Source organism: Echiichthys vipera, assembly GCF_963691815.1.
Source record: "Echiichthys vipera genome assembly, chromosome: 14".
Classification (NCBI taxonomy): Eukaryota; Metazoa; Chordata; class Actinopteri; order Perciformes; family Trachinidae; genus Echiichthys; species Echiichthys vipera.
The window spans coordinates 19,870,986-20,015,164 of NC_139839.1; the positions used below are offsets into that span (position 1 = coordinate 19,870,986).

A 144,179-nucleotide genomic window follows, 5' to 3' on the forward strand; every position below is an offset into this window, starting at 1 on the left:
CATGCTACTAATTCAACTTCTTCCCCAGAGTTATTTGTCTCGCAGGTCTCTGCTGATGATGGTGGTGCCTACTGCCGTGGTCCTGTGGGTAGGTCTCTGCTGATGGTGGTGGTGCCTACTGCCGTGTTCCTGTGTGTAGGTCTCTGCTGATGGTGGTGGTGCCTGCTGCCGTGGTCCTGTGCAGGTCTCTGTTGATGGTGGTGGTGCCTGCTGCCTTGGTCCTGTGTGCAGGTCTCTGCTGATGGTGGTGGTGCCTGCTGCCCTGGTCCTGTGCGCAGGTCTCGGCTGATGGTGGTGGTGCCTGCTACCGTGGTCCTGTGTGCAGGTCTCTGCTTATGGTGGTGGTGCCTGCTGCCGTGGTCCTGTGTGTAGGTCTCTGCTGATAGTGGTGGTGCCTGCTGCCGTGGTCCTGCATGACGCTTCCTACTACTTCTATAACTATTAGTCATTTATACTGCCACTAGTCTTATAAATTATACAATTTGTAGCCATAAAAACACCATCAGTGGTATGTCTTGCTGTATCGTAGCTGCTATTGCCCCTACTCATCATTGATCATGTTTGTCATAATTATTATCATTTTCATATTCTATCACCTTAGATGTGCCTGTTCTTACTATTCTGCTGTATTAAATGCCATAACATATAAGTAATATTCACATTACTATATATATTGTTATAGTTCCTGTTACTCTTTGACTGCTTGCATCTCTGGAAGTGTGTCTGTCTCTCTGTCTTTTGTCTATCTTTGTCTTTCTCTCTTTGTCTCTCCTTTTCTTTCTCACCAACCGGTCAAGATAGATGGCCGTCCTCCAAAGAGCTGGGTCTGGCCGACGTTACTTCCTGTTATAGGGAAGGTTTTCGTTGCCACCGTAGTCTACGGGGGAATTGTTGGGTCTATGCCTACTCTGTAAAGTGTCTTGAGATGTTATGATTTGGCACTATAAATGAAATTGAATTGAATTTCGACCAGTTAATGGAGTAGTTTCAGATTTTAGATAATCTATTGAAAAGTTAATGGTTTCTTATAATGAGACTTTGGGGTACAGTAATATGTCATCTGTGTATAGGTATATTATATGTTTTACATTGGTGGATGTTTAACATTTAATAGTGTGGCCCTGGTGCACAGCTGCAGCAAGAGTATCGATGAAGAAAGAAAGAGAAAGTGGGCATCCTTTCCCGCTGTGCAATGTGAAACTTGGTGACATTAGCCTGTTAGTTCTAACTGTGGTCCTTTGAGCGTTGTAATGTCTTAAAACATTAAATTTGCAGAAGACAATATTTTGTAAACTTGCAAAAAGGAAAGTCCAATGAACCTGATCACCAGCTTTTTCTGCATCTAAAGCCCAGTTCAGTTATTTTAAGTCTTGTGTCATACAGACATGGCTGTTCCACAAACTAATTGATCAGGTCATTATCTCTCCCCTCCTTCCAAACTGCCATTTCGACCAGCTGAAAGTATCTAACTGATTTGACTATCTGACTTTACTACAAGCTAATTGGTTGTTGAAACAATTGACGTGTTTTACATTCTAAAATGAGTCACTTCCTGGCTTTATTCGAGCTGAGACTGTCCAGTTCACACAGCTGTAACTTTTCCCTGCAATATGTTGAAATGGTTTAATTTTATCTTATTGCCAATCTTTGGTCTCAACAGGCTTTATGAAGCGACTATTGTTTCAGCCAGGTTGTTCAATTTATTTGGTCATTCTGAAAATAGGGATGATATGGTTTGCCGAAAACCCAGGGTCCCCACTAAGTTTTAAAGCTGGGATAGTTTTTTATCTTTCTTTTGTTGAGGCTGTTTTGCAAGATTTCCCTGATATATTTTTCTATTTGAAGTGATTAAATAGTACGTAGTTGCTGAAGTAAACTAGATTTCTTTATTTGTCATATCAGTCAATTCTAATTTATAACTCCTCAGTTTCTTAAAACTTTTCTCTGTGGGAGTTTTTGCAACTATGTTCTGAATGTTTGATTTCCAATTCCAGGTTTTTATAATCTCAGTATTCTCTTTTTGTTGTTCTTGTGAGATGAATATGAGATTATTTACCCCCCATATTACTGTTTTTGGAGTTTCAAGAGTATTTTTGGTCAGCAGGTCGAGAAAGTAATTTGTGTCCATGAAGGATGCTCCCTCTCCTGAAGAACTTGTCAAAATCTGGATCTCTCAGGAGTGAAACATTAACGTGCCATCTGGAAGGCTGTTTGTAAAATTGCTTACTGCAGAGAAGGAGAAAGGGTCATGATAGCGTATAACTATTGAAGGGATTTGAAGGGTATCAAGTTATGTCCTTACTTGTGAGTTACCAGTGAAGAAAAAGACAGGAGGATGAGATATGTGGCACTGAAAAATATAAATATTCATTTACTGTTGGATTTTTTAGACACCAACTCTGTAACAGAGTCCTAAATTCTCAATATACAGTTTTATATTCTCTGTGGAATGCCATTTCCTGCAAGTTGTTGTTGATCTGGCTTTTTGGGGGGTGAGAATTGTGACAGGATTCCTCCAGTGATAATTCTGTGAAATCAAAAAGAGACATGAATGAAATTAGGTAATTTATGTCAGGACCATGGATATATGCAATAAGACTTATGTTGTTGATTGATGTGTTAATGACATTTAATCTGCCATCTTGGTCAACACTGGTTGACAAATAAATCCATGGGAATGTCCCTATAAATTAATATGGAATTAAATTTTGAATTTCTTTATATGAGGATTAAATTATTTAAATAAATACATATTTTATTCATTTTGCATGGAAATAGATTTCATGTGTGTTCCATCTTAGTGATTTAAGTGGGGCAATGATTGAGGGTTTTTGGTATGACATATCCTGATGAGTGTTTGCTATGAGTAATGTAGGTACGTTTGTGTCTACAAGCTTGTGTGTGTCCAGTTTGTATGTAAGTGTGTGTGTGTGTGAGGTTTAAAATATCTTGTGATTTTAGCATGCTGTCACCGGTTATTATATTAGAATTGAGAGCAGCAGACTAGATTAAAAAAGAATACCAACAACAAAGACAAGTATACAATCATACACGGTTAATAATGTATAAATATAGTTATCATGAATTTGAGCGATGGCTACTGGAGGAAAGTCTGTTATTTGCATGTGTTTGAAAAGGGAGGGTGTTGAGGAGTGGTTCAAATCATGTAACAGTCACTGATGGATAGGCATAATGTGTTAGAAAAGCCAGTATTGAGGTCACAGTAAAGCCGTCCTTCAATTGAAACTGTATCCACAATCAAATGTGCCTGTTTGTTGTTTTATTTGTTTTTTATCTAAGAGTACATAACTTTGTACACATAGTCTAGTATTTAGTCTAGAACTTTGCACATGTAGACTGTATCACATCTTCTTTAGACTCTCGGGATGGATTGAAGAGGATTACCAGGAGCAGTTTCCATTATGTTGTCTTATTTGGCTATTTGTGTGTGTGTGTGTGTGTGTGTGTGTGTGTGTGTGTGTGTGTGTGTGTTTGTGTTTGTGACAGGCAGTGGGCTGCAGATTAAGATAAGTTTATATATTGCGTTTTGGAATAAAACTACATATAATATCCTGGTGGCATTAAACTAAAACTTCTAAGTGACTCTAGTCCACCACTGTAAATCCTGAGTGTATGTAATGAAGGTATGTATTCTAACTACATGGATGTATATGTTGGTGTCTAGAGATTCCTCCCTTTCCAGTGGCTGTTGTTAATTGAACAGCTACTGCTTGACATCAGTCAAGATGGTGGGTGAGAGAGAGAGAGATCCAACCACGTCACAAACTCATCAGGCTGGGCCGGAGCTGCACCATGCTGAGGCCATAAACCCATATACCTGAAAGCATAGGGAGCTCTCTCAGGTCCAGGATGGTCCCCTTGGATGCTTTTCACCCTTCATTTCACATGGAGAAACATGCATCACAATTATACCCTGTTCTTGCCAAGCATGTTATGTGAAACAAACAGGTGCACTACAACGCACAGCAGTTCTTTGTCTGTTATGCTGTCAGAAGTGCTGGTGAAGGGGCTGGGTGATGGCATTTCACCTCTGTGTGGGCGCATCCTATCCTCCAGTGTGTATGCTGTGTGTCAGGGTCTGTCTTGAGATCTATTTTGAACTCTGCTTCAGGTGACTTATCTCCATTAGTCTTCTTGTTGCTTTGCAATGAATATAGTGTCTATGGTTTACTGGTTATCTATACATTTATACATGACTGGATTTAATGTTGAGCTAAATATGATATCTGATATATATATATATATATATATATAAACTTTTACTGTAATAAGTCATTTCTATGTAACCGTTTTACACGTAATGTCACTTTTTGCCAGTGTTCACTAAGATGTGTGAAAAGTAAGCCTGACCTCACAGAAATCTTTATGTATCAAAGCTATACATTGACAGGAGTTTTATCCAAAACTGAAAAATTTTTATTTCTAAATTGGGCTGAAGTAGGTAACTTTCTGTATGTTTGTTTTTTGTCACTTTATCCCAACAGCACAAAGAGACGGACGACCTGTGAAAAAGTATGTATCTCTACCTTTCTCTGTGTGCTCCTAATGTCGTCTGCTAGATTACATGGTGCCTGACAGACAGCCAATCAGAGGTTGAGGTCAATGACTGCTCATGAACTTCGATCAACGTGTGAAACTAGGTAGAGCTGAACAAATATAAATCAGGTTTCGGTTACTGTATTGCATATTACTCTCAAAAGTGTTTGCAGAAACTTATTTTAGTGTACTGTCATGCTGTAACATGAGAAAGTTAGTGACTAAGTCAAGTCAAAACCAGGCCTCGCCTACCAGCCGAACTTCTGGAGAATCATATGCGAGAGAGTAACGCTCATGCATGTATAAAAAAAGGCAAAAAAACAACATCTGTCCCCCATTCATTGTCTATACGGAGCAGCAGTTGAACTTTTAGTCTTGCAAGCTGTAGGAATGGCATTGTCAGTTGGTCAATCCACCACTTTGTTTCAGACTCAATTGCAACAACTATTGGACTTATTACCTTGATTTTTGCAAACACATTCTTAGTGTCCAGAGGATGAATCCTAGACTTTGACAATACCATAACTTTTTCTCTAGCACCACCAGCAGGTTGACATTTGTGTTTCAGTGTGAAATGTCATGACAAATATTGGATGGATTACCATGCAATTGAGTTAAGATATTCACAGCCCATGAACCTTGGTGATCCCCTGGGATTCGACCATCATCAGGACATTTATTTTTTGTCCAATACCACCAACAGATGAAAACACTGAGGTTTAAAGTGTACAAAAATGACAACCAGTATCATATATGATATATACTTCACGAAAGTAAAGACTATATTCATTACAACTCTTTAGCTCATTGTTCACATCGTTGCCATGAGATGTAGTTACTCGGAGTACTGTCCACCCCTCTGACTTTAACCTTGACTGATCTTGTGGCGTTAAGAAAATATATGCATTGTGTGACATTTTAATAATAAGAGAGGACAATGTTTTTCTTGCCAGTTTTATACCCTAAGTGAATCAAAAAATGAGTGCTGTCTTAATATTCCTTGAGCGCAGAAACTGCAAGCAGTGAGAGAGAATATGCTGCGGGGATACATTATGAAAGAGTGACTCAAGCCTTGGTCTTGGATACTGTTTGTGAAAGTGGCCGTAAATTGCTTAATCATTCATGTTACATTACTGTTCTTCACACATTATTAAATAATATGGTATCTGTGCAACAATGATTAAGCCAATTAAGTTCCCAGCTTATGAGCCAATGATCAAACACAGTAGAAATGAACAGGGCGTGAACATCAGACATAGAAAGAGTTCCCCTTTCACTGAATGCTTTGAACTGTGGATCATTGTCCATTAAAAAAAAATTCTATTCTCTCTTTAAGAAAAGGCACATAGACCTATCAAAATTAACATCACAAGACAGCAGGCTTGTAAGCCTGGCATTAAATGTGTTGCAATGGGCAGCTCAACAATGCTTTAAATAAATGTTCTGTATTAAACTAAGTGCTCGATGGGGGTCGTGTACTCTTGGCACATTGTTTTTTTTAGTTGAAGTGATGAACACAGGTCCTGGGACTCTCCTACTTCAAGCCCTGGAATGCTTCCCTCTCAACATTCTGGGGCTTCCTGACTTAGAAATGAGGCGCTGGTCCCCACATGACAGGAATACTACTTATTCTTAATGAGCCTAGGTCCTAGAGTGACACACATTTTACACAATGTAGCTCCAAGGCTGCAAAACCCCTTATAAAAATGTAACAGCCAAATCCTTGTTTAACACTCAAAAAACTGAATAATAATAGAAACCGAAGAAAACACTGACAGCATTCATTTTTCCCTGAAGTGATTTTATTACAAAGTTCATGAGGACTTACAGTATTACAAGAGAATTTGTCAACATGCGAAAAACAGAACAAAGCAGAACACAGGAGTTTAACAAACTGGTAAGATAAGACGATCCACTGTTCACAATAAACATGAAAACTGATTAAGTCCTCAGGAGGTGGGAGCCGGTGAATGACTACAGTGCAGGCATAGAACGGCCACATTCACACTGACTCAGCAAAGGTCAATCCAACCAAGGCAAGATGTGCACATCTCAAGAAAACATGTTACAATTTTTATATGCCATCGGCTTTTCTCAAAACTTTTAGAAAGCTTCACTTGTATGTACATAAAACTGTACAAAAACATGGCATCACAAGCATTTTATCCTATATAAATATACCAACAATTAGGATAACAACTAGATTCTCTCTCAAAGACATTTTCAAGGCAATTGTCTTTGTTCTAGATGAACTGTGAAAAAGATGAAATATTCTGTTAATTTCAGTTCGTTTTGGGAGAGGGCCTTTTGAATATGAACCAGCACTGACATTTCAGAAAGTAAAAGAAACGGGAAAAAAAAGAGTAAACAGTTTCTACCAATTATCTTTGGAATTCATGCTAAAATCACCGCCTGCTTGACAGCAGACATGGGGTTTCTATGTACATTACACCACCAAAAGATTTCTTTATTTTTTCACACAACCAGTTTTCTAAGAGTCTTTGATCAGTAAGAACAAAAATCCCTTGCCAATTTTAGTACAGTAATTTTGTCCATCTGTCCACAGAAAAGATCACCATACAATACACAGTACAGAGGCAAAAGATACTCAAGTGAATTCAACATTAAATCAATGTTAAGTACAAATTATTACAAATTATTCAACATACTTTAGAGTGTATTTAGGTGCTTCATGAGGTCCTCTTTAATCAAGGAGAACAGTTCTGTGTTTGAGTGAGAAGTAAACACAGTTCATTCAGCATGAGTTCAAAAGAAAGGTCAAACCTGGTGAGGTATTGTTCCAGGGGTGAGTAACAGTAGGTCATTATCGGTGGAGTGAAAGAGTCCAACTCATTAAGATAGGGGTAAAACAGGATCAGGCTCAAATCAAACTCCTGCCATTCTGTTCGGAGCAACAACCGATGACTGCGACTCATCACAAGAGTAACCGTCATTTATTTCATGTATTGGTGATCAAAGACACAAATCTAAAGATACCAGATTCCCAAAAGTGATAAGCGTACTTAGGCGTACTTAGGAATCAGGTTAAGATTTAACCCCAGATATATGTCTGGAGGCTAAGCAGTTGTGAATTGGAATCGAATCAAAGCACTGAAATAGATAACGTTGTGATTGAGGCTATGTGACATTGGTGTTATCACTCATTGCTATCCTTCTCACATACCATTAATTCTAGGTCAGTGATCTTACCCATTGCTTTGAGTTTGTGAAGCGGCTATCCACAGCTCTGAGAGGGGTGCTAGGTGGAGCCAAGGGGGTTTAATCACAGTGCATCATGGCTGTTGTTTGAATTTTATTTCAGTTGCTAAATGGCTTTGAAAACGGCATAATGTGCTTTCTCCCCCTCCAGGCAGGATAATCGCCCACCATATTTAATCATGGCCATGTCCAGTAATTTCCATATGTTTTCAGATTAATTATTCTAAACACAGTTTTCAATGGCAGCAGGATGAGGTAAGTGCTGATAAAAATACCCCTTTTAACTGATTGTAGCTCTGTGGGTGGATTTGCATTATCTGGTGGGTGCTGTGTCCTGGGGGTGTGCTGGCACATGCCCTGGCTCAGGACTCATTACTCACCCTAATTAGGAAATGTCCATTCAAGGCTCTTGCACCCTTACTCAGACACACAATCTCACTATGGAAATACTCTGCAGAGGTGAAAGGTATCTACAAATCTAATCAAATCAATGTTTAAATCAAAGACACTGGCTAGCTCTACGATGTTGTAAGGCAGGCTAATGTTGTCATCATTAACTTCCAATTACTGGCTAATACACAGTGTCCTTCAGACATATCCTTCAGATTCACTTGGAAAATCTTTGTAAAGATAAATGAAGCCCACGGGCATGCCCTATTTTTTATTCTCTGTTAAACAGCTAGAGGAGGAAAAAATACCTAATAATTTATTAAGCATGTTGTCCTCAATAGAGGGAAAATTATAATGAACAGGAGTTATAGTGACTATAGTCTGACGCCTACTGTAAACCTGTTTAAACTCAACATTATTCTGCATTTGCAGATATATTATTCACTTACTTGAAATCGATTATTTACTTCTATTATGTTGTCAATAACTTCCTTTCTTCAAAGCTATCCAGTCATTAGACTTCAGTCCAAAGTATGTAAATTCTCTCATTTCAGTGTGCACTGTGTACTGAATTAGCCTCTGAAGAAGTATGTCTAGTGAAAACTGCTACTTTAGAAAACAAAGACTCAACGCAGAGCACTCATGTAGCACATCAGCGTGATATTAACCTCCGTAAGTGCTCAATCTCTCCAGTGGTTCTCCATGTGCAAGTGCCCGTTCATGTAAATAACTCTTTATGCATTCATTAGATCTGCAGAAGTTCTTATGGATCATGGGGAAATGACTATGAGCTTCAAGGGAAAGGATTGGGAGAGCCTGTCTGATTGTCACGACAGAGAAGAGCTTTTTTTCAAACTGATACACTGGGATGATTTCATCAAAAGTGTGTCATAAGGTTTTATATGAAAAGCCAATCAGAATGTTTCTGGTGAGTACTCTGCATTCGGTCATTGTGACTCCGGGGTACTGTGGCCAAGTCAACCGTTTTCATGATGAACGATAGGTCACAGTGCTGAGAGTCAGTGGAACATAATGTCAGTTTAAATGTTGCCACACAGCTTTTTTCACCAGTGGCAGAGCTCTACAGGGAGCAGAGGTAAAGGTTATTCTACTATGATTAGGGGTTGAAGGTGTGTGTGTGATTGCGTGGAGCGGATAACTGCCTTCCACAATATGGGGCTCCACTTCTGGAGTTGGTTTCAATCAAGTTTAAACAGCAGCAGCAAATAAAAGCTTAAATATGCTAAAATTCAGAGGCAATTTTTTTTCAGCTTATGCCAGACAAAAATATATGCAGAACACACCATTCAAATTTATTTACAGAACTGTACATTAAGATAGGCCATTTCATTTGATTGTTAGTCAAAAGTGTTATGCCTTCTGATAGGGCCTGACTGTTTGTCTATTAAATTATATCTAATAATGGCACAAGAGCACTGATCACAACTTTCAAATTCAAGAGATCACTTCACAGAATGGGACTTGGCTAACTACAACAATATTTAGTTACTACTAAAGTAGCAATTACCATCTGCGTTTCCTTTTGATCTGTTAGAATTGTATCCTTCAGGATTTTGTATAAATAAATGAATGAGTGCATCAATTACCTTTGTGGAATTCTTAATAAATATGCTAATAAATTAATAATTTAAGGAGGAAATGACAAAAAACAAGTGTTCATGCCAGTGATCGAATGAGTCACAGCCTATTGTTACCTACAAAATGGGCATTGGCTTTAGCATGTGGACAGCCTGTTTCTCCTTCTGAAGTGGGTGTATCTTTTCCTCATTTGTGCACCAATCAGATGATAATATTCCTCACAGGTAAATTTCTCTTTTTGGAGTGTGGGCAGAAGGGGAGGTGGGTGGGAACTCAGAGGCTACGCTCAGGGGCATCTCCTCTAATGGGCAGTCCTGACTGGCGTCGTGACCGCTGTTGGAATAGGCACTGCGGGAGGGCGGAAGGCGTGACCGGTGCTCATCGCCAACCAGCCTGGCGCTCCCGTTAGCCAGGCGTCCCAGGCTCCCTCTCTCCTGGTAAGGCACGAAGGTGGAGAGTTTCGGGAGGTTCCTGGTCTTGCGTACGGGGGAGGGGTGCCCTGGCATCCAGCAGGCGTCAGAGTGGCCTAATTCGCTGCACTCGGTTGTACAGTTCCCGGTCATTGCCACATCAGGCAGGGAGCGGATATCTGTGGGTAGCAGAGAGAAAAAAGCACCATCAGAGAGTGCATCACGGTGATAACAACATTCCCAAAAAAAGTTGTAAAAAAGCATTTGTGAACTGAAATGGTGTCATCTGAAACACCCCATGAAACCCACCCCCCTCCTTGATGTCTCTGCAGCTGTTGCTAAGCAGTCAGCAGCAGTTGCTATGTAGCTGTTGCTATGCACTGCGTAATGAGTACTGTGTGTGTAGTCTACTAGCTGATGTGATACATTCAGAGGATTGCATGCTGTGTCTTTGTCATTTACAAGTATCCAACAGCAGTTTGTCTGATATTTCTGATACTGTTTTATTAAGATGTTGAATACAGCAATGTTTTGATTTATATTAAATGTGATTGGATGCTGTAAATGGTGCTCCAAATATGTGTCAACATAAAAAAGGGAGCAAGAATGGGCAAAATACTGAAGACACTGTACTGTAGAATGTAGATATACAGTGTTGGGTTGCAAAGGGAATGGCAGGATCCCTTCAGGCAAAACCCATTGTTGAATGAGTTATTGATTGACAGTGCCGAAATGAGTTCCCTGTCCTTGATTATCATCCGTTTCTCATTCAGCTGTTTCTAATTAAATAAATGGGTCCATGACCCAGTGACCTCATTTAAATGTACAAGCTGTGAAAGCTCCAAAATAAGTTTGCTTCAGCCATCACTCAAGAGCATGACATGGTTTCTGAAAGTAAAACTGCACTGACGAATCCATGTATTTATTTACCAGACACATGCAGCTGGCAGCTAATAGACTTGTTAAGCAGCCCACCTGTTGACAAGCTAAACACACAGCCTAGATTTAATGGAAATACCACTCAATTCATCTTTGTTATCCCTTCTGACTCAGACACAAGGACAGCCAAATCAATGGCTGTGAAGAGAAGAGCAGACAGCTAAGATCTGTGAGTCTGCGATGTCACCCTCATGTAAACTTTTGATTGCCGTGATAAATGCATTGCTGTAATGCCTCAGTGCTGTCCACACCATGAAAGAACACGTCCATCATGGATGTCTTGTTTTGGTGGTTACAGAACACTGTGTGAAAGAGAGTAAATGTATTCGGTGAGAAAACGGAGGGCTCAGTGCTGCACACTCAATGAGCAGGAAGATGTTGCTGCATGCGAATGATGCAACCACATGAGATGACGTATTAGAGGCAGGAGTGAGAGTTCACAACTAATAGAGCAAATGCCACCTTGACAGTAAGCCTATGAGACATACCATCAGTATTGTACTCATGACCAGTGGAAAGATAATTATCCAACAAAATGTTAGAACTCTGAGGCTGGAAAAACCACACCTGGCCCACCAAGGCTTCAATCAATCAAACGGCACAGTGAGAGTTGGAGTGATGGTAAAGAATGATTTAAGATTTTAAACTGCTTAATGCTTCAATGTGTCTTTAGACGAGCTGTCAGGACTTCTGTACGGTTGCAATGTCACAACTATAGTCTATATATGTAGAAAGTGCAGCTACAGTGCTGTTACAGTCATTCCCTGTTTGCAATGAGGGTGCAGAGATGATGAGAAAACATTGACCAATCAGAGCATATTGGCCTTTTCAGGAGGGGGGCGTAAAGCGACAGGTGCTAAAGTAGAGCATTTCAGACAGAGGGTGAATACAGATATATTCAGTCAGACAGCATGAGAAAAATAATGTGTTTTTGAACATTAAAGCATGTAAACATGTTCTACTAGAAACCCACAATACAAGTATGAACCATAATATGGGAGCTTTAATAAAAAGTGGTGGAAGGTATTGTTTCTTATGTCATGTTCCTTATTTATGTCTACAATATTCACTGGTCATGGCTAATCCATATGCAGTTCCATTGTTTATTAAAGAATGCATTGCTCGATCTATTGTTGCTGTTAATCTTATTGTTCCAATAATCCTAAATTGCTAGATGTTTCGGGTATTTAATACATTTACTTTTCAATCGAGCAACGTTCTGCCTTATACATGCTTAATGATGTCATTATGCTTAAGTAGCAAATTATTCTCTGTTTACAAGACCAACGTCAATGATATTTTTAAATGAATGAACTACACTTTTATGCCTGATTAAGAAAGAATAATACTGAATTTGGAGCTCTAAGAAAAGACAAGGCAACCAAGGCAAGAGGGTGTCAGTTTGCCTCATGCAGGATGACTGGAGTTTCATTTTCTCAGCTCTGCTAGGAGCGTTGTCTGTATGCATCACTGCAGTGAAATGGACTCTTGATACAAAAGATGTTCATGGGAAAAGAGTTGAAGAGCACGCTTCTAAGCACAAGCACAGTCGTGTCGGCATCTACTCCAAAAGGATTTCACACTTGATTAAAACCTCTCCACAGCTTCCAGGAGGTTTATGCCACACCAAGCGCCCTTGTGTAAAATTCAGTGTAGCTCCACAACTAAAACCAGTGTGGGGGGAAAAAAGGTACATGTATACAGGTTTTCTAAAACACTTCACTTGCCACAATTGGGCATGTTTTCTTTCTTTATGAATAGAAAATACCATTATGTGTGCATGTGAAAAGGCTTGGTACGAATATGTGCGTAGAGAACTCACAGTTAGCCAGAAACAGATGCAGTGATGTCCTATATCTGTCCCTATTTCATGTATCGTTTCTCTCTACTCATTCAGCCTCACAAAAAAAGGGATAAAAGACATGAAGGTTAACACTGATTGCCACGTCCTCACTGACTGGTAATTGACTTTAGGTTGACTGTGTTTTTAGAAGATATAATTTGGACTTAATGTAATGAAATGCCAGCTAAAAGAAAACATGTCATGTAAAATGATGCCATGCACCGGTGACAGGAATTAAAGCACATTCTGATCCGTGCTCATCATCATCAAGGGCCAGAAAATCAGTAATGACAGCTAAATATATTGTCGCGCTTGCCAAAGTCTGCCATTTTCTTCAGACAGTGCCAAGCACATATCGCACGTCATCCTAGCCAGCTATTTTAGTATGCCATTACCTTGTCTGTTAATGTTTCATCAGAATGTCATATGGTTTTATTTATAAGGTAGCTCTGTTTTTTTTTAAATTTAATTTAGCAACTGAGAGGTCTATATTTAACTGCAACACATTGTGTTAAGAGTAATTGTTGCTACATGCTGTCATTAGCCTTCTATACTGCATACAATTTGCAGTCCCGCATGTCAGCTTACACAAAATGTTCTACATGCATGAATAATGACTTGGTATCACGTGGTTATATCAGCAGGTTAAGATTAAACAATTCAATTGTGAAAGCATAAGTTTTAACACTTGCTTGCACTGACCTTTCTGTTACACTCAAATATATCGCTACAAAAACAAAGTCAATACGGATAATTAGACTTTTGTGTCTGCCTTTTGCTGTGGCTATTAGCCGTCTGTAGCTGTGGTGCCCACTTACAGTGGGGCAGAATACCTTCTGCTCCGAACATCAAAACACACACCCACACTCAGCTGAAATGGCCATTGTTTCAATGTTTGGTGGACATGAAGAAGCAGATGAGTCAACTATGGGGTGAGAGGAGCAGCCAAAAGCGCAGTGGGAAAATTGGTATTTTCTTGTCCACTCAAGCCTGTTTTCTCCTGTGCCTATACCTGAAATAAATCTGCTCACAGTCTGGAACAAACCCTTTAGAGTTTATAGTCTTGTATGTCATGGATGGAAAGCTAAGGTGGACAATGGAGGACAGATGGGCAAACCACAGCACAATTATGCCAGTGGCCGGAACAGGCTGACTAGATTTAGAGAGCTAGTGATTTGGTTTTGAAGAGCAGTGACTCAATGACATTTCTGACTCTCTGCACTGCAGAATTCTTTTCCTCTAGACTTGAAGATAGATTGCACCTGTAGCTTTCTCTTTTTATATTGGGTCAGCCCCATCTGCTTGCTTAAAGCAATATAATGAAAAAAGAAAAAGAAACGAAAAACTGTAATTTCCCCCGTCTGCCACCTTCTGTACCACATCAACAGTGAACCTTAGCAAAGCTTCTAAAAGCACCTCCACTGCAGTAGCATAACATTCACTCCACAGTGCAGTTACAGAGTGGGGGTACACACAGAGCTTAACCCCCCGGCTGACAGATTCATGTGAGGGGTGGGTTTGCATGCAGCTTGCATCAGGGTGCCAGTGGGAGGTGTTGAGTGTCTGAGGCAGGCTTCCTCATCGTCTGATCCCCTGCCCACGGGCATGGGGGAAGCTGCCTCTTCCTGAGATTTCACACTGCTCCTCTCTGTTTGATTGCAAATGCTGCCTCTACCCACCGGCTGCTTTCCAACGTGTGCACCACACCGCTATGATCGATGGCGAACAAATATGAGAGACCCACAGCTCATAGAGGGATAACGGGGAAAAACAGCCACTATCGTTTGGGACTGCGTGAGTGATATTAATGGTATATTTGTGGTCCCTGCAAACAGTTTATGTGGTAAATGACTGAAAAGTTCTAAGAAAGAAAAGGAAAAAAAAGAGATAGGCCACATCTGAGCAGACATTAGTGTCTGGTGCTGACTATCAGTGTAATGACTGGGTGTGAATGTATTCTGTGGTTGTCATACTGTGTAGAAAAACAACAAAAAACTGGGGTTTTGTATTTCTTTAGCTTTGACATGTCAAGCCTTATTATTCAAGTGTTCAGTTTCTCCCAGTAAGCAGAAGCTACCAAAAAGTATTTTTTCCTCCAGAGGGGAGCATTTTTAACAGAGGGAAACTTGCTACAAGCAAGCAAACTTGACATGCACATTTTGCTTGCTCATTGTAATGGAATACAACAGAGCAATGGTGGAGCTGGTAACCTCAGACATGCACTTTCACATCTCACAAGCGAAAATTAGCTAGAAGGCCTTGTCACCTTACCGATACAGAAAGGGGATTGTAAGATAAGGATGCAGTTAAATATTTTATTACTGTGGTGTTATTCTGTAGATGATTGATATGCATTTATTCTGTAGCATGCTTTGTGTACTATAGTTTACATAAACAGCATCACCTACTTTCGTAGACAGCATTGTTGGAAAAGTTTATTTTTTCAACTATAAGAAATGTTACTGCATCTCTTTACACTAGAGCCTGCCTGATATTGGCCTTGCACAGACAGTATCTATTGGTATCAGTGTATATCTTTTCGATTTATGCACCAATATGAAAACCTTTTATGGAACATATAATACAGAAAACGATGCTTAGGGGGATTAAGAAATGGTCATTTAGCCATTTATTCATTTATATTTATCCCTTATTCAAATGGTCATCAAAAATTAATACTAAACATACAGCACTATTGAGCTATTTCTTTAATATTCATTTATTTTACATTGAAATGGCAATTTGAATTTGACTGATACTGAACATGATGTTTTTTTTGGAACTATTTATTTCATTTTTTTGATTCAATATGAATTTCTAGAATTGGTTGACAATGTAATGCATTGTATGTATATACATTGTAATGTATAATAATGTTAAATATTTCACAACAAATGTATTTATTTAAGAAAGCAGCCTTCAGAGCACATTTGCAGAGTAATATCAAGTGCAAGATCACAATTACATACAAAAGGTTTGTTTTATCGTCAGTTCCAAAATTCATGATATCGGTAACTCTGCTCTATTTTACACAGCCATGGAGATAATTATGTCTCTATGTGTCTGAAAGTATAAATGGTTGAATGTTTTGGGTTATCAGGTTAAGTTCTTGGGGCCACAGAGGGCGATGCCTGGACGTCTCCTTTGCAGATTCGGTAAGGTCTGAACTCTTGGCTTCCTTAGCAGGCGAGTATCTTGCTGACAAAAACTGATGAGTGGACATGTCGACCAGAGGCACGTCAGGAGGAGCCGCTGTAGATGGTTCAGTGGGTGATGGTGCACCTCCTGTCAGTTCTCTCACCATCCACCATTTTGTCTTACCGTTCCTTTATTTGAAGACTGCCTTTTGTAACAGTGCATTTGACAAAGCCTTAGCACCTGCTGACAGATCACGCTATGCACCAGCTCCTCCAATTGAGAAGTTGATATCTGATGTGATATGTCAACCAATACGAGGGCTTTGTCAAAATGTGACATGCACAGGGCATTTCCAGATAAAATAGATTCAAAACATTGGCAGAGGACAGAGAGAAAACGGTTCTAAATGATGATGTAGTTGCTTTTCTAAGTAATATAATCGTTTCTCTGTTGGTGCACAGAGGTGTTTGTGAAATGCTTGTCTGGAGAACAGCTTCATGCCTCTGCCCACAACAATATGTTTGGCTTGCTGGCCAATTACTGACTGGAAATTGCATTCTGAACCTTGACAACACAATATTGATCTGCAGCAGCTGCCAATGCAAAAAAACCCTAAACAAAACAAACTATTTATCACGGACATAAGTGATTCAGGTTTATGATTATCATATAAGTCCAGTTCCCAGTTTCATGACTATTATTCAATTGACTCAGTTCAAACAATACCAGTTTTGTTTTTGATGTTATTAAATGGAACTGCAACAAATAGAGACAAAGTAGGTCTCCAGATTAACTGCATTATGACATTACACAACCTACAGCACAGTCTGTCTTGACCATAGACCTACTTTTACTCAAGTTTACATATCCTTGAGAAGAAAAGATGTCTACATCCTTTTGCTTAAATCTTTTATCAGTGCAGTCAGCTTGGATAATAAACAGCAGTACTCTATATGCTGTATTCAATCTCATATTCATGCAGAGAGGGCTTTGGGGAGAGAAGAATGTGCATGTTGAGTTTGAAAGGCATTAGTTAGACATCAGCTCTGAAATTATGAAATTTGCATTTGTTCTTAGGGCCAATACAGGTATTTTATTAATGCTGCTCATTTCAATCTTTACTGTGGGTCGGCCACAGTTTATGTAGGCTGTAATGCCAAACAGAGGGATGCTGATTAGGATTAAAATACAGACATAATCATTTTTACACTCTAACAAGATGTAAGATAGAATAATGGAGAACACTAAATGGACATTTTTTTCATAGGTTTACTGGAAAACAAATATTGTAAAAGGTTACCAAATAATATAATCCTATCATATATTTATGTGATAACCTGTTTGCATAATTACAGGCCTGCTTTGCTCCTTCTCCCTCCCATTTCCATCACTCTTGAAATAGGAAACCTCACATTTCCCATTCAGTCCTCTGTGGAATTTAATTAGAAAAGCTCAAAGGAATGGAGACTTAATCCCTGTGGTGTGGGGTTGTGACTGGATGCTCAATTGTTTAATGTTTTTTTGTTTTTTTAATTGACTTTTTTTGTGCTACAAAGTGTAATGCATTTCACACATTCTGCAAAGGTCAAGAAACATTAACCACTTGGTCAAAAAAATGTTAAGAACACATTTTTAGCCAAATACCGTAATTGGACTCTGCTCTGCTGTGTTCTGCTATGAGTGAATGGATGTGTCAACAAGCACCTGAAGTCTGTTTCTGGTACAGATGCAACACCTTTTTTGGTTTAATAATTGATGACAGTGCCGAGGTTGGAAGTGAAGATGGAGCTGAATTATTATTATTTTTTTTTTCAAGTTTAGGACTGATTTAATGAAATCTATTGTCATCATGACAATTAGACAGACCATTTTATCGACCAACCCTTCTCTGATGACTGTGTGACATTTACTTGAAGGGTCCCTTGTCTATTCTTGTCGCACATCCAAACGTTCTTTCTTCTTCTTGTCTGAATATCTCTTTCTTGTTGCCTGCCTTTGAAGCTTTCATCCTGCTTTTAGGTTTTCACATTTGCACTCTATTGCCCTTTCTACCACAGTGGCAGCTCTTCCTGGCCTCATACTAGCAGGTAGCAGATGTTCAATTTTGCAACAGCACAAAAGGAAACATTCAGTCTTGCATTTAAGCTGTTTATTTCCTTGACCGAATATTCCTAGAAACACTTACTGTAATGGGCTTTTATACTCAGGTTGTAATAAGTTTCTGTTGTGCTTTTATCTTTGTTTGCCACCCACATACTAACCTGTCTCTAAGAGCCTCCATTTAACCCATTACAGGATATATTTCTTAATTTCAGTAGAAAATGTATTTTTTGTATTTATACCAAGAGAGAGATGAAACATGTCCCAATATACAGTATACTCATTATGTTGACTGGATTTTACTAGTTCTATGTTCAAATCACACCTTCCCACTATTTTCTTTGTCAGTACGAAAATCAAAGTTGTCCTTATATGTGATCTACAGGTCTAATTATTAAACAGAGAAGTTTTCCCTTTTTAGGATTTCCCCATGGAGTTAATTCCTATGCACCACTTTCATGCTCCCTATCTTTCACTCATTGATCTTATTGACAAAACGGATGTCTTCCATGATCCATTTGTTGTTTTCCTTCCCCTTTCGATCAAGATGTTATCTCTTCGCTAATTCTGCCTTTGATTTCCACAGTCTGCAATGTGAGACATGATTAACCAGGGAGAGCTAATAAGCTGCTAATAGAAAACAGAAATGAAGTGAAGAGCAGACTTTCCAAGAGTTTTCTTTTTTTTTACTCTGGTCTGACATTCTCAACATTTCGTCCATGTCTGGTGGGCTACAAAGCCTTGCCTGTGGCCATGGTTGTTCCAGGACACCTTTTATCATTTGATCATACATCATATCCTCAAACCAGAAACCAAGTGGTCAGGCTCAGGTTGCTATCAGAGTACTACATAGTCTGGATGCATTCCAGGCAAAATGAAGCCCACATGATATAAAGAGATAACGGTATTTTTTAAATCTGTGTTTTTTATTACGACAGTTACAGGAGGCACATCATTTTAATGCCAAGTATATACAAACACCAACATAATCTCACAAAATCTGATCTTTAGAATTGTGTAAGCAGTCTATGCAGCGGCTAAATAACAACCCTGGAGAGGCAAAGCTTGATTTGACCATTTAATGTGGATAGAGAGTTGCTGCATGACTGACAATTCTCTGGGAAAGTCCAAAATACTAAGGCAGTCAGATGTAAAGCTCTGTTCCCACATTGCTCTGAACAATACAGCTATGTGTTTGGAGCGGGACAATTCAAATTTATAACATGATGAAATATGAACTTCGCCTTTTGTTTAGCAGAGAGTCCAAAGAAAAAGAACAGCAGCAGTCTCCCAGTGCTGCTCAACCTGTCTATACCCTCTGCCAGGCGATAGCTTTTCTGACAAGGCTTTGATTAAGGCGGGGGGGGGGGGGGGGGGGCAATATGGAATCAAGAACATGATTGAATATATAATCATTAAAGGAAATTGCATATTTTACAACTTTAAATATAGATTTAAAGGGGAACGCAAAACACAGAAGGCAGCAGGGGATCATCATATCGTCTTTTAAGGCCAGCGTGAGTCCACCCTCCCCTGTTGTTCCATACTGATCCATTGCATTCAGCTATTTGTGTTTGATTGACTTTTACAAGCTTCTGCATGGTGAAGAAGGGTCAATGTTTATGTCCTTTGATGTTGTTGAACCCCTCCAACAAAAATAAGAATCTAACGCAACAACAAAGCTGACCTAATATTTGCTCAGAAATGTGACTACATGTGGGAGAGAGGCAGGAACACTTGGGCATTTCTGGGAGGGGTAGTGGGAAGTATTTTAGATAAGTGAATGAAGACGACACCTGCATTTTAGTGCTGTTTTGTGTAATAAAAGGGAATTAAAACATCCATATAAATATTTTATCACATTAAATTAATATAAATGGACAGGACATCCACAACATTATGAGATAATAAAGTTAAATTCAATGAACCATTAGGTACGTTTGGTCATGAAGTGGGTGTGTCTGTGAACCACATGCGAGGCTAAATCTCCATGTTTGGCTAAAATGTGGAGACTTTTGAATTATATATATTTAATAATGTTGGTTATGTCTACTATGCCTTTGTGTCTTGTGAATGTGGCTAGTGGTGAGCTAGATTGGGGCTATCAAGTGCAAAGGAACCATAGAAATAACAACAATAAAGCAGAAAGAGAAGAAAAAAAGGACATACAGCAAATGCACAACAAGAGTAAACATCGCTGTCGCTTTTTTTTCCCTTATTAAAGTGGCTGCACTTGCCATCTGTTTTTTTAGTGCCTGTGGTGGATGCGTGTTTGATGGGTACCTCATCCTCCGGCTAGATACTGTTTCAAAGTAGACAGCTCATCAAGATGAGTGACAAGTGTTGGGACCTTGCAACATGACCATCTGAGAGGGAGTCAGGCAAAGGGAAAGTAAACAGAATCTTATAATTGTTTAAGTTAAATGGACCTTTGGTGGCGACCAAGGAATTACATGTAGATCTACATGTCTCTGTTGGTGCTCCGTAGTTTGGATTGAAGAAAAATCTGTCACAATTATACAATGAAGTCAAGTACATTCTCTCATCATGCAGAATTCTGACAGCAACTCTTCTTTTGGCTTGAGAAGAAGGGCTCTTTAGGGAGCCAGAAAGCGTGTTTAAAAGTGAGTTTTGAAAGCCAGAAAATCTATGAACAATATTCTGGTGATTTTGTGTAACACGGCAGTAAAATGTTAGCTATGTCACATTAAATGCATATCACTGTGACATGTGTTAGCAAGACAAATTAAGCAAGACAAATTCAAGTAATTTCTATTTAGCTTAAGGCATGTAGAATATTGACTGCATGATATACACAAGTACACAAAGTCGCAAATTAAAAATTGATCCTTTCACCACAAGGATATTTCCATTTGTAAAAAAAAAAGATAAAAATACTTGTTCCATTCAGTGCAGAGAGGACAGTTTCAGTTCAACTGGATGTAGTCCTCATTGAGTTTGTAAGGTCCTTTAACTGCAGTGAATTTTCAGATATCCTCAACTGACTGTAAGAAAGCCTTAAAGCAAGAGCAGCTTCATTCCTCTGTAACTCTCTGGAAATAAGGAAACGCATGTCAGACGCATATAGTACAATTCCAGTCCCACAAGTGCCATCCATCATTGAAGGGCAGAACACTAGTTAGAGGGAGGTTCAGCGACTCTCGGTCCCCATCACACTATGATGGAGAGATGACCCCCGGGGCCTTTCTCTGATGCCGGCTTGAGCTGCCCGACCAACTGAGGTTGAAGTGGATCTGGCCCCTGGCCAGCATCCCCTCCCCGATGCACAGCGCTCTACCTGCTTTACAAATCACATCTGGGGTGAGTCTAGGTAAGACCCACTGAGAGCACCAGAGCTCTACCATCACTTTCTATTTCTGCCTCCATAATTACCCTCAAAGTTTCAACACAGGGTCCCATGGACCTGCCAGTAGACACCCAGCTAGAAGGACCGTCTCTTATAGCCACAAGCTACACCAGGCTAATTAAGAAATTTTCCTCCATGTGTCTTTACAAACTTGTACTTTCAAGCCCACATTTATAAACACACACACACACACACACACACACACACACACACACACACACACACACACACACACACACACACACACACACACACACACACACACACACACACACACACACACACACACACACACACACACACACACACACACACATTACCACCTCCAAACCTGCTGCTTCAGCATGCTGTTGCCCAGACTCAATGGCGCAGCGAGAGCAGGCAGCGTGCTTTCCAATTTTTGCCTAAGTACAGAGAGCCATCCACTTTTGTTAGAGTAATACATGAGCACATCTAAAGCTTAGGGATACTGGCTTAGGCACACTGACTCACTCATTCATTTTACAAGCTTAGTGCTAAAACCGGACATTTTCAAATGCAGCATGGTGTTAAAAGCACTATTTATGGAACCTAATGTGTGTGTACTCATCTTTCTGCGCATAATTCAGAACACTCATCTGGGTTTTCATCCATGTTATATACATGTAGATAAGAGCTGAGTAGCTTGTGGAGATCTCAATTAAAATGAACTGGGCTGGAAATACACTGGAGATCAAAATTAGAGAAAAAAATATTAATACTTGATTGATACTGAAATTGTTATTTTATATTGTTCAGAATTTGATAAAATATCAGTTGTGGCTATACCACTACTGAACTACCAGTTTTTAAAATAACCAAGGTACTTCAACATAATTCTTTGTGAAATTTTGTAAAAAAAAAAACTGAGCAAAATTAGAGAACACTTTTAAGAGACCTCACAGTTATTGTGTTAATCTGGCACCTGGTGAAAATGTACTTAATTGTTGGACATACCCTATTCATCTGGCTGCTGTCCTGGTTACTTTGCAATATGGCAAGTCGCTCTAAGGAGACTGAAACCCTGAGACAGCAGGTTGTCCAAATGAAGGCAAAAGGGATGAACCTCTCAGTCAATGAAAGAGAGGTTGGGCGTTTCAAGTCTGTGATTTTAAGAACACTGAAACTTAAGGACACAGATTAATTTAAGTCCATCAAAAGGCCGGCTGTCCACATAAAAAAACATGTGCATGAGAGGAAAGGATTATGCGAAGACTCTCAATTGGTAATCAGTTTAACAGTGCAGCTGGAGTAGCTCGCCAGTTCAGTGCTGAACAGGGTAAGGATCAGTCTCAGCACAAAGTTTCTCACTGTTTATGAGCTTTTGGACTGAAAGCCCACTCTGCAGTGACCAAACCTCTCATCAGCAGAAAGAATAAAAAAGGCTAGACTTTGCTGAGGAGCATGTTGTGTGGACGGAGGAGAAGTGATCCAGAGTGCATTTCAGTGATGAGAGTACATTCAATGTATTTGTGTCTGATGGGAAACGTTATGTTTAGCGTAGGACTGGGGAAAGTCTGAAACCAAAGTGTGTAAAGAAGTCAGTTAAATTTGGAGGAGGAAGTGTCATGGTTTGGAGGATGTTTTCTGCATCAGGAGTTGAGTTGAGCCTCTTGTACAGCTTGACACAATTGGTACTGTTGTTACTACTCTAATTTTGCTCACTGTTTCTTTCACAAAATAAAGGTTTTTGTTGTACCTTGGTTATTTAAAAATCATCCTTGTACAGCAGTGGTATAGCCACAGCTGATAGTCTATCAAATTCTGAACAATCAAAAATAACAGTATTTCAGAATGAATCAAGTATTATTAATTTGTTCTCTACTTTTGATAACCAGTGTAGGTCCAGACAAAATGTTAAAAAATACTAAATCACTTGTGCTTCCTTGTGCTTTCTTAATCTTCTATTATTTCAAAAAGCATTTAGGTACATGATTTTATTATTGAAACAAGATGTTTTCAGTTTTTCAGTATTGTTTCCTCTATTTCATAGAACAAAACTAATACACAAATAAAAAGAGCAAAACAAATTACATATATATATATATATATATATATATATATATATATATATATATATATATATATATATATATATATATATATATATATATATATCACTACACAAAAAACATTCATGACACAAATTCAAAGTGTAAGAAAATGTGCTATTATTACAAAGTCTTCCAGTCAGTGGGACACAGTGATGAAACTACAGAGAAATCACTTTGTGTAAAAAGAGTAATATGATATTTAATACAAGGGGGTAGATTTATTGGAATAATGGGACTACTCTGGTTCTAGATTTCATAAGTGGCTGCAATCTCTGCCACAAAATAATATGTCAGTTCACTCAGACAACAGATAGCCAATTACATACTTTGCTCTAGCTAATGGTCTGAGCTGTGGTACCATGTCCTTTCTCTCACATGGCCCTGTTCAAAGGTTTGGCATGTCTGTAGTCATTTGACAAACACTCTAATGTGTGCGTCGGAAGTTTGGGATGAGTGTGTAAGTCTCATTGTTAGTGACCACACAAGCGAAAGCACATTTTCAGATTCAAATTGGGCGAAGGGAAATCTAGACACATTCAAAACTGTGACATGTTGACACATCATCAGTTCCATTCTGGATTCAGCTGCATTCCCCCATATAGTCATTTGTGAAAGGGCTGTAGTTTACCATTGTCCATGGTGTCAAAGCCTGATCCAGGTTTTAGAGTTTAATTCTGCTCCAGTTAGGCTCTTCCAGTGACCTATTTGCTCTGAAATAAAATTACAAACAATCAGGGAGTAACAAACAGCAGCAGCTGATGTGAGCAGAGCATAATGCATGTGCTAGATGAGCTTGGGATTATAAGCACATTACTCATGACAACTTGCCTCAGGGGACCACTTGTAAGGTCTTTTTTCCACAGAAGCTTCCCTAAAACTGCCAGTCTCATGACCTGCCCCTGCTTGGGTGGTGGTAGTTCCAGCAGTAGCTGGCATATGCCACGGAGCTGGTACAGGCTGAGGCTGGCAAGGTCTAATCCACTCATAGTACAAACAGGCAGGAACTTTGACAAGGCACAATGACATCTGTCTGAGGAAACACACACCCCTGCATCAGCACGCTATACTGACACCCGGGCAGGGACCCAAGCTGGCACTCATAGGACAAACAAGCCCCATCAGGCTGACGATCTGCCTCTCTGTCTTCACAGCATCTTCCTCCACATCTTTCTTTGTTCAAAGGGTTTCTCATACACAAACAAGCCACAAACCAGATATTTACAAGGAACCTATGATGTTAAAGCAGTACTGGCTAAAACTATGGTACTCTATATATGTGATACTGATAAGGCAAACACAAAAAGGCAGAGGGAAATTCCTGACAGGTGTAATAAAAACAACAAATATGCGATGCTACATGCATCACCTAAGAGATGTAAGGCAGGGAAATCAGACAGAATTACTAAATAACCTCATTATTATGCAAATTCCATTTATTCCATTTCATCTCAACCTTCTTAATACCCCATATGGCAGTGAGTCCGTACAGAGGAAGACACAGGGAGATCTCTCGCTGGGCAACTGGCCACATCAAAATTCCTCCATCTGTGGTCAATTGAGTATGTGTGTGTGTGTGTGTGTGTGTTCGTGTGTTTGTGTATACATGCTGGTACCAGTTTTCAATCCACCTGTGTCCTTTTGGGGCTAGCCCTCATATCACAGCCGAGAATTCTAACCAATGATCCCCGGAAGAGTGATTATTGTCTGGGTTGGACTGGACATGACGGGATGGCAGTCGAACTTGTGTCCCAGGAGGAGAGAAGAATTATGCTCAGGTTTCTTGGTCAGCAGTAGGTATTGTTTGGCTTACCGGATGTACTGTTCAGTGCTCGGATACAGCTATGGTTTGATCCTTTTTTTTTCCATCTATTTCACAATGATAAATGTACTAAATGCAGTCAGACCTCAAACTCCAGTGGTATGGTTTGGCTGCTGATCTTACTGTATGTGAACCCAGGTTTGGGGTTGGGCTCAGAAAACGCTCAATGGCTTGGGTTTATGTAAAAAAAATAATTTAAAACAAACCAGTTAGTTTCCTTTCTTATGCAATATTGATAAAATATGATAAATAGGATATTGATGGAATGACTTGACAAACAATAACTGACCAAGTCAACTCAATGATGTAAGACAATCTTGAACAATTTCATCATCAACATCATCATCAAATGTATGTAATGTAATATTGTGTAACTTTATACAATTAATAGTTTTTGCAGTAATGGAAATAATAAGGGATGCCGCCTAAAAGTTGAAGAGTCAAATCATGTGTGACTCCTCAGTTCAAGTTGAGCTGGGTTTTTTTTTTAATTGTCTTTCTACGGTACAGGCAGCTGCGGACACCGACCCAGAGGAAGAGAGACTTTGCCTGGAAAGGTTCTGAGATAAAATGTTTAATATAACACTCATCAAATAAACAGTTCAATAAATCATTGCTTGATAGTCTATCTGAAAATAAAGAGTATGGTCTGTGCATCTGCGTATTGCCTTTATTTAGATACCATAAAGCCTTTGAATGGCATTCAAATTGAACAGCCAATTCCAATTTGACTGACAAAATCCTGAGCTGGGTGCAGCCCTAGTACATAGCAAACAACCAAAATGATGCATTCTCTCTGTGAACCAATCAGTTTGATCACTGATCAAGATCTGATCCGCAGTGTCTGAGATACGGTGGGTGTACAGATGGACAGACAGAGACCAGTCCTCAGTCTCCCTCTGATTTCATTGCGGAGGACAAATCATGCATCTTGACAGCAAACAGACATACAAGATAAGCAGTTTTCATGCTGTCTGAAGCAATCAATTTAAAAAGAATTAAAGAGCTCAGTGATTATGATGAGAGTCTCTTAGAATAAAAAAAGCACTGTAATCAAAGTGATTTAGAGATTCAGGGTGTGATGCAACACCCTCCAATGCAAGCAAATACATGCATGCATGCAGATCCATACGCATATGCATGTGCAACCGATGGATAAATATTACTGATTAAATTTTACCAACAGTTGAGTGATGTGCACGCTACATGTGCAAAGATAGCAAAATACACATGGGGATACTGAAATGGAGTGCACTCCAACACAGCCTGAAGACAAGAATTAGAAAAAAAGGAGGAAGCAGGCATAGGAAAAAGAAATACCAGAAATGAATTGCTGCAGATCAGGCAGCATACATGTCATATATCGGACATTGTATTACTGTAGTTTGAATCTACTCTTAATTACAAAGCCAAGAACCATAAGGGAATATGGGTTATATTCACAAATGACATTCATATTCTTACACCATAATTTCCAAAAGTGAATTAAAAAAAAAATCATGATCTGTCGACCACTGACTCTCACGATGTAGATTCTCCACTGTCAAAGTTCAACTTGTGTAACAAAACACATCCATGTTGCTATGTCCGGGTATGCAAAGGCTGACAGTTTGGGGTTCATATATTGCATTTTATCCAACTTAAATGGAGTGACACATCATGCTCACCTCCCCATTTTTTGCCTGTCAGTCTTCTGTACTGCAATGAATAAAGCTCTGCACCAGTACAACCTGTCAGTCTGTCACTCAAAGGCTTAAAAAAAACCTTCACGTCACTATTCAGGTGGGCTGCGCAGGAATTCCTCTGTCTCGTTTGATTTTTCTGTCTAATCCTTCATTTTATGTGGGCTCTTTGTTATCTCCCTGAAGTGGGAATCACATTTTAATTAGGTCTATCCTTGGTTAGCATTTCATCTTTGCATCTCCCTGTCCTATGTGCTCACCCTATGGGCTTTGCTTCCTTGTCAGAGACTCTTAGTCCCCGCTCCCTGTCACAATCTAACATCTCCCCCATCTTGTGCCATCTTTTCATTCTTTAACTGCTCCATCTCCACTCACAATCTTGCTCTCCTGCTGCTGACAACAAAGAGCGCCCTGTATGACAAAACCTGTTTTCTGCAGATGGGAGAAACACAATAATAAGCTACAACAATGGAAAAAGGAAAAAGAAAAGCATATATTACACGTCTTAAGTGCAAAGAGCAAATGGAAATAGTCAACTATTGGCTCCTGTCCAGCCAGCCGGTATAGAGGGTGACTAAATGTATCTATTAAATGGGATGGTAAGCAATCTCTGACCTCTATAGGGCCAGAGGGAACTGTTGTATTAGCAGGACTTCTCCACTCCTGCACACCCACCACCCCCTCCTATCCTTGAATGATGGTGTCACTAATTGACATAAATTAATAAACAATAAACATTTGCAATACAGATGAATAAGCTAGCTAATGAGATCCAACACAGCTCTCTAGTAAAGAGGCAATGCATCACAACGCAAGCTGCTATACTAATAATAGAACATTGTTATCTGCTGTTTTGGCATGACGGTGACACATTTTAGCCTTTGATCCTGCGACGTTTTGCAACTGGGAGTGCTTGAGATTTAAATAGTTTCTTTTTCTTATAAAAAAACAAAACAAAAAACCCAGAAATCTCTCCCTGCACGTAGAATATGCAGGTCCACTGACAATAAATAAATCTGTGTGACAAAGTGACTGATTCATTCCCCATTTTGTATGGGGCAGTTAAAGCCGTATTTTACCCTTAAACCACACATGCTCTTGAGATAAAACCATACATTAATACAACAAACAAATGATATACAAATATAAGGAGAAGGGCGAGACGTTCTTGGTGAGCACCATGTAAAAGTGTCTAATCCAGAGAGCGGTGCAATGCAAAATGCTATAATGACTGGTAATACACCATGTGAATCACTTATCATAGTGTGTTACATGACAGGTAATGGATTATGTTTGGCAGCTTAAGGCAGCAAAATAATTGTTATGATACACAGTTCACTGAATAGCAGTTGGCTTTGGCTATGATTTTTTTTTATATAGACTTATGCTGAGACCATCACTTCAGCCTGTTCAGCCTGTGGATTGATTACTGAGCCTAGAAATTATGGCTCCTGCACACCTAAGCTGGAGTGTAACTTGGGTCAAGCTAGTTGCAAGGAAATGCTTAGAGTAAACACAGGGTTGTCTGCACATATGTCATGGTTCTGATTTATTTAGAGGGCAAATGCTTCATTAGTTGGGCTTTTTAATTAGCACACTTGTTTGAGAGGGTCATTAAGAAAGTCTGACAGAGGGCCTACTGATGGGGAGGATGGAAACCCTGCAAACTCCAGCCCTGATCCCACACACATACATGCCCACACACCCTCCCACACAAGCAAAGATCTGCTTAAAATCCAATAAAATTTCTCACAGTCGTCGACAAACACAGCAAGTCAACGTCACAGGTGCCACAACATTTCCACTCTAGAATAGCCAGAGCACAAAAATAAATCTCCAACAAACATTGCCAGCACACACACACACACACACACACACACACACATACACACACGACCACACACACACACACACACACACACACATACACACACACACAAAAAAAAAAAAGCCTATTAGAGTAATTTACATTTAAATACATATTCATAGCATACACGACAGAATGGAGGGGATTGTCACCGTACCGTTTTCAGGGTGCTCAGTCTCTCCAATGCTGCCATCTGGAGTGGTTCTCTCATAGTGGTCCTCAGGCAGGGTCAGGGGTCCGATGCGAGGACCAGATGATGACTTACTGCTGGGAGTCTCAGATTCTTCCAAGCCGCTGTCATAGTAGCTGTGCTGAGAGGCGTCCTGCAGGTCCTGCACAGGGTTGGTAGTGGAGAAGGTCACTCGCCGATGGGGATGCTAAAAAACAGAGACAACAAATGAACATCTTCAACACAAGGAAAGTATTTTTCAACTACACTTTTCCTTTTGTTTGATGGTTCAATGGAGACACCCAGCAGGTTGTATGGTAACAGTTTCAGCACAAAAATCTACCATTTAAGACTACCCTCTGAATTGTACTGGCCTTTTAAAGTTCACTCTGCAAAAGTCAGAAAATAGTATTAAATATTAAACACTCTTAAATATTAAACAGTCTTTTGCTCTGTTATTGTTCTGCAGATTATATAAGGTAGAAATATATGAACACAGTCTTCAATAATGACACTATGGAAATTAGCAGCAGCATAAATTTAACACATACACATTAAAATATCCACAAAATTGAAATACCTAAATAAGGGGCGTGTGTTTTAATATGCTGTATGATACTGTATATATAAAGCATTATTACAATATATGTGTAAGCCAAATATAATGGCTAAGAAAATATACCGCTCGATAACTTTCAAAGAATGTGTCTAAACTACAATACATTTTTTTAAATAATCCTGGTATGTTTATACTGTATGTGATGTCAAACTCTATACACCTCATAATTATTTTCTTAAATAATTATGCATGTATATTCATTGCCAATCTTATCAAGAGCTCCAGACGGAGGTGGAGTACAAGATGTACAGTACGGAGAAAATAACAATGCAAAAGTGTCTCACTAGAAATGTGAATTACTGTCAGTCATTTATATAATTATACCCAGAACATTTACTTGGATAGATGTAGACTATGTATTTAGATGTATAAAGACAGAACTATACTTGGAGACAATGTCTATACATCCACGCAGAAGTGAAAACAAACATTATTTAAGAAAGTGTCATAAGTTGTCACAGAGAGTGACAATGTGAAAAGTATTATTATTGCTGTTATTATCGTTATTAGTCAGACAAAAGTTTCATTTTCGAAATCTCCTAGTGCCAAATTAATTCAGATGACAATGATTGGTACACTAATCAGTAGCCCCAGTGAGCTACTTCCTATCTCCATATTTTAATATTTCCCTTTTCCACAGCTTTTGATGTTTAACCGAGTGGAAAGCTAGACAATTTTTTTTGCAGTATTTTAACTAAAAAGGAATCCCTAGAAATCTAAATTAGGCTTACAAACAGAAATAAAACAGAGCTTTGGAAATACAGTTTGTGATAGTCACTATTTTGCCATTAGTAAAATATATCATTAGATCTGCTTTGGCTGTTAGAATTTGATGAGATTGCACAAAATAATGAAAGAGTAAATGAATGAATGAAAATACTGATAAAATCCTGATTTGATAGCTTGAAGAGGAGCAGAGTGGCATATAATAAATCATTCAACGTCACACCCTTTATCAAATTGAATGGCTTGTAAATACAGTTAGGAGACCATTAAATTTCCTCTTCCTAAGATCAGTTTACTAATGGCTACTTAAAACCGATCCACAACAGAAAGATGACTCCTTACGGTGCACATGAAATCGCCCACCCACACACACAAGCCCCTCTCGTAAAAGTCATGAAAGCACTGATACAGCAGAACAGGACTGCCTCTGCTGCACGAGTCAGCCCGGATCAATACCATAGGTCTGTGCTTTCTACCATTCAACCACTTTTCTGGCAAACAAATTTTTAGTACATACACACCAGCAATTGAGAAATGCTTTTAGAGCTTAGGTAAGTGCTGTAACACTGTGTTCTTACTGTAGTTGTTGAGCTACAAAAAAATGTTTCCAGAAACCTGTCCTGATCTCCCCCATCATCTCAACCAGTCACATTTCCCTCCCTCCACGGATGCATCTCATGGTTTTTCATCTAAATAATGATTACTTGAGTTACGTATCATATCATACTGCATACTCCATCATACTACATCATCACATAAATAAATTATACATAGTAGACAGTAGGAAAGCCGTCTTGGACTTCTCAATTATCTGTAAGATTTAAGCTAGATTTTCAAACAAAAAAAATGAAAAATTCAGGATACAAAACAACAACTTTGTTTGTGATAGTTATTTGCATGCTTGGTGCACAAATAAGAAAAATAGGGCAATGAGAGGTTTTGTGAGATAAAAAAAATGGCCTTTGTTTTCCTTTTAATAAACATGCTCTTCGATTGGTGCATGTATGCACAGTAAGTAAGTAGGTAACTAAGCAAGTGAGAAAACACTGTTTATCATTATATTGACTAATTAGCTGGATTGGATATCAGATGAATGAGGCCGATCCAGCATTCTGATCCAGTCACTTCTTTATTTATTAGTAATTAGTAAGTATTAATAATATCATACACAGCAAGTTATTTAAGCCATCTTTTGTTGGGTTTCAGGCAGCTGCTATATTTTATACTACATTTTGAAACATCTGTTTGCAGTGCACTTTACATGGAAGTGTTATTTATTAATTTATGCTGCTAATGCACACTTTATTCTTTATTAATAAATAATATGAAGTACATTTCTATCTGTGTTAATTTTTTTACCTTTTTTAACAGGCCTGATGCCTTCACTCACATGCAAAGGCAGAGGGTTCATTCATTCAGTAGTATTCAATCGGTATTGGGTATCGGCCAATACACTCAGCCCAGGTATCGGTATCGGATTGGATCGGAAAAAAATCATTACTCATAAAGAAAATAAATAGTATTGATACAATAGAAAAGTACGGAGTGTGAAAATAGACTCTTCTTAACAGGAAGTCTCAAGAGATAGATCCTCTATCGCACCAGACAATAGTGAGTTATTCTGCTATTGTTTCAGTGATACTTCAATAAACTTGCACGTGCCTTGACCAGATATGATATATTTTAATGGTGCATTCTTAAAATGATTGGAAGTTGCTGAGGCTCCGTGACTATTTAAACGTTAGGGGGCATTTAGTTGTTTAAATATGGATTCTTGCTTAAACTTTTCCTCAAGGCATCACTCCAGAGAGTCAGCATGTTTCCTGGGTATGATAACTAGCTAAGGCTTCAGAGATGGGAAATAGATTCTCCTTTTAGTCAGAGCACAAATCCTTTGCCAGGCCTTGGGGGCTGCAAAGATGCGGCAAGACGGAAGGATGGAAGGGGAGGCGGAGCAGGAGTGGGGAGTTGGTCAGGCAGACACGGACGGCCCTTTGGCTGGAGGGGACAGGCAGAAGGATTAGATTCTGGGAGACTGGAGGCGGGAGAGGGGGATTGTTTGGGCATTGTGGTAGGAGTAAGAAGCTATGGGGCTGAGAATGAAAGAGGGGACATTTACGATGACATCTGAATTCATAACCCCATTTAGATCGGGCTAAAATGGCCTCATTTATATGCCTAATATTACAATCCCTACGCAGATGAAAGATACAGCAAGATTCTGTCTTTACGAGGGGACCAAGACACATTTTAAGGTAGCAATAAACAGCAATCATCCACTCCTTACCTCAAGCTCCTGTAGCCCTTTGGATACGCTTTTTTTTCTGTCAGACTGCCAGAAATATTATATAGAACCTATTGCTTCAGAATAATTCCAAGCTACACATGGATACATTTTCACCAATACGATTCAGCCATAAAAATATGCCGCTTTAAAAAAATTGTTTTTATTTTTTCAAATAATTACTGTATGCATGATATGAAGGTATTTCATGGTCGCATGTAAAATTAAAAGTGCTTGTTATATAAATTGTAAAATGAAAACAGAAAAAAATTAGAATGACAGCTGCTGTATGTCCACCTATTTGCCTCAAGCTCAGTGCCATAGATCTTACACTCTAAAAAGTATGTTGCTCTACTGTCTTGAACATAATGCACATGAATAAACAGCTTTATTTCCTCACTGCAACCTCATGGGTACAAAATGGTTTAAAAAAACAGAAGAGAAAAGGTGCATTGAAAGTCTTTTGATGTGCTTGTATTTGCGGTTGTTATGTAAGCTGAGGGTACTCAAAGTTAATTAACAGAACTATTGATGTAATATAAAAAACCCTATAAGAAAACACATTTGACTTCATAAGCAAACCTTCTTTCCCTCTCATCTCATCTACTGTAGTTGGTTGAATTATAAAGACCATATTTCAGTTATTGGAGAATTTTACAACTTCTGAGTTTCCTTTGATGATGAATACATATCAGATATTAGAAACAATGGGATACCACAACACTATATGGCATTACTTAGCATGAAACCACATGGTTAAATTGATAAGGAGTGAAGTATTCTGAAGCAGGTGTTCACAAGTGATGATCTGTGGGAGTTAGGTCATGAGCATGAGGAATATCAGGTTATGTTGAGACTGGCAGCCCATATCAGATATTTGGCTGAGACATAAAATAACAATATAAAAAAAATTTCATTTATCAAAATCAGATTCCATCCACATTCACATCCATATTGGTGGTTTGATATGATTTAAAAATTGCCCTTTACATCACCTGCTTTCTGGAAGCTGAAAACATCACCTACTAGCGACGTCACATCCAGAGAGGTGTTAGCCCTGTTAGCGGGCTGCGACTGCTGCAAAAAACATATATCAACCACCTCTGTCACTAATGTTGTCTGGTGTGATGGAGGACTTCTGCACTGGGCCTAGATATTGCTATGTGTGAAGAGTGAGAGGATACATCTCCATTATTCACCCAGCTTACAGTTTGCTGTTTTGTGTCTGTATCTGAAAAAATGCACCGGCAGTTTGCGAATGTACTAACGCCTATGACGTTTCCACAGCAACTGAAGCAGATGGGTTATTGTTAATGGTTATATCTAATCACTTGCAAATAATAGCCTGGACAGTCTGTCCCAAAGATTGGATTTGAAATTAAAAAAAATAATGAATTTGCCTGCAGCTTGAATGAAAGAATAAAAATGGATTCCTGGGGCATATGGCTGTGCCTAAGCAACAAGGATAGCATTTTGGTGATTGTGGACCATCAATATCGCCACTGCTGATTTGCACCACTGATCCCTGATGGGACAGCAGACCCCACTGCTGTTGTGCTCTTCCACAGCACCGGTCCACTGTGAATTCCCCGGAGCTACCTGACACCATTCTGCCGTCAGGTGCCCTGTCATCCAGCCAAGCCTCACAAATTGCTAGTGCAGAGTGCTGCTGGTACTCATGCAGATGGGAGAGCTTTTCCATCATCTCTGAAACTTTTTGAGCACACTTCCAGAAGAGTCAAAGGTGAGTTAGATTTACTGTTTGAATCTCTGTCTTATGCTTCCAAGTATGAATATGTGTTTTGACTGATGTGTATGCTAACATTTGGCGATCAAGCTTGCTGCCATTGTCTGTACTTTAACTACCTTGTAGAAATGATTCCCTAGCGCACTGTATTTCACAGCAAGTGGCGGCTTAATGGTTGGTACATATGGTAAGACTACAATCCATATAGTGTAATGGCAGCGGGGTATAACAATATTAACATAAGAAGTAGATTTAATAAACATAACTCAACTCAAAAGATATTATTATTAATTTAATAAGTAACCTAAGATTTAAAGCTTAAGGAAGCTTCTAATCTTTGAGACATCAACCTCAGAATATGAAGCCCAAGTATTTGATACCCCAATTTATAACACTTTGATTGTATCTCCATTTATGCTACTCTGACTGATTGCTAAAACATATCCGGATCAAAGGGAAATATTGCATAATTTTTTATAAATGAATCATAGAAATTATATTTTTTTAATCAATCCAGTTATCTATTATCCTCCAGTGACGAATAACAACATGTGCTGGATTGGTTTAGAGAAGTTAAAAAAAGATGATGTGCTATTTGCAGTAAATGTGCAAGCACCCCAACACTGTATTTACATAGAATGTCTTGTTATTTTCCATGTCCAATGGGAAACTATGAATTTGTCATATTGAATGCGTTGCCAAGTTTTTTAATTCCTTTTTTCTATTACAGAGTGGTATTGTTTATGCTGTGTCACTGTGACCATTGAAACATTCTGAATATTAAGTACAAGAAGTGTTCATACCTTTGAAGAAGACATGTGAATGGTTTACTAACCAACTGAACATAATCATGTATGTATATTGTACAGTAATGTGGGTGCAATTTGTTATTGGAAAAAACAACGCTTCTGTGTACACAGTCAGGGGTGCAGTGTATTTTATTGTAATAAAAGTAAACGTGTAAAATGGGAACGCTCCAGAAGTTAAAGAATGTCTATAAGTTTGCCACACAGACAGATTGAAAGAGAAATGTTTGAGGTTCATAGAACAAGCAGCATTTCATTGTGTTTACAATGGAGTGCTTTAAATCAGTTCTGAGGGCATGGTTTGCTCTACTGGAATACCCTCAAGTTTTGAACCTGCAGGAACACCTATGTTGCCCTGTTTATCAATCCTCAGTCGAGGAATATCGTATGTGCACTGGAGCTTGAAGCCAGACTTTTCCTATTGAATCACAGCTATGTGTCTCTCAGATATTATGAAATGGGTTTTCTGCCCATGTTAAAGGAAACGGCTGATGTCTCAGTGCCCCTGTGATATGAAAAATTCAATTTAAAAGGATGAGAGAAAGAATGGTGCACGGCCTATTTTCATTCCCCCACATTGAGAGATATGAGAATGATGTTCTGTTGTGTGGAGGAAATGATGCCAATCGTACTGCGGAGAAATTCCTTCATAATTCAATTCAATTTCGTCTAAATCCCAATGGCAAGCTCCAGTGCCAAGGAGAGGCAGAATGACAGAGACAAAGAGGTTGGGCTAGAGACTAAGATGAAAGAAGAGGGACTAAAGATTGAGACTGAAACAATGGAGAAATAGAGACAGGGTTGCATAGAGCAGCCAGACTTTCTGAAAGGTAAGAGGAGGAGACAGCAATACAAAGTAAAGGGGAAGTGGATGGTAGAAAATGTTTTAGTAATGATACATTTTGATCACTGTGGCATTTTAAGTATAAGCAACTAATTTTCCTTAGTAACCTCACTGCAGTGTCTGACAAAAGCAGAGGAACAACAATTTGTGTTGAGATCTAACAGGACTCCTTTTTGTAAATAAGCATACAGACTGGTAAACTAGTGTATAGTAAATCTATGGTTTATCTTCTGTTATAACTGTAGCATTACTTACAAAATGTGGATGTAAACTCTTTAATAGCCTGTGAGAGTTCCCCCGAGTGTGGGACCTAGAATTTCCTTTTAGTTACAATCTTTGTGAATACATCCTGGCACTGGCATTTTGGGCGTGTATGCTGGAATCAATGAGCTGCTGCCTCTGAAGGCAGAGAAAAAATGAGCTGCACCAACAAATATGACAATGAAGAAGTGCACCTCTCTGTGTATGCAGCAAGCATAAAACCATAAAGACTGAAGCAGTTGCAAAGGAAATGCATATGGAACTGTTTTTACTTTCCACCCCACCATTATGTCTTCCATTCTCATCCCATCTATGCTTTGCACACACACACACACACACACACGCACACACACACACACACACGCACACACACACACACACACACACACACACACACACACACACACACACACACACACACACACACACGCACAGACACACATACACACACACACACACACAGACACACATACACACACACACACACACACACACACACACACACAGACACACACACACACACACACACACACACACAGTTGTTTTTGTAGGTGCAATAGCTCCAAGGCAAGCAGCGTGGAATTGGAGTCTTCAAAGAGTCTTGGATTATCAAAGAGACACAGCTACCAGAAAACTAGGGGACACACTGGAGAGGGGGAGGGAGGAACATAAGCGAGAGGCGGGGAGGGGGAAAGAGTGCAGAGGAGTCAGCATGGGTTTGGGTGGAGGATGAAGTGATCAGACAGAGGAGGGGTGGGGGTGAGGGCTGGATAAAGACCAGAAGTCCCTTTGTTCACGTACTGTAAATGGAGAAAAAAAAAAAAGCTGGAGTGAATGCATTAAAAAACAATCACATAGACCTTAATGGTCTTGATAGGCAAGACTGAATTCACATTCTTCACTGTCTGTACTGCCGCCTATCCTGGAGTTCTTCTTTTTTCCCACATAGAGGATTTCTTTTCAATGGGAGCGCTGGCCTTGAAATACCATAATGTTGTCACAGTAAAACCAAGTATAACTGCAGCAAGACCCACCGTGTGTGAATATAGCTGCCACATCTAATGACAAATCTGACTGTTCACGCCATTCTATATGACAGGATGTGGGAGTGCTGGTGTGAATGCATCACCCTTCGACAAAAAGCTCTCCGTCAGCCTCTCTGTCCCACAATGAGCTATGGATGTCTTTTTTTTTTTCATTACAAGAACACCTCTCACTATAGAACACATTTCAAGTCAGTGTATGAAACTGATTCTGGTCGGTTCACTGCTGTCAGCTGCGGGGCATCATCCGACAATAATCCTGTCCTATTGCCACATCTACCGCACATAAACTTCCCACCATCACTGACCTGGTTTGAACTAAATTGCTCATTTAGTGTATGATGAGAGCATAAAATGTTCCAAACACACAACGTTCAAAACAAATCAAAGTCCTAAAATGAAATCCTTTTCTTACTGTGCAGTTCTTTTTGAAAAAAAAATGTGGTTATTGTGAAAGATGGGTACTTGAGTCAAGGATAAGTGTTCCCGCTGCCAGCATCCATTTGGTAATTCTAAAGGGATGCCATGACATCTTTTGTTCTGACAGAGGAGTGTGAGTTTGAGACTGAGAGCTGAGCACATATTGTTGAACTCTCACCACCTCTGTCCATACACACCAGATGTAGATGTTCTGTGCTAGTTTAATGGCATCAGTTAGTGAAGGCACTCATGTACACAGACATAAGCGCAAAACCACACAACTGCATTAAAAAAGTCCCAAAAGTGGAATCTTAAATGCTGTTTCTAAACCACACTAAGCGGAAATAATCAAGTTGATAAAAATGAAGAAAATAAATAAAACACCTGACATTCTAAGTGTATCAGTTGTGTGGAAGAATGTTGCTTTAACAATGTTTTCTTCACCTTATCATCGGATAAACATTTTCTGTGTGCTTCAGTCGAATTGCAATTGATATGTCGACCACAGTTATTTATTAAAGTTTGTATGGGAGTTACATAAAAGTTAACATACATAGTGAGCCCAAGTTGATTAATAATAATAATAATAATAACACAATGTATTTTGGATTAATTGGTATTTTTCTGATATAATGCAATAAGAACATGGAATGGGGAAACACAAATGTAATATTCTTTGGTGTCAAGAGAGCTTTGGAGAGGAGGGATGAGCTTATGGGAAGCCAGAGAAAGGATCAGTGGTAAAACTTAATTGGGAAGGGCACAGGATTAAACTTTTGATTGGTTTAGGGTATAGATGATCATGTCTTTCTACTGACACTCTCATTGTCTTAAACTGTGGGGACTGAATATGCTAATATGAACTCATAGATTTAAAATGAACCTTATAGGATGGATGCGATTTTGTAGAAGAGGGGGTTTGCTAGTGATGTGATATTAGACCCTGTAGAAAGGAATAAATGCCCCCAACAGAGATACAAGAAGTAGATAGAAGAAACAGAGAACACAGTATAGAGAAAAAGAAGAAAAGGGGGTCAGAGGAACATAAAGTGAAGATAGAAAGGAACTGCAGAAGCTATTATCAGCAAAAGTGGAATGGAAAAAGAAAAGAAGAAAAAATGGTAAAGTTAGAAAAAACTTTACCAAAGATGTTACCAAGATAACCAGAAAAATAAGTGAAAAGAGCAGCAGAGTGAAATTCTACAAAAAAAAAAATAAGATTGATATAACAGAGGAGGAACTTTATTGGTGGATACTTTTTTGGGCCAGTCTTTAACAACTCAGGATGATTCTTCCACTTTTATGCATCAGATATTTTGACCCTTGAATGTAACAGATTTAATTTAAGAGTTTTAATAACGCACTACGGAAATTTTACAATATCAATGTTTTAAACACTGAATGGCTGTGAATTTTGAACATGCTCATCCATCTGATTGATGAGCCGTGGGATTGTGACCTCTCATACATTTATGCAGTTGTCCTTCATTGTCTGTGTTTTTATTACCTAATATACTGTACAAAGTACTATATTAGTGAAGTGCATTTTTTTATTTCCCCAATGAAAGAGTTCAAGTTCAGGTTGACTCATTCGGATTTAAAGGTTCATCAGTTTCTTTGTGAGTGAAGCTTTATAAAACTCACTTCAATTTGGTTGCTCCTTAGAACCAGACATTAACACATCCTTGGAGGCCAAAGTATATTCGCAGCCTTATTTCCATCATCCATAACAACAGTTGCATTTAGAGGAGAACTGTTGTGAATTAGAGTGATTATATTGTACCTTGGAGTCAGGCTAGCAAGGTGCAGGGAAAATAAAAAGCAGAAAAGACTCAAGAAAGTAGGCAGATGATTGGAACGTTGTGCTATTTACCGTATACAGACTTGTCTTTGTACAGATTATGGTGAGGGCGTTGGTTCTTTGTAGAAAGTTACAGGCAACATTCTTCTTTATGCATGTTGTGTTTGCCTGTGTAACTTTCATACACATCTCTAAACTGCCTGCACAATGGAAACCCTACAAAGATAGCAGTTATCCTGTTATCATGTAGTTGTGAGAATCATCGTCTCCCACCATAACTATGGATTCCCTTCATGAGGCATGAAAAACATGGTGACAGTGATTTTAATACTTCAAGAAATGTGGTTTCAACTTAAAACGCACACTGTCTGACCTCAGCAGGATATTTGAGGTGGCTTATATTTGCACTGTGTGGCTCTGTACCTCTGAGCAAGAACATCACAAGCTCCTCCGGTGAGAAACAGTCAGTTCTACACTGGTGTAGAGTTTACTGTTTATAAGGGGAGTGAAAGGAGCTCAATTAATTGGTTATGATAGCAGCCATCTCTTACCATGACTATGATGGGTAATGTATCCTAATCTGGCTCCTCTTACTGCACTGCAGGTATAATAAATATTTTGGCCAAACCCAAATGATCTGAAACACTGCTAGCTTGAGCCAGCATTGGGCTTGAAGTCCCTGATTTTCTATGCCAAAAGCAAGATGAATCAAATTCTACATAAATGTCTGGAATTGGCCCTAAAGTTTGTCAGATCACATCTGGTCATGCTCTATGATGCTGCTGAGCAGACGCTTTGGCAGTTTTGCAAATTACGATATCAGTGTGTGTTTGGCCTGTATGGGTTCTAAGCCCTTCAATTGGTCAATTGCAAGTTTATTTTCTTCTAAATAATGTCCCTGGGGCAAGTTTCCAATTCAATCTCCAACAGCTGCGGTCCTAAACAAAACTGAAGCAGAATTTAAAGGCAAAACTAACGCGAAGAAGGAGTAAAGTCAATAGACTGACTTCCCCACCATACTGATGATAAGGAGAAAGAGGTCAAAGAAACACACTCATTTGGACTGCTGAAATAAATGCAATGCTGTATCTGAAAGTAAGGCTTTTGTTGTATCAATTCACAGCCTTGTCTAAAATGGATTACTTTTTATATTTGCAGTTTACAGCACATTTTCTATTTGTTTTAGCCTACAAGCAAGCAGCTGCTTCAAGTTCTGCGAAACCAATCAATATTTACTGTATTTAAGCCCAGAGCAGAAGGTGCACAGTCACCACACCTTAATAGCTGTCTGTGGACCAGTATACAGTACACTTTGTCAGTGTACTCATGTCAGCATGGAATGGTAAACTCAAGTAAACAAGGTTTATGTCATGTACCCATTTAAACGTTCTAATTGTAGAGTAGCATAACATACTGTAAAAGTAGCATTTACCAAACTGTCTCTCTGAAAGACATATCAGGAGTTAATAACACTAGAAGGGAAAGACAGACAGAGAAGAAGATGGCCTGATGGGGAAAAGTAAAGAATCAGACACGAAAAAATTAATCTTCAATATCCACCCCCTACTGGGTACCTTATTGCCTCTCAAACTTCCCATCTCCAGAGTTAATATCTCTATTGCTGTAGCATCTGGCTGAGAAGCATGCATATACTTCCATTTGTTTGAACTGGAACATAATTGGATTGGGGAGAGGGAGGAAAAATCCTTCAACCATACTTAAAACTTTTTTTTTTCTGGCCATCCTCTAATATGTGCATGAGTGTGCGATGCAGTGTTTCGGTGCGTGTGTGCGTGTGCATACGTTACTATTAATAGCATCTCTGATGGTCTCGCTTGTCTTGATCTGTTACCCTGCATCCGAGATGGCCCGATTGGCAATACATTCCGAGAGCTAGATGATTTGGGAAGTGTGTCTGCATCTCCTTCTTGCACTCAAACTGTAATCCTTTCAATGCAACTGGATGGGGAGCCCTCGTGCTCCTCCATCTTATCAAGGAACTGAAAAATCATGCTTAATTAGATTCATAGTGACCTTTTTCATCTCTGGCTACAAGCGCCCAATCACTGCTGAAGCAGGATGTGTTCTCAACATTGATCTTTCTGCAGACCCGGGGATTGAGAAGAGCCCGGCGCAGTGAAACGAGGCAGAAAAACAACATATCAAAAATCATCAGATGAAGAGATTACTTTGTTTGAGTGAGCTGCTGGGTGTTGAGGCCTTTAGGAGTTAGCGTGTTTTTGTGAGAAGAGCTCTGTAATCCACCTACTGCATCTCAATCATAGTGCAAACAAACTCACACATAAGTATGAAGTCCTGCCTCTGCCTCGTCGCCCATTTGCCAGACATGCACATGTAATCCTGCAGTTTTTCTCATTCCCAGATCCTACCTCCACCCGCTTCTCCTTTTGGATCCTACCACCCTGCTTTACCCTTACTACAACAGCAGCATGCAAGGCAATGGATGTTGGATATTGATTAAAAAATATGAAAACCAGGATCAATACCTCAAGCCTTCAAAGTAATACAGATACTATAGATAAATATATTATTGATATAGTACAATAGAGTAATTCATTTAATACCCATCATGTGAATGGAAGCACTGAGTTGAGTAAAATGCCACCACCACTTAAACTCATCCAAACTATTTTCACACAATTACATTTTGAAAGTGTTGAAAGTAGGTCTGGGCGATATGGAGAAAATCAACTGTCACAATATTTTTGACCAAATACCTCAGCATAAATATTGTGACGATATTATGGGGTTGACTATTGCTGCTTCCACAAAGTATTTACTTACTCAATTTGTTTTGTGATAAATACTCATCAGTAAAGTGAATCGATTGTCACAAATCTCTTTTTTCAGCACTGACATCTTTGTTAGACCATGGAGTCTTGATTTGTAACATTAACATTTGTTCGTTTAATGCCCTGACAACTGTTATACACATTTTCAAATTCCATATGGCTATAATTAGATAATTTATTCAGAATTGAAGAATCTCTGAACTTGATTTTGACAACTGAAATTGACAACTTGTTTAAAAATGATTTTCAATGTAGAATAGAAATCATGACACCCCTAAATGTGGATTTAATAACTTGGTGAGTAATGACAAATAAAACAGCTACTGTAGAACAGTCAAGTTCAGAATATTACTCTACTTTACTCCAATGCAGCCTCGTACAGGAGATATCTAGTCTCATATCACAATATAAATATATTATCATTATGTTGTCTAGTTAAAATTTATTTTTTTTATAATTATACAAAACTGTACAATAAAGAAGTATTTGGACTCTGCTTTACCACACCACAGACTGACATACTGCTGGATTGTAGCTGCTGCAGTATCGGGCCGCTCTTTGCATAATTAAAGAACGCTAGCGGTGATTTGGCTGCAAGAAAAAAACATTTTTTTCCTAGATCCGAGTACAAAAAAGATTGAACGCAGTTATTTTGACTGGAGAAGTTCGATACTCCTTTGTATTGGGTTATTTTCTGATATCCAGCCCAAATCCCACAGAAAGAGAGCTATTAAGACATCTAAACAAACTGCCCTGTTTATAATATTGTAACATGGTCTCATTTTGAACACTTGAGAAATATGAGAAGATTTTATATGTTTGTCACAGTCCCTCTGCAGCTTTGGTAACACTGTGGGGGAATACACTAGACAAAGTTGATACAGATATGGTATGATATTGATGACAGATATGATTAATCTTCTGATGAAATTTTGGTGTGAGTTCTCCTCAATGGGCTTTAGACAGAACCCCAAAGCAGAATATCTAGTATGAATACTCTATTGCCGTATCCTTTCAGAGCTCATTTGAGTCATATCTGACATATTTATGGCTCATCATGTCATATCGTAGCCATCAGAGTACAAGCACCATGAACCATTTAAATACTGTGGGCCATGCTGTCATCTCCTGTTAGAGACATATGTCTGATAGATGCATAAGAAGAGGCACTCAACTGGATTCTTTCATAGTGCTGCTGAGAAGCTTGAGCCCAGACTTGGTGAATATACTGGCAAGAATGATTTTGCAAGGAGGTCTATTTAGCTGAATAAAACACTGACAGCTTCGTATTGAATATAATGCACAAGGGGCAGAGCTACTGAAACTATTCGAAAAACAAACATGAGCCTCAAACCGATACATAACGGTAGTATATCTTTTTCAAAAAGTTAACAGTTGCACCCAAGAAGTCTATAATGATCCTTTGTGTGCACCTTAAGAGAGTTGCTTGGCAACAGAAGTAGAGCTCTGCAGTGAATTTAAGTATCAAACAAAATACATTTGTAATCCAAAGGCAACATGGATTAATTTTGAGACAGTAGGAGTGCCTCTTGGACAAGATTTCAATAACTAAGGTGGGCAAAGTGAATTGGAAAAAGGCAAATAATTGTCTGCACCTTAATAACTTTCACAACACTGCCTTGGACCTGAATAATGGATGGTTGAATGAGCACAAAATAAGCACAACTAATTAACTGTGAGGTTTTAAAATGGGCTGTCTTAAGGGACACCGTTATTCATCCACCTTCAATAGGAATCCATGAAATATCATGAGGGTGGACGTGAGGCTGATAAATCATGATAGCATATAGATCAGTGTCATAGCTTTTTCCTCTGAATTATTGATTAACTGATACGCAGAGCTGCTGTTTGAAAGCACATTTCCTGTTCTTATTTGACCACTAAAAGACACTTGATACAAACCATATAAAAAAGGTTCACAGAAAACAATGCTTCTAATATGCTTTATGTACGAACAAGAGAACAAATTTGAGAAGCACTCTTGCAACCTTCTCCGAGTCCCCTCCTCTCTGTCTTGAACGAACACACACGCATGCACGCACGCACGCGCACACACACACACACACACACACACACACACACACACACACACACACACACACACACACGCAAATAAAAAATGTTTTATAAGCAGACTGCTTATTTTCTGCTAAACAATGTTAAGCATTTACACAAAGGCCCCAAATGAGCCTCTGATTGAAGATAGAATCAGTGCCCAAGCAAGCCATCACAGAGTCTCTCCATCCCACATATGCATGATTAATACATCAAACAACATCAATTCTCCTTCCTATTTCACTTGTCAATGAACACACACACACACACACACACACACACACACACACACACACACACACACACACACACACACACACACACACACACACACACACACACACACACACACACACACACACACACAGTATTCTGAGATACTTGCATACACCCTCATACACACAGACAGAATGTACCCAAATCCTTACAGGACTGCGCATGTACACACAGACACTGCCCCCTCCATCATGGTTAATACATCAAACAGCATTAACTTCCTGGATTCCTGAAGCTTAGACAGACACGGTTCTGACAGCCCATGATTCCTCACTGGCTGCCTCCCCCTCTCCCTTCCCCACTTTCTTTATTCCCTATGAAGTCTGTTTGGGTGGTTACAGAACATGCTGCCAAAATAGATTCACTTACATATTACCTTTGCTTTTTGTAAGCTTGTATAATGTCATGTTAGAAAGCCATCTCCACAATAAGATGACACTGCTGAGGAGCTTTAAAGGCTTGGGAGATGTAACAATAATAACCGCAAGCCCTGATCAACGAACTCTTTATTTTATAAGATTTCCATATTCTTCTGACATCAGCAGGTATTTATAACCACATGTATCCAAGGGTTGCTTTTGTACCACAGGTTCATGAAAATAAAATGGAGTCCCAGATCAGCATAAAACTAACAGGCCATCAAATATATTCAAATTTAACCTTTACAATTCTTTCACTAACATTAATGAGCAGGTGGTCTATTGGTTCATGACTTAATACAATGGACATTCATTAGTATATCTTTAGCATGAGGTGCTCTGTAATTACCATGAGAGGCTTGTATCCTTACAGTGTAGTCCTGCATATGATCTCCATTTAATTTTACAGTGCTTTCAACATGGTATTGATGTGAACTTGATTTAAGGGCTCCATGCTGTCTTTCTATAAATTAGTAAGCAAAAATGTTCCACTTTCCTGTAATTAATCTCAACCACAAAGGAAGTATACGTCATAGTGTATCTCCCCCAATATTATCGACAAACTGTGAGTTTCTGTTAGCTTTTAACATCAAATGAACAAACATGCTGTTCCCTCCATTCTCCATCTGTTTTCATTTCACTGTGCACTAACTGTGTATTATCACAAATACTATAGCCGGCCTAAAATTTCTGAAAGCCTTGCAATTTAAAGCCCAGTATTTACTGCATTCCAATACAAATCACACCATGCTGTTATCTGTAAACGGTTATGACATTTTTTGTTTTCCAATCTTTTTTTTTAAAGTGAAGAAGGGGTTTATGCATGAGTTTTGTAGGCACCAAAGACAGAAGCAATACTTTCAGTGGCTTAAAGTAGTAACGCTATGGCACTTAGCAGATTGCTACATAATTTTGAATGGTATCCAATGAGTACAGCGCCTCAATAAATACAAAAACTATTTGGAAAGAGGTTGTGTGTGTTATGGATAGCCTATTGGGCTGCTGATAGTGTAGCTTAAGTGCAGTGAGACTCACATGTGGTCTGCTATACTGCAAATCCTCAAAAAGAGGATAAAGAGGCTTTAAAATCACATTTACAGCACAGGAGCAGCATCCCGCAGATAAATACAGATCATGGTATTTGACCCTGTCCATCAGCACATTGAAAGGCTCATGGCCTCTACACTATAGTCACAAACCGGGCTTTGTCACTCACAGATATAGGGCAACAATTCGATAGCTCTAAATAATAGCATCAGTTTGTGACACCATGGGAACAACTGGGGAAGTCAACTATGACTCCTGAGTTTTCCAGTATTCCGCTCAGTTATTTGACCTTTTATTTGATCCGTTAAATGAAAAACACAGCCTTTATTTTAACTCTCAGACTTTTGCTTAAAAAAGCCAGAATGCAGAGCCCTTTGTGAAATGTGTTGTACGTAACATGGATCGATAGGCTTCCTAAAAGCCTGCATGCCATATTTGTTCCCTCATAACATTCCACAACAACCTTAAATGTCAATACTGATCACCATCTGCTACACATTTTCTGTACTACCTGAAAGGAATTAACTTCACAAGATTACAGGAATCCAATGGCAGCAGGAGCATGGATCTTGCTCCTCTAGCCATTGACGTATTGTTATGGCTGAAACCAATACAGTATGTTCCTAAGACATTCCTAGAGTAATATGAAACCTGTGACCTTTATTGGGCCAATGTGTCACACTAGGTTTTTGAGTTAATAATACAAAGAAAACTTCTGTGTATATTAGATATGTATTTGCATGGAACAAATAACCTGGATTTTGATGCAATCTGGCAGGAGATAATATTTCATATTTATCCCCACATTGGGCTCAAAGTGTATCATTCATTGTTCTGTTTTTTGGAGAGGAAATGCTCTCAAAGCTGTAATGAATAGAATTAATGGATATGGAAGTGGAAGTTTTCGGCCTTTAACTTGCATTTTATTATCCACACAATCTAATAGGAAGAAAGACAGTGGATTGGCTCCTAACTGTCTGTGTACTCGTTCACCGTGCACATTAATTGATCGGATTTTGAAAATGCATGTTATAACTTTGAGCATTTTCAAAATAAAATGATCAGGGCATACCAAATTCTTCCATATACATTTATACACTGTATGCAGGGACACGTCTCCTGACAGCTGCATCTGTTTGAGTTCATATCTACATTATCTTGTCAGGGGGGAATTAAATAATTAACTTGGATGGGAAAACATCATACTTATTTTTTTATGTGACAGACACACGGCATAGAAAATTCACTGAAAATAGTACAGTCACTCTATAGTAGGCTATAGTTTGCTCTTGTCTCTAGATGGACTTTCATATAAAAAGTATTCCATATACAGTGCACTAAAGAAAAAAAATCTAAACATGTAGAATGCAAATTATACACAGCAAATACAAATACATGCTTCAGAAACAGTTTCAAATTGACTTTAAAATAGTTCCTGGTAGTAAGGAGTTCCACATATTTAGCCAGTGAAAAGGAAAATTCCCAGAGTAACTGAGCCAGAAACCCCTGAGAGGTTTCACCATGTCGCTGAGCACATAGAGCAGTTATATAAACATTTATGGATACAGTGACTTTGGCATTGCAAAGTCAATGAAGATGACATGCTTAATGTCTTGAGAACATGGGAATAATGAGGTGTAATTGGCTTGCCATCCAAAAATCTTTACAGTACAAAATCCACTGACTACTGACTTATTTGAAAAATGTTGATTATTGTAGAAAAATCTTGAATCAATTAACTTCCCCCCTAATTAGATGCAAGGAAAATCACTGAATGCATAAGACTACCATTGTTTACCATTTTTACATGTTTCTGAGTGAGAATCTTACACAGCAAGATATTTTACCTTACAGAAACCTGTTTTGAGGAATGTCCTTTTTCCTTTTTTTTATTGCTTACTAATTTCAGGCGAGGACTAACCCCTGGGTATAGGAAAGCCTATCTACTGTCTTCTTGGTGTTAAGTGTTAGATTTTAGTTTCAAATCATGCTGCTATAGGTTAAAGAGACTGTTGCAATGCTACACAACATGGTACATCTGCTACTTATGAAAAACTTCAGCTACACAGACAATAACGCTACAATTTTCTTTAAATCTAAACTGAAAGACCGTGGATCCTCAGATAAGGCTGGGTTGATAGCTATGTTATTTGATGGAGATAATGAACAACCACTCCAGGAATTCGGCCGTGCTTTCTTCATTCAAACATTAGAGAGATATGAGGGGGAAAAAAGGCTCTATTTCCCTGGTGGCATTTTAGTGACATTTTGATGTTAAGCGTCTCTGGTGAGTTGGAAAGAAATGTAATATATGTTCAAATAAAAAATCTTCTGCGCCTAAATTTATCATCTATCAGATTGATTGCTGAAGCTAAAAACCAGACAACCACCCTGAATCAATAACAGGAAATTAAATGGGTTATTTATCTAATCTTCAGCGCATTTCTCTCATAACTACAGTAAAGTGTGTTTTCACATTGTGCTGGTGGCTTACGCTTCTCCTGTGCTGATAGAAGCAGTGGCAGAGAGGTTAAGTTTTGGAGTAAACACAGCCATGGCAGGTTTTCACGAGTGTTGGAGGTGGTTTGTCATGCTTTTCCTCCTTCCAAAACTGAATGTGAACAGACCTGGATGACTCATTGGCACTACAGTAGTAGGTTCCTGCTTTATTTATGAGAGCTGGTGGTTTTCTCCAGCATGTCTCCCAAGCCCAGTGATTCATGAATGGACTAGACAGCCTGAGCCTGCAATTGTGAAGGTGCATTGGGAGCAGTGGATATTGAGGATTAATTCCTTTCGTGTCAGACTGTTATTCCCAACCCCCATCAAATCCATCTCTCTCTTTCTCTCCATCCACAATGACTTTCCCATTTCTTAGTTTAATAGAGTGAAGCACAATTATTTGTCCACTGCTTGACAAATGGTCCAAATATTGCGATAGAGCAACCCTATGATATATTGAATTGTATATTATGTTGTTGTTGGTGGTGGTAATGATTTAGACACCACCGGTCAAATTCTAGCTTGTTTTCTAAGCACACATAGGGTTTCATTACTTGCATAGAGGACTAAGGCAGGAAAAACATTGGGCCTATTATTTCACAGAGTGTTGCAATCGAAGGTTCAAAGAGTGAATGAAACAGTGCCGGTGCTAATGCAGCTAAGCTCAATGATGTCCTCCAGGATCTGAGTATTTTCTTGCTCACTGTCTAAACTGCATTGTCCTGGTGATCACATAGGGAGTGCCCACTTGTTTGATTGGCTAACATTACAAAAATGATGCCATATCTTGTCACAGCTGGAACTGGTAGACAGTTAATTTGAAATGTAGCCAGTTTCAGTGACATAGTAGGTGTCCAGAGGAATATTTGAAATAGATGAATATGTCCTGGTTTCAACAGTACGAGTCCCTAGATATTCAGTTTTGGCAGATTGTTAAATATTCCTTTCTATGTAATGTTCCTTCTGCATCCTGACCCACAAAAATCAAACCATAAAACAAACAGCTATAACCCCAAGTGGGGTTATTTCTGCAGCTGTTGATGGTTGCTCAGCTGCTGACATGCCAGTCAATCATAACAGAAATAGTTTGAACCGTCCTCACGACATTGATTCTGAAGCAAAAGCCTGCTGTTTGACAGGAGAGAATGCTGACATTTTGCATTTCAACTCACCAAAGACAAATTGTTCAGCAGACTTCTAGCTAGAATTTTATAGTTTGGTTCATACTTGGGCAACTTATCTCATTCAGTAAAAACAATGACAAGGGTTCTGTTAATTCTGTTAATGTATCTCTGCAAATGAAGGACATTTTAACATATTACAAGTGCAGTGGGCAAGTGCAATGACAGATCATTTATTTGTTCATAAGTAAATTTGTCATAAGCCTCTGTCACACATGCACTGCAAAGATGAAAATATCTAGACATTATCGGGCAGAATGCAAATGTCTCATTCGGTCGGACCCGAATCAAGCAGAGTCTACCCTCCCATCTCCCTAATACAAAGACCGGGTAATCTCAAGGTGAAGACAGCTGCACATTTTTCAGTGTATTCGCTGAGAGAGAATGGGTGTGTTGATGATGTTTCTATGACACCATGTCCGATACAGAAAGAAACCTAAGAAGAAGGGTGATTTACACAACGAAAATATCTAACTGCAGAGACAATGAGATAAAGAACTTCTGGTTTCATCAGACAATATCAAGAAATGGCAAGAGACTTGGTTGTTTGTCTCTAAATAAAAAACGGGCTTTGCCAGCATGCTATATTCTATGTCATGCCATCCCTTCTTTATGATCTACCACTCACCTTCATCATTTACAGAGTATTTCCAGTGAGAACACGTCTGGCATGGACAATCTCCTGTTGTGTGCTGCATGTGCGAAAGAAAAAAACTGCTGAACTCCACCTTATTCTCCTGACACTGTCCTTGGTTCATATGTGAAGAAGAATTACATCTCTTTGATTACTTTGGCCTGCATTAGGTTCACCGGTATCTATGGTATGTTATGCTGGACTCAATCAATGAGATCTGCCAATACAAAAGATGTCTAAAGGGCCAAGAAGTTATTTGCATTAACTCTAAAAGAAGTAAGTGCTGCAGACATCTAAAGACTGATAACACTATTTTCTACTGGCCCACTCAGTGTTGTTATTGGACAGTTTCCTGGCTGATCAATGTGTTAACTTGATTTATAGAGAACAAGATGTATTGAACTAAGCAATTACTAGGGGTTGTACAAAATGCCTGCAGAGAAGCTCCATGCATACCCACAAAAACACATTCTGTGCCAAAGTGTAGCTTTGATCTGTTAGAAAACAGATGCAGATCTGTGCACATCCACATGGTTAATCCAATTTTTGTGGTATAATATGTTCTCTCAACGTTCAGCAGCCAGTGTCAAGTCTCACTCGTTTGACTCAAGAGCATGACATATCATCTTAAGTCCATCTCGAATTTCAGCAGATCAGTGTTTTTCACGTTCACTTCACATTATTATTTCTGACATTGTTAAAATGTTAGAAGTAATTTCTTGGGAAAAAAATGTGTGCAAGGATTTCAAACTCAATTATGAAATGGAATTTTCAAGCTTTCGGATACACCTCTCTGGCACTACTGCTTTGCAAGAAGCTGAAGCTAACAATCCTTAGGACAAGGCATTATGTGCCTCTTTTCTTATTTTGTCATGGTGAAAATAGACTGGTCTGTACGATGTTATATAATAAATAAGTACACTCAACACATATTGAGAAGGAACTCTGAAATGCAATGTAACTTCCAAATTCTCATTTATTTTACTAAGTATGGTTATTATGGCTGGTGGTGAACCAGATAATGGCCTTGCCAAATTGTCACTAGACTAAATACTATAAAACAAGTTTCTCTTCTTGAACACAAAGTAAAAAAAATACTATATTTGGCTGATGACAAAGAGAGGGAGTGAATCAGTCTAACTGGGGTCAAGCCAAAGCTTTTGACTTTGCCAGTAACAGCACTTTTATACATTCCAACATTATAGTATTGGATTTTTCAGATCACAGCCTCAGATAAAGATTGACATGTAGCTACTGTAGCTCTTTCACATAAGTCGAGTATCTTTAAAAATGACTTTGCATTTGAGAGAGATAACTCCCACTGGAAAGAATAAAATGGTTTTCCTCATTCTACAGTCAGACCTAACTAAATAGCCAGGAGGGTTATGATGAGAATATATCCAACAGGACTCAGATAGCCCTGGAGCTAACAGTGGGTGTATCATAAGATACATCAACCAAGACACCAGAAAAAACAAATGTTGACATTATACGTTTCTGCAAACCACACACACGTTGAATCTTAATTGCTGTAACCCGTTCTCACTCCCTACTTGTCCTACGCAGTAGGGGTGTACGGTATAAACGGTATAGACTGTAGGAGGGTAGTATTTGGCTATGGTTTTGATTTTGACTCTACTCTAATCGGCAGAGCAGCTCTGACGTAATCACAAAATGCGTGCGGAGCCAGGCTCATGAAGGAATATTTACTGGGCCTTTGAGTAGAAGACTATGTGAAAAAGTAATTCATGGCCGTAGAGGCCGATGTTGACTTCTGTCCTCTCTCACATCTCCACTCAACTGTCTCAGCTATATGGACTTTGTGTACTTCTTCATCGCTATTCTCTGCACCTGTTGTTGTTCTAGTAATTGTTTCAGCCTGTTTAAATTCATGGTTAAATCACCACCACAATATCTTTTGAGATCTCTTGACTTTAAAAAAATGAATGGCTGATACAGAAAACCGTCAATTTAACAGCGAATGGACAGAGAAGCATTTGTTTATAACTGTCACTGTGAAGCCTGTGTGTTTACTTAGTGTATGTCGGTGTGAACCAAAACTCTTAATTGGTAAAGAAACCTGTAACTTAAGTTATCAGATAAATGTAGTGGAGTAAAAAGTAGAATATTTCCACTGAATTGTAGTAGAGTAGAAGTATAAAGTAGCATGAAAATAAAATACTCAAGTAAAAAAACAAGACCCTCAAACTTGTACTTGATATAAATATACTGTGATATAATACCGCTGCCGTCTATGCTACAAAATCTAGTAACATTACTTAGGTTTAGTCATCAAAGCTACATGGTTAGCTTTGCGAAATGATTCTGGTTTAGGTTGAAATAAATAGTTATGTCATGTACAGTATATTAAGTTTTACTTTCAAATTGCATGGGACATGAATGGGAAACTAGGCCTTGTCGCCCAGTGTGTGTTTGGCCCAACCATCCACCCAGACCTTCTCCCTAAGCAAAGTTTGGGGCTTGTTTTACCAAGCCATCTGACTTCTGGAGCACTTGTTGTCAGTTGAAGGCCTGGTGTGTGTCATACAGATGGTAGAAGCTGCATAAAACACATCAACGTTTCTAAGGTTTGAAGAAACGTACAATGCCAACTTTTTCTTCTGGCAACCAGGCTGGATAATTCTAACAAAAATTAGAAGCAATAAGTCAATGCTGCATGGCATCCGGACAACATGAACTAGCCACACTCTTATGACGACTTCTTCTCTACAGCCAAGCAAATGATGAGACAGATTTTCCTTTCCGCTTCTTTCCATGTCTCACTCTTTTGCCCTGGTGCTCTGTCACTCAAAGTCTGCGGTCGGCTGGGTGTAAGAACATGTCTGACACATTTCCATTAGTGGAGAGACTATTCAATTACCATTGCTCAAGATATTTAAACCTTGCCAATTACTGAACATCTCCCCTTTAAATTATGCATACACAGAGCAGATAAGGTTGTGTAGTGATTTCTCCTTTTGACACATTTCCGTGTGTTCTGCTGTGTCAGACTTGCTTCTTCAGAGAGAGAGAGAGAGGGAGAGAGAGAAAGCTCTATATTTGTTTCATTCACACACCTATTCACTTGGATTTACAGTGAAATTGGACATTTGTTGCTTGTATACATGTTGGTGACCTAAAAGTATTAGTTAGCACCTGAAATGTTTTTTTCATGTAAAAAGTGTGAGGACAGTCCAAATTGCAAGGCTTTAGAGAATACAGTACACGTTTTTAGGTGTTAAACTGCTGATCTCACAGCGGGCCCTGGGATCACAAAATTGCTAACGCTTGCTAGTTTTCTCTTAAACAAGTAATAATCACTGGCTCTAATTTTCTTGATACCAAATCCAGTCGACAAATTGTGTTTGCTCTACAAGAGCATCTGATCTTTTCCCTCGTATCCTAGCAACTCCCTCCATTTCAAACGATACAGTAACATTCACACATCCTCCTACTCAGCAATCCCACACACCTCCCTGGCTTCTGTCTCTGCTCTCTGCACCTGACCCAATCCCCAGGTGAGCAGCTACCTTCAATCCCCTACTAGACTTTTTCTTCACCTTCACCCCAACCCACTCCTTTTTGCGCCTTTTTTCTGCAGAGACACATAAATAAAATAAGAAACACAAACCTCAATGCCCTTATGATTTTCACTCTCCTTTCTATCTATGCTTTATACATAAACTAGTTCTGCATTTATATGTTATGTACACTTTGACATATACAGTACAGTCTTAGGGGGTTGATGTTCAGCTATTCATTTACTGCTTCAACTGGCACATTTCAATGCTTCAAAAACAGCCTCTATCCCATACTTGAGAAGAAATGTCCATTCAGTCTTTAAATCAAATGCTGAAACATATAGTTTATAGGTGAATCTGCCCACTGAGAGTTCAAGGTAGAATATACCATATGTGCTGTGGACATGAGAGACAAACTGAAAGCTAATACACTAAGGGGCAAAGGTACAGGACATGTTATAGAGGATACACCGGAAAGTTCTGACCATTGATTAAGAGGTTTCTATGGCAGCTAAGACATACTTGTTCTATGGTCAATGGATTGGCATTGACATACAATAGCTTAAATGGCTATATGGATTATGCTTATAGGTTATACTGTATTATACAAATGTAAAAAATATTTGTTCAGAATAATTAATTATAATGGAAAACATATACTTTTAGCATGTCACTGCTTGTAATATTTGATGAAATATATTACATAATTATTCTTTTTTCTCTCCTTTTTTTCATTACTTTAAGTGATTTTACAGAAATTACAATCAGCACTGTTGTCATCTTTCTTTGTGAATTAAAGCCACACTTTGTACCATTTCTTCCTCACCGCCATGACTCCAACAGCGTAGTCACTGTTTTGCAGGAAAACACGTCGACATTGATAAAAGCAATTGATCATCGTTGAGGCATACAATTTCTAAAAATCAGATGATTTGGTTTTGATTCTCATCCCTAGACATGTCGGAATATTAAAATGTGAAAGATACCTACTTGTTTTTTAATTCTGTAACATAACATCAAAAAATAAAAAATGTTCACATTCAACTCACATTTCTGTCCTGCCACGAAGAAAATACAGCCTGTGTCCTTAATGTAATTGTTTCATGAATTAAAACATATTGAGAAAATGAATAATTTCTTCAACAGGTCTAATTATACTTAAACTACTTATAGATTTAACCAAGACGGTTTTAATCCAAAAAACACTTAAATAGATTTGATCGATAATGCAAATATACAGTTAATTGGTACTCAGAGGAAAGCTTAGTTAGATTATATCTCTTTGTACCCACTAAGAGTGTTGATACAGCAGGCACTCAGTACTCAGTGAGATCGAATCCAGGAAAGAGATGCTACCGCCAGACTTTCAGACTGAGTTAGGACAGACAAAAAACAGATGAGCTGTGTCATTTGCTCATTAGTCTTAATGACACAAAAAACACAGCATGTCACTGCTTTCAGCTGATGATGTCGTCTATTCCTAGTTTGACATGTTTGTTTACAACTATAATGCTTGTGTCAACTTACACCAATGCTACATTTTGTACTCATCATTGTTCTCTGTATCACAAAATTGGAGGGACCTCCTTACAGACAAGAAGAAGTAGCCATCTCATGTTGTTCATTTATAAAGCTCAACTGCTGAAGCTTCAAAACTACCGCACAACTCTTATTTCACTTACATCTAGTAACTACTATACATGATCCAGTTAATACTTAACCTTCTATATCCCTCATTTACACACTAATTTTGGCAGAATGAGTTTCAGGTACTATGAAACTTTTAACAGCAATGAAGTTCCCTCGGACTAGTCTTACATTTCCCTCGGAGATGTTAAAGGAGCTGTTCTCAACATTTAGAACATTAAAACAGCAGTAAACAAATATTTGCTCCGTAAAGAGTGGAGTAATGGCAACCTGAGCAGATAATTAAGTAATTCTCCCTCTGTGTGTGTTTGGATAGCCTGTCCAGCCACGTCTGTGGTGTGACATGTGGCGGTGGAAAAAACGTCAGTGTTTCAATTATGGGGGAATGGTCTGTGAAAGCTGTGTAAAGGCAATCCTAGCCCACTTTTTTCAATATTTAGAGTAGAACACTTTTACAGCTTTACTATATGATGGTGTTTTTTATGATTCTGTTTTTAATTCTTTGTTCACTAGATAGTTGTGTTGCTTCTGTTTTTCTGCTTGTGTTCTTGTAAAAGTTATTTGTTCGCAATTCTCTTGGAAAAGAGATGTCAATGAGACTGCCTGATTAAATAAAGATTCAATTATGTAGGATTATTATGTAAAAGCCTTCTAACATTATAGGTAAAATATAATTCTGAAGCTAGAATCCTTTACTTCCAATAAAGTTCATGAAACACTGTTGCAGCAACAGAAGCATACTGCCACTCTGGAATGTGTGCCACGTACATATCTTGCTGCCACATGCTGTCCCATAGCCAAAGGAAAGAAAAGGAGATCACCTTTCAGTAATTCTTTCTTATCCATATGTTTCTGTAAGATCCCTACATCTCCTGAAGCTCTGGGTGCAGTATAAGCTTTGACCTAACTGCTGAAACCCTTAATTATCAGAGAAAAAGCCTAGCCCAAGGAAGTACTGGGAATCAGTCTTGAAATGCTCAAGGAAGGGGAACAATTAAGACCACAATCCTCTGCAGGATTCTCTACAAGAAGGATACACGTAATACCACAACTGTAAAACCTGGGGGGCATCAAACTGACATCACCTAAGCTCTGATCTTATCCTGGAGAAAAGAACATACCAAAGAACCATTTTGATAAGAAGAAAAGGCTGATTGTTAGAGTGGGGGAAGACAAAGCACATGGATTGTTTTGCATTACATCAAATACAGTCACATCATGAATAACATCATTTTATAGCCTCTTCAAAAATATTCCTGGTGTGGGATTCTTGACATAACAGCAAATGTCATCAGGATGTAGATTAGAGGTGTCAATTTGCCTGCAATAGCGTTGTGGCATATTATTAAATACACGTCAAATTTAAACTGAATGTGTGAGTCGCATTCTCTTTCTCAGCCTATTCAATCACCACTATTGTGACTGGCAGGAGAAAAATACTTCAAAAGGGGAAGACACAGGAAGAAGATGAACACGCCTAGATTCAGAGTCCACTCATTTTGTCATCCTAATCTTCACTGGACATTTTGATAAACAAAGTAAGGTCTCACTACAAACCCATAAATCATCTCAAATGAGTGGAGAAGATTAAGGACTCTCATGGAACTGCGTCTCCAAGAAAGCAGAAAAATAGAAGCCAACGGCAAATGGTATTCTCTTGTGAAAACCATATGTCTCTCATCGGAACTCTGTTATGCGTTATTACTTGTGAAATGAAGGAAATTAATTGAATTATATTCAAGTCATAAGGGTAATTGTTTCTGAGTCAATGACTGTTTCCGACAGTGAGGCAGACATGCTGAAAGACACAAACAAGCTCCCAGCTGGAGAAATACATGCACAAATTCACAAAGTCAAGCAAATTGTAAAATGGCTATAATCAAATGCCTACCCTGACAGCATTAAAAACACACTGAGATCCACCCATCTCTGTGCTTTTATCAGATAATTTGTTTTATCTAGTCCATAAACCAAATTAAATAAGCCAGACCCTATTATCACAACCAGACATCTTGAACACCTGTGCAGCAAGTTGACATTTTGGCTTAACCAGATATAAATACATGAAGAAGGGAAAAGGAACAGTTATTATCATAACCTTAGCTTTTCCCTTGAGGGAATAAAATATTCAGTTTACAATGCTGCGCCAAGGGCATGGCTCACATGGGAAAACTTTCTTCAATTAGAGATGGATCATCATAGAGACATCTGAGGTGTCAAACAGAGACAGGTGCAGTATTTTTATGCCTCCAAAAAACTTTGGTCAGATACAATGTTATGCCACAGGGACAGGTTCAAAGTACACAACTGTACTGTCTAAAATGGAACCAAGTCCCTTTTCAGTACAAAGCAAAGTCATCATACTCTCCTACAAACAATAACCCAATAGCTGAAAGCCATTTACAGAGTTAGGATCAAAAACATAGTGTTAAAGCACAGAGAACAGAAGATCAAAGGACAAGTCTTTGTAGAGGGCTATAGTCAAATGTTAGGCTTATCACTCACTTGCAGCATATTGATTTTAAGACGTATGCTTATCAAGCACATACAGAAACACTATTAAATGCATGGACTCTTTCTAACGTATTCTTGGATTGGAGCCTTCTCAAACAGACCCTGAAATGTTCAGGTTTCTGATATATTGTATTCAAGCTTATCCATCTCTACAGACTACCTGCTACACAGTTAACGAGGTGGAAATAGTAAAAGGAAGCACACAAGTCGGAGAGGATATAAGCAGCCTCTGTCAGATAACAAATATGCTTTGGTGAGTGTGTATTCTTGACATAGAGTATATCACCTGTACAAATCAAGTAATCATGGATCTGTTTTTTTTCTTTATTCACCACTAGCCCAAAAGCAGATTACTTACTTCATTTCAAGCATCTAAGGCTTCAAGAAGTCGCATTGGGAGAACAGCAATAGCTACTTCTGCATTCTCTCTAACTTTTTGTACTCATCAAAGCACTGAAACTGCCCCTGTTGGGCCAATGCAACTTTACACCTGATGACAGGTGATACCATCAAGCGTTCAGTATAACTACTGTTATGAGTGCAGATGATAAGAATGGTCACACAACAGTTAAGATGGTTGAAACTAGGACCTGGTTGTCTTTTTTTCCTGTTGTGTTTTTCTGGCAATATCCTTTTTTTGTCTATCACAGAATAAGTTGACCTGCATAATCAACAATCATGTTCATGTTCATGTTGATGTTCAGATTGTGTTGGCTTGATTTCATGATTTCACCACACTTAATGGTGTAACCAGAAACAATAATAATATAATTTCGGTAAGATTACCCTAATATACACTGGAGATCGAAACTAAAGAACGAAGTATAAATACTTGATTTATTCTGAAATATTGTTATGTTTTATAGAATATCCGTTGTGGCTGTACCACTGCTGTCCTACAAGGTTTTTTTTTTTTTTTAATAGCCAAGGCACTTCAACAAAAACCTTTATTCTGTGAAAGAACAGTGAGTGTGTATCAGTTTTTTTAAACCAAAGAGTGGCCCAAAATGCTTTGTTCTACGTTGCATACACCCATAGACACAAGCAGCCATGCAATGTTACTGAAGCTGCCATGCCAGGTGATGGCCTGTTCTACCACCGGAGCTACTGTCACTCCACATAGGAATGCATGATTAGTCAGGAAAAAAAAAAATCTGGTGACTGCCAGCATTCAGTATGTCCATAAATGTGAATTCAAGTTAAAAAGACATTATCTGCCATTGGCAGCATATTCTGCATGTTTTATAAGCGAAACAATAAATGAAGGTGCTTCAGCTCTCCCTCTCCATTGCCACAGTTAGTGTGTCATAGTGGGAGAGCGCTGCTTTTAAAGGGATAAAGGAGTCAATGTGATTGGCCACAGCTGTTACAGCCACTAAACAACCGTTACACACACTCCTATTATGTATTAAAATTGATTTACCCAAATCCAACTCCACTTCCATGTGCACACAGGGGCGCTGCATGCCCCAAGCCACAAGCATACCAAAATGATGTTGCCACTCCTTCTGAACACTGCATTCTTAAATTGTTTTTCCTGCGACGTTGACTCATGTTCCTTTTGACTGGCCGCCTATAAAACCTGAACCTATAAGGTAAAACAAAGTAATGATAATAATAATAATAATAATAATAATAATAATAATAATAATAATAATAATAATAATATATTTGCATTTTACATTTTGATGCATTAAAACATGCTAAAAGATTTCTTAATCCACTACACGCCTTGCCTACTTGTCTTAAAGTTGTACTAAAGATTTTCATCTATTTAATTGTCTTTTTTGTTTTTATCCATAAAAGAGTGAGTTAAAACAATGGTTACTGATCATATGACCCACTAATGACTTCCACTAATGAAAGCACTTGCAATTGCCTTTTTGCTGGGTATTCCAATCTGAATGTCTGTGGTGACATTCCCTCCCGGTTTGGTCTGCCAGCCCAGATTGTCACTAACGGTTTTGCTGCATTCACTCAGAATCAATCAGAAAGTAGTAAGAGCATTAGTGTAATAAAAACGTGTGTGTATGGATTTAAGGGGGTGGCATATAAGGGATGGACTGGAAGTAGAGTAGAGGTGAATGTGTGTCAATCTGACTAGATGGAGGGCTCTGAAAGAACAGGCTTCACTGCAGTTACATCTATCCGCCATAGAGGCTGATAGAAACAAGGTATCTCAAATTTTATACAACTTTAAATCAGATAATGTAGCACAATTTTTGCTTGTACATATATAAAGTTTATTAGCAAATTCCACTGTAATGTCAGAGGGCAGTATTACCCTACTTTAGCTTCTGCATGCTGATGTGACACCTACAAAATGGGGAAATAGTCTGTTAAGACTAATGCCTGTTTCTTTTCCTTTTTGATTAATGGGTTAGTTAATTAAATTGTAACTTGGTGTTGTCCCAGCGCTATGCCTCTGGAATGTTTCTGATAATGACAGACCACTTTTAAAAAGAAGTATTATTTATTGGCCATTAGTCCATTAAGAATATATTTGTATATATTTGCTCCACCAAGATTAAAGGATTATGTATATTTAAGTATAAAAAGCCCATCAATTACGTTTCATCTCACACGATAGCTATTCTGTCTTTAAAGGCTCTGGGGCTTCTTTGATGGTAAGAGACTTGCTCTGAAGCAGCACTTACTCCCACTGTGTAAGCCTATGGTATGCAAAAGTGAAAGTAAATGCTGCCTGCGAGGCTGAGTTTAGGATGACACAGTCCCATAAATATGCTGCAGTCGAGTGGAAAGAAAAGTAAACTTTTTTAAAACCAACATAATATGCACTCCTTATGCTATCAGATATTGTATACAGTACATATCACAACAGTGTTAAAAGTATTGCCAAACACAAAATGTGCTAAAAGTATAGTCTCAATGTCAAGGTACAGTAATTAACTGATTGATCCTTGATAGTGGAGTGGAGAGTATTGTTTCTGTACTAGGTTTTAAACACCAACTAAAGTGTTTAGGTTCAATTCACCTCACAAGTGGTGTGGGCTTAAAGCAACACTTTCTCGCGTAATGAAAGAAGTAGAGAACCGCTTATGTAGCAAACTGTTTAATGGTAGAATATTTGTCTACTGGTGAGTCTCCATTTAATTTGAATTTGGGTAACGTAAGATGGTTGAATACATTAGTATATACACTACTATTTCGTTATACTGGAGTTCTGAAGTTAAAACCAGAAACATTACCGTGTTAACCACTTGCCAGACAAACACACAACCATGCACAATAAACTGATTGAAATGTGAGCAGAATCTCAATTTGACAATATGAGATGGAAGTATTCAAAAATGTATCTTTCAGTATAAAACAGTTAGTGCAGCTGGATAGTGTTTGAACTAAAGTGGAATCTGGACAATTGTCTTGCTGTAGGATGCCCTGGAGCTCAAACTGTGCAACCACGTAAATATCAATGTGCTGGGCAAAAGAAGCAAATTCACTCCAGCTGTGCCACCAGACCCCTCAACAGCTGTAATCCAACACTCGAAACTTGGCTGGCCTGTTTTATTAACAATGTGCTGCAGAGTTTTCTCAGGCAGAGCTAGGATAGTTTGTGAACACATGAAATATATATTAGAAAAAAGACAAAACAAGACCAAGAAATGAAATGTTTTTGAACATTGAAAACTATTGATCTCTGGTCTATGAACTATGAAGAGAATGCTACACATGCATTTATCAAAGAAAGAGCGAGTAATGCTCTGATGTGATCAGGACACTGTGATCAGGGCTCAAGCTGATGCTCAAATGTAAAGCGCAACTGTGAGCAAGACTTCAAAGGGAGAATAGGAATGTTTCACCATTTGTTAGCTTCTTGCTAACTAACTCTAATTAGACTGAACTACTGCAGCTAACCTGCAATAAAAAAGGGGATGATATGGAAATCATGGAGCATGGACAAGTGAAAGCTACTGATCTGTTTTTCCTTTGAAATGGGGTTGGCAAATTAATGGCAAAATACAGAATTCAGCTAGTTAAGTTACTATAATCAGGAAAAAAATGTTTACTGTGCATTATGTGTTTTTTGGAGCCACATCCACACTGGAGCACATATCAGGAGTGATCTAAAAAGACCTACATCCAAAACATGAGCAAGATGTGTGCATGATGACTGTAAGTAAATGTGCGTACAAAAAGTAATTGAATATTCTGACATATTCAAATTAATTTACCCTACTGTATTTTTGTTGTGTTATTGTAATCTTGTTATTTTTTGTGTACATTATTAAACACACCAGAGGTTAATTATATAAATATACAAAAACAACAACAACATGGCATCTGCTTGGCTATATGATATCATCTGTGTCACAACAGTTAAAATTCTTGGCCAGTGACACAGTATTATCAGTTTAATAGTATAAGAAAGCTGCCAGTTATTCTGACCTCGAGACAGCAGAGCCCACAATAATTCTTGTGGCAAATAATTAGTTTTATCACACAATGACATGGGTCACCCGTAAGGGCTTGATTATAACAAGAGAACAATATAAGAAAATGTGCGGTTCAGTGGCGCTCTCAAAGGGGATTGCTTCTCCATATCTTGTCAAATTCCAGATGACATTTCATATGACTGCAAACCAGAAACAATCCTTCCCTGTATGAGCCGCTGCAGCCTCTGAGAGTCATTATGTTGAGAGCTGAAATTCCACACTGCAATGCTTTAGTCCTCCCTCTAAGTGCTTTGTTTGTACTGACACTTAGCAGAAAGGAAGGGGAGACAGAAATCGGATTTTTAAATCAATGTTGTTTGCAGGATTTCCTTGAGTAAATTATGTAAACATTATATAAATATGTAAACAAAATATAGAAATTGTAGAAAGGCATTAAAAGCACCTTTGTTTGCCATTAATCTTTACCTCTAACTGATTGACAGTATTTATTTGGGGTTGTATAATTCATCACACTCTCCATTACCCGTAGCAAGCTGTTCTCTTAATGGCACTGCATATTGTGCCTGCCCAAAGGAAATGGTGTGGCACACGTGCATATTTTGCTTTTATTTCACTCTGGACTCCAATCTGTATGGTATTGACCATATGTTGAGTAATATAGCCTACTATTTGTTATTCCAATTACATTCGGTACACAGTATTTCTTAGCTCTGTCTGATGGATTTGCACTCATCTAATGTGCACAGTGAACTGCTGCTTTACAGACTGAGAATTTGCATTATAATGATTTAGAACACCAATGCATTTTTAATGCTCATAAACAAGAGTGCGTACTGTGCTTTTTTTTACACATAGAATAGGTTTATTTCACTATTTAACCATGTGTATGGTCGTGGCATTTAAGTCCTTGGTATAAAATTGCTCTTGCTTTTGTACAAGACTAATCATGATGAAAATGTGTCTTAGTGGAAACATTTAACTAGAATTTGAGGTGAGCTGCAGGGTTAAAATTGCACTCACTTTGGTCATGAATATGGAGCAACTACGATCTGGATGTAAGCTTGCCTCTAAGAGAAACGTCTAATTAATAGTGTCTCTTATCATAGTTTTGGAGATCTGATGTTTTGATACTGATCAGCTTCTGACAAAACCTAAGGATTTTGTTTTGCATTTTTAAAAGTACACTGATAACCTAAAGGAGGGGGATGAAAACTATCTCTACCCCTGGTTGATTTATTTATTTATTTTTACAAAACTGGGAAATGATGCAAGTCAACACTGCATTTGAACATTTTTAGATGTAGACTGAATTTCCAAAGTGGGTGCTATGCTTGCAATTTGGTTATCTATGAATAAATAACCTGTCACTAAAGTACATTTCTAAAGATTGCACAAGGAAGGACAGAGCATGCATGGTACATTAATCATGTTATCAATTTGTGTGCAACATCCTACATTAATACCCAGAACAGAATTCATGTTGGGAAATAAAGAGAAATGCAGCAAAAACACACAAACCACCCAGTCATATTTTAGTAAATTATTACAGCAAAATATCGCCACTATTAAATGCATTCTCTTGTTTTTGCATGTTTCTGCTCATTATCAATGAAAAACAAACCTTTTCTTACACCTTAAATACCAACACAAGGCAACTTAGCTCACACAATGCACCCACAATAAATGCATGATAGTCACACAAGTCTCTTAAGGTATTAGGGTGGCCCTAAGCCTTTATCTTATCAGGTTTCAGTTCAATACACAGGGGGATGTGGGGTGGGGACAAAAGGAAGCCAAGCAATTAATTGTCTTCTCTGCTTGGCATCTCATTTCAACACCCCAGAAGGTCTATTACAGGAGCAAGACAGTCATTAAATCTCAACAATAATCACTGCTGAGCTATGCCTTCATCCTTCGTGCTACTTCAGTCTCTCCTGTTTAATGGCACCCGGCTATGACAATTCCACTCAAAAGCAATAAAAATGTGATACATGCCAGGCAATTTATAGTATTTAAATGCCATGTTAGTTGCATTGATGACATGAAACAGAAGCAGGGCAGTAATTATTGTTTGCTAGAATCAAATATATCTATTAAGCAGAGTAAATAATCCTCTAATACAACTACATAATACAATGTAGCAGGACCTCGTCAGATGAAAAAAAACAAAACAAAAAAAACCCTCTCAATACTTCTCAAGCATCAGAGCAAGAAAGAGAATAGGGGAGGATAAGCGGGGGAAGCAGAGAAGTGAAAGAGCATCACAGGGCGTACAAATGGAAAGTGAAAAAAATGTAGAACAAAGGGAAAGTGAGGCTGAAAAAGAGCTTGGTAGGTGAAAATGAAGAAGATAGGGATCGAGGGTGCTGGAATTGGGAAGAGACTGAGGGTGAGAAAGGAGTTTGAAAGAAACAAAACTGGCAGTTGGGGCAGAGGAGATGGTTCATTTGTCACTGTCAGATCAGTTTGCTTCTCCTTCATAACTGCAAGGACGAGATCTGGCCCACAACCCAGCCCCCGATCCTCCCCGTTCTTAAGCCAACCACCCATCACCATCTATCCTCCAACCTCTGCCAGCACCTGCCCCCTCTCCAATCGCTGAAGATGAGGATGCAACCCATGCTACAGTGCACTCTGTACACACACAATTCTGTCTGCCTGCGTGGACATGCTCACTGAGTTTAATCGGATGTGTGTCCTAGTAACAGTAGCAACCTATAGCCTGGAGTAAAATCATCGATCCAAAGGCATGTCTGAAATATTAGCATTTATTGTAGAAGCTGAATGAATAAGTCATATTCTTGCAATTGTAGTCATCTACAAAGCACACATTCTTAATATAAGATTAATGTTTGATTTAACCTGAATATCATAGGACTACAGAACAGCTGTTTGTAGTTCTGTCTGACCATAGCGCCTCTTTCTTCTCTATACGTACCTCCTGCAATGAAGCAGAGGCAGCATGCTGATATAGCACTCCTGGATGCATCACAGGAAGAATTCGACAAACTTTTATTGGCTGAGTGTCTACCCCAACCTGAGCCATGTAATGAGTACTGTGGTGGTGCTTCCTCAGTGAAAATATCTCAGTTGGAGGTTAAAAAACACTTTCCTTGGCTCAGGAAGCACGGTGTAGTTGGCACTCATATTGCATGTTCAGTCCCTAGTGGGTAATGTGTCTATGCATCCGTCACAACGTGTAATTAACCTGAATTGTCTGTTGTGTAGGTAAGTCTGCAATTACTGCACCTAGATGTGAGATGTTTCTGCTGATTATGCAGTTATCTGAAAAGCAATTCAGTTTCCAAATGATAACAATAAGGAAACTTTTTTTTTAATCTTTTCTTTTGCTATTTCCCTCTGGCCCTCTTGGCCTTACAACAGCTGGGCTATTTATTCATTTGTTTCCTGCTGCATATTATCTGCTCTTTTCCTTTATTTTTTCCTTTGATATTTTTTCACATTTTCTTCTGCTGTATGATGGATGATTCATTCATCTAGGGATGCAACTAACAAATATTTTCTCGGTTAATCAATTAGTTGTTTGGTCCAGAAAATGTCAGGAAATAGTGGAAAAAGCGCCCTGAAATGTATTTTTTTTTGTCCACAGCTCAAAGATATTCAGTTTACTGTCACAGAGGAGTAAATAAATCAGACAAAATTCATATTTAAGGAGCTGGAATCAAATAATTTTCTTTCTTAAAGAATTACCCAAGCTGATTAATCTTTGCAGCTCTACACTTATTGGTCTTTATATTTTATTTCCCATAAAAACAACATTTCTGTCTATTTCAACAATCTTTAAAAGACTAAATGACTGTTAAAATTTCTGAAGCTTTGTAATAATATCAGAGTCGATGAGAACATATTCAATATTTAAAAGATATATGTACTGTTCTGAGATATTTGATATTTTGAGATTACGGAAAGTTAGATTGGAAGATCAATATAATTGTATTATTTGTGTGATCAATACCGCAGTAGTATTGTCCTTGGGCTGTACACTATATCCTGCTTGCAATCCCACAATGCAATGTATCCCGTTTTATAAATGCGTTTGTGCAGCTGTCATTGGTCAAGAAATAGTTCCATGCCATTCCCGAGATGCTCCACAAACCACAATTTTCTATGTTTATAGATGTTAGATACACACATGTAATTCGGAGTTATAGGCTGTTTCTCCTGAGGCCAATTATTCTTTTAAGGTACGGTAAAAAATCCTAAAACGTCCTTTGTTATGTACGCACAGAAGTGACACTTATCTTTTTACAGGTGAGAAGCTGTAGCCAGGGATATAATCATAACTGTCTGACAATGTCAGAAATGTTAATGAAAACCTTGGATGTTTAACTAATAAAGAAAAGCCTTTGTGATGAATTTTGGAACCTTTTTATTCACATTAAAATGTTAACCACATCAAATTTAATGAGATATCCTTTTGATGATTTTCTTTTCTTCCTCTGTCTTTTTCCTTTCAATTGAGAATCATAAGCGCAGTGAGATCTCTAATCAGAAATGTAGACAGCTTGGTCACATTACTGTTGTCTTAGCTTCATTCATTTGGCTTTCATTCACTTACAATGCAATTTAAAATCTTATTGATAACACTTAAGTACTCATATTTTTAATTAGATGTTGGTATGATATAAAACTGTCAGCGGCATTATTATAAAGCCATTTGACATTATTCGAACTTCCTACTTTGTTTCGTCAAGACAAAAACTTGATCTCAGACCTCATAATTGTTGATTTTTTGCTCGCCAACTCATCAGTAATTTCTTACAGCTATGTGTTAGTTACAGGATACATACAGTAAAAGGCCCTTGTAAATGCTAGAAACACAATATTCTTACATTAAATATCATTTAAATGTACATCATTTATACATAAAATCAAATACCAAAGAAATGAAGTAATTTGCACCTTGGAACACTTCAGGTAATGTGTTTCAAGTGTGTTTTTCTTAATTAATTAAATAACAATGTCCATATGAGCACAAGACAATATAAATATATATTATATGACATTTAAAAGGACAAGGAATGTATTTTTGTTGCCATGTAACCCTTTAGGAGCCCACTTAATAAGATAGAAAATATCTTGGTCCCCCCAGCATATAGAGCATTATCCTACACGATAAATATAGAACTATAATCAGAGCTGCTGTCATGCAACGGAAAACTAAAACAATAGAAGTGTGTTTCATGTATTGTACCACGTACAAGTACAAGTTATACAATGTTGTATCATGTGTGTAAAACACAAAAATACAATTCAAAAAATGGATTTCATTTTCATGTGTTCATCAATCATTGACTTTTTTATAAACAATTAAGTCAAAGCAACAAAAAGCATGGAACACATGAAATGAATCATGCTCCCATAGAAATTGCCACAAGGAGAAATATTTTCCCTAAGTTAATGTAAAACCACTCACTAGGCAGTGCTCCAAAACAGTTTCTGGCAAACTTTTGGTTGGATGTGTGTGGTTTTGACACATCGTATTGCTTTAAAACCTACTATACACACGTGCAGCTAGTTTATTAAATATCCTCAACAATGTTGCAAAACACTAAATGGCATATGGGGATGTAAGAGTCCCAAAGAAATGGACCAGAAATAGCACTTGATGGCCAAGTCAGGGATTCACCTTTGACTTGATCTAAGATTTAGAATTTCAAACTTACTGTGAAAAATGGGCCTGCCATTGGAAGATTTAGGTCAGGCTGATTTAATGTAATAAGCAGTGCTCTAATCACATGACAGGCGTATACTGAAACCTCTCAGCTGTATACAATTTTTTTTGATCGAAGGAGGGCGAATGAGCTGCTATTTGCTGAAGAGCGTGTTGAGGCAGCTAGAAAAGACCGAGAGAAATCTCAGCTGGGATCTGTTTTATGCTTATGCTAATTCATATTTACTCTGGTAATTTGCATTATGGACTGGTACGCTAACTAGAAAAATGTGATAACTGTACCACTGTCACCAAATATTACTGAACTCGAGGATGATTAACACTGACACTTGACTATCACATTTCTGGAGCTATCTCACAGCCATGCTTGACACATGATAGGATGCTTTTTGTGAACAATACGACACGTGGCTCTGACTGACAAATCAAATACGTTTTACATCATCTGTAACTGTGCACCTTTGTGGCTGACTGGCCTTAAAGGTGTCTGTGGGCCAGAGCACTTCCCTAATGGACCTTAATGGGTTTTATGGTGCACTGCAGGCTTCTAATGGGGTAGTATGTCTGATGGGGATGCTACACTCTGGTCCTCCTGGGTCCTGTCTAGGATCCTAATGTGACTTGAAGAAAAGAATACATAATGTATCACTGTCTCTCTAAGTCAGAGGTTAATATCCAGAGTTAAAGAAAGTGGGGAATTTTGGGGGGTGAAAACAGGGAAATGTTAGGTTATGAGAATGTGCAAGAGCAAAGGACACAATAAGAAAAACCCAGGAGTTAAATCAGTAGGAGAAAAAAATAGCATGACATATTATTGAGGGACACTTTGGTGCTAAGCTGCTTATTGATAAAAGCACTAATCTGCCTGGCAGAAGGTAAGGAGGCTGGGTTGTGTGGTGATATAATATCTTAGCCAAAGGCAATGCCATCAGGGAGCTGAGCCTCCACACAGCTTTACCTAAAGGAGTTACTCATTTTATTTTATTTTTTACATAAAAGACGGAATCTGACCATGCGCCTCTCGCAGTAAGCATATGCGCCTGAGGAAAAATGAGAGCAGTCATTGTGAACCACTAGCTTTTCATCAGAAATTTCATTAGACTTGATCGATAGGGAGAGACCATCATTTTTTTAATACATATAGAGATCACTACCATCACTTTTAATTATTTTGCCTCTACATCAAAGAGCAAGTCAGCATTGCCAGGCATTTTACAGTTGCAATTCATCAGGAAGACTTTTGTTAGAGGTCCTTTGCCCTTAAATCAATACATTGTTGCATTATTAAAAAATGTTTAATGTATAATCACCACATTAAAGATGACATGATGCATGAAAAAGTATTCATAAAAAGTGCCATTAACTGTTAAAAATCATGGCTGGATTAAATATACAACGGGAACCTCAATCTACCACTGGAACCTCACATGGTTAACATATATACATATACCGTATTTGGAATGTTTTGTATATGCAAGTGTTATTAGCCATGGAACTAGGGACATTTATCTTGGTTTAGGGTTCTATTTTGGATCCAGCTCCTGGCCTGTCCGTTAAACTTGCTGGTCAGCACATATGGTACAGACTAAAGCTATCTACCTAGTGTGCTATAAATCAAAGAAGCGGGAAAACAACAGCTAGCTCACTTAAAGTGTTAGCCCAGCGTAATTGGACCCCATAGTCTTTTTCGGCATGAATATACATCAAATAAGCCATAGAGACAAGTTTTTTGGGTGATCACCTATTAACAGAGAAATCCCTGAGAAACAATAACAGCCAGACATGCTGGTGCATGCAGCTAACACTGATAAGTTAGGGGCAATCGCTGAGTGTAACCAAAAGAACTCAACTCCAGTGCATTCGGTAATCGACTTGTTTTGGCCTACCTGTTTGGACTTGTAGTGACCCTTATCACGCTACTGCAGAGGTTTGGTGCTATTTTCAGCAATATTAGTGGTTAAATGTTGCCATGTCTGGCTGTTAGCCTCTCTCCAAAATGTCTCTTTTAAAAGGTGATCACCCCAAATATTTGATGATGGCTTATTTGACATATTCATGCCGAAAAAAAACATGAGGTCTGAGATACTAAGGGTATAAGTGATACAGTAGCGCCCCCTAGAAAGTTCCCCTCGATGAGGTTTCACCTAGAGTTACGGAAATCAGTACACTTATAGAGAGTGAGGAGACCTCAAGAAGCCATATCCTAAACCTACCATGAAGTCGGCCATTTTCAGTCGAATATTCAACTTTTGATGATGCCGTTTAAAACAAACTTGTCCTAGAGACTTTAATTTTGCAGCATGTGACCGTGGCGTGGTGGCAAATATTGGCGTTTTTCCATGAAACAGGAAGTAGCTAATAACTTAAGCATACATTGTCCAATCTGCTCCCAACATTTGACTGTTGATGAGGTCGACCCGGAACAGATCCACACCTCAATATTCACTCATAGTCAGAGTGCCCAATATTGGCAAAAGGAAATATGTGGCTTTTTGATGGTGTCTATAACTTGAGCTATAGTTGTCCAATCTGCCCCAAAATATCTCATGCATCACAAGAACCCCGCCCTGAAAAAACCTAGATGACAACATTGACTTACAGTGAGAGCGCCCCTACTGGCACACCTTAAATTACAGCCCCTCCTCCAGGATGGACGTACGTTTATGTAAATTGTTAGGCATATATAGCATCTCAAGATGTACAAAAAAGCCCCTTGGAGCAAAATCCTAAACTCAACAGGAAGTCGGCCATTTTGGATTTAATGGCCATTTTCCGACATTTGCGTGCCATACTTTAACAAACTCCTCCTAGAGATTTAACCTGATAAACTTCAAAACCGACCAGCCATCTAAAGACCTTTGTGATCAAAGTCACCTCATATCGTTTAATTTTTCAGGAGTGTGTGTCCGTGGCGTGGTGGCAAATATTGGCGTCAGGTTATAAAACAGGAAGTTGCTGTAATTTGAGCATACATTGTCCAATCTTGACCAAATTTCTGATAGTTTATAAGAGTCCTGCTCTGAACAGAACCCATTTCAATATTCGCTCACAGTCAGAGCTCCCCCTATTGGTAACTGGAAATATGTGGCTTTTTGATGGTGTCATACTTTGACAAACTCCTCCTAGAGATTGAATCTCATCACCTTCATATTCGGCCTGAACCGTCTTAAGACCTTAGTGATCAAATATAGCATATCGTTTTGTTCTTCTGGAGCGTCTGGCGGTGGCCTGGCGGAAAATATTGGCATCATGGTATGGAACAGGAAGTTGCTGTAACTTTAGCATACATTGTCCAATCTTTACAAGATTTCTGAGAAATGACAAGACCCCCAGCCTGAACAAACCAACATCTCAATATTAACTCACACTAACAGCGCCCCCTGTTGGCAATAGGAAGTCAGCCTAATATGACAAACTTCATCCAATTTACATCAAATTTTCAATTTGTTCTTCGTTTGATATACAACAAGTCAAAGCATGTTTGGTAGGTGCTCTCTAGCGACACACGGTGGACGCAGAAAGTTCCCATAGATTGCCTGCAGACCCACGCCCTTTGTGCCATGTTTGATGTTCGATGAGACACACGACCGCATCGGCCGGAGACCGGCGAAGTTCCCCAACATGCACCATGTGTGAGGGCCCGTTCATCGCTGCTTGCAGCTTTAATTCCTATTATTTAACAATTTAAATGCACCGAACTCAACAGCATAAGCCCAGTATCAGACTTTGTAAGCCCATTTTTAACGTTTTGTTAAAAAAAAAAGAAGAAAAACACACCTTGCCATAGCAGAGAACAATGTGTGGAAAGTTTCATATTTTAGCTATACAATACTCTCCAGATAGCAATATACATGTATGTTGATTATGCTTTATATACTGAAACGTATACTATTCCCTCCTGTGCATGGTCTTTACCTGTTATCTTCACCTGTCAGTCCTACCACACTGGGACTTGGCCAACCAATCTCAGAGGACCAATTTTAATCATTCAATCTAAGAGTGAGGTGCAAATGGAATCAATCCTTCTGTCCCAGTTCAAAGGATGGTTCTCTCATTAGAGCAAGCCTGTTAATTTAAGTCATTTGCTTCTCTGTTGTCTCTCTAGCACTATGTTGATCATCCTTCTAGTTAGAGGCTTTTTTATCGAGAGCATTCTAAATCAATATCTCTTCTCTTAACTAGAGTGGTGGAAAATCTCTAAATATTATCTGCTGTGTCTGCAATTTATGTCATTTTAATTACTTTAGATCAAACCGATTGTAATTTCTTAATAACAAAATAAGAGATAAGATAAGATTAGAGAAAATTATAAAGACTAGGGATGCAAACAATGAATCGATTATCAATTAATTGTTGATAAGAAATTACTCGATTAAAATAAATGAGTGCAATTAATTGCTTTTTGAACCCAGGCCAGTCCACGTGAGGGAGCGCTTGACGGCAGATGCACACGCGGAAACACAAGCAAAGCAGTTCTTTGATGACAACAAGACAAATGAGAAGCGGTACACTGACAGGATGATGAGGCCAAAACGGAGTGCAGTATGAAGCCACTTTAAGACGTGAGCTCCCGCAGTTCAGTTAACATCAGGCTACAAGTTATAGTCCCAGTGGTCGCAACTGACCAACCTGAAGTCTCCGTATGTGACGAGACGGCAGAGACTGCTGAGCCGGGTGTCAGCAGAAATGTATTAAACCAAAATAGTTTTCATGTCGGCTCTATGGGAAGAAATCAACAGTGTTTAACTGATTCATTGACTTTATTTCTCCGCCCAGCACAGTGAGTCAGGCAGCAGGGGACACACAGACTGATCTGATCAGTCGGTGTGGATACGGTTCAGATGTTTAAAACACATATACTGACTGATCTGATTGGCCGGTGTAGATACAGTTCATATGTTTAAAACACATATACAGCAGGAGAAAACTTGTGTGTGAGTCCATCTACTTAATAAAATGTAAACGTATCTATTCTGTAAGATGAGCGAGTAACCGTCGTCACAAAGAAAATAGAAATATAGAAATAGAAAATAGAAAATGGAATTGAAGTGTTAAAGTTTAGTATTAAAATCTTGTTATGTCTCGTTCTAGTGGATTTTTTCTAATATTGTTCTGTCATGACAGTGATGGTGCTGCCGGTTTACCTTGTATCGTGCATCTTCAAAAGAGCACAATAAATGTGTGCTGAATTTGAAAGAGCACTTTGTAATTTCTGCATCTATTATTGATTTACCGAGTGTGCCCCTAAAATTTTCAGTTGGGGGCCACAGAGCTCCTAGTGTCCAATTTATTTTCATGTTAAGTAGCCTGTGTAATATTTTGATATTTTCTATTCAGAATATGTTTGATATGCTACCAAAATAGTATTCCCTGCCCTCAAGTGAGTGATTAAGGAATATGATTTGCATTTTTTCTTTATATCATAAGGAAGATAGAATTTTTTGGTACGTATAGACCTTTTCAAAGTTGTAAACATAAACATTCTTAATATGTCCAAGTTTGATTCCTGTTGCAGTGACTGTGACCGACACAAGCTGAGAGGAAGTTAACAAGGACCAAGGTTGTTGCCTAGTCATGGAATTCCATTAAAAAGGTCTAAACAATTAACCTATTCAAAGGGAAATTCAGCTTCTCGGATTAATCAATTAATCGATTATCGATCAATAAGATCAAACCACTATCGATGAAAGACAGTATTGGTAAAATGAAGTTAAGTAGTGTACGTTTAAATGACTCCTTTAAACAATAAATAAAATAAAAAGTAACTTTATGCAGCTTATACAAAGCACCCTGTCCAGTACTGCCAGGTTTGCCAATCAGGGAGATACAATGTATTTATTGATTTCAAAATCATCCCATTGTCATTTTAATAACAGTCATTTGTAATTTGTGTATTAATTAGATACATGTTTACACTTTTCAGCCCAAGGATAAGTAGCCTGCTGCCAAATGTTCCTTTGACATGTGAACTCGTACCTGTAACCCAACAATAAATCTCACCCTCCCATTGGTCTGCTGGTGTAAAACCAGGAATCTGCACCCTAATGAGAATTAAATGCAACAAAGGATTTGACTTTATAAGTCACAATAACTTTAAGAAACTGTCCCTCCCAAGTTTGATAGCTGAAACATTAGGATGGATCGTGATATTTAGGTGCATCAGTCTTTAAGCGTGAACATGAAACAAGACAGCATCTAAAGGGTACACGGAGGGTGCCAAGAAATTGTAAATGTGCTGAGTATAGCAGGCAGCATGTTCAGCCAGCATTTCCGCATAAGCCTTGATTATTGAGCTGTGCCATCTTTTATATTGTGCAGAGCCAGATCGCACAGCTGACATCCGTCTCCGTCTACTGTAACTCAAGGTAACATACACCCTATCTACCCTGGCAAAATACTTCAAAGGGTGTCTGGGGATGTTATATGAAAAATTTTGGCCTCAATCTCCACCTGCCTAGCACAGTTCTTAATAGCAATGAGTAGACACACTAAAGTAGATATGAAGGGGTGGAGTTTAAAGGAATTATAGGCTCAGATCCGCTAGACTTATACAGTGGAATTACTAGAGCAGTAGAAATTAAAGTTATATTGAAGACAGATCAGTTTGTTGTGGTTTAGTTATTAGCTTAGGCATTGGTCCTTTCTTGTCTATCGTAGTGTTGACTTGTGTTTTTATCACACAGCACCAAGGAAGGAGATGATTTTTTCTCATTCATTCTAGGAACCATTTTATTTTCCAAAGGCAGTGGTGTGTGTTCAAAGGGATGGTATTTGTTTGTATTGCCGCTTCTTCTGTTCTGTTGGCTAGCAATTTCTGTCACTAAGCTAAATGTCTATAATGCAGTTGCACAAGCTAGGCTGCTGGAGCTATGGCAGGAGTTCCAACGGGCAGGACAAACCCTATGAAAGTGAAAAACATACATGTATTTGAAATAATACAGTACATGTTGTTGTAGATTAATGTTAAATTAATGAGTTCGGTTTACCAATTTGGCTAATAAGCAATAGGAGATTAAGGGATGTTCAGGTCTATGCTACAAACCCAAAGCCTAATCTACAGACTACTGCCACAAAGAATAGCAAAGACAGTCATTCTCTTATAAATGAAAATTATCCAAACACAACTCAGATGGATGTCTGCCCAGGTGAAAAAAATAACATTGCATTATTCATTACTCAATTCATTCAGTTCACTCCTCTTTTTGGTGCTTATAATTTGGTGGATCAGTTAGTATTGATGGATTGTTACAGAATTGAATAAAAACATATATATATATATATATATATATATATTCACAAAAGGAGTTTAATCTAGTGTGTAATAATAACTGTGCCGCATAGCCAAATACTTATATAGTTCAGAGACTTAAGATAGCTGACTAAAGGACAGATTCATAATTTTGAAAGCTTTGCTTGCATAAAAGTTTTTTTTATTTTCCGAATAAACATTGACTTGGTGGGTGATGTAGATACGGAATGCTTGCAGTACGTCTATAATGCCCAAAATATAGCGGCAGTTACTTACCAGAGGAGTTTTTGCCTAGAAAAATTATTGTAAAACTTCAAATCAATTAATTAATTCATTTAGAGTAAAAATAATGTGAATATTTCTGTGTGTAGAATAGACCATATCTTTTCAGGGTGTGTAAATAATATTTTATTATGCTTTAACTTAATTATAATCCCAAGGAGAAGGTGCCACTTCAGTCAAAAGCACACAGTATTTTAAGGTGATGCTTCAGCAGAAAATAATGAAATGTTCCGAGGCTTGGCTTCATTTTCCAATGGTAAAGAAAGTAAGTATGGGTGGAAGCAGCTCAAACACTAACAATCCAGACGTGTTCAAGTGCAATTCTATTTTCTTAGACAGTTTAACTCTGTGTATTGTTGTATTGACAATCTAAACACCAATGTCTTATTCAATCAAGTATACATAATGTTCTACTTTGTATTGTATATTTCTCTTATGCAACCTGTGGCTGAGACCTTCACCAGCAACTCAATACACATACAAAAAAATATATTTGTCTCTCATACAATCCAATTGTGTAAGTGTATTGCTTCTATCTTATTTTAAAAAAGCTGACTCTAATCTCAGCTCTGCACGTACATTCATGGCATTATATTTACCCAGAGTCTTGGTGCTTCCTGCACCATCTCCCTCTCTTTCAGGCTCCTATTCAGACACAGCCTCAGACTGTCTTTCTCTTGTCTCAGTATATTCAGGAATGTTCCCTTATCTGTCAGTCCTCCCCTGCCCACAGTTACCCTCCACTGTGGATCACCTGACCCTATCATCCCTCTACTGAGATGCTCCTCATCAGCAATTAGTCCCAGTATTTGTAGAGGGCTAGTAACATTACCTCTTAGTCTCTCCATTTCTCTTGTTGCTTGACTCTCCGTCGATGATATCCCCTGCCTATCCACCACTTCTGCTGTTGGAGGCTACTAACTTGCCCTTTGAACACTCTGATGACACTCTTGATTCCAACTGTATGTGTCAGTTACCTGAATGGAGAAAGTATGATCTGATCTGGAAGTATTTACAATGGCATGAGGGGAAAAAGGAGATGTATGAAGCATCATGCTAAACAAGTCCACTTGGTGCTTTATTTTGTATGCTTCTATTATGTGCTTTCTAAAAAAGTGCAAGATCCCCAATTAAAATGTGCTCAAACCCATGGAAGCTTTCTCCTGAGAATCTTCTCCTGTCATCTTTATGACTATGTCTGATCCAGCAATGCCTTAGCTCCATCAAGTATGGATCAAAGTGCCATACATTCATTACTGGCTTCTGCTCTCAAAACAGCCTCTCAGTATTTATTTCCCTGTCAGAAATGTCCCCTTATCAAAGCCAAAAGTAATAAGTTTCTTCCATCAAGCTTTTTGGTTGGTGTTTTAAAAATCAATTATGTTACTGTTGCTGTACTCATGCAACCTAGTAGATATACCTGCTTCACTATATAATAGCACAGAATGCAGATTTTCATATTTATCGAAATGCGTATAAATGCAGAAAAACCTTCAGAAATAGAAAATAGTACATTATGAAAGCAACCATGGGATGTAGATTCACTAGCAGGCTTAACTGATGGTATGTAAGTGTATATATATATATATATATAGATATATATATATATAACAGTACACTGTTTTCTAGTAAATGTGGTCATATAACGTACTAGCAGCATTTCCAAGAGGTTATATGTTGTAATTATAATATATATATATATATATATATATATATATATTGAGGTATGAAAGTAGGTTTGGGAGCACAATAAACATACGGTATGTGCAAACATTTGTAAATAGTGTTGTTTGGATGTGAAATAGCAGTATTGGTGGCTAAACAATATATACAGTACTTTCAGTACAAAACAGCGTACAACCCAATGTATTGAATCACACTTTTATGCTATGAAACAGCAAACAAAACATGCAGTACAGGCAGGGTAAATTATTCCTGCTTCTACAATGCTTTTTACCTCACTTTCTTTCTCGCATTCCTTTTTTCTGGGTAATCAGCCAGGGCAAATATGGTGTGCACAAATAGCCGTGTGTGTGTGTGTGTGTGTGTGTGTGTGTGTGTGCGTGTGTGTGTGTGTGTGTGCGTGTGTGTGTGTGCGTGTGTGTGTGTGTGTGTGTGTGAGAGTGTGTGTGTGAGTGTGTGTGTGTGTGTGTGTGTGTGTGTGTGTGTGTACGCGTTGGTGTCTCTGTGTGAGTATAGTGTCTGTGTGCCGTGCCTGTTTGAAAAATACTGGGAGGCAGATTGGAAACCGAGATAGGAAAACATCAGGAAACAAGTCAGCTGCACTCCTTGTTTTTCGTATATTCACTGAAATGCAGATGACATATTTTCAATGATTTCTATGTTTCACTGGTCTTGAGTACAGGTAAGAGAGAATAATATTGCAAATTATGCCTCCAACCTCATCTATAATACACCTCTGCTGAGTTCAAATAGCAGTACTGGGCTAAATTGGGCTAATCCCAGCTCAAAGGGATGCCTAAAGTTCACAAAGTGTGGGCCCTGCTTAACAAAGAAGCAGGTTAATTAAGACTCACTCTACCCCCTATCCTCCTCTAACAATCGACTTGGCTTTAGGTAACTGCAGACAAGAAGTGGACGAGAAGCCCACAGGGGAACAACACGTCCATTTTTGATAAAGAATTTTAATAGTGTGAATGTTTGTAAAGGATGGATTTACAGCCTATCAAGCAGTTATGATTGCAAGATAACAAGTTAGTTCATACCACTCACATTATGTGTTTTTCAAATGTAGGATTCTCATTAAGTGAAGTGTGAAAAAAGGTGCCAGATCTAGGACCCAAAAGGGCTAATTATCGCCTCTAATGGTTAATATGAGTCGCTGGTTTCTCCAGCAACCATCACGCAATATCACACATTTTAAGGTGACAGAAGGAGGAAGTAAAAACTACATAGATAGTTATTGTAAAGGTGCACAAACCTCCTGCTTTTTTGTTTTAGAAATGTAAAGCTTACCGTGTAATTTTAAGATACAACTGTGCAGCTGCAGCTGCAGCAACAGCGTGGCAACATGGTGAGACATTCATCTTCATGATTAGTACTATGAATTTGATTGAACTCATATGATTAGAATTGAACAAATAGCTCTCAGTTTCAAACATTCTTTTTTTCTTAAACAATCCCCAAACTTTAATAATAGCAGCTTTGAATGAGTCAAATAATGTGCATGTTTGTGTGCAAATACATTGTTTTTATTAACAAATTATAATATATATATATATATATATATATATATATATATATATATATATATATATATATATATATATATATATATATGTATGTATAATTTCAATCATAATTCAGGAACAACCCTTATCTGCAATGTTTACTCGAAGTGTTTGTGTGCACATGCCATGCTTTGCATCATGCATTTATACATATAGTCCCATGTTGATAATTATTCCTTTGAAATGGCCATACTTTCCTGTATGTAAATACCTATCAAGGCTCAAAAACAAACTTGTGACATACACCTGAGAGTGGTTTAACTTGCCAAGACCCTGAGGAAAATTCCCAATGTCCCCACTTTAATTATAATATTACCCAAACAGGTGCAAGCAGTGAAAGCAATTGGGAAGCTACACCATTCATGCAGAGGGCTCATCTTGTTTGTTCAAATGTAGTATAGAAACATGTTACGTTTGTTTGTTGGTATATTTGCACTTGTTAAGGGTTTTTCTTTCCAAAAAAATGTTATTCTTATCAGACATTGCTGAAAAAATGGCTCCGGTCTTTTGTGATTTTCCTAGACATTGTTAGGCTTTAACCACCTAAAATATGGCACTTTCAAAATGTAGCATTTCAAACATTTAATTATTGTTTGGTTTAATTCTAAAGAGTGCTGAAAACGGACCACTGATGAAAGGAATCCTTCTATAGAAGGATGCCCGTGAGGCAATGAGTATTTTGCGCAACTATCTTTACAGGCAGTACATCGTTATAATATGCTACACACCAGAAACTGCATTTCAGGAATTCTGGGCAAAAGTGGGTTAATCTAAAGCAATTAGGGCTGAAGGATTCTTTACAGAGTCTTGGGAAAAGATCAAAATGTTTCTGAATCGATAGCAGTACTAGCTTCTACTGTAGGAAACAAAGTGAGTATTGCTGTGCATATAAAGCTGGCACATACTTAGATAATGATGTGTTCAAATTAGGACATCTGAAACATCTGTTTGGCTGTGGCAACCTCAACAAGCCATTCTTGAGTATTTTAATATTCTGCTATGCTCTCAATATGAAAATATTATCTGATTAATAAATTAATTATATTCCAACAGACAAATGAATGAATGTGTGCAATACAGGCTCCAGACTGTATCTAAATAAAATATGAGGACAGTGATCCAACCACACAATACGGTATCTGTGATATGTGTCTGTATTATTTGTTAATTAATTATGTACATTTGTGGTCAAATGCATGTCTTACCCAATCCAAAACCCTTACTCTGAACCTAATAAAATTCTAAACTAAATCCTAAAAGCAATTCCTTTGATGAAGTTGTGACTGAGCAAGATATCCTGATGTTTAAACCTGTAGTCACTATCATTGTCTTAAACTCAAACTAGTGCTCACAAAGACTTAATTACAAGAGTAACACACACGTTTGACAGTTTGACAGATTAGACTACTTGGAATTTGTTGAACACGGATTTCGATTTCACCCAACAGCAGATTCCTGTTCCCTGAATCGATAAGATTCCGATTCACAAGGAGTAATTTGATTCCTGATTCCATCTGATTCATTGTTGAACCAATTAGGGTTATTTCCATTTAAAAAAACAACATTTTTTCTTAGATGTGAAAGAGATTCTCAGCAAACTAATGCTGTAAATTGTACAAGTAACCATCTAACATGGTGCATACATATTAATGTTTACATGATGAATTAACCCCAAGGCAGTTGCTGTATTAGATCATTCAAATGAAAATTGATTTGAATCTGAAAATCTTTTTTTTTTTTAAACCCAGCACTGCTCTCTAGGGAGTTGAGGAAAAAGGATGAAAATATCACAGATACAGAGCTAAACTCCAAAAGATCTGTGAATAAAGTACTTTGAGTGGTCATAATCTGTTAGGACGCAGGCTGTAACTTTCAGACATATCCCCAAGATGTTTAGTACAAACCTAGACACCTGGCCGCATTCCCACTGAAAAGCCATTGTCGTGTGTTGCACAGTTAATTAAACTAAGGGCACCACTCTACATCTGTCACATCACTTGGCAGTAACTTTAATTATATATTTTGGTCAATCTGTCCTGCCTGATGTGAGAGGGGATGCCATACATGAGACAACATCTGCTGAGGTATGTCACGAGCTTCAACATCTGTCCATGTTTTTACACAGCCTGTCAATCATTTGACTCGTGTCTCATACGCATTTATGCTATCATATTGAGAAACCACAAACACTGTCAAGTGCTGTGAGCTTACATCTGTGCCACAGTTACAATTACAATTTATTACAGAGCAGCAAATCTACACACAAACGCAGAGATTGGCACTACACACAAATACCCAGACACACCCCGTGGCTTGCAGTCATTTTGGTCCCTTATGTTGTCCATCAAGGAGACAGTGGTGACTGTTCTCTAAACTGACTCCACCCATAAAGGCTTGTGATCACCTAAGCTGTCAGCAAGCATCTGCTGAAACTACCAACCAGCCAACTGTGATACTGACTCTGAAGATATCTCCACAGAAAATATGTCACCTACACATGTTCAGAACTCAGTGGCATATTTTTCACTTCTATTTTTGCTAATTTTTATGTGTCAAACTTTATCTGCAAAGCCTTGGAGAATGTCAAACTGTTTTGTATGTATGACACTGTGATTTGTTATAGGGAAACGTCTCAAAAGTCAATGTCAACTCTTCTTGGATGAAAATAAATTGTATACATTTCTATTTTTCGATTAAAAAAAAAGTTCCATTTTTGAATAGCGCTGAAGCAGCATGAATACTGCATTGTTGGAGCTAGTCATTATTGTGGGATTCAAAAATATATCAGTTATCACTCAGAGGTGGTGAAAAATCATGTCATGTTAGATTGGCAACAGGTGCACTGCATTTGTTTGAGAAGGAATGCAGTAGGCAGTCTTTGGATTTGGGTGCTCTTTGAAGTTAAGTTATACTGTTTCTACATCCTGGATGATGTATTTCCTCAGGTAGAGGGAGAGCTCAGTACATTAATTGCTGAGAAAGGGGAGAGGCATTTCAATAGTTCGTGTATAGTTAAACTGTTGGGATCAGAATTTTAAACATAGTGGTAGTCTGCCTTATGATTAAACACACACAAATACATATGTCTATATATGTTTAGTCTGGGATGCACATTCACACACTTGCAGATGACACAGAAACTTAGAGACAATAGCTCTGTATCACTAGACTCTACATTTTTTCCTTTCGTAATCCTCTCTAAGTCTATTAATATTTCTGTTTCGATGGCGATTCAACCCTTGCCAAATGTTGTACAGATGAGAGAAGATAAGAGCATAAGGAGCAGGGAGATAAGAGCAAGTAACCTGCAGCGATCAGAGCACTAGAGGTCAGGCAGAAGAGCAGAAGTAAGTCACAGAAAAACGGACCTTCCCTGCTCAACTCCACTGTCAACTCCAAATATAAAGTAGTGAAATATTTGAACACACACTGCAAGTTAATCATTTTTTGCAGTAACTTTCTTTGTGTATCGAATTTCAGCCTTCGGAGAAGTAACATGGGAGCAATACAAATAGTATGGCGCGTGTAAATGCATTCATTATTAAGGGAAATAATTGAGACTATGTTCTATATTTAACTGCAGTCAAAAAAAAGGTAAGTATCGTTAATACAGACTTCCCAAAGCATATCAATGTTGTCCATGTGACTATAGACCCTTTTTAACGGTTATTTTTTTGGTCTTTTTTTGGATAGTAAAGCACACAGGAAATGGGGGAGAGAGAGGGGCGACATTCAGCACAGGCCACAGGCCAAAGGGCCACAGATCGGAATTGAACCTGGCCCGCTGCAGCAAGGTCCTTTAGCCTCTGTATATGGGGTGCCTGCTTTAACCACTGAGCCAACAGTTAACCTCCCTTGACACTTTTTAATGGCAACAAGAATTTAATTTAATTTAAATCAAGTTATATGCTTTTCAATAAGAGATTATATTTCATATCTCCTTAACCTGAAATATCACACACATGGATTGTTTTGCAAAGAAATCAATTATGAATAAAAAAATAAGTCATAGTTATGTGATACATTTGGACTGATTGCACAACAATAACAGAGGCCATTGAAATTATTCAAATTTGATATCATGTTATTAAGTAAATGTGCAACATGTGTGCTACAAGAGCTGTTCATGACATTAGATGTTTTTTAAACTCTTGCAAAAGAAGATTAATATGTATGACTTATACTGTTTTACATGTACGTCACTTTACCTGTTTGTTGCTGTACTTCAGTTGGCTGGTCTTGTAGCTGTAATCTGAGTACTGGTCTGAGCAAGTAGAGTTGTCATCTCCTCCTGTTCCTACAAAGGTGTTGGCAGCAGGAAGGTCCTGGACAGCCTGATGCTTCTGAGAGGCTGAAGGTGATTGGGCCTGCAGCTGGATGGACGGTAAGGGGGAGTTGGAGCGGTAGTGTCTGCCTATATCAGGGCTTCCTGGTGAATATGTTAAGGGCAGGTGTATCCTGGGGCTATCACTGACTCCATCAAGGTTGAACTTGAGACTCTTTTGAAGGCTGACTTCCTCATCTTCCCCAAGTGGTTTGGGGGACTTTTGGGGTTTTCCCTTCCTTCCTCGTTTGCCTTTGGCATTCTTTGGTGCCTGTTTGGGTGCATACAAGTCCTTTGTTTCCTTCTTGCCAGCCTGATAGCCACTCTTAGTTTCTCTCTGGATACGGTGCCGAATAAATACAACAACCAAGATCAACATGACAACACCCGCAACACCGGCAAGGCTTCCAAACAAAATGTTACTACGCTGTGCAGCAAAACCATTGTCAGGATCACCAGCAATGTCCCTGTCCAGAGGAGTGTAAAGACTGTGTCCTACTAAGGCCTCCACTAAGCTGACATTTGAAATTGTTTCATTGACATAGATATGGACCAGGGCTGTGGCATGACGTGCAGGCTTTCCTCTGTCACTCACTCGTACCACTAGGCGATGAAGTCCACCATGTTTTCGGGTCATCTCTTTTGCCAGAGTAATCTCTCCACTGGAGGGGGAAATACGAAATAACTGGTAAGGGTTTCCACCAGCAATACTGAAGACGAGCTCTGCGTTAGGACCACTGTCCAGGTCTTCAGCTTCCACTATCTCCACATGGCTATCTGGGGAAGCTAGAGGTGACAAGCGCTTAAAGGAGGAATTGGATGGCTTGGTGACCACAGGGTCGTTGTCATTTTCATCCAGTACATTGATAGTAACGCCTACATATGAAGACCGAGGTGGCTCTCCTCCATCCACTGCTTTTAGACGGAAAGTATAACTGCTTTCTTTCTCCCTGTCAAATGAGATGCTTGACAGAATGGTGCCCGTTCCATTTTGAACAACAAACTTCCCTCCATCAGGCTCTACAGAGAGGTGAACATGAGCATTCTCACCTTTGTCCACATCCAGGACTGTCACCATGCCAACTGGACTTAGGGGAGGCATGTTTTCCAAAACTGAAAAGCTATAGCCACTAAGCATGAACTTGGGGTCATTGTCATTGCGGTCAAGTACTTTTATTACAACAGTAGCAGTTCCTTTATGGACAGGTGACCCTTTATCTGCTGCGGTGACCCGGAACTCATAGCGCTCTTTATGTTCACGGTCAAGTGGACTTCGGGCTCTTACTTCACCTGTATTTGGGTCAATCTCAAACAGACCTTTGATGGATGAGTCTGCCACAATATTATAGAGGAGTTCTGCGTTAGTGCCACTGTCAGCATCCGAAGCTAAAACATCTAAAACCTTCTCCCCTGGTTGGTTTTCTTCGGCAAAATCTACCTCAAACAAGGTCGGGGAGAATATTGGAGAGTTGTCGTTCACATCAGTCACCTGCACCTTCAGAGAATTTGTACTGGAGAGTGCTGGATTTCCAGAATCAACAGCCACAATCTCTACTCGGTAATCCCTGATCCTTTCGTAGTCGAGGGGAGTGGTGGTCTGCAGGAAATACTTCCTCTTGTTGTCAGTGGATGAGTCGCTGGCAGGGCGGAGCTGGAAGGGCACATCGCCTGCGACCACACAAGTGACCACAGCATTTTCTCCCTCATCCTTGTCAGACACTTGCACTAAAGCAACGGCTGTTCCAACTGGCATGTCCTCTGAAATGTTAGCCACTCCTTCACTGTGTGTCACAAGACCAATTCCACGAATCTCCACAGCTGGGGCATTGTCATTTTGGTCAGTCACCTCAATAGTTACAAATGTCTTGGAGCTTTTAGGTTGAGGACCCTTATCTCTTGCCACCACGTAGAAGGACAAGCTGCTGATTTCCTCCCTGTCCAGGGATCCTTTGACATAGACAATGCCAGTGGACCGATCAATTCGTAAGAGTTTCGGCACTGGGTCTACTGCTTGGTGAAGGGTGTACTCAATTTCTCCATTAGGGCCCATGTCAGAGTCATTTGCTTTGACCTACAATGAAAGGAATTCTGTGGTTAACGGCGTGATTTATGCACAGCAATTTGGGGTTAGAATTAAAGGAAGCCTGTGTAATATTTTCACTATTAATCATTGGTCAATTAATAAATTAATAAATCAATGGATGTCTGATCACTTCAAAGCACAGCAAGGGAACAACTTTATTATTGCCCTTCCGCTCTGCCTTTGATGGTTATGTCACTAGCCTTTATTTTATTCCAGAAAATGGGGTAGAGAAAAGGTTCACATGAAAACATATGGCAAAATATTAGGGCCTTTTCTTTCATGAGTCGGTAATATTTTACAGCAGTATACAAAGAAAATCCTACAGAGTATAATAGCATAATAGCAAAACAAAAGCCATAATCAGCCTAATTACCTATACAAGGGTCATATGATAATACTCTAATACTAGCATTACTTGAAAATGCGCATTAGAGAAAAAAAGAGTCAAACAACTTATAAATAACAATTGTTTAAAAACTTAAATATGATGAAGATATGTGAGTTAACAAGAGTTTTTCATTAGAGGTTACATTGAGACTAGTAAGGCTATTTCAAAATATTTTGAAGAATATCTATCTCTGACTTAGATTTAAACATAGACTGTATCTGAGGAATACTCGCTGCACAAAAATGACTTTCAAGTTTGTTTTGTCCGTTTCTTTGTAGCTGAAGATAAAATTCAAATCAGTGTATCAAACAGCTCAAACAGTTTTGGTTGCAATTTAAATATTCACGTCAGACTGCAATTTGATTTTAAATGAGGTCTTACAACCAAGAATATTTGCATCACAATCTTACCTGCAACACAGAGTGCCCGACTGGACTGTTTTCCGACACTTCTGCCTCATATGTGGACCTTTCGAACTTGGGAGAGTTGTCATTGGCATCAGTGACTACCACTCTCAGCAGCGCGCTGCTGTAGCGCTGTGGGTTTCCTCCATCCACTGCCTTGATGGTGAGGTCATAGGAATCCTTTAACTCGCGATCTAGATTGCCCAGGACAATAAGCTGTGGGAGCTTCCCCCCCCTGTCGTCAGCCACCTGTAAACCAAATAGGGTTGCTGCATCTGGCCCTGCAGTCAGAGCATAATCGGCCACCCCATTCCTGTCTGAGTCACGGTCTGTAGCCAGAGGTATGGAGAATAGCGCCCCCATGATGGTGTTCTCGGGGACAGAGATGGTGAGCACAGAGGAGGGAAATTGTGGAGTGTTGTCATTGATGTCTTGTACCTCAATGCGTCCTTCAATGAGTCGTGGGCTCTGGTTTTGTATCAGATCTGTCACAGATACTTCAAATTCCAGGTAGCAGGGCCTACCCTTAATCAGGGATCGACAGTCCCTCAGGGTCTCTCTGTCTATGGGAATCTCTGTGGTGAAAATGTCTCCCGTCTTTCCATCGACACGAAGGTAAGGGGCACCCACCTCTAGCTTGTAGAGATGACCCGAGTCTGGCAGGCCCTGGTCTGCTGCCAGGCTACCAATAAGAGTGTTGGGAGGTTGCTCCTCCTGGACCCGGTACAGGATACTGCCTTCAGCAGAGCCACAGTGCAGCACCAGGACCCAGAACAGCACAACTTGTAAATTCAGTTCCATTAGGTCATCAGAAGATCTGCCTGTAAAATGACAGAGTATTTGTGTCAAAATATGGTAACCATGTTTCAGCTATAAATCACATCCATAAGCAAAAGTTCTCTAAATAAAGCTCCAATTATAAAGTAAACACACAGAAGTCACATAATATACATGCAGTCTGCAGGAAAATAAAAATAAAACTGTCATTAGTATATACTTATATACAATGTAATCTTATTTTCTCAGTATGTAGTACACAAATCTACAACAGGCCTAGTAACACAATATAATAATTAGACAATAATAACAAGGGTTATGAGGCATTATTTAAAAGTGCAATCATAACAATATCCCGGCTTGGTTTCTTTTCTGTCCGCAGCACTTCAATAGCTGCAATGAATGTCTCAGCTTTACAAATTTCATGTGGAAATGAATGTAAGAACAAGAAGCTGTATTTTGTGAGCTTACACACAAAACAAACTTGAGGGCCAGTGTGGGTAGGATTGTTTCAGCTTCAGCGTAATCAAATAAAAGTGTAATACAAAATCAGATTGCCTAAGAGACTCATTATTTTGGTATTACACCACTAGACATTGAGTGGTAAAGCAATGTAGCTCAAAAGTAACCTATACGGTATAAAATATACCCTCAAACATGACTAGTTACGAAGCTGTCCAAACCGTGTCCATTGATAAAGTCTTACTGATCCACTTCATTGCCACAGAGGCATCTAACAACAAGCCCTTGCGCACTAAAGGGTGTGGAGGCAGTGGGGACACTTCTTCTTTAGAATATTCAACTTAGCAATTACTATCACATGCAGCTTGAAATAATATACAATGCAGAAATCTCCAACCATGCTCTATTGCTACTGGCTAGCTCAAACACTATAATTATTGTTTGATTTTGAACCTTTCAACTCTGTAATTACGACCCATTATTTTAGTGTCTTCTTTGATCTGTATTCCCTCTAGCTAAAGAGTTTTGCCTTTTTTTTTTTCATGCTACAATGATTTTAGACTATAATTGTTTCCTCTCTCTCTCTATCTCTCTGTAGAGTTCTATTGGTAAATGAAACAAAGCAGACGTTTAGGTTAAGTGTTAAAGTCCAGTGCTCTGGAAAACTTAGTGGTGGCAACATGTACAGGTACTGGACCTAATATCAGCCAGTACCTTGAGGGACCCTGAGGGCAAAATAAGTGAGATCAGTGCAGCCTTGGTTTGTGTGACTGTGAGAAATATAGAAATGAAAATTGTCAAATAGTGTTATTCTGAATGAAATCAATACATTCTGCATCTCCTTGCATGAAACAATGTTCTAGAAAGCAAACGTGTATTAAGCGTGACAGCAAAAAAACAAATATACAGAAATCCAATAAGAAATCCAATTCCTTTTGAATACATTAAAATTGGAAGTGCAGGTTATTGATGCACTAATTGCTCAGTTATCGATGTGTCCCTTTCTACATTTGCAGTGGGAGCCTCGACTCAATGTGGCGTGAACAGTGAGTGTGCTTTCTGTGTGTACATGTGTACAGAGGAAAAAAGGCAGGCAGGAGTACAAACATAATCAGCGGATACATTCTAGAGCGTATTTATTATACCTCCAAGTTTACCTCGAAACATCATCAATATTAAGTAAAGGTCATGTTTTTTACTGCTACCCCTGCGTACATTAAACACAAGAGCGTGTAAAAAGGTATGTTAAATAAAGACAGTGGAATTGTATACTTTGTCATTTAAATAACACTATCAAACTCTTACAAAATGAGTCCTCATATGACATACAGGTCCACAATGTTATGTTCACAGTGTATATGTTTTAGCCTTCTTGACATGCAACAATTATAGTTTGCAAAGTTTTGTTTTGTTTTTGTACAAAATGGCAATTTCAAAATGAAAACATAATTAATATAATCATGTTTTGTTTAGCTGTAACTTTCCCCCTGCCATTATAGCCACTTCTAAAATGAATAGGCGTAGTTTGATAGTGACATGATTGTTATGGTTGATGACACTCATGACTTAATGTCTTCCAGTTGGCCTCACGCCTGTCTTCCAGATGGCACCGTGCCTGGCAGTCACAGTGAATCGGTGTTCTTTTTTCTTTGTTTACATTGACATTAAAATTCATGTTGTTAGTGAAATATGCGTTTTGCCATCACTCAGTGATAATCTCTTATCGGTTGGATATTATTAACACTGTGACTTTGGGCTTCTATCTCACATTTCTCAGCTATCTCACAAATATTTTATCAAAAGCTTGACAGAATCCATTTACTTATTTTTTTCCTCTCATCTCAAAGCACTCTGAGGTGGTGGCAAGGGGAACTTGTACTGAGATTTTTCACTGCTGGACTACTGTTCATCTCACCAAAGTTCATTACATGAGCAGCAAAATTAAAGAATTAAAACTGCTGAACACAACTTAGAGTGACATTTTCTGTATATCAGCACCTTGTATCTAAAAAACCTTGGTTATCATCTGCCCTCGCAGATGGTGTGGTAGACCCATAAGACAACGAGCTGATTCAGGCATACAGTATAGCGATACATAACTCAGCATAAAATCAAAGGGAGGAACAAGAAGTTAGTTCTTGCAGTGTGTTCAAATGTGTCTGTCATATACAGCCCACCATACAGCCCCTTTTTGTCGAACCACCCTAACAACTGCTACTGTAAGGACTGAAATTTACAATAAGAGTGACACAGACTGAGATTGACAGACTGATAAACAGCTTCTTCCGATGAGGAGTAGATTGCACAACAATATTGCAACACTACAATATTTAGAGAGTGCTAGGCTAAGAATGATATATTTTTTTGTCCTTTGAAACTCAACCCGTCAACACCCGAGAATTGTGACAGCTTGGTGGTTTTAAACTGACTACGCATCATAAATAAAAACCTGCAGCTATTTGTGGTAGTTACACCACAGGACAATGTAAAGCTGACCAATGCTTAGGTGACCCCTAGTGCACTGCAAATAGTATAAGTGCAGTATACAAGTGTATTGCCTTTACACATAACTATTATGGCTCTGCATGGCCTAAAGGGCTCATACTATAATTCCCTTAAGCGTTGTGTGCTGCAAAAAGCATCTTGCACAAATAGACAAACCAACAAACACACTGAGCCAGACACCTATTGAGGAGCAACACATATCCTGCAGAAATTTCTTTCCAAATACAATCAAGGCATCCACTAGCTAACTGAGGAGAGAACTTTAACTCTACCAGCGAAGCAGCATTCAGCACATTGCCTCATGCTGTGATCATGCAATGGTCCAGATGGTTCCAACATAGAGAAAAACTGAAGGCAGCCTGTACCACAGTATGGAGGTGGACCTTCAAAAGAAGACTCTAACTGCCTGATGGGTCTGCTACATCTCCTGTGAAGATGGTGAACATTGAAACTAAGTATGGAGTCAAAGAAGTACTGCTCAGCAGAGTTTAAGACTCCTAGGAACATCAAACAGTAGACCTGCCACACTGCAAGAACACTTCCTGGCAAAAAACAGCTTATGAAGACCAGTCTGGTTATTAAGTCCGGTCTTGTTCTTAGACTAGACACACTGCGGGTGCAAAGTCAGTGTTTCATGACTCATTCTAAGCATGGCCATCACCCCACAGACTCACAAGCTGCAGGAGAAACTCACCCAAGCTCACCTGCCAATGACCTCTGTAGGTAAGAGTGGCTCTAAGAGAGTAGGGAAAGTGATTCTCACTCCTGCACACTGTGATACCTGGGAGTCTGTTGTCACTTCTGGTGAAGTTTCACTGAAATGTAGAAGTGTTGTGATTGACATATGACTACATACATTTTCTACCTAGGGGTAAATACAATATGTTTATGACCTGACATTGCTGTTTAAAAGAGACAAACAAGGAAAATATATACAGAATACATATATATTCAGGTGATAGTGTGTAAACTGCAACACTTTTTCCACTGCAAATGCACATGAATCTTATCAAAAGGAGGTGAATATTACTGTTGTTTGTATAACTAAATCATTTAAATAAATAAACCAAAAGAGATTTTTTTTTGTTAAAAACAAAATAGGATAAAGTGGAAAAAGCATTCACAGTCAGAATATTGTAAAAGCTGCAACAACTTTGAATAGAACAGCGAGAGAACTCAAATTTCACCAGAAATAAGTGGATATCTCCCAATATTGTGGCTCACTTTCTTCTGATTTCCCTGGTCTTCATATATATATATATGTATATATATATATATATATATATATATATATATATATATACACTGTACATTTGACAGTGATTTTCCAAATTCTTGTTAGCAACTGCCTACAATCTCTTATCCCTCCACCTCTCTCTAAAGTCTCAGAGTCAGTGCTGCTGCTCTGCTCCTCACACAGGAGAAGGGAAAAGACTTCTCTGGCAACTAAACATCAGTCAAACTGCTAGGTATGATTGAGTCTCACCTAGAGCCCTCACACAATGCACCACCAAACTGACCCCACTGTTGAAGACAATATTTCAACTTCTACAGTCACTGACCCTACACAGGTCTCATTTCCAAGACGTACACAGTTATCTGCCTTAATGAGGCCAGGGGTGCTGACCCAAGTAAACCCACTCCTCAACCGCCTGAGAGTTTGATTGAATATTGGTCAGTGAACAATGCAAACATAACTGCACCTACGGTAAGATCATTTTCATTCGCTTCACTTCGGATCAGTCCTTCTAAAACTGTGCCAAAAAAAATCTTACTCCATAGGTAGTTGTCAAGTTGTCTTAAGGAATATGGACATTTTATAGTTTGGAGGAGAGACACGTTAAGTGTTAAAATTTTAATTCTGAGAACAGGTTATTCCGCACTATGCGTCCATGCTAATGAAATCTTGATCACTGTGTGCTCATCAGGGAAATACCACACATATTAGTCTAGACCGGTAGATCCTGTTCCGATGCAGTATTATGCCAATTACTAATGTAAGTGGTCATTAGGGGAAATATAAGGTGAAAAATATAGAGGTAAAATGCTTGAGTTTGAATCCATAGCTATTATAGCTGTTTAGGATGTTAATTTGAAAAAATAAAGGAAAAGTTTGTAAAGTCTGCAATAAACATTTACCCATTTCTTTCTAAATTCAAATAATTAGCAATTCATATTTTAGAGGTATTGAATGAGCTTAGCTATGTTGCTTTTTCAAATACGAGATGCGTCAGTTATTTGGCTTGAAGAAAAAGAAGAAGTAAAAAAGATAAAGGTGTGTGTCAGCATACAGACAAGTGTTGACACAATACATTTTTTAAAAAAGGTAGACAATGAAATAAATGAACAATATAATTGTGTTGCAGAGCATGTGTGCCTGTCCTGGTTACCATAGAGACAGACTATCTACTGACTGAGTCAACTCAGTGACTGACTGTGTGACACTTGCTCTTTAAGCTGGCCACTCCACAGGTCTTGCAGAAATGCCTCGGCGTAGAATCAACTGAGGCATAATTGTAAATTAATGTGTCGAAGGGTTAGGGTGGTTTCTTGGAGTAAAATCATTGGAGTATAGGAATGAAGATTATGATCCAGCAGCAACACCAGTCCTGTTGTTCCCTCATTTTCACCTGTTACTTGGTACAAATATAGCTCATGAATGCCTATAAGATGTGATCTACCCTATTTTGCTAGAAAGTGGAAGGTAAAGGGTGATTTAATGATTTTCTCAACTGAGGTGATTTGATATATTGGCTGACTCTGCGCCTTTAGCTAGTATAACAGGTAAAACCCATTACCCTCCCACCAGCATGATTTATGATGGCTAGTATCAGAGCTTAGGTCTCCTTACAGCTGATCTACCAATAGAATTTACTGCAAAATGTTACTACACACTTTTAGAGACAGTAAACCCTGTCTGTTGGTGGTGAGAAAGGCCTTTGGTTGGAGGTACTTGCTATGGGCAGGAGTGTTTAGCTATTCATGTAGGCTGCTCCACACAAAAACACTGATGGAGGGTCACTCCTACCACAAACAAAATCCTATTAAATGAACTGAGATCAAAGAGGTGTCTTTCAGACATCGTTTAAAGGGACACTTTACATTCCTTGTTGGTCTTTGCATGACTGAAAGAAGATGATTTCCTCAGAGAAATATTTTCCTGCTTTTATTTTGTACAGGTTCATGATCTGAAGTTCTAAAAGCTGTTTAAGCAGTTGTGTCAGAAACCCTGCTCATATCTGTTTGATAATTTGAAATGTTTACCAAATTGCAAACAGGTAGCATTGCTTCCGCAACTCAATTACTTGATGCATGTTGTAGTACAATATTCAGAGGAGAGCAGAGGAGTGTACAGTTCATCATTGATTAACCATGGCAAGTGAATACAATTATTAAGGGGGATATATAAAGGAAATTGAACTGACAGCCTGTCATTTTGCCCCATATTCATCATTTAATTTGTAGATAGATAGATAGATAGATAGATAGATAGATAGATAGATAGATATATAGATGGATAGATAGATCAGGCTTATGTCTGTAGTTTGTCAAGTAGAGTTGGGTTCTAGGCCTGTTTTGATCTTATCTGGTCTGTATTGACGGCCTTGTAGCCCACAGTATGTGTGGGAACTACGTAGAGCAGACTATTAGAATGTGCCTGGTGGTCGGTGGAGTGGCGAGAAACAACACCCCAGACTCTCCCAGGAGAGCAGGGGCACATTACCCGTGAGGACGCGCTGATCGAAGATGTTTTCCCCCTCCAATTATATGAGCGGATCTGAAAAACTGGCGATTAGTTAACATGGCAGACTATACGTCAGGAATTATTTGCGCAGGGGAAAAAAAGAAAAAAAAAACATTACTCGTGAGTAAACGGCTCCAAATAAATATCCACTAATGAAGGCAATTAGTATCACGTATTGCAGTTAGTATAAAATAAATGACGAGGAATGAAGGATATGGATGGGTCGCATTTCTGCTCCACAGAATCATAATGGTATAATGAGATGCAATTAGCCGATCGCCAGTTGCCTACACATCAGATTGAAGCGTATGAACCCTTATTGTAGGTGAAGCGCAATGATATGCAGACTTAACGAATTAAGAGCATTACTCGCGGAGGCTAGAACTCCGTTCGGATGTGTTTTAATTGCGATGCATCGTGTTACTTATCGGGCACGCAGCGCATTATGATTGTGGGTGACATATATGCACCATTACCTCTGAATCACTGTGTTCTATCAACCTGTAACACCGAGCCGCATATCGGCTTGTCTGTTATTAAGTACACCGCGGACAACTTGTTGTAGGTATAAACAGTCTATTTGGACCATGGCCTGCGTTATTAGACACCACTTCAAGTCTGAAATAATTTCAAAAGAAACTTCGCAACACAAATCTCCAACAACGCCGACCAATCAAAACAACTTTCTTGGTTCATGTTGCAGTCATTTCAGTACCTGAGCCAGAGACTTCTCTATAAACGCTTGTCGCGTCGCCAGTCCGTCCGCAGCTGATATGTCCACGGGTGATCCCAGAGGCAGGTGTCTAACCCTCAAACCTCCGTCTGGGCGCTGACATGAAAATAACTTCAGCAGCCACAAAATCCATTCACAGCATTTGCAACTTTCCGGATCAAAATTCGGGATCGTTTGTCCACCGTCGTCCGACAGCTTTGTAGAACAAATACAGATTTATGTCCGTGGAGATAGAAGTTACAAGCTGTTAATGTTCGATTATTTTATGATAGTGCTGGAAAATGAAGAGTCTCGTTCCACAGGGACAGCCTACTGTGTGCCATTTTCAATCCTTCATTTACTGATCCCTGCCCAGATAGGCACTCGTTGGAGCATCCCTTTGGTCCAAGTTTCTCGAGCGCGTCCCCTGATATAAGTAGAAGAGACCGCACACTGTGGAAGCACTGGATGTCTAAACGAAACGAGCATATATGTCAATTTTTTTTTACGTTAAACGGAACAGCTAACGGGTCCTAAACAAGAAGCCCATCTGAAGCATTTCCAGAGAGCAAGTGGTGAGATACCGTGGGTAGGTTAGTAGCGCCCCTCTCTCCCTCTCTCCTCTCTCTACTCATCAGAGCGTGGGAGGAGGTGGGGCTCTCATCCACCGCAGCACACAGCAACTTCACACTCAACATCACATTATGCCCGGGCTGCCCACCAGGAAATTGTGCGATTTCTATAGTTTAGGAAGATGTCATCGAACTGGGTCACCTCAAATGTGGCAATGCACCTTATAGAATGAGCAGAAAATGCAGCCACTGAGCTTGTGCATGTGCTGCACTGCCGCTGAAAAACGACCGCCGCTTTTCTGTTGAAAATTCAAAATTTGTAAATTGTCAAAATTTGATGTAACAGGTAGCCTGCGCTGACAGTTTACTTGTTGATATGCATTCCATGGAGCAAAAGTGAATGGCTTAAAATGGAAGCTGGCTGTCCACTATTTATTCATTTGGCGCCACCCTCAGGCGGTTATAATAAGGAAAGGACAATCCTCTGCATCAGCTAAGGGAATTTGATGTTAACATTGCTTGATGTCAGAGTAATGCACATTATAATGTTTCTTTTTTTTATGCCTGCGATGACAATGCAAATGGTGTTGGATAAACTATGTCTAACATCATCTGTTAAAACTGCAGCAGTGTAATTAAAAACAAAAACAAAAAAAAGACAAGGCTTTTGCTCAGGGCAATAAATCATCATGGCTCAGCAGGGAGCAAAATCCATCCCACGCAACAGTTATTCTCTTCCTTTCCACAACACTGATGCCAGTGATCATAACTGCTTAAACATAAGCAATGGACCAGGAGCAGTGAGTCAAACGCGAGTTTTGTCACAAAGGAAAGCCTTGAGCAATGTCCTCCGGAGAAAACTTGATTTCCTATCTTCCCCAGCCATTGTGAGGCAAGAGTTTATCAGAGTGTTTCCAGTCTGTGATCCTTTACTCCTCCTCCATCTCTCATTAGTTGCAAACACACAGCTGTTGGGTTACCTCTCCAGGGCTCCCATTAAGGGCTGCCACTCAGGCTTTACTGTGTCCCTGAGCCAATCATATTAGAGCTCCCGTCCACGCACTGCCACTGCTTTGCTCCTCACCAGCTATACTAATAACGTTCAAGTATTTTTACAGGTGGCCCATAAGTCGCATGAAAAGAGAGCAGGTAGAAAGGGGGGGCAATGTTGGAGGAACAGAAGTTTCTACATTCCCATACCAATAAAGGTCCTATAATTAAGAAAGTTAGTGAGTCAATGTCCCAGCAGCCAAATCATTGTATTTCATTTGAATGTTTTAAAGATTCATTTATGGCGTTGCAAACACTTTAAACCCACCTGTCCTGTCAGTTAAAAAGAAATTAAGTTTGATGATATTTTGCAATTTATTTTTTTCTCTGCAGCTTTCACATTAAAAAGGGGGGGGGGGTTAAGGAAGTGTTTCAAGATAAAACGACCACAAAGTTTGTGAACTTATTAATGATGAAAGTATGTGGCATTCATAGAATTCATTTATTGAAATTGTTGCATTCAAGCCCAACAGCTGAGACAGACTGAGGCCATGTTTCAACAGCTTGTTTTCCATCCCAGGTATAACTGAGTGTGGGCAGAGATGTTGCTTCATTTGATGTCTTTGTTAGTCACTTTAAAGAGTGCAAGCCTATTTAATTCCCATTCACCTTTTCTTTTTGGCCACATTTCAATATGAGTGAGGTAAAACGAGGACGAGGCAAGGGTAATCGGTACATCAGAACAAAGGAAGAAAATGCCCTCAAGCTCTCACGAATTCTCCAAAAGAGTCTGCCCACCCTGCAGTATGTGGCCAGCACATTGTCTGTGTCCAGTGCCCTAAATATTACAGCCCCATACTTTGATGAGGAACAGCCTTCCAATCCAAATCTGATTTAGTCGTATAAACACATTCAACAAGCATCAATTAAGCGTTTGGCAAGTTTTCCTCTAAAATATGTTCATGAGACCCATCTCAATTTACGTCAATTGATGCAGAAAACTTTGAAGCTCGGCATGCTTGAATACCCTGTAGGCAGACAGAATGTTCTAATTCTAAGCTCATGGTTTGTTTGCTATTGCGGCACACAGCAACACAGCGCGTGAATGTGATCTGTATACATTAACATCTATTCTCTTATCACGTATCACACCTGAATCACCTTTCCTACTGCCACAAACACATACTTTCACAGGAGGTATATACAGGGTGAGCACAAACACAGACACCACAATAGGCATGCACATATACACACATAAGTAATACAAATGGGGAAACATCTAAAGAGAGGAAAATGAGTTAGAAGAAGAAAAAAAAAAAAGAATGCTGCTAAAGCAGCAGCAGTGTGCTCTTTTTATGAAAATTGGTCAAAACTGCTGCTACACTGATCTCTAGGTAGAAAAGTTAACAGATGCCTTACCGCCGGTCACATCCCAGTCAGTGATATGACTTAATGTGTTTTGTATTTGATAGCTAATAAAAACGACCACTATGTCACCATGGGGTGTGGCTAGACATAAATTTAGCATTTACATCAACTTGCATGAGTCGGTGCAGCAGTGACATTCTGCCATGTTTGATTTGGTGAGGATTTAATCTTTAAATGAAGCGTAGCGAAAGCTCAATAAGGAAGACACTCTTTATGCGTTCATTCATTCCGCTATCTGGCTTCTACACCATCAGCTGACTATGGACGTTCACTGATGTTAAACCAACCAGATGCCTTGGTCTCCCTATCATTACCGATGTGACCCTTCTCCACCACATTTGTGTCCATCACATCCAATGCTCAGTCCTGCTCCATGTCCCATCATCCAGATCTTTGGCCAACTTTCTTCACCTTTTCATCACAGTGTCTAGACCCCGGGGGGGATCTCATCACCAAAGGCTCTTGATAATTTGCTTGTTTGATTGTAAATGTATAAATGTATTTTCACTCTAATAAAGTGCCCCTGGATTGAAATGTCACCACAGAAAAAGACAGTCTGGGGTATATCACCATCAGCTCTGAAGAAAAGCAAACACTGAGCCGAAGAACATGTTGCATTTAAATTTGTCGCACATCCACTTGTCGAGCAGGAGCAGTTACAGATGGGTCAACTGAGGAATAGGAGCAGTGATGCAAAAAGGAAACTTTCTGATTCTTAAACTGCTCAGCCCCGGGACAAAGCCCAGCGACACAGTCAGCAGTTTAAGAAGCAAATTTTGAACTGATGTACTGTAAATCTGATTAGTGAATAGTTTTCATCACTACTGCAATTAGATTTCCATTTACTTGAGAATCTATACAGATTAAGAAAAAATGTATAATCATATATATATATATATATATATATATATATATATATATTTCTAAATCCAGGCATCAATTCAGTATGGTGAGTAACAGGGAGTTCTAACTGATCTAAAAATGGCAGTCGGGGAATACTTTACAGTAAAATAAACAACTGTATACATAAGCCAGTAATTCGACACAATCGCAAAATTCAGATCCTAAAATATAAGATACAAGAAGTTTATGGGAATAACTTAAAAGAGACATTAGACTGTAGGGTAGGGATTTTACCCCATGGGGTACAATTACAGTTGCCAGGGGTACCTAAACTTGTTTGAAAAAATATTAACTTACATTTTGATGAGTTTGTGAAAAATAATTGTCAGGTGAGCAGCAGAGGTCTAAGTAACGCATAAATGGTTGGAATGATCAGCTTCTGCCAATCCAAGTGGTAGAAGGCTACAAATTAAAACTGCATAACTGTTGGGCTGCATAGCCAGTCATTCTTAATTTGAATTCCAAGATTTTATTGCCAAATTAATTTGTTAGCACATCTTAAGATTGTATTATCAGACTCTGTTTTCAGTAATTTAAGTAAGATTGCCAATATGACCAATTTCTGCCTTAGATCCATACTGTTCTCAGCTGAGGAAATGGTTTTAAGATGACAATTAAATTGATTTCATTTTGGCATCACTAACTCGTTATACAAAAGACCAGCATAGCATTGATACTCTACTAGTGATGAGCATGACTGTAATCAGTTTTTGGAGTTAGGAATAAAACTTGCCGTTACTGATTGCGTTGTCTATTTATCAATGGTACATCTTAGATATTTACTTTTGGGATATATTGATCAAAATGTAAAGACAGAACCAAAATGCATTATAGTCACATTTTCTACAAAAAAAACACCCCGGACAATGTTCAATAAAAGTCCGTTACTCACTGATGAAAAGGTGTATTTGTACCAAACATCCCATGGATCTCCACAGCAGTTTCATTTTTTACATTTGAAAAACAAAAATGCCCTGGTTGACTTTGGAGTTATTAAAAAAAAAGACACTTTTTTTCACTGGTGATTTTATTTTTCATGTCAAAAACATTGATGGTGATTTTATAATGAACCAGAAAGAAAGGGCAGGCATCATATGACATACAACACCCATAATTGGAGTCTTAAAGGCCACTTGGTGAGGAGAGTAGGAAGGGGTGATTACATACAAAATAAGGGTTACAAAACAGGTTAAGCTTTGTAAACCTTGTTAATGACTTGTGTTGTAACATTATGTAATGCAATTGTAACAGTGTCTTGTATTTATTGTTATTTTGTACTGTAGTATCATAGTTTTATCTCTGTTGTCCAGGACAACAGACGGATGTAATTAAACAAAAAAAACGTATTTAAACTAATGAACATGAGGGTATATCATTGTGGAGGTCTAAATGATACTGTAAGAAGTCAACACAAATTACATTATATCTTAAACAAGCCATGTGCCAGACCCAAATACTTATATCAAACCTCTGCCTTTATTGTCACATTTCTGTGTTCTATTTGGGATGTTAACATGTTTCTGATGTATTTTAAGTTTGAGTTACAATTCATCTCTTTAAAACTCCACCTGTGATTCTGAGGTTTTAAATGTCAATAAAAACAGAAACAGAAAATAAAAGAAAAAACATCATTCTCTGATGGATGACATGATGTAACGGCTTAATGAACAACTGATTTCCTAATGGCCCTGGCATCTGAGGAGATTTAAAAGAGGTGTGTTATGAAGCTGTCAGCACCACATGAACAACTCACTGTCATATCTGTCATGATTTAGTTTGCTGTGTGTATGGGTGCCTCTCTGATTGGCAGTTACAAAGGCTGAACAATTTACCCGCTAATATTTCCACCAGCAGCTGTCCGTTCAGTTATTACTTCACCTCATGCGCACTTGTTTATCTTTTCCAAATCATGTCATACATGAAAAAGGTGAGGAGTTTAGCTTGGCTTGAGGCTGCACATGCATATATGTACGCATGTGCAGCCTCTGCTTCTTGCTCTAATTTACTGGGAGAGCATACAGTGAACTTAAATCAAAACAACAGAGCATTTGGACTTATGTTTGGCCCCATGTGGTTTGGTTAATTAACAGAATAGGTTCTAGGAAGCAGAGAGTATTAAGAGGTGGGAGGATCTGCATCACTCCTCCCTCTAGTAGGGAATGCAATATCTGAACCTGGGAAAACAAGGTGCTTTGGAAATAAATCCTTCATCTTCACAAAACTGGACTTCAAACAAGCAACTATTTATATTTTTAAAATTAACATTCTAACGCAATGAGCATTTTGCAATGTTGGGGTAGGTAATCCTGTTACTGTCATGTAAACATGTCTCTACTCATTCCTCCTTATCATATTCAGTGCATTCCAGATTATATGCAGCAGTGCTGGATGTCGGTACTTCTCTTAAAGGGGTTGGGGGTCGCAGTGTGTTTAAACATGCCAGGAGCTACAGTACTTTGCATTTTCTTTTTTTTTTGTTTATGTTTGCCACTGGGTTGGGATTATATATCCACATGATCCTGACAGTGAGGCATGCAATAGCAGCAACAATAACATTGCTGATAGTGAAACAGTAGGCTTTAAACACTCCTGCAGTAATTTGCTGCACAGCACAGCTGCAAACCCTACACCACATAAAGAAAGCAGGAACAAGAGGGTGGGGGGGGGGGGGGGGGGGGGGAGAGAAAGAAAGAGAGAGAGAGCAAATTAAGCTACTTAGCATTTTGGTCTTGTTTTTTAAAAAGATTAAAATTATGTGCAAAGTCATAAATAATTTCTATAGATTGGAGCGGATTAGCAAATGGTAGCATTCATCGAGATTTACAGTCTGAATCAGCGGCCAAATTAAATCGTTGATCTGTGGAATGTGAAGTTTTTTGTTTATTTATTTAGTAATTTATTTATTTTATTTTATTTTATTTTTACTGTGTAATGTGCCAAACCATTCAGCTGATTACAGACTCACTCTAATGGCAGTGGAAAGGTTTCAAGATTTTTATCCCTTAGTTGATGTAATTGTAGGGAAAATAACAGAGTTCTCTAAGCTCTTAACTATGAGCTATGAGCTTTTTAGTGAATCATCCACTTGGCTAGATTCTCACTGCAGTAACTAAGTGCAAATTCTAAAAATGAATAAAGATTCAAGTGTGTGACAAAGGAGTAAACCTCATACAATCTAATAGCAGATGGGACTTAAATGTATGTAATCGCAAGGTCTCGGGAATTAAAATAAGAAAGTGCATACTGTATGCATGATGTGCTCTAAAAGTATTCAACATGTACTGGCATAACATCCAATATAACAATGAATGAATCGTGAAAATTCCAAGTTGTGCAATATATTATTCCATATAAACCTTTAAAGTATCCTAGAAATACAAGGGTAGATGAAATGCCTCTGTATGACTGTATTGTTATTTTTCTTATTAGATGTTGGTAAAATGAGTTCTCTTTTCCACAAGTTTAATAATGTTCAAAATCAGATTCGGGCCTCTGAAGAACTTTGGGCAAAGGCTACAGCAGGAAATCAGCCTTTTTTTTTCATCATCAAGTCGACTTAATGAAAGCCGCATTTATTACACATATAACACAATATGTTTTCCCATTTGAATGCATAACAACAAAACGGCAGCGTTTGTTTGTGTGTGTGAGTCAATGTCAGTCAGCCTATCACACAGACCCTGTTGCTGGCAGTAAAGCAGAAATAGATGAGGAGTTTCCTTAAGAACAGCCTTAGACCTTACACACCAATGAAAGAAGTCGACCTTTTCACAGGTTCATTGGTTTAAAAAAATGCTACAGCCGCTAATTGCCTTAGCTATCTATAGATATTGTTGAGGTGAGAATAAATGATCTCATTGCTGAAGCTCACCCAGAAAAAATAATTAAAAGGCATTGTAGCCAGGTAAATGTGATATTACTTTTCCCTAATTTTTGTGTCTGGTTTTGAAAATGTGATCTTGACCAGGCTAGGTTTAAATTTGAATTAACTTCTTTAATAATATTAAGCCCTTAGGTCTTGCAAATTGTTTTTTTTTTTTGTTGTTGTTGTTGATGATTAACACTGCAGCCCTTGAAAAGGCTTTGTTAGCATATGCACAAACAAACTACCACAGTATGAAAACATGCAGCAAGTTTGCAGGTTTAGATTGTATTTGTATTTGTATCAATTGAACAGATGAGAAAAACTTGAATACAAAGCAAACACTGTGCCTATCACAGACACTGATATCCAACACATTCAGTCAATCAATATACAATTTATCATTTAAAGTACAATCACAATGCATTACATTCATGGAAAATATGCCAAAAAATCCATAAAACCGTTTTTATTATCCTAATTTCATTACTTGCAAGAATTATATTACAAACTTAAGGACACCTTGAATACAGTTCCACTATGAATATCTATACTTTACATAATCTATTTTCATAATCGTGCCCTGGGTAATACATATTCAGTTGTATTTGTTATTCATTTTCAAGGTGTATGACTATAGCTTTTCATGCGTCAGAAGCCATATGAGTCAAATCCATAGTAAATATCAATGCTATTCAAGTCCTGTTGGTATTTTTTTAATTTTCTATCTCTGTGTAATTCAAAATACATTAAGATCCTAATCCCTGCAGAAAAAAAAGACCATTGTAGTCTAATGTTGTACATTAACTAAACTTGTATTGTTCTTTATGTAACAGTAACAATCTAATGCCATCCAATTACCTTGCAACACACACTATTTTGGTAAGTATTATACTATTGTCTTGTTTACAAGTGGTGATGATTAGACTATTGGCATTTTATAGCTGATGATTTCCAAAATGGAAAAAAGCTCTATCAGCTCTTAACTTCAATGTGTTAAAGTTGTATGATTGCGTAAATGTGAAACATAATAGCTCCCGCTATTCCTTAAAAAAACCTAGCTCAATGAACAAAAGTCTTGGTGTGCTATCTTGAGTCACAAATGGTTATAGCTTTTTTTGAAATACGGTTTCCCTTTCCTCATTGGAAGCTAATATGGCCAATATCCAAAAGAGAGACACAAATCCATTTTTTTCATTTGTGTTGACCATGTTGGTAATAAAAGAAAAATAAATAATATGAGAGGAGGCCTGAGCAGTGTATGCCCGTGTGGTCTTATGGGGCATTCTGGATGAAAAACATTCAGCAAATGACATCTATATAAGAATATCCACTGGCTGAAAATGAAAGAAATGTTTCTTGCTTTATTGTGCATCCAAACAGCTTCTTGAAAAATACAGAGGCTGGAGGCTGCCAATAGAATACTTTGGGGAAAAGAGAGAAGGCAAAACATCTGGCCTCAAAATTTTTAATTAGACTTACCATTGGGATTTCTTTCATTTTACGTACTGGGGTATTTATTTTCCTTAAGGAATACTTGACAACATGATGTGATGCGAATTTAAATAATAAAATATATTCTATTCATTTAAAGTGGAATGCCATTTATTTAGAGATTCATGTCCATTTATAACTCTTATTTTACAGTCAAAAACAATCCAGAACAGCCATTCTAAAAATCTCCACACCCTACAATAATGGATGTTGCAAGGATTTTAGTCGAGTACATCGCTCCAAAACACAGACTAAGACTTGGGGCATTATCGTGATGTCTGAAGCTACACTGTAAACAAGCACAATCATTTTGTCCGTTTGTTTGTTTGATTTGAGACTTTATATGCTCAGAATAGGTTAGTTCAACTAAAGTGCAACTGATCCAAACTACACTGTTATCTATAGACAATACCCTAGAGTGAGTCTGTATCACTCAGGAAGGGAAACTGCTGCATCACTGCTCTAAATGGGTTAAAAGCTTGAAGCATGTATCTTTCTCAAAGCCTTCAGTTGGCAATCAGTCACCATTGTACATTGTATTTCAAGACTGACTGACACTGCCCTTGCATAAGCCCAAATAGGGCATAGGCCTGTCTTTGATCTTTTTAAAGGGGAGTACTTTATAAGCTTTACTATTTTGGTTATTATGTGCACCTCAGTAGTGCAAAGTCCTATGAGTTCGTTATCATCTATGTTCCTTGTACCATAGCCTTTTAACCATATGTTAGGACTGTGAATCATGAATGTATCAAATATGCTTTAAGTGTAATACAATTCATTCTGCTATGAAATCAGCATGTGTTTATTCAGCTTTTTTTGGGTTCCTGATTATGTTGGTAAACTGGTGTTTTGAGCGGTGTGATATGTGAGTATGAACTAAAAATAGTTTGTAATATATCACTTCCAGCAACCACACAAGCAGTTAACCAGCTGAAGGGACGATGTTGCTCACCGTAACTCAGTCGCAACTGGGATTTGAACACTCCCTACATAACTCCATGTCAAGATTCCAACCAAGTTTAATGTAGTGCTAAAGTTAGCAACCTCGCCTAGATGCTGATTTCCACTGTGAGTGTATTACGAACTTATCAGCACGATGGCTACTCACAAATTTTGTACAAGGTATAGACATAAACAATTCCTTACTGTACGGCTTAAAAAGGAAAATCAATACGTATAGGCTATAAAATGACAAGCACATCACAGAAGTTGATAGTCTCTTGGCAGCACAGACTCTCATATATGTCCTAGTAGGGGAACTGCCCTCACAGAGGCCTAAAGCTTAGTTTTCTTTCTACAAATGTGTAAAGATTTAAAAACATGCATTTTTAACTTTTGAATATAATAATGAAAGTGCACAACAGAAGCACTAGTATCATTATAGTTCATATTTCTTTACAGAAAAAAAACAAGAATTCCAATTTCAGTTTGACTTTAATGATCACCAATGTTTCCAAGTTTAAAGAAATATGAGACTGCAAGAGGAACTCATTTTTAGTCATTCTTCATTCCTCTATATTTTAGTGTACTATTATATATAGTAAAGTAATTTAGTTGGACTTATCAGGTTGCATAAATGTTATGTAAAGAAAATACAGCTACACACAGATGCAATCCTCATTATCGATGTTTTCTCTTATTAAAACACGTGTGCAATAGGCTTTTCTTAAGTAATGATATTATCATTATGTTATTTGATGTTTCTTTTAAGATGCCAGTAAATACAATAATAAAAAAGAGGAGTCATTTAATTTATGATTTTGTACAGCACATTTCAATCTGGGCTACATCTTTGTTTCTAAACAAATACTATTAAGATGAAGTGGTTTTCTCTGTGCATAGACACATTAAACCAAGAAACTTGATTCACTGGCCGCACCAATTTAATCTCCCTGGGTAAGATCTTCTAAAAGCCTGAGGGAATGGAAAGCAAATACTGAAGTGCCTTTGGTCTTTAGTCTAGACTACAGAATGGCCACGGAGGTCCTGAGGTTGTCAGGTTCCACACTTGCTCAAGTGAAACGATCAGAGACATCCCAAAGTGTTAAAAGTAATGAGTACAACCTAAAATTGGTTATATACAATCAGACCACAGAAGCTAAAATATATAGTGTAGTCTGATGCAGGATGTGAAAGATGGATGGATGGATAAAAGAAGTAGTTGTGAAGTAGCATTTCACAACCCCTCCCATAAATCTTCCAAAATGAACTAAATGGCTTAATGTTATATCATAAATACTTTCTATGCCAGCTGTAGGTTTACTTCACACTCTCATAATTTGTGATATTGCACTGAAGAATGATTTGTGACTTTAAGGGAATTTGTGTAATTATTGATTACAATTGTGCCAGGAGAACTTGAGAAAATGTATATGAACAAAGGGTGTCAGCTTAATATTAGCAGACATATGGAGTGTGAACTAAACCGCATATACAAGCTACAATTGTTGAAGCAATGGTGCATGACTACACTGGGAATTTGATAGACCAGAAATTGTGGTTGAGACTAGAGGAAGTGGAATCACGTTTTAAGTTTTAGTCCCCTTCAGTTTCAACAAAGATGACACGTTCATCACTCTAGGTTCACTTGTTTGACACAGGCAGTACCCCCCGATACATTTCTTATAAATTACCCTGCACGGTGGTCACAGTGGTCAAAACAAGAAACCAATTACCAGATCTGTCCACCAAGTAAGGAAAGTATATCAGTGTACAGTACTCAACCATAAGCAACTGGGCGTGTCATGGTATTCTAGATAAGTACAGAACATTATTTTTAAAGAAAAGGCTAACATGCTTAAAAAAACAAAAACAAGCTGCACATTGATGTCCATTGATCAGAAAAATCCTGTTTCCTTGCTCACTTTCCTTGCTGTTAGTTATGTCCTTGCTTGTTCATATAATCTGCCTCTACAAATTCAATGCAGCACTTATCATTTTTTTTTGTTTTGCTGTCAGCTTTCCTTTATTTCTTGGTGACTTTATAATGATATTTACACCAGAATTTGACCTCAAGTGTATCCTGACAGGACTAAACTGTTGGAGGGACTGTTGAAATGTGTGTACAGGTACACTGAAGACTTAAGCTTAGTGCACATATTTGATAATGATCAGGCAAAGCAATGTTGAGAGATGTTTCAATTACTCTTTCAGCAAAATTATAACCAAGTCACTTTGCCTGTCATAGATAAACTTTAGTGGATCCAAATATGCTTTGTTTTGCATACGGTAAAGAATGAATTAGGGAAAGCAAACTCTGCGTTGGATAACTGAACCTCAATGGAAACTGCCGAAACCCCTTTCACTGGACTTGCACACAACTTGTGTATGCCAATGCACAATGGTACTCTATCATTTTCATTATGATTTGGAAATGCAAAGCAGTGAATCATCACACTTGTTTGCCAAATTCATTTTCATATCAAATCATAGCAGTTTTGGTTATCAAACTGCAGAGATGTTTCCTTTTGTGTATGTTGGATTTATAGTCATACCGTACAGTAGAAGGGTATTTTAGACAAACTGATTTCCAAATTGAAAATAATGGTTTGCAAATAGATTGCAAAGCCTGACATCATCTGCGGAAGTGGTATTTAAAGTGGCGAAGAAAAAAACAATTCTTGATGAAACCAAGGCTAGGTTTTGCAGGTATGCCAGATTGGCTCTACAACGATAACTCTACATGATTTACGGACAACAGAGAAACAGAATAAATATAGTTTCAAACCTTTTTTTTCAAAAGGTAAGGATTATGGCACTTCAGCCTTTGGATGAAAATGAAAAATTGTATCATACTGAGTGGTTCAGGTTGAACCTAGATAGATGTGTGCACAGATGCCTTTAGTGATCCACTGTTAGTCCTCAACAACGCATTGTGATACTTTTTACAAGGATGTTTTAAAGAAGCCGTTCCACAGGGTCACACTCTGCAAGAAGCTCCCACACAGCTATTCTAGATATTTTGAAAAAGATTGGTTTAATGACTCAGACATATCATGAACAGACATTTTGTCAGATTTTCTACTCAAGTAGTCAAGAATTGGACAATGTCATATTTTGAGGCATACAATTCCATGATGGGGATTGTCATTACCATGAGAAATGTCACTCTTTGCTGTTTTGAAGTAGACGCCAAGATACAGAGGAAATGAGAAGCTTTTCATGTTTAATTAATAATGCTAATGAAAGTTAATTAGACCAGCTTATGAAAAATGCATTCAAATGAGAGATGAGCTTTATCCTTAAATAACAAGCCTCCTGTGCTGGATTTGGTGTCCTATTACATGCTAATTAGACTGCACTAGGGACTGTTAATGAGCATAGATCATTTCAATCTTTAGCACAGCAGGACCCCCAACAACCGCTTATGACCATATATGTTAAAATCTCTTTTCATATGTATGTATATAGCATGAAGTATGATTTCTGCAATAATAGTTGGAAATATATCTGTGCTACTGTTATTATCCACTGTAACATGTTATATATCACTGTTCACTTATTGCCTCTTCTGAAATTGTTACCAAGAATTATAATGTGCATAAAGACATGCATTTATCCCAGATTTCCCTGTGTTTTGCCAGTATTTATTTTTATTTATTCTTTAGGAAATACTTAAATGGAATTGGGAGTTTATTTAATCAACTTAAACTGCTTTCAACTTTGCAATTTGTATGTTACATTCCAAAACAGTTTGCAAACCTTTTTTCAAATAAAGATTTCTATTTCAAATCATCTGAAATACTTTTTCATATTACATTGTAATTGCAATACACACAAACACACGCACACGCACTCGCACACGCACACACGCACACACATACACACACACACACACACATACACACACACACACACACACACACACACACACACACACACACACACACACACACACAAACACACACACACACACACACACACACACACACACACACACACACACAGACTTACGTTTGCTGCACTGAAAACAAGTCAAGACTGGCAAATGTATCATAGCCTCAGAACATTTGAGCATTCTATAATCCTTTGGGAGTGTCTATTAAAAAGACCTCACAGTCTGCAGGCTATCAGCTCACAGTTTACAGGTTTGGAAAAAAAAAGATCTTCAAACAAGTTTGTGCTGTTCATTTGGTGTTCACTGAATCGCATCCAAAAGTACAATTTCAGACACGGATTTTGTATTTTTGCATGTAATTGTATATGTCAGTCATGCCAATTACCCACATTTCATTTTCTGCTATTTCATCTAACTCCAAAATGTCAAAATTAATAGATTTGTAATGTTAAAAAGCATATCTTCTGATGCATGCTGTGTACTGAAAGTACATAGATGGTCTTTATGTAGAGAGACAGTGGTGAACTGTCACAGTGTGTGTCGTCTCCAGCTTTCTAACAGCTTACTAACATCACAGCTCAATTGTTGAAAATGCCTGTATACCCTGCAGGTAAGTGTCTATTAAATCCTCCTACACTGTGATCCTGCTCCTACGCCTGATTCTATCTCAACCTGCAAGGCTTTTGGTCAGCAACACCTATTGCAATTTATTTCTTGTAAATTCCGACAAATTAAAACAGGATTTTATAGATTATATATGACAGTTTATACCAGTTGATACACTATCAATATGTTATGTATACATTAACTCATTAACTATATAACCGGTGTATCTGTGTTTAAGAAAAAGAGGGGGTTGGATGAATGGGTGGATGTGTGCGCTCTGTTTTACACTGTCAATTTGGCAGACGCCTGCAGGGGCTGGTGTGTTGCCATGGTGATATGAGCAAGGCATGAAAGAGCAGCAAGGTTTGCCTAACAGGACCAGTCTCATACGGAGTGATAAAATGAGAACCTTTCTTTAAGAGACTCACATACACTATATGCCTGTTCAAAACAACCCAGGGCATCCCTCTTAAGCACAACACGACTTACAATATAATTGAATCAGACCCGCTCATTTAATGCTTGAATAGGTTTAAAACATTTGCTTCTATTTACTCCAGTATTCACTAATTTTTCTACAAATGCATATATTTTCATGTCATATTCTAAAATGTGTTACAAGTTATATATACATATGTTGTCATTTGATAACAGTCATCTTTAAACAGACAGTTTAAACAGTTCAGCTGAAACTGAAGATATCTTTCTACAGCCATTACAGTTGGCTGTCTGATTGTAGGTCTGAATCTGTCTTAAACAGAAGTTTTAATGGTCAATAATTATTTTTGGTAACATCCTAGGATGTAGGACTTAGAGGTATATTTGCGAAGGATTTATGGCCCGTATTTAGGCACAAAACAGTCAATTCGTATACTATTACTTTATTAATAATTACATATTATTATAATTATTGTTATTATTATTATTATTAACAACGGAAGGACCACCAAGGGTTTCCGCTGGTGAAACAGAGAAAAGGCAGCACTAAAGAAAATTGTTGTGTTTGGCCTGACATAAAATGTAGTTGAAGACATTCCAGTAAAGTAGGACTGTAGTCAACCAAAGAAAATCTTGGTCGAGCGACATTCTACCTATTCTTCAACCAATTGATTGGCGGATGTGGGAAAAAAACCTACATGCCGTGGTGCAATGACAGCACCAAAGTTCACCGAAGTGTTTTGTCCTCAGGCCAGTGTATTTCTTTTTTTATTCTTTGCAATGGGAGCGCCACATATTTACACTGTCCTACAAACATCAGTATTGAGCATCTATTCTACGTTGCTGCATGTTTTTTTCTTGTCTCTGAGAATTGAAAAACGTCCAACTTGTGTCACTGTTTTACCCAGGTGTCCAATCAGAGTGGAGGAAGGGCAGGACTATATATATCGGTATTTACTGTATATCTATCCTCTCTTCCTATGTGTTTTAGCCTTCCCTTCATCCAGATCAAGTTCTCTGCCTTGTGCTGGCGTTTTACATCAGTGGATATTTCACAGCAGTGCAGCAGGATTTTCGTGAGGATCAAGGGGTCTCAGCTGGAAAAAAAACACTGACCCTCCAACGCGCTGGGTGTTGTCCAAAGTGTGGCGGGCATTTTCATCTTCGATAAAATGCTTTTGTGAACACTAAATTAACACCAGCAATTGTCTGGCCAATGAGAAGTTGGTCAGGCAAGAGCATATTGACCAAACAGTAACCCAAACGACCAGAAGCCCTACTGTCAAGAAGCAAAAAATATGAGGGGAGGGAATGGAGATACAGACAAGTAGACATTCCACATTATTTATTATTTTATATTTATTTAACCCAAACTGATCAATGAGACGGAGGAAATTGTATTGGGCATTTTACATCCTGGAAAAGATGGTGTAAAATCTGCAACATAGTAGTTTTGGTCAAAGGTGCAAGGAGAGAGTATAGGCAGGTTGAATCGTTATGAGATAGAAACTAATTTAAAAAAGGCATCATAAAGTAAGGCTACTTCACCAAACCTCACTGTTTGGCACAGCAACACAAGACAAAAAAGGTAGCTATTCAACAACCTGTTTTTTTCCCCCAAGACTTGACTGTTTTTTTTTCCTGGCTTATAATGTTTAGCAGCAGCTCCCTTCCAGTATGATTGGAACAGCCAGTACTACTTATTAAGCACTCTGGTAATTTGAGCAGACAGCAATAATCCACATGGTTTCACAGATGTTGATCTGTTGGTCCAACACTTAGGTCCAGACTGACATGACAACAATCGCATGGATTGCCATGCCACTGTTTGAGTCAGACATTTATGGTCCCCAGCGGATGGATCCTGATGACTCTGAGACATGGAATTCCAATGCATAGTTTTCTTATATTTCAGTCTTGACCAAAGTGAAGGAGAGGCCGACCATCTGACACACTCAACAAGCACTAAAAACAAGCAAACTGAAACAATCTCACTCACCCACTACAGCTGACACCTAGTTCAGTCCCCAGTAGATTTACTTCTGGCTTGACATCTTCAAACACATTTGTGGATATGTAGGAAGTCAGTGAGGGATTATATTGTCTTTAATGCACTTGCTACTCCTACTGGTTGAACAGAGAGGGATCTATTGGGACGGACAGTGAGCCATGAATCGGAGTATGTCCTCCTAAAGTTCTTCACAGTCAGATGGAAAGAAGTGGTAAATGTGACAACTTGCCTATATGGCTGTTCATACCTTCCATAGGACAGCGGTGGGAGTGTGCAAGGACATAAACACATTCCCCACTTGGAGAAAAAAGAAAAATTCAGGAAATAATTCTGTTCATACATAAGGACATAACAAATTAGTGCTGACATGACATTGACCCCGGCTTCTGAACAGCATGCATTTCCAGTATTGTGATTAAAAAATATCTTACCGTAGAAGATCAAACAGCCAGGATGTCACATTCACTTTTGAAGTTAATAATGAAAAATTACATGGCATATACTGTATATGATTGGTGTTTAAGAAATCATTGGTTAATTGCGCTTGCATGTGGTGAGCTCAAAAAAGATAAATAAGGTTTTGTGGTTGGAATATTTCAAGTGTGAAATCTGTGTTTCTGTTTGTCTTTCTCTGCCCCTCTCTTTAGAGGTGACAGTAATGAACAGTGTTTGTATTGTCTTTTTCCTTTCCGATTGGATAATGTTAGTATTTTCTTTTATTTTCATTTTACAAGATTCCATCTCTCTGAATAGAGGTAGGCCTCCTGCAGTTCATTTCTACTTTGTTTTTGTTTCCAACACTAGCTTGTTGGAGTGTGGAGAATTTTTCGACTGGCAAGTCATTAAGCATTGCTAATTGATTCTATGCAGTGTTCTGGCATAAAATGATTCCTCTTTTTCTACATGGCACACTGGGTTGTCATCTCCATGCTTTTTCATGGTGTAAAATGTTTTTTTTTGTAACAAACTTAACCCGGTGTTCCTTACCATTTTAAGTCTGCATTTCAATCCAAGCAGGCTGTAGCAAAACTAATTTTATCTTCTGGCCAAACTATGGAACAATTGACTGTTTACTGTTCTCATTAGTGGTCTGCTACGCTCCAGTCATTATTCCAGCTGACAGGCCAGTGTACCCTTTGGGTGAGTCTGATTCGTTTTCATGCGTGAGCCCAATCATTAATTCAACCAGCAGACATGGCCTACAGCTTTAGAGAAGACAGAATAGCAGTACTTTATGCTGCCTTTCAGCAATCTCAGAGGCCCATAATTAAGAACTTCCGACCAGGACAGATACACATGGAGTGGCATGCTAACTCTTGAGTTACAATAACTGATAAAATTTCAGATGTTTCAGCCTATTAAACCTTGCATTTGCCGCCATGAGATCAAAGTCTGCTCACATTACCAGCAAGATGAAAAGGCTTAAATTGGACATTCTTATATTCAGTGAATATCAATGGCTGGCTGATGCATTTAAAATAATAGATTGATCATCCTCAGCACATGAAGTAATGCACAGCTTTGATGCTCAACACTCACTACTCAACTCCACACAAAGCAAGCTCCACCAAGCTCCAGAAAGATCTGCATCGCGCTTAACCACCTCCTTGTGTCAGCTATTTTCAGCTCTGTGTCTAACCAAACCAACTGTCACAAAAGTGGAAGAAAATGTTCTGCACTCACAAAACTGCTCCAAATGTTCCAAGTGCTTTTGACATTTTCTTCAGAAAAGAATCTAAATCTACCCAGACAGAAGGTATGATTCACACATGCACACACTGAGAGCATATTTTGGCCTCTTTAGTGACATGTATTGTGGATAAATATATCACCATCCTTTATATGTGGCCAATTGAACAAGTCCACAGTTATCCCACTGGTACAGTAGTGGTACCTTTAGAATTTTACAGTTTTGGAGTGAAAAAAAAAACACCTTAACATGAGTGAGTCAGACAAAGTTGCAACTGACAGAATACTATGTGATAGTATACAGTAAGAGAAGTATACAGATAAAGATGGCAATGGCAAAGTCACTTTATGCATTTGAGTTTTCCATTATTACAAAAGTGCCATTTCATTATCTAGAGAACACTGGTTTGGACCTGTGCATTTTCTTTTTAAAAGTGTTTTGTTCAAGAACTTTAGACTTAAGAATCGTAAATTGTGTTTTTTAAACATACTGGAGTGTTTAGAGATTAATTTCTACTGATTTTTATGTGCTCCTGTGCTTATTTAAAATGACATTCATGATTGTTTACTCACACAGCTTTGTAAGTTCCCCTTTGCCCTTCTTTTACACTGTTGTCTTTTAAGCTTGGTTCTATCCCCTTCAAATTCTTCCAAACTTCCTTTAACTTCTTCTATGCCCCATTGCTTCTCCTCTCTACACTGCAAAAAAGACAACTTGTATTTTTTTTGCCTTAAACAGTAATTTAAATTGGTTAATCTTGAAAATATGAATTATTGACATTTGAGGCAATAATATTAGTTAGCACAACAAAGCAAGCCAGTTGTGTAATCCCAAACAATTTGGTTGGTTGGTAACATATATCTTAAGTTTGAGTTCAATACAAGGTACAACAGTTCTGCAAACTCTCAATTCTTTGTTTTGAAATGCGGTAAAGCCAACTCTCCGACTTGGCACTTGGAGTTTCACTCTCATTATGGCTGTGCTGGCTGGAGTCCACACAGGTAAGCAACCTTTTATTAAATTAAGTTAAAATGAGACGGGAATTTCATATTGAGTTGTGTTGTGCTGTGTAAATTGTTTGATGGAGAAGGCAATCTACACATTTTCAGCATTTAAAGACAAACAGTTTCTCAGTCATTAGTGAATGCTAACATTAGCGGCTAACTGATGCTAGCAGCGCTGCATCAGTTAGCTGCGAGCTTGTCTGGGCAAATACTGGCTTATTAGCCTATCTTCTGACTGGTTGGTATTGTGTCAATACAAGATATAACTTATATCAGAGATAATATCATTCTAGTGTAGAGGCAGGAAAGACTGATTCAACTGTATGTGTCAAATATTGTGTTGGTAATAATCTACTGAAATGTTACTTGACTGCCATGTTTTATACTGACTGCTGATTTTCTTAACCTAGACTGTGTCTTGTTGAGTAGTGTCCTTAATTAATATATGTTAATTGTAATTCATCTTATTACAGTAAGATCTATTAAAAATTCAAAAATGGGACAGAATATTATATTGCCAGTCTTGTCAACCCTAGTCCAGTCTATTGTTTACATTGTCAATACATTGATAAAATTTTTAAAAATTCTACCGACAGCCTTACTAATACCCAGCAAATTGTTATCTTTGTTTTTCAGATTGACATGAATGCAGTAAAAGTTCACCCACGCCGTTGAAGCTGTTCTGCTGAAACACTATCGAATGCGTCACAGAGGTCTCATTAGTTTGCATTTACTTGGCCCTTTTTGATTTGATGGGAAGGGGGTTTGATGCTGGTACAGTTTAAATAAAACAAATGTTTTGAATGCATATGTTGCATCCGTAATTATTTATTATTTACATTTGATTTAAAGTTATTGTTTCTAACTTAAGTTATTAAGATGAGTTACATTATAAACTATGCAGTGTGCTATTTCAAATTCCTTTTTAATCATTCCGCTTTACTAACTTAACCAAATTTAAGTGGATTCTTTGTAAGAAATCAGAGTGATTACAATATCAAATGATAAGTTAGTACAACTTACAGTAGAGTTAGCAGAAGTAAGGATTAAAAGTTATGACAATGTAAAATTATAAATTGGTTCAACTTGCATTTGAGTTGAGAAAAATCAGAAATCAGACTTGAGCAAACTCAAAAGCAAAACTTAAAATATTTAATTTAATTGCCCAACTTAAAATTGTATCGACGTTTGTTGCCTTGAAATTTTGAGTTTGCCCAACTTGTCTTTTTTTGCAGTGTTATTTTTTACCTTTTGTTATTCACACTTCTTTATATGCACAGGTTGTTTGTCTCCACACCTCTCCCACCCTCCTCTATTGTAATATTCAGCTCCTGCTGCCTATTCTATTTTATTAAATTCTTCCTCTCTTCTCTCTTTTGTTTCCTCCTGGTTTGTTCTTCACCTTGTATCTTTCCTCCTGCCTTTAACTCTTGTAATTCTCTCATTCCTCCTCTCCTCTCCCCTTTCAATTCATCTGCTCTTCTCATTTATTCCTGTCCTCAAGCTGCCTTTGTGTTCATTACTATGCTCCCATGAGCTTCCTTTGCCCACCCTCTCAACTCTTTAGGGTTCGTCTTTATTTCCAACTTTATAATCTTGTTCCCTTACATTAACAAAGTGAACATAAGCAATAACAATGTAACTGTTGCACTGGCTGTTAAGCAATCCCCTACCCTGTATTGGAAGTTTATGGGCTGTGCCACTGTAGGGGAAGTTTGCCTGAGAACTGACGAAGCAAAAACACAAACATATATCAGCAGCTCTTTTGTCAAATTATGAGCACTTGAGAATCTGAGAAGGCGCTTACCAACAACTTTTTTTGTTTCAGCAGGACATATGCACCCTGGGCTCACAGCCATGTCTTACTGAAAGACATGGCTGGGTGTAATAAGGTGACACTTTATGCACACTTTTTTTATGGTCAACTTCAATGGAGTTTTCATGTGCAGGACACAAAATGCCAAACTCGCAATATGCAATGTGCAGTTTTGAAGATAACTGGGAATAAAATGCTAAAACTTGCCTCAATTTATCTTGGAACACATAAATTAAACTCAATCCTGCTCTCTGTCAAAACTTGATCTATGTTTACTAATCTGTCCCTTCTCTTGTCCCTATTTTGACGTGAAAACTGGTGTCAATTAAAATCTGGCACGGACATGCTTAATACTGTAGTTCTGCTACTAATACCGACTCACAGTTGACAGGTACTGGATGTGTTGCTTAGGCTGAATGAGGGAGGAACTAGTGTCAGAGATGGAATAAAACACACACACACACACACACACACATACACACACACACACACACACACACACACACACACACACACACACACACACACACACACACACACACTTCTTCACTTCCATGCACTGTGTGTAACTTAATGCAATATTTACCTGGATTGATCTGGACTCATGACAAAAAGGAAAAAACAACAATAAAAAACAACTCTGACTTGCAACTTGAAAGCTTGAAAATCTTGTCTGGAGTAATAAGATCTGTGAAGGACACTTTCCCTGTTCATGTTGCTGAGAGTTTTTAAGGACAGCAAATGACATGAAAAGAAGACTTGTCCATCTTTCTTTCTTCTGTAATTTTTTGATGATTGCAGACAGTACAACACTCATTGTCTCTATATTTATACCATATTATATGTCTACAAATGCATAAATAAAACATAAAAAAAGAGTCAGTACAGGGTCAAAAGAAATCTGGATAAAGTAACCACATACCAGGAGACTCGTACTATTTATCCTAAAGTTTATTTAAATAAACTCATAAAATTGGTCAATCTCACACATAAATGCCAGTAAAAGTTCCATCAGTCCTTACTCGCCATTCCTTACTCGTTGTTTGAAAAAAACAACATAAAAAAGGGTCTTTTAGCTCGCTGAAACACACAACGAATGCTGCTATTCTGCTAAGGAAAGTATCTCTTTCAGTGGAATGTAGTGCATTTTTTCTATTCCTGAAAATAACACCCCTAGTTATGTGACTGTATCAATGGTTGAAAATGACTCCAGGCAATAAGCACTTCATGTTATACTGAGGCTAATAGACTAGGCTGATTCTCTCCTTTTTTCAAAGTATCATCATAGTATATCAACACCTTGGTTTGAAAAAATAGAAAAGCATTAATGATCATAATAAAGATAGGAGATGATGGGTGTGGTCAAAAGCATAACAGTTGAATCTTTCATAATTACTGTATGTCAGCATTGTGTTAAGATCTTGTTAGGCTGCCCCCAAGTGGTCAAAAAAATGAATGAATTTAGATTTAAACCCAAGTGCTTGCCAGTGGTGCAACTGACCTTTCAGTTTTCATACTGGCCCCTCTTCTTACTGAGTGCCGATGCCATCTGCTTGACTGAATAGTGGAGTCTGGAATATAAATGGCAAAAATTATGATGGAATTGGCAATTTGGTACAATTAGTTGATACATTCCTCTCTCACAGACATGACATGCACAAAACACGCATACACACATGCAGTATTGAACAGGGAAAATGACATGGAAGGCCTCTCTTGTGTGAGAGCTTGACTGGCAGCTATACTAATCAGTCTTTAATCCCTTTTGTTTTATTAGCTTTGGAGTACATTGTGTGCCCTATATAGAGGTGGAATTAGGAGTGCTCAACTAATAGCATCTATTGCACGACTTAGATGGTGCCCATTAAGAAAACAACAGAGTTGGTGTTTTCATATCAAATTAACATAAAAACGTTTAAAAAATATAATAAAATAAACAATAATTTCAGATATTTCACTGTAATTAAAAGTTTTAAGTTTGCTTACTAAGTGAAGCCTGCTGGCTTGTAGGACATGTGCCATTTTTTGGTCGTCTGTCACTGCTGATAAGACAACTCCAGCACATTAATTTAATCCACACACCAGATGGTAATGTGGCTATTTAATCTAATGATTCCTAGTTAAAAGACAAACACCATCGGCAGTGGCTTCTCGGCATATACTTAATCAGTTTATCAAATCTTAGTGCAACAAAATTATGAAAAATTCAGCAGAGTGGAATATGGCACGTTCAAAGGTATTCTAGTTAAAATTGGAAAAGTGTGTATTCAAAAACACTCTCCATCTTTAAGGCTTTTAAAAGTATCAATTATCGCAAAACAAAAAAAATGGGTAGAGCAGTGCATGACAGAAAGTTGTCATAAGCATGTACTAAATTGCATTAATTGCAATAATGTAAAACATGCAGCTACGTGTACAAACCATAGAATTAGAATGAGATAAGAACGCACATTCCCATTCAAATCAACATAGTAGGATGGTCGGAGCAGCAGCCACGTGTATGTGTACCGTTGATTGCTGCACCGGGCTAACTCGTTCTGTTTCTATACACAGTGCACGGTGCTGAGTGCCAGTTTCTTTTAAACTGGTCAAACGACCACGACAAACAGTTCAATGAACATTCTACTCTCATTCAGATTCTATGGTAGGAACACATTTTGCAATATGGTGCTTTCTTTCATTTCAACCATTCAGCACCTCTATTTAGCTCTAGTCTATCAGGAGGATGCAGTGCCTTTAGCAATTCTCACAGGATCAAAAGAGTTTCTTCATGGAGGCTAATGCAGGTAAAAGTAGTGTGCAATTTAGGGCATAACAAGTTTATCAACTCATGAGTTGGATTCAGCAAAAGAGTTAAAAAATGTTTTGAGAAGAGCCCTTGGAGCAGTGTGTTGGCTGAATAACCTACAGTAAGCTAGAAGTGGCCAAAAGCAATGGTTGTGTGTTATTTTGTGGTGGGTTTGACAGTACAGCAACCATTAACCATTGCACAATCACTTGATGTACTGTTGTTACTATGACAAATATTTCTTAATAGAGACTTACTTTTACACACTTACTCAAGGCAAGACATGTAAGACTAAGCAGATGTGGTAAGATGTAGTAAGATGTGGTAGACGGATGACCCATTTTGGGGGTTAAATTTGACATTTCTGATTTTTTTTGCAATATTTACATATATATTATATATTAATATTTAATATGTTTGATCAGTGGCTAATATACAGTTCATAAGTGTTGTGAGTATTCCATGATTATATTAACTGGTATTATATATATATATATATATGTATATATATTTATATATATATGCAATGTAAATACATTGGTAAATGATCTATCACATATATCCCCAATTCCGTATATGTTGGAATAAGTTATAAAAGTAAGAATAATAAGTTATTTATTGAGTGATGTCAGACGAGCGTAAAAAACTGTTCTACATAATGTCACACAGGCCTGTATTTACACCACAATGTTACACTGGGTCATAAAATATCATATATTTAAATGCAATACCTTCGCTTTAACCCATCTATAACAGACTGTGGGACTACCTATCACAGGAGCTGATAATGTAAAACCTGCTGCTGTTAATATTGGAATTAAACTTAATAGAAAATGGTTGTCAAGTAATGCTCAACTGGAATACAGTCAGCAAACTAACTAAATCAAATATTGAATGAAGAGGGGAAAAAAAGCAGCATCCATCATAACCAATCCCACATACCTCTGGCCCCCTGAAGCCTTGCTGATAGCAATACTTTGCAATACTTTCCAAAGCATGCTAAAGGAACACACACACACACACACACACACACACACACACACACACACACACACACACACACACACACACACACACAGCCATTCATACAATTTCCTTATCATTTCAAGTTAAACTAACAATTCAGCTAACAGCACTAGTTGAACTTTAGGGTGTTGAACCCACAAGCATAACAGTAGATGTCTGACAACATAACAGCAGATAATAGCCTATATTTGTGTTGACGCTATAAGCATTCCACTATGTCTAGAGGGGAGGTGAGCATAACAGCTGTGGTGCCGGTTAACAAGCCTGTAAGTAATTGGTGACAGTGCTGTGGAACAATCCATACACACAACAGCAAACAATCAGACCAGATAAGCAGCATTTGTTTGTCCTCTGTGCTTTCTGGTCATAAAGCAAACTTTTATGCTGAGCCACTAAGATATATCATGGACTCATTTCCACATTATTATCACCTGAAGCAAGATGCATTGAAGGTGGTTTAGAAATTCACGTTTTGATTTTTGACATTTGATCATTTACTCTAAGTCATAACGTACATGTTATCTTTAGGGAAAATAAACTTTGGTGGCAGCAAGTTTCCCATAAAAACCATGTATGACCTATGCAAGTTATGGTTTAATAATAGATAAAGTCCTCTCTACATGCATACAACTCACTGACTGATGATGTAACTTTAGGGTTGTCATATTTGGCTCTTTGTATTAGTTTCCAAACCTACACAGATGTTGCTGCATAATAAAGTCTTCCTGTAGACCTGTGCCATTATGAGCAATTTGGCAAACCCTGTATACTGCTGTGATTCGCCTGTAATGTTGAATCATGTACGTAATCATGTAATCATGTATGTAACAAAATGTGTGATACATGTTAAAGAATGTTACCGTTACCATATTGTTTCTTTAGTAAAATAATTTACCTTATTTTATTCTATTTGATATGTGGCTTCCAGAGACAGGTATAAAATAATTGTACTACTTGTGGTACTGTGTATAAAACTGATTGTAATTTACAGATACTGATTTAAAAATAAATATTTACTATAAATCTCCAATAAAGATTCAGTGGGCATGCTAAATCCAGAAAATAAAGGAATTAGGCCATTCTTACACATTATACCTTAGGTTTTGCAAGCATAAGAGGATACTCTGTTGTACAAAATATTCCAAACATGTAGAAGATTTCCTCTACAAGTAGCAGGACCAGGTAAAGCACAAATAAACATCATTAGCAGCCGGTTGAATGTCTTTGTTACATTTCTTAATTTAAAGGGAATGTTAACAAAATATGCATGCAATTTTCTAAAAATGCCCTGCTTTACACTTACAAAATGTCACAATCGCACCTGCCATTTACCAAGAAGAGCCGCAGTTTGGGGACTGATTGGCTCACGAGGCACAAAAACAGCCTTGCTGTAGAAATATTGCCCATAGTCCAAGGATTTAAAAAGTACATTTCACTCACAAGGTTTATTCAAAAGGTTTATTTCTGTACAAGTAGACAATGAGCTAGTCACGCTGACCATGGCTACATTCAAACTCCCTTAATTACATTCATGTTTCCATCTCTTGCATCTCAGTCCCTCTAATGAAAGACGTAAGGAGAAAGGAATCAAGAAAACACATTTCTAAAGAAATAAACCTTCCTTTCCTCTGAACCATCATCTGAATCATGGCAGTTTTTGATGATGGCAGCACAGCTGGATCACCTGTCAGTCAGCTGTTACTTTTGCAGGGGGGCCAGAAGTGACAGGGGGCCAGAAGTGACTTTTGATAATAATAACGTTACCTCTGCCACCACAGCCTTTTGTTGTTGTTGTTGTTTTTAGTCTCTTAACCAGAATAGTTGTGGAAATTCTGTTAATATATCCCACAACAACTATAGTTTCATCCTGACACATGGTGATTTACAGCGTCTTATGACTGAATGGAAATGCCCAAAATCTAACCACACATGGATGGCCGTTACTGGGCTTCAGTCAGCATCCTATTGCTCATGCTCGTGTTCTTGCATACTCCATAGCCACAAGCGAGTAATGGCCAAAACAGTGAGTCTGAACATAATTGACAATAACGCTAGCTTACTGTTTGCACATCACTCCATCAGCCAGCGTCAAGAAGCAATCGACAACAGATGCTGATGTTTTAGTGAGCTAACATTAGCAAGCACGCTAAGATTAGCCAGCTAGCTGTAACTTAGCTACGCTGCATGGATTTGGCATCGATTGCCTCTAAGCAGAATAGCATTAAATCATTCAGTCACACAAATGTGGTTATAATCGTATAATGCATTGAGGATGTTACAGTTTGTAAATTTAACACTGCATGAATTTGAAGCAACTACAGAAATACATTATAAATAATAAGAAAAATGGTAATAGGGTACACTACCATTGGCATGTTAAAATGTGTAACATACCAATATTGAGGAAGATTAATGACAGCGAATATTGAAATCAACTGTTAACTCATGTTAACAATGACTGCTCCCTCTGTTAAAATAACAAGAAATAAAATAACATTTCCATACACTCACATGATATACCCAGAAGTCATAAGCACCAACCTCAAGCGAATTTCTCTACTTTTGTTTTCCTCTAGATAACATGGCGTCCTACAAATATTGAACCAAGCAGCATATAGAGAGCAGACAGAACAGACATGCACATGGCTTTACATATCCCCCCCATGGGAGTATCATATCAGGGCATGCATTCTGTGTATTTTCACAGTGTAAGGTTGTGTGCTCTCGCTGGTGGGGATATGTCTGTCACTACCTCTCTCGAGGCTATATCCAGTAGGATGCCATCTGTTTATTTTGTCCTGACATTACCTCTACTTACAATACCATTGAGGCCTATATTTTATGAAAAGGTATGAAATTACTTTTTGATACAGTATGTGCTAGTTACTTAATATCCTGTTCTTGTTACATATTAAAAATGTGTGCCATTTATTTTAGATCAAATGTTTTGTGCTCTACATATTTATGGTACAGTGTGTGGAGGGGTCAGTCCATCCTGTGAATTGGTGGTCATATAAATCAACTGCTTTAACAGAACAAATGTCTCATCATGCCTTCCTTGTCTTTCTCTCTTTCTGTAGCCTGCATGTCATGGTGTGATTGTGTGCATTGTCATCGCCATCCCACTCATCCTACAGTTGTCACATCAACAGACCTTCAGATTTCCAGCATAATTATAACAAAATCATAAAGTGACATAAAATGTGCAACATACTGTATTTCATAAAACTAAATACAATTAGGTTTTGTCAAAAAGCTTTCTTTCAATGTATAATTGCCCACAAGGGACATGTCAAGTGCAGCAAAAATGAAGAATCCTTACTTGGCTGCATCAGAAGCTCAGGTTATAATAAACCAACACAATGAATTAGCAAACATGAGCATTTGGGTTTTTATCATTATTGTTGTTGCACCTTCTTAAGAATGTGAATCATTATTTTAGCAGATACTCTTCAAAATTACGTTCGTAAATGCTGAAAGCAGGGTTCTCTTAAAAGAAAAAAAACATTCCTGCCGTTACAAAGATGGATAGTAGTTATGTAACACAAGCGTATCTTAAATTTGAAATGGATGATGTCCCTATTCTTTAAAGTCCTCCATTAGCCTGCTAAAAAGTGCAAAGATTGCTAAAGATGATGGAAAATGAATATCACGTGTAATATATCATTCTTGTCTGACTAGTGACTAGCGTCCCAGGTGGAAAATTAATTTCATTTCCACTACAGCCTGAAACTGTAAGATGAGCAGCAGGAGCACATTCTGTATTTTATGCCAATACTGGTTATCACAGTGTCAAGCGTCCCAGATTTTTAAATATATTTTCATATTTTTGTGTTGTCTCCATTTGTTTTAATTCCACATAGTGTCACATGGTGTTATCTCATGTTAGGTTTGGGCTGCTGATAGTACTGCAGGTTAATCTGATGACATTATTATGTTTATATGTTAAAAAACTGTATAATATTCCAGCTTTTCTCAAATATACCGGGGGATAGTAGGGACATGTGTTTGGTGCAAATAAAATCAAGCAGCATGTATTTCACTGTGTGTGCCTGTGTGCATGTGCCTGTGTGCATGTGCCTGTGCGTGTGCATGTGCGTGTGCGTGTGCGTGTGCGTGTGTGTGTGTGCGTGTGTGTGTGTGTGTGTGTGTGTGTGTGTGTGTGTGTGACTAAACAAGGACTGGTTCATTTAATGATGCCAACAAGCTGTTATATAAAACACAATGTACCCAAAGCTATAACTAGAACAGTAGAAGTATGTCTGAATATGAAGACAACAAATACGGTAACACTGCCAATTCTCGATTCATTCGGAAAAACTCACCTGTTGCACAGCTCCACCAAATATCAGCACCGGACACTATTTAGAAAATGGAGCAACGGCATTCTCTAGCGAATCTTGTTTACCCACATATCTTTGTTTCTTTCTCCCTAATATTTATGGAAAAAAAACTCAAATGAATGGATTTCTCGTCCCACTCCTGGATACAATACAGAGGTTTTAAAAAATCGGCATTCTTTGACCTCTTAACTAGATCATTAATGACCTGGCTGCCACTCAAACAGCAAAGGCAACACCCAGGTTAGAATCCATATTGAGGGAACTCCTTTCCAATGACGAAAGACCAGGCAACTGCTCAAAATCATGTGTTTATACCAGGAAAAAAAGATTATGAAAGGTAAAAATACACTCTTTATGGAGAATTCTATGTGTGTGTGTTGGTGAAAAGGTATTGCTAAAGTGACATAAGTTTATTTACTGTTTACTGAACAGACACCTTATAGTCACGATTCATGCTTGTGAAACTTTCTATTGCATTGATTCACCTCCTCGTCCAGTTTTTTTCAGCTCAGGAACCGCCGTCATTTTAACCAGGTTATCTGGAACCAGCTGCATATGTCATTTTTATTAGTGGGGTGATGGGCTCAAGGAATATAGCTTATCACAGTTTCAAGAGGGGTGTGCATGCTAGGATGATAGTAGGTGGTCATGCCACCAATTAAGGCAAATCATGAGTCTGCATTTGATGTTGGTGCTTCATCGTGTCTCTACCAGAGTTTTCTCTACTAGTTCCAAGTTCAATCTACAAACATAAAGCAATTACTCAAAAAAAGAATTCAGATCGTAATTAGGATTTTAGTTACATTTTCACATCAGCTACATAGCTTATAAACAGTATAATGAACTTATAGAGAGCAGTGTGTATGTGTGTGACACAGAGTGAAAGAGAGAAGGATTTTCATCTAGACTTAATAACTACACATATTACTGGTAAACAAGTGAAACGTATGATGAAAGAGACAATTAGCACTTACACAATAAGGCGTGAGACGTATCAGTAAAACCCTAAAGAGCAGAGACTGATTGGATAATTTACTTCTATCATTAGAGGCTAGCTAATTAAATCAGTCCTTAAGATTGGTCCTTCTGAGCACCTCAGAAAGCAGCTCTCATTCAACAGACAACATCTAAAAGGTCTAATCATGCAAGTCCCACAGCCTGCAGTCAGGGAGAGCCACTCCATTCACATGGTTTTAAAACTGCATCTGTGACACTAGAATCCCTAGGGCGGGCTCTCCACAGATGCTGCTGCCAGACTAGCTCTCCCATCTTCTGTCCCTACTTGGAAGGAAAATTTATGCAAAGAAAAAAGAACAGCCTTCTTTATATCCTTGACAGCTCATTACCACGGAAACAACCCTGGTCTGGCATCACTGGCCATTCCCCCTCACCGGAGGAAACAGACAATAAAAAGGGGAGTGTTCAGGAGAAAGGAGAGTGCAGTATTATATACACTAAGTGGACCTCTAATTAAAAGATGCTTAGCTGCAGAGTGTGGAGGTCATCTAAATTTTGCGAAGCATCAGCTTCCACTAATGTTGCATTAACACTCAGATACAGTAAAGGGAAATACCAGGTTCCAGAAAGTGTCTGACATAATAGACGGACATGACAAATTTGAAAAGCCCAGCATCACTTTGTGGGTTCTATCATGGTCTGGGGCACTCACCATTTAAAATGTGTTTGTTCTTGGTTCAGGAAAGGAAATAAACGAAGATGGGAACAGAGCAGACAGGTGGGAAAGGCTTAACTGGTTTCAGTCTTTGCATAGTGAGAGCGCAGTTTCTTTACGCATGCAGAGAACTTTAACCTTGACTGTATCTGGCCAAACAATGAAAAATCTGTTTAATTATCCATGTTCATGTCAAGTCAGTTAATATAGTGAAAAGTGCCATGAATGGTTTTAGAATAAAGAAAATCACCAACGGCAATGTTGTCAAAATTTGCATGTGTTCTCAAAATATTAGTTTAAAAATGCAACAGGTGACAAGGATGAACCATATGTTCATGCTGGACTCCCTTTCCAGTTGAATTCAATTATACAGCTGCAGTCTATTTTTGTACTGTTCTGTAATGATGCTGATGTGTCCTTTAAGGTTTTAAAGTCTATTCAATTACTGTTATCTTCTAGTTCCTTTCTCAATGCTTAGGGTCATAATCTGTAAGATTTGCGATACCTTGTTTCTAGAAGCCTCTTTGGTGCTAAGATGTAACTGCAGGCAAGCCTGTTCTTTCAGAGCCTTCCATCTGGTCATGTTCACGGTCACTACATGTGTTGACTTTTTTTTTTCTTTCCTTTTCCTCTTTTGTAAACTTTATTGACACTCATTTACCTCTCTACATCCGGTTCGTCCCCTATATGTTCCCCTCATAAATCCATACACACACATGTTCCTATTTCACGTCTGCCCTTACTACAAGTCTGACTCAAAAATTGGAAATTTCCAACTTCTGATTACAAGTGAACGTAGCATAACCGACAGTGACGAACTACAAAGGCAGACCAACTGCTGTCAGCAGCGTCACTAACATGGTGGCGCATCTGAATATAGGGGTGTAATGTCGCCACACACACACAGATTGGAATATTCAGTAAAAAGGCAAGTACAAGTGCTTTCATTAGTGGGCCATATGATCAATCACCATTGTTTTAACTCACTCCTTGATAGATAGTAATTTAAGGGACAGTTAATTAGATTAAAACGTGTGGATTACAACTTTAACTTGAGCTCTTCTCATAGATGTTTTACGACTAATAGAAATTGTGTCCACTTGTAGCTTGACAGGTCCCTAGGGATTTTGGGGTTGAATGACAACGTAGAGAGACAGTACAAGGTAAGAATCAGCCTGCTTTAAAACTAAATTTACTCCTCTGACATTAGTTACTGGCCTAGGGTAATGTGGACTTGCTTCAAGTTTGAAGACCAACAAAGAATTTTTGATTGTCTGTGGAGTCCTGTCTGCTAGTTTTGGAAGTAGGTCAGTTTCTTAAGACTCAAACATGCAAAGTTTCTTTTCACAGCTTTGAGCAAGGAGCCATAAGTGTACCAGTTGGTTTGTTCAGTTACATTTTAAATGAGGCTCATTAAGTAACATCTCAAATTCTTCCTCCACCTTAAGATGCAGGCAGACTGGGATGTGTTGTGGCTGTACTTCATAGCATGGGTGAAGTAAGCCAAGCTGCCACCCTGTGTGAGTATAACGATGCTGTGGTAATTCAAACTGGGCATATGGAGAAGTAGTACAAGATAAACTCATCTGACAGAAAAGCAGGTAATAGAAAAGTCTGACTTTGTTGGTCTATTCAAACTCCTTGCCTGACTTCCTATATATGTAGTGTGACAGTTATATATGTTTTCCAAATAGCCTACAACCATGAAGACAAATAATGCTTATGTTCAAATTGAGCCCCGAGACAACGTTGAACTGCTCGTCTCTCTTTCACAAGTTAATTAAAAACACAAAAAAAAACAGATAACCCGACACACTGGTCACATTTATTTTCCTCTAGAAAATAGATTTTTGACATTTAGGATTTAGAATCTTCCACGTCCGAATCGCGACGCATCTAAGAATCGTTTCCCCCCAAACCTAGTGAACACGGCATAACTGGCAGTGATGAGATCCACCTGGCAACAGCTGTGAGCAATGGCTGTCAGCAACGGCTGCCATCAATGTCACTAACATGTCAGCACATTTGAATATAGGGAGATAATATTGCCACTGTGGACTACTCGACAAAAAGGCCAGTACAAGTGCTTTCAATATTGGGTCATATGATCAGTCTTTAGTAACTCTAAAGACAATTAACTAGATCAAAATCTTACGGATAATATCTTAATCTAGAATTAGGCTGAAATTGATAATGCTTCATAATTCTCCTTTTCCTACTCTCCCTTACCTTAATACCAGTTCATGTGTTTATGACGCTCAATACTGAGTTATAAATAATCAAATCAACATATTTGGGGAATTATTATTATTATAAAATATGCTACTATACGCCTGAAATTATTTAGACCTTTATCACCTGGAGGTGCTTTATGTGAGAAGTAACTGTCTGATTAAGTTGAAGACGGCATCAAACTAAGTTTACCCTGCCATCGAATAGATGTCCAGGGTTCACATGTGAAAACGACATTCCTTTTAACTCCTTCAACCTTAGAGTTTTTTGTTTAATCTGTATTGATTTAAAATGCCAACTGCTCCCCTTTTCTCATCTTGATCTACAGGATCCCTAGCCTGACCTAATGGTCATGTGTCTGCACCATCAGTCGATAAGTTGCAACACCTTATGATAAACAGACTGAACTATTGCTTTAAACTCATCAATGCAGTAATGTCAGTTTGACTTTTTTAAAGGCAAACTATGGTGTATATTGAATACATAAGCACAAGGAGTAGGAAAAAAAGGTCCACAGCAAAGCAGAGCCCCCTAAATCCTTACAGATGTCAGATCAGTCAGCCTGAGAGGGTTGTCTGAAAACTGTGATGGGAGAGTTCCCAAACTCACAGTAGGTAAACAGGGAGAGGCATTGGACATAAAAGGAAGAACAAAACTTCTGCTTCCAGCTCAGGGTCATAGGATCAAAGGGTTAATCTCATTCTGGCTTCTACAAACTTAACATCTTCTGCCTATGTTTGATGGTTAATGTGGACATCTATAAATCCTATTGTGTGCAGTACATTTAAAATTAAAGGAACTATCACTTTATCCATAGCAGCTAAATGTATTTGATTTTTCTTATACCTGGATGTATGCATAAGACTGGCATGTGAGCTCTGCCAGTAACACAAACCGCAAAAACAGCTGTCCATCTCACAGCCGTTGACTGTGAGTTGACTGTTGATTTAACTGAACGATACACAGTGCAAGGATGGAGAGACAAATGATAATGCTGAGAATGTAATAATGTGAACCATCATTTGTGACTATATTTATCATTTATTTTACTTGCCAACTAAAAATTATAATTGATTACAATTTGTGGTTTTATTTTTTCCAAGAGTCAATTGTTTCAGGCCTTTTAGGTATAAACGTTGCAGATTATAAGCTGTTTACACCTCAAAACAGCATCAGATAGCACAGCTAATCAAGATTAATCTCAGACTAAAACAAATCCTTTCAAAATAGTGCCAACCGATTTACCAAAATAGCACTCAATCTCCATTTTTGTTCCATAGGCTACAGTACTTTTGCTTTACTATGAACTACATGGGGTGGCAGCATGAAAATATTTTTCTCTCAGAATAGATTGCATAAGAAAAAAGCACATTTACAATGCTAAGTGTTACCAGTTGCATGTCGGTTCAAGCTGTTGGATAGGGTGCTGTGTATGGTTTGTGGGGGCTGTATATTGATTGATGTCCTTTCTGCTATAGAGATGACAGTGCTGACACGTTAATGGCCCATTAGAGCAAATAAAAGGATACAGACGCTCTTGGGGGCTGGATTTAGAGGAAATAGTACCCCTAAAGAGCCTGAAGGTTCTAGTGTTAATGAGGGCCTCAAGAATTTCCCCTCCATTTCATAGCATATGTTGATTGTTTTGGGGACATTTACATGGAAATAGGATATAAAATAATGAACAGTATCAATTGCAAAAGACAAATTGTATTTATGGGGGAGAGTGACAAGTCCTTGAAATCAGCAGTTGTTAGCGTTTATTCATATGGAGTGATGTTTCATAGTAGCCTCACAAGACCATCCTGATCTTGCGAGCTCCATTGTATTTTACTCGCAGATCAGTCTGGTAACTTGCGACCGAACCAATCAGCGTTGGTTTTGAGGTGGCTCGAAGTGTGACGCAATGAGAAGTGACTGTTCAATGTAAACAACATGGCTTTTTTCTCTCAGATCCTTCTGTTGGAATATGGACCGGGCACCTGAAATAGTTCCTTTTATCCGTCAATTCATGCTACACAAACGGCAAATATATGTTTATCACCAATATAGGTGGTGAAAATCTCCAACCATGAGTTCCCAGATGGATATGCAGGGCAAATGCTAATTATGCGAATCAATCCATCTGGTGGAGTCAGGTTGGTTCCATAGCGAACTGCTAGTGAAAAAAGGGATTGCTTAAGAATAGAGAAAATATAACCAGCTAGGGCTCACCCTAGTCGGAGCCCACTGGAGGGATGAAGGGCTACTAGTCGGGATGTAGAATGTAGTGGACAAAGAGCAATAGGGATCTCATAGATGATGGTTGTTAAATCAAATGCTTGAAAGGTATAACAACATCCAGAACATCACTAAAGAGAGGGGTAAGGAGAGGGCCGAGGAGGCTCCTCACAGTCACATTTTATCATGTTAGACATGTTCAGTCAGGCTCCAGGGGAGCAGAAGCTGACAGGGCAGAAACGCAGTGAGGGTAACTCTGCAGGTAAGGGAGCTGGATGACCCCACAGAAAAGGTCCTCATCGTTGCCAGAGTTGATAAACAAGGTCATGTTGTTACAAATCTGGATGATCAGATTCAATACTTGAAGAACATATTGAATCCACATAACATATTCTAATACATCACGTCATGGACTGAGTCTTCAAGATGCATGTGTTAATTAATACCATGCCCATCTAGAACATCTATGTGATCTCATTATTTAAGCAGCAAAATGAGGCATTTTGCATTTGTCTGAGTGTTTATTCTGCAATTTAGACCTGAATTCTGAAGGTGTGCTATTGGCTCATTTCTGAGACAACATGTATAGAAAGACTTTGTTTCAGATTAGATGCTGACTTTCCACATCAGCAAGGCAACATTCCCAATATATGTAAGTAAGGACAGTATTGTGACCTAAAAAGTATGTGTGTGTACATGAATTTTTGTATGTTTGTTGTCACCAACTTAAATACTGAGAGTGCTGCTGTTGGCTTGCCGTCAGCAATGTGATGCCATGCCATCACCCTTCATATTCCAAAACTCCGAGCCATATTTATGAGCCAAATGTCAGGAACTTATGTCAGAATTTCACTTCATAGTGAGTCAAAATCTCTTGACTTTGATTGGTTAAATGTTGGCAGGAAGCTTGAATTGCCAAAGGGCTATGTTTAGTAAATAGCAGCAGCAAACATCTGACCATCTAATTTGAATTATCCTTGGCTTAGAGCTGGGCTTTTTACTATCTTGTGTCATGAAATGTTCTTTATAAAATGCATTATTTGAGAGATATTACTTTTTGACATGATGTCCAGTCCAGTGAGAAGACATTATTTAGTCAGAGCTGCTCTGGCACTTACACGGTAGAGTCAAACTCGATGATGTGGCCCAAACTCCTACCGTCCTACCTTCTATACCGTACACCCCTAACTCACTCATCCATAAATTTCAGCAGACCTTTGAATTGTGCAATTAAAATGTTCCATATGGACTTAAACTTAGGAATGTCAGAGGAAACGCAGGTCCTGTTCAATTGACATTCCCACTTACAAAGGCTGTAGTTTTAGCACAGAAATAGTTAGCCACTAGAAACCGGTCCCACTTTGCCATGTTATTTAGGCTGCAACACGTTTTTTAAAAATAAATTGAGTATACAGTTGCTCACCTCCTCTGCTAATTTGCTGTTTAGCACTTTAGCCTTTGTCCATTATTTGCCACCTTATTTCTCAGTCATTTTTCCAACCATGTCCCTTTCCGTGAGTTGGATAGGTTCTCTTACACAGAGTAACATTGGTTGACATCTGACAAAATGTTTCTTGCTAAAAAAGTTCAAAACAGCTAAAGGTAACGATTATTTTTATTGTGTCAGAACTGGACAGGCTTCTGCTAAATATTTTAATATATATTTTGCAAAATATACATATTACATTCCCCTAGGCTTCACTAGTGAACTATTATTAAATGTGATATACTTCACCTCATTGCATTGAAGATACCAACTCACCCACTTGTGAATGTCAGCTCCCATACCAGGCAAATGATGATGGCCTGCTATTGCACTGTGGGCCTTTAACAAAATGGTCACAAAAACAGCTGCTATTAAACATATCGCTGCAGATGACAGAGGACGTATTTTTGTTGAAAGTGTACTTGCACTTGTACAAGACTGCAATTGATATTATATTGACTATATTTTTAGAATATTTGAATTACAATCTTGAGTATTGTTTATTTTGTAGATTGCTGTCCTTTATCCTGCGGGTGTCTGCCCTTCTCTTAATTTCAAATATGGCCTTGCTAGTTTGCACCTCAAGATGCAGGATAGTTTCAAATCCAGCACCTCACGCACTATTGTGTGATCAAGTTTGCCAATATTAACACCATAACTCCTCCTCAACTTGCCTACCTTAACCTTATTTAGCCTTTCCTTCTCACTACCGCTATCTCAGGGTGACTGTGGTGGCTCTGTCTCCTCTGCCTGTCACACAATCACATACCTCACAGAAAAACTTGACACTTGCCCTCTATGGCTCATTAACTACATATCTATAACTTTCTTTCAATTGCTGTCAAGTTAGTGTCAAGTGATCAAAATTGCAGCAGTTTCAAGTGGTGCACTCAGCAGATAGAAGACTGAAACTAGACATGCATTACTACATTTTAATGTGCAAATTAATTTGATTACAAAAATTGTCCCACAAGCCAGGGCAACCTAAACTGCTTTAGTTGGTACATCAATTGGAAATGATGAATCCAGTTATTTCATTGGTCTTCGGCATGGCAACATTTTTTTTAGGTTGTCTTTCAGGTTGTCTTCGTGGGTTGCTGTTTAGTGTCCATTGATATGACCCTTTTGGCTTGGAATGTAAATGAAAGAAACATTTGCAAGCATAAAAAATACATCCTAAACTTTGATTTTTACAAAATTAGAATTCAATTTCCAGCCAAGATTTGCTGTGGTTTCTAATCCGCAATCCAGGTGTGACAAGGCATGTGATGGAACAGCATCCATCACATACCCAACACATTGGCGGGTTTCTCGTAGTCAGTGGTTGTCATCCAACGTGTACCATGTGTTGAGATGACTAGCATAATGTTGCCTTCATGCATGTAGGACATCCCAGAATAATGCTTAGAGCCCCGGGACGTGGGAGTGAGTCAGCTGTTGTTCATGACATGTATTTAGGCAGGCAACCCAAATGGGTGGTTGCCACCCTTTTTTCTTTTTGTGTGTTTTTTTATGTCTGGAAATGCAATTAAAAGCACAAATTCATTGAGTCTATCAGAATGTGAAAATCATGTAAAGTATAAGCCATTTTGCAGCTGACTGTTAAACCTGGGGTAGGCAGTTTACTTTTGGTGATGTTGGGCAAAAAATCCATACTAATCAACACATTGTATTTCAAGTGTTCCGAGAGAAAACTAGACTTGTGCACCTCCTCCTGGGTCTGTTTTTAGAAAATCTAGCCTGTGACGGCCCAGGCCAGTGCGGAGAGAGGGAGAGTTCCTATTGGCCTAGGACAAAGAGTGGAGAGGGAGAACTGCAAGAAAAGGTCTCACTCTGATTCAAATTCTGGCTTTTTTTTTTTTTTTTTTTACTTTTTACTTACTGCAGATTTAATGCTCAGTGTAGTTTGCAGTACACCCAACTTGCCAGATTCCACCATATGTGAATTGTGTTAGCGTTTACTGGACATGCTTGGTTTGATCTTATGGAAATACTAACACCAGTCTCTGTGTTGTCTTCTCTTGGTCATTCTTAGTACAAGTTCTGCTTTACCTGACATCTTTTCATAGTCAGACCCAGACAGCCATTTTTATAAACATATGCACCAATTACAAAATCCATTAATATCTATCATGTTCTGTCATAAATCATATAGCTGGGCAGCCAGTCAGACTGTAATTATTGCTGAGCAAGAAGCAGAAGTCTGTGATTAGATTTAGTCATTATTTCCCTCCATGTGATTAATCTCAGCTTTGAAATAATAAATGGGGAAAATGAACCAGTTTTATGTCAATGCGTTTGTAATTGTGAATTTGAGCGTGACATATTATGAAGCGGAGTTTTGACAGGAATCTGTTTCTGTCAGTCTCTTCTCTCCCGCTCTTCTGTTTGTGACAAATACAATGATCAATGCTTTGCTATGTTGTTGTGTGTATCAGAGCATCTAAAAATATCAACTCACAAATGTCAAAATGAAATCCAACCATTCCCCTAGGTCTCTGTTCACCTTAAAGTATTTAAAATACTTTTGACAATTGTCATTATAGGCATGCAGAAAAAGCATTCACCAATTACAAAATGACCATCTAAAAAATGTTAACTTAAATTAAGTTGTTGCTGTAAATTGTGAGTCATTCATTTTTACCTGTAACTAAATACAGTATCTACGCATTAATACCCCAATGCTGATTAGTGCTTTAACATCAGTGAATTGCCACAATTATTCTCTCTATCGGAGGGCATTTTTTTTATTTTGCATTAGACTAAAAGTCTGGATTCACACAAATGATATGAAATCCCTGTTTTGTTTATTAAAGCAATTCCTTCAGCTCTCACTGAAATTACACACACTTTAGTGAATTATATGTGAATCACACTTTGCCTTAAAGCTTCAGTGAGCAGGGGATATCTTAGAGACTAATTGTTAAAAGGTTCATGTTCTTGACACTTAGTACCAAGAAATCTCATTTGGATACTATAAACCCCATTCAACAGAGGTCCTAATTCAAAGTTAGAATGCAAATTTCTCAACATGCAGATGGTTGTGTACTTTAAATCTTATTGATCACTTTGTTCAGCAATTTCTCTTCAATTTTGGAATAGTCAGATTTACCAAGTCTGCATATCTGAGATTCAAAAATATCCCTAACCTTACAACAACAACACGCGAGGCCCTTTCTTATGCACAGCATTGGCTCCCAGACAACGCTGACTAATGTCTTCTGGCACACAGAGTTTTAGGGCAATCAATTTTTGCACAATAACTAGTCCAGGCAAGAATCTGCCCTGTGGAATGAAGGGAAGCACATTACTTCTAATGCAAACCCTATTATCAAAGACACACAGTCATACATTATTTAGTGAATGTCAGTTTCACAAGGCTGGTTCAAAAACAAACATGAATTATTCAACAACACCCAGATTTTCTTGGTTTTCTGACCGTAATTAATATTAAGAACAATCAGCTCATCACAAATGAAACACTGTTGCTTTTTATCAAATGAAGCACATTTCTGTGGCACAAGACAGTGAGGAATGTGTGTTCTATGGTGATGCTCATTCACAATGAAGGGTGAATCCTGCAGGTTTATTGATTCAAGTCCAGGTTAAAGGTTTAGCTATTATTCTGCAGCTGAAAGGGGATCACCCTTTTGCCTGGAGATCAATGAAGAGCCTGTAGCTATAATTACCATGAACTTGATGATGTTATTATAACTATGGTATGCACTGGTGAAATTGATTATATAGTCCCATTCAGTGCCTGTCAGCACACCCTGAAATATAGCCACTGTATCAACAGTCCTCCCTAAATGTGCAGAAAAAGATACCCGTACCCAAAATGTTGGATGTTTTTGTCACAATATTGGATTTTGTGAAGCTCACCTAAGCATGCAGGTGACATATTGGTTGATTATATTTATTTTTGAGATCTAGTTTCAGTAAATTAGGTAATACTGTAAACAGTCTGCGCAGCTGGTAGTGCAACTGCTCGTCAAATCTTTACACCAACAAGCAACTGTTTGCCAAATATCCCAAAAGGCCATTCTTGATCATCAACAATCATGATCACATGATCAGCATTTTAAAAAGCAATGGGATTTATAATACAAGGTTTCAATGGTTAGAATTTGTGATTTATCTTGCAAAGCATTTATTGGTTTTTGAATATGAAATATCCACTGATTTCTGAGTCATTCCGAATTAGTTGCTTTCTATTCCACACACTGGCATTATTCTTGGAAACTGTCCAAATAAAAACTAGGATTTATAGCAGCTACCAGTGCTTAAATTAACTGTTGTCTAAATGTCACAGGCCACAATCCAGATGCCGACTCATTCACACAAGGCCTGGGGGGAGCATGATAAAGGTTGCAAATGTCAATTATGTCTGATAAAGTTTGGAATGGTATATTGCTGTTATCTCTGCACTTCCAGTACTTCCATTGAAACATATGTACAGAAACACTGGACTGATCTGACACAAACAAGACAGTCATCACTATGCATCATGATTTCTTCATGATTAATTGAATAATTCATTGTGATTTTGGCTTCCCGCAATTAGATTAACATGATCAATTGCGATATTGATGTCTAAAATGAGTGCTCATAGAAAACTCTGCTGCGTATCAAATCAAGTGCTTCCTAAACTAACAGCTTGACTGAAGGCCAGCAAGTGCCGTGCCAGCAGTGGCTTTAGATGTATAGACCTCTACACACATCCGGCTGCTCAGTTAAGGGCACGTCAGCAAGACACATCTCTGTTTCTCAGCTGTAATGTATGGCACAGCAGTGTTTCATTGTTTACACTATAAATTAGCCTAGTGGCTAGCAGACTTCCTCTGCTCATGGCTTATTCCTAACAACACACCACAATTTCAGCCTGCATGCACGTTTTTTTTTTCAGCCCAGCATTGTAGAAACAGATCAGCTAATATTGGTAGCAAGAAACACAACCATAAAAAACAACAAAACCCAATAAAGACTCTCACTCCGAGCTGAAATGGAAACACGGTGCACTGCAACATGTATTTCAATTTAATTAAAAGGCATTCATTTAAAGGGATCTGTTATCCTACAGTATTAAAAAAAAACAAAGAAAATAATATCCAAACCCAAAAATGTCAAACCCAAAAGATATCTGAATAGTCAAATATATTCAGGTCAAGCCGTACTGATTTTGATGCAAATGTGTACAATTGTGTACATAAGCAGGAATGTAGCACAACATGTGAAAGCAGAGCTCTGTTTATTTAAATGTGAAGTGCAAGCCAAAAAAAGTTATTCCAAAAGTCAATGAATAACCATAATAAATAAATGTCATCTAAATATTAATTAAAATAACCATGATTATCACTTTGGACATAACCTTGCAACCCTTCTCATTACCTTTAAACTTAATTTAAACAAAGAAAATAACTTTTCTTTTTTTGGTACAGTACATTCTCTTCATTGTTTAGCCGGCATGCCAATTCCAATTGGGTTACACAAGCACTTTGTAGGAACTATGCAATATGTAATATATGATCATTTCAATTCATTATGTCAAATTGCTTTTTTTCCTATTAGAAAAGCATTTCAATTCAAAAGACCTTTTGTATCCTTCTTTTACATTTTCTAAGTCATTACTTTGTTGTTATTTGTTCAAGATCAATAAACAGGACAATAAACAAGCATTAAATATGTTGGCTTAAATAGCTATCCTCAATAGAAAGGCACCTTTGAACCCCCCGCTGGGTTTGGCTCATGAACGTATGGTATCCACAAATCAATGGACTCAATCAATTTACATTCAATGAACATGTAACAATTTCGTTAGTGGAATGCTTGGCATATGCTTTTAAACAGAAACATGGCATGTCTTGTCATCTCATTCCCCCACACTGTGTGGGCGCATAGGTCCAGCTTACAAAGATGTTGCTCTTCAAGCATCTGAGAGCCTCACACTTACTGGCTGTTTAAGGCATGTGATTTCAGCATGAGGTTCTATATTATATCACTGAACCTTGTGAATCTGTTTTTTGCCTATTAAAGGGAACATTCACCTATTTTTTGTGGATGTCAGTTTGTCAGATATCAGTGTTTAAAGTAAATGTACTTGATTGAAGCAATACATTTGTATCTGTGCTTATTGCTCGAGAAAGCTGAATTTGCAGCTGCAAAATCTGTTGTTCTTCCTGCATCCAGCTTCCACATTTGATGTGACAGTGACGTAGTTGAATGCAAGTAAGAACTACAGGCTACTTAGCTTGGATTTCTAAGCTCTGCAACATTCCCGACAGTGAAAATAGCATCCCAAAATATGAGCACAGTAGGTGTGTTTTGGCTGACTTCAATAGTCTTGGTCTGTCACCCCCCTACATACGTCACTTGTTGCAAACTTCCTCTGCTGCCTGCAACACCTGTTCTTCTCACCATATTCTGTTGACAGTTCCCAAAACTAATACCGTATTTGGTCTGTTGTCTTTCCAGTGTGCTACAGCCAAAGTCTGGAATGATCACAAAACACACCAAAACTGGATACGTTCATCCCCAAGTCATCTTTAAGAACTCTCTTGTGGACATTTTTACTAATACATGCAGCTGTTTCCCGACCCACAAATATTCCCCAACGTTGTTGGTCTACTGTCACATTTAGTTTTTTTCTATCCATGTTGCTGCTGTTTTGCTTTACTTGTTTGTCATACTGTCTGTGTATGTTACTCTTATTATGTTGTATTGCCTTGCTGTTGTCTGCTAGCTACCTGCCTGATAATGTGTGCTGGACTACATCTGCTTTTTGTTATTATCTTATGCAAGTAGTGGGTAAGTTGGAAATGTTGGCAATTGTGGATGTGTGCTGCTGACCTTTTAAACTTTTGACATTTCTTTTTAGCCCCTACCCTGTTCCCTTAAGAGGCTTTGCCTTTTGCCAGGCCACCACTGTAAATAATAAATTGTTCTTATTGACTTGCATGGTTAAATAAAGCTTAAATAAAAAAAATTAAAAAATCAACATTTATAGGCTTCTGTGTCGGGTCAGTATTTTCAGCACTGGTGTTGTCTGGGATCCTGTGATTGCCTTTCTCTTTCCTGTTCCAGTATATTTGGTCATTTATAATCATCCAACTGTTCATTTGTTTTTCTTCATGATTTTTATCTATTTTTTTGTCATCATTATACCTAAAAAATATGAATTCCCCACATTCAGTGCAAAAGAAGCAACACAAATTCCAAAAATAAACATGAATGCATAAATATATTGAATGATAGCATTTGGCATACTGTTGCTTGCGCTGCCTTGTAAGACTTCCAAAAAAACAAAAAGAAAGTAGGACTTTTTCACAAAAAGAGAATAAATTATCAGCTGTGCGTTGTGCTACAACCCAATTCTCCTTCATTTTCAGACTAAATTCTCTATTGCATTAAATCAACACTTGAACATGATAACATTCTAAAATAATTACAAGGATAGGGAAATGTTGTTTTGCAGACCTTTTCAATGAAAAATGAATACTCCCGTTTTATCCTGCATTCAATCAGATAATATGGCAATGATCTCAAAGCCTGGTGCCCCGCAAAAATGACAGAGCAAAAGTGCAGCGCTATGAAGGAGGCCCCAGGTCAACCCTTAAATTGCCTACTGACAAACTGACTGAAGAAAGAGATAAAGTGAGTTAGCCGATTGCTAGCTGTGGTGAAGGAAACAACAATAGCACATGATTAGCTTGTAGTTGGCTGAACTGCTCAGTGGTTTTGCTGCATCAGGTATTTTTGAGCCGACCTGTTTATGGTGCTACCTTGTTTACTAATTTGAAAGTGAGACTGGCTATGAATTGGAGCTGCTAGAACAGGAGGTGCTTCAGTTTTGTAATACTGACAACTGAACAACAGTGTTCAGAAATAAGCCTTGTCAGCCTTAATTTACTTCCACCATATATAAATGTTGTGCAGTGATTGTATTTCAATAAAACCTAATGATTATAAAACTGTAATGGAAAATGCTGTTTCACAAAGAAGCAGCAAATAAAGTGCCTGGAAATCCTGTAGAGCTTTCTTTCTTATTAGGTCAGAAAGTGTTAAAATTATTCCTTGGATTCCGCCCTTTTGTTTTTACATAGAATGTAGTTCTGGAGATTAGGCTGTTTTATATTCTCTTTCATGATTTTGTGTGAGAGAATGCCTTGATCACATGCTAGTTAATGGGGAGACCCTCCTTATTTATGGCATAAGATTCTGGTGCAGGAACAACACTGTGCTATTTATCTTTTTTTCTTCTTCTTTGTGTGTGTTTGTGGGTAAGCAATTAAAATAACTGGGTCACTGATTATTGAACTTGTACTTGCACACAAGAGCACATTGGTGTCATACAATATTGGATCATTCGTTTGATGGCTCACTGTGGAGCAGGCTTCGGTTTTCTGGATTACAGGACGGAAAAAGAATGAGGTGAGAAAAACAATTAATTGTTTATCGTTGTCCTGATTCTCCAACAAAATAAATGTTAGAAAGTATACTTGGCATGTACTTTAAGTGTCCTATTGCCCCATAAACAGTATTAGTAAGCAGGCGGTGTAGAAAAAAGGAACTTTTTCTGGACACTAACTTCAGTGATTGTTTGAAGCTGAAGAAGATTGGCATTCTGATTGGCATGCAGAGCTGACAGAAAAGCCATTTCATCTAAAAAACTCATCTAAAGAGAGCACAGCCAAAAAAATACATTATTTAGAGTACTCCTACCATGCAAAACCAATCTCGGTGATTACTCATATAATCTCACCCACAAGCACTGATGCCACACCGGAATGATATAAATAACACATAGTCCCCAACAGTGACTGGAGTTTGAGATGACTGACAGCCAGTGGGACCTGTACAACATCCCAAGGCAAACTGATTGCCACCTCTATCAGTATATGGGCTGCCACTGTTATTGAGAGACTGTCAGACTCATTCTTGGTGCCATCCAAATCACCAGTGAGCATCAGTCATGTAGGGCTGCTGGGAGTATCAAACGACTTCTCTTATTGGCCCATTAATTTTGTTGCTTGATGTTAAATAATTATGGTCTTTGATCTCAAGGGAAACACTGAATAGTTCTAATTCACTGCTATGATCCCAGGATTTGTTATTCTTTATTCATTCTATCCGTATGAACAGAAACATATTCTAATAGATAGACAGGCTAATAGACCAATGGGCAGCCTGATGGATAGGTAGATAGAAGGACAGATCGAAAGAGAGACATATATGTGTGTCCCTGTCCGCTTAAGTTAATAGCATATCCCCTAGATGCGTAGAGTCCAGGCAGCTTCTTTGTTGTTATCCAAACAAACAAGAGCTTACATCTCTTCTCAGCTTCCTGTCTCACAGCCTTGTTTCCTTGGCAACCATGTCAGATGAATTGAGAGGGGGACTGACGTCCTCCAGAGAGCCAATCCTCTCTCATCCAAAGTTTGTCTCACTTCAGGTCATGTGACACCTGTTCCCATGACAACCAGGTTGGGGGCAGTCTGGATATCTCTTTGATCAAGGAAAAATACCACACATGCCAGCAAGCAACCTTGAAATCAAGGAGGGGATGCAGATATGCAATAGATCTTTATAGAGACGTAATAAGCTCATGTCAGATCATTCATTAAAGATTTGACTTTGTTCTAGCATAAGAATAGTAAACATCTGGCTTTATAATTGCAACATTTAATAAGTTAGAAGTGAAATGCAGCATTTGATTAAGCCTGTGGCGAACCTACATTATCATTTGTGGAAGAAACAACAAACACTGAATCCCAATGCTAATGAGCTACTGTTCTGAAATGTCTTCTTAAATACGAGCTCAATAAAAATCTTTAGTAGTTGCTTTAAAAGGTACAAGGGGCAGGTAACATGCTGCCCGCAGAATAAGTTAAAGATTGAATAGATGCCTTTCTTGTCAGCTCACAGCAGCATTAATCACCAGCAGCAGAGTCACAAAACAGATTATATTTTGTGAGCAGGTGGCCTTAAAGCCTTAAAGGTCTTTTGGTCTATGATAAGCATTTGGCCTTTCTAAGCCTTTGAGCTCTCACAAACAAAGAACCATCCCAAACCTCTGGGCTGAGGTAAATGGTTGACTTTTCCAAGCCTTTTAGTCTGCACAAAGCTGTTGGAAAGCGTCCATCAGATAAGAGGTTCCCATGGGCATCCTTTCAATAAAATATGTGACGGGCAACAAATTGGCTTTCGACACCTGCCGTAATATAGAAAGGCCAGTCATTTCTCTTCTCTAGAGTTGTCACAAATCACTGGTATTAGCAGTTAGTTATTAAGAGTCTAGACAATGACATGACATTCATGTAAGAAAGCCAAAGATGAAAGAACATTTTAAAGTTTTTAAAAACTGCTCTGCTATGATAAATATTTTGTTTAACATGGTTTTCCCGCATAAAAAGTAAAAAAAAAAAAAAGTCAGAGATGGATCGAGAAGCCCATCTGCTCTCTCCCTCATTGAGGAATTTTGAACCTGGCCTCGCCAAGCCCCTCGGTTGCTTGTGCTTGCACTCCTGTGTGTATTTGCAGTAGCTTGAGACTCTCCAACAACTACTTTCTAGCTTCTACCTGAGGTTGACGAGCAAGCATGACCTAAAAGACGACTAAGCACATCGGAGAGGAACAGTCACAAGGGTACATGTTTGAGCTGGCCTCAGACAGGATACAGCGGAGCACCTTAGGTAGATCACCGACTCACAGTATGACATGTACAACTTGTGGAACCAGACCTACCAGCCTATGGAAGTAGTGTTAGCAATCTGTAACTAAGTTATAGTTTGGGCATCCTGAACCCAGCGTGAGTCAGACCCAGACTGAGATGAGGAATATGTTGTGCACTAAAATCTTCGACTAGCAGACGTATCAGAATGGTAAGTGAAGTTAGCATCTTTTGTTAGTTTCTGTTGTTTGTTAGCTTGTGCCTGTCAGTTGCTGACAGCTACAGTATGATTGCAGTGTGTTTTCTCTCTGTTCTGACAGTCCGCTCTGCGCTGGAGGTTTCAGATTTCTTTGCTGTTGTTGCGTTGAAGTTGTTCGCTTGTCAAAAAGTTTGAATTTCAAATTCCAGAAAGAGGAACATCTCTCTATTGAAAAAAATGCCAGTCAGTCAGACATTTTAGAGGCCATAATCAGAAGAAAAATACATTTTTGAGTGGAGGGGAACTTTAATATAGAACATGCTGCCTCACACAACATGTACAAGCATACATACCGTTGAGGCACTTGAAGGAAATATAGCTCACATCTGGCTTATGAAAAAAACATGGCTGAGCACTCCAAAAGTGTTTCCCTTGTAATGTCAAAAAGAAACAAATGCAAGAGGGCTATATTTCAGCTGCAGTATTTTCAGCAGGCCAACACGATACACACTGGATCTCCAGCACAGCCCTGCCCTGAAGAAATGCAAAATAAAAAGACTTGAGCTTGGCCAAAGTGCAAATTCTAATTAAATCAAGACCACAATAAACTCCTACAAAAGGTCTCAAAGAAATTGGACTTGCCTTTAAACCATACATATTTAAAGTCCCAATAAACAGAGCTGTTAAATTAAATTTTAAGTAGCCTGAGGCAAGGCTATGCAAGATTAGGTCGGATGTTTGGCCTATGCCTCTGGCCAATTTATCAAGTAGTGTGCCTGAACTGTGAGATAAAATAACCACTAATTTGCTGCAGTCTAACTTGTTGATAGGACTGCCTTTATTAATTTACTGAGAGGAATATTTCATTAAATATTAAATATACTTTAATGACACGCGGCATTTCAATTACATAAAATGCCAAAAAGTTAATAGTTTAATGCTATTAATAAAATAATATTTGTTATTTCTTGTTGCAGACACATTTTCAGCGGTGGAGAAAATTCATACAGTATGCAAACAACTGCACATACGGTGTGGATTTGTAACAGCAACCTGCTACAAATCCATTGAAGTGACTTCACCTACAGCTCTCTGGCAAAGAAGCACAGTTACTTACACACAGTCCATGTCTTATATGACTCAATAAAAACATGTTGTGGCAGGAGTGATTGTAGGCTTTAAGGACACCGGAATGTGTTTATGTGTTTATGTGTATGGTATGTGATATATTTGGGAGTTTTTTGTCTTCTTT

At 38.3% G+C, this 144,179-nt stretch overlaps 1 protein-coding gene across 1 annotated transcript; it reads right to left on the bottom strand.

The window, feature by feature from the left end:
* Positions 1 to 9,983: 9,983 nt before the first annotated feature.
* Positions 9,984 to 87,259, bottom strand: pcdh1a (protocadherin 1a; the record flags this gene model as incomplete). Its single annotated transcript, XM_083926518.1, has 4 exons — positions 86,450 to 87,259; positions 83,453 to 85,639; positions 29,160 to 29,379; positions 9,984 to 10,354 (listed from the first exon to the last, which is right to left on the bottom strand). The coding sequence occupies exons 1-4, from the start codon at positions 87,242 to 87,244 to the stop codon at positions 9,984 to 9,986; spliced, it is 3,573 nt and encodes a 1,190-aa protein (XP_083782644.1). The 5' UTR covers positions 87,245 to 87,259.
* Between the last annotated feature and the right edge of the window lie 56,920 nt (positions 87,260 to 144,179).